Source organism: Gossypium hirsutum, chromosome D09 (genome assembly GCF_007990345.1).
Source record: "Gossypium hirsutum isolate 1008001.06 chromosome D09, Gossypium_hirsutum_v2.1, whole genome shotgun sequence".
Lineage (NCBI taxonomy): Eukaryota > Viridiplantae > Streptophyta > Magnoliopsida > Malvales > Malvaceae > Gossypium > Gossypium hirsutum.
In genome coordinates this window covers 46,530,674-46,672,880 of record NC_053445.1, presented here as the reverse complement: position 1 = coordinate 46,672,880, position 142,207 = coordinate 46,530,674, and the positions used below count along the sequence as shown (strand labels likewise).

At 32.6% G+C, this 142,207-nt stretch overlaps 14 protein-coding genes and 3 long non-coding RNA genes across 28 annotated transcripts; 9 read left to right on the top strand and 8 right to left on the bottom strand.

The window, feature by feature from the left end:
- The first annotated feature begins 35,153 nt into the window (after positions 1-35,153).
- On the top strand, positions 35,154-36,741 carry LOC107890958 (probable 2-oxoglutarate-dependent dioxygenase ANS). Its single transcript, XM_016815564.2, has 3 exons — positions 35,154-35,809; positions 35,932-36,262; positions 36,353-36,741. The coding sequence occupies exons 1-3, from the start codon at positions 35,313-35,315 to the stop codon at positions 36,599-36,601; spliced, it is 1,077 nt and encodes a 358-aa protein (XP_016671053.1). The 5' UTR covers positions 35,154-35,312; the 3' UTR covers positions 36,602-36,741.
- Positions 36,742-39,257: 2,516 nt separating this feature from the next.
- On the bottom strand, positions 39,258-40,957 carry LOC107890959 (myb family transcription factor PHL7). Its single transcript, XM_016815565.2, has 6 exons — positions 40,766-40,957; positions 40,600-40,676; positions 40,467-40,506; positions 40,291-40,348; positions 40,113-40,185; positions 39,258-39,974 (listed from the first exon to the last, which is right to left on the bottom strand). Exons 1-6 carry the CDS (start codon positions 40,872-40,874, stop codon positions 39,528-39,530), a joined length of 804 nt encoding a protein of 267 aa, XP_016671054.1. The 5' UTR covers positions 40,875-40,957; the 3' UTR covers positions 39,258-39,527.
- A 1,280-nt stretch (positions 40,958-42,237) lies between these two features.
- On the top strand, positions 42,238-43,264 carry LOC107890960 (rhodanese-like domain-containing protein 10). Its single transcript, XM_016815566.2, has 2 exons — positions 42,238-42,805; positions 42,879-43,264. Exons 1-2 carry the CDS (start codon positions 42,348-42,350, stop codon positions 43,075-43,077), a joined length of 657 nt encoding a protein of 218 aa, XP_016671055.1. The 5' UTR covers positions 42,238-42,347; the 3' UTR covers positions 43,078-43,264.
- A 649-nt stretch (positions 43,265-43,913) lies between these two features.
- LOC107890961 (probable pyridoxal 5'-phosphate synthase subunit PDX1) lies at positions 43,914-46,282 on the bottom strand. 3 transcript variants are annotated; one of them, XR_001682096.2, is made up of 2 exons: positions 45,000-46,282; positions 43,914-44,199 (listed from the first exon to the last, which is right to left on the bottom strand). XR_001682096.2 is itself a non-coding variant. In XM_016815567.2 (2 exons), exon 1 carries the CDS (start codon positions 46,247-46,249, stop codon positions 45,095-45,097), a length of 1,155 nt encoding a protein of 384 aa, XP_016671056.2. In that variant the 5' UTR covers positions 46,250-46,282; the 3' UTR covers positions 43,914-44,199; positions 45,065-45,094. The 3 variants fall into 3 exon arrangements, 2 of the variants coding, with proteins under 2 accessions (XP_016671056.2, XP_016671057.2); XM_016815567.2 differs by having other exon boundaries at positions 45,065-46,282; XM_016815568.2 differs by having other exon boundaries at positions 43,914-44,147; positions 45,065-46,282.
- Positions 46,283-49,387: 3,105 nt separating this feature from the next.
- On the top strand, positions 49,388-53,867 carry LOC107890962 (LIMR family protein At5g01460). The gene is made up of 14 exons (XM_016815569.2): positions 49,388-50,282; positions 50,367-50,452; positions 50,804-50,922; positions 51,059-51,169; positions 51,297-51,395; positions 51,524-51,646; positions 52,039-52,101; positions 52,207-52,271; positions 52,443-52,552; positions 52,639-52,753; positions 52,838-52,903; positions 53,072-53,182; positions 53,274-53,340; positions 53,456-53,867. Exons 1-14 carry the CDS (start codon positions 49,933-49,935, stop codon positions 53,501-53,503), a joined length of 1,533 nt encoding a protein of 510 aa, XP_016671058.2. The 5' UTR covers positions 49,388-49,932; the 3' UTR covers positions 53,504-53,867.
- Positions 53,868-55,033: 1,166 nt separating this feature from the next.
- On the top strand, positions 55,034-58,367 carry LOC107892492 (protein-lysine methyltransferase METTL21C). The gene is made up of 7 exons (XM_041101007.1): positions 55,034-55,290; positions 55,387-55,448; positions 56,211-56,344; positions 56,806-56,951; positions 57,092-57,163; positions 57,724-57,831; positions 57,937-58,367. The coding sequence occupies exons 1-7, from the start codon at positions 55,230-55,232 to the stop codon at positions 58,125-58,127; spliced, it is 774 nt and encodes a 257-aa protein (XP_040956941.1). The 5' UTR covers positions 55,034-55,229; the 3' UTR covers positions 58,128-58,367.
- A 6,355-nt stretch (positions 58,368-64,722) lies between these two features.
- Positions 64,723-67,009, bottom strand: LOC107890963 (uncharacterized). Its single transcript, XR_001682097.2, has 2 exons — positions 66,582-67,009; positions 64,723-66,338 (listed from the first exon to the last, which is right to left on the bottom strand). It is a non-coding gene; the product is annotated as an uncharacterized lncRNA (long non-coding RNA).
- Positions 67,010-71,537: 4,528 nt separating this feature from the next.
- On the top strand, positions 71,538-72,419 carry LOC121220777 (uncharacterized). Its single transcript, XM_041100238.1, has 2 exons — positions 71,538-71,610; positions 71,758-72,419. The coding sequence occupies exons 1-2, from the start codon at positions 71,538-71,540 to the stop codon at positions 72,417-72,419; spliced, it is 735 nt and encodes a 244-aa protein (XP_040956172.1).
- A 3,445-nt stretch (positions 72,420-75,864) lies between these two features.
- On the top strand, positions 75,865-79,553 carry LOC107890965 (vacuolar cation/proton exchanger 3). Its single transcript, XM_016815570.2, has 12 exons — positions 75,865-76,547; positions 76,827-76,894; positions 77,002-77,030; positions 77,373-77,569; positions 77,717-77,929; positions 78,021-78,152; positions 78,249-78,365; positions 78,467-78,520; positions 78,627-78,743; positions 78,845-78,935; positions 79,019-79,077; positions 79,163-79,553. The coding sequence occupies exons 1-11, from the start codon at positions 76,284-76,286 to the stop codon at positions 79,072-79,074; spliced, it is 1,338 nt and encodes a 445-aa protein (XP_016671059.2). The 5' UTR covers positions 75,865-76,283; the 3' UTR covers positions 79,075-79,077; positions 79,163-79,553.
- Positions 79,554-81,075: 1,522 nt separating this feature from the next.
- LOC107889772 (uncharacterized) lies at positions 81,076-85,616 on the bottom strand. 2 transcript variants are annotated; one of them, XR_005918227.1, is made up of 8 exons: positions 85,369-85,616; positions 85,125-85,219; positions 84,936-85,035; positions 84,371-84,425; positions 83,989-84,123; positions 83,429-83,647; positions 83,101-83,194; positions 81,076-81,648 (listed from the first exon to the last, which is right to left on the bottom strand). It is a non-coding gene; the product is annotated as an uncharacterized lncRNA (long non-coding RNA). The 2 variants fall into 2 exon arrangements; XR_001681844.2 differs by lacking the exon at positions 84,371-84,425.
- Positions 85,617-90,150: 4,534 nt separating this feature from the next.
- On the top strand, positions 90,151-91,849 carry LOC107890967 (cis-prenyltransferase 4, chloroplastic). The gene is made up of 3 exons (XM_016815571.2): positions 90,151-90,681; positions 90,765-90,832; positions 91,034-91,849. The coding sequence occupies exons 1-3, from the start codon at positions 90,271-90,273 to the stop codon at positions 91,470-91,472; spliced, it is 918 nt and encodes a 305-aa protein (XP_016671060.1). The 5' UTR covers positions 90,151-90,270; the 3' UTR covers positions 91,473-91,849.
- Positions 91,850-93,226: 1,377 nt separating this feature from the next.
- Positions 93,227-95,384, bottom strand: LOC107890968 (high mobility group B protein 1). 7 transcript variants are annotated; one of them, XM_016815573.2, is made up of 8 exons: positions 95,172-95,384; positions 94,661-94,708; positions 94,302-94,424; positions 94,155-94,212; positions 94,025-94,069; positions 93,661-93,741; positions 93,508-93,573; positions 93,227-93,426 (listed from the first exon to the last, which is right to left on the bottom strand). In XM_016815573.2, exons 2-8 carry the CDS (start codon positions 94,705-94,707, stop codon positions 93,397-93,399), a joined length of 450 nt encoding a protein of 149 aa, XP_016671062.1. In that variant the 5' UTR covers position 94,708; positions 95,172-95,384; the 3' UTR covers positions 93,227-93,396. The 7 variants fall into 7 exon arrangements, with proteins under 7 accessions (XP_016671062.1, XP_016671065.1, XP_040956939.1 ...); XM_016815576.2 differs by having other exon boundaries at positions 93,227-93,423; positions 95,172-95,379; XM_041101005.1 differs by having other exon boundaries at positions 93,227-93,423; positions 95,163-95,301.
- A 386-nt stretch (positions 95,385-95,770) lies between these two features.
- Positions 95,771-97,974, top strand: LOC107890971 (protein yippee-like). Its single transcript, XM_016815582.2, has 6 exons — positions 95,771-95,925; positions 96,058-96,215; positions 96,772-96,815; positions 97,353-97,461; positions 97,589-97,644; positions 97,723-97,974. Exons 2-6 carry the CDS (start codon positions 96,120-96,122, stop codon positions 97,805-97,807), a joined length of 390 nt encoding a protein of 129 aa, XP_016671071.1. The 5' UTR covers positions 95,771-95,925; positions 96,058-96,119; the 3' UTR covers positions 97,808-97,974.
- Positions 97,975-98,087: 113 nt separating this feature from the next.
- Positions 98,088-100,664, bottom strand: LOC107890969 (uncharacterized). Of its 3 annotated transcripts, none has more exons than XM_016815581.2 (5): positions 100,237-100,664; positions 99,823-99,862; positions 99,583-99,743; positions 98,781-99,488; positions 98,088-98,553 (listed from the first exon to the last, which is right to left on the bottom strand). In XM_016815581.2, exons 1-5 carry the CDS (start codon positions 100,444-100,446, stop codon positions 98,548-98,550), a joined length of 1,125 nt encoding a protein of 374 aa, XP_016671070.1. In that variant the 5' UTR covers positions 100,447-100,664; the 3' UTR covers positions 98,088-98,547. The 3 variants fall into 3 exon arrangements, with proteins under 3 accessions (XP_016671070.1, XP_016671067.1, XP_016671068.1); XM_016815578.2 differs by having other exon boundaries at positions 98,088-98,444; positions 100,237-100,661; XM_016815579.2 differs by having other exon boundaries at positions 98,088-98,429; positions 100,237-100,657.
- An 8,963-nt stretch (positions 100,665-109,627) lies between these two features.
- LOC107890972 (lactosylceramide 4-alpha-galactosyltransferase) lies at positions 109,628-111,379 on the top strand. Its single transcript, XM_016815583.2, has one exon. The coding sequence runs from the start codon at positions 110,021-110,023 to the stop codon at positions 111,209-111,211; it is 1,191 nt and encodes a 396-aa protein (XP_016671072.1). The 5' UTR covers positions 109,628-110,020; the 3' UTR covers positions 111,212-111,379.
- A 6,448-nt stretch (positions 111,380-117,827) lies between these two features.
- On the bottom strand, positions 117,828-122,089 carry LOC107890973 (auxin transporter-like protein 2). Its single transcript, XM_016815584.2, has 9 exons — positions 121,321-122,089; positions 120,942-121,146; positions 120,666-120,851; positions 120,459-120,571; positions 120,175-120,358; positions 119,980-120,077; positions 119,174-119,381; positions 118,782-119,039; positions 117,828-118,313 (listed from the first exon to the last, which is right to left on the bottom strand). The coding sequence occupies exons 2-9, from the start codon at positions 121,116-121,118 to the stop codon at positions 118,101-118,103; spliced, it is 1,437 nt and encodes a 478-aa protein (XP_016671073.1). The 5' UTR covers positions 121,119-121,146; positions 121,321-122,089; the 3' UTR covers positions 117,828-118,100.
- A 12,434-nt stretch (positions 122,090-134,523) lies between these two features.
- LOC107892856 (uncharacterized) lies at positions 134,524-135,513 on the bottom strand. The gene is made up of 2 exons (XR_001682643.2): positions 135,059-135,513; positions 134,524-134,760 (listed from the first exon to the last, which is right to left on the bottom strand). It is a non-coding gene; the product is annotated as an uncharacterized lncRNA (long non-coding RNA).
- Between the last annotated feature and the right edge of the window lie 6,694 nt (positions 135,514-142,207).

Below are 142,207 nucleotides of genomic sequence, written 5' to 3'. Positions count from 1 at the left end.
TGTCCCACGTGTATACGCCTCCCACAGTCATACACGTGGCATGCATGCAGCTCTTTTATAGGGTGAAAAAAGAAAGGGACCCACTTGGCCTACGGTTCACACCTATAAGCCTAGACGACCCCACTAGTCCCCCTTCCCCAAGTTTATTCCTTTTTTATATAATAGATGGAGATAACATAATTTAAATAAATGAAGATATTTCTCATTGATATATGCCATCAGTGACAAAATATGAATCAAATTTTAAGTTTAATAGCAATGGTAAATACAAAATGATTGGACAACCAAATGCACGTTAATATAATTGGATTTAGCTAAACATAAATTAAGTGATTGGAATTAGTTTTGAAAAGGAAAAATAAAAATAAAAATAATGAAAATTCTAAAATGAAAGTTGATGTTAGTCTAAATAAAGAAGAGAGGTGGAACCGTGCATTCGATTTGTCGACAGAGGAGCATAAGTGGGTAGAAATAGAAGGAAAGGTAAGGGTGAGGCATTGAAGACTTTGACCAACTTTTCATATTTCCTATCGGCTGGCGTAGGTGGTATAAATCGTTTCCGTTGACTGTTTTCTGGATTTGTCTTTTCTTACTATTCTTTTCTCAAAAGAAAAATATTTTTCAGTTTTCTTGTAAATAATTATATAATCATGAAAAACTACATTAATAATACATGAAAATGAAAAAGTTATTTGATAGTGGTTAATGTTGAGAGTTAGTTATAAATAGTTGTTTTAGAGGGTGTTAATTGTTAGTGTTAGTATACACAAATTTCGGGTCAAATATAAGACATGAAAAGAGTTAGACCTCTCAATATTTATTTACAAATAATTCCTTTGATTCTTCTCTTTGATTGAGCTTTGGCATATAAAAAAGTTAAAAACTTTAGATATTTATCTACAAAGAACTCTTTTGACTCTTCTCTTCCGTCGAGCTTCGACAAGGGTCATCTAAACTTGATCTTAGATGGATATTAGTTGCTTCAAATGTTGTGTTGAATTGCTCTTCAAACAAGCTTGGCTCTCCTTCCTTCATTTGAATCGAATCAAAAGGTGGCTTTCTTAAAAACAACTTTTGACTTCTTTTCTTCAATTAAACAGGATCAGAAGGTAGCTTTCTTTGGAATAGGTATGCTGTTAGTCAGAATTTCTTCACGTTCTTCAGAGATTTCTTTAGAGAAATTTTAGACTTTTAAACTTGTGAATGTATAGAATGACTTGGAAGTAACCCCTTTTATATTGCCAGTCACTTGAGTACAAGAAAGTTCTCTGGAATTTAAACTCTTTGTCTACATCAATTACAAGTGCTAGTTGCAACCCAACATGCATCTAACTGACCATTGTAACTTATTGCCATATCTGTTGCAATCTTTTGACCAATTGTTGGAGCTTTTAATTGAACATCTTAAGAGATTTTTAGCTGCAACTATTAAAGACTATATGAGGAGAGTCAAGTCGAGCAAAGACTTTATGAAGACTCTTAATGTGATTGAAGTTTTCATAATTAAAGAGATTTGATTCTCAAGGAAGATCATATCGAGAAAATCTCTACCACTTTATTCCTTATTAAAGACTTATTTGAAGAGATTGATATCCACATTGATTGTAATTCAATAGGTCACATTATGCTTGTTTTAGTCTATGTACGAATAAAATAGAACACTTATCTTGTTCATTGAGTAACTTATTTTTGTGCATATTTGTAAGTAAACTATTCTTGCTGTTTAGTTTACAACTAAGCTTTAGGGAGAAAATCTTAATGGGAGAGTGATCTAAATTGACTATAGGAGTGAGGTTCTAACTTGTGAGTGAATTGGACTTAAATCATGTCTTGTACAAATTGATTTATAGTGGATTACTCTATGGGCAAGGCCCTATAGAAGTGGGAAGTTACCAAACAATGTAACCACACTTTAGTTTCCATCTTTAATTTATAATTGATTGTAATTTTGCCCATTTGCAATTTAACTGAAATATAAAGGAAAATTTCACGATTTCACAATTAGCATTATAACTAGACTCTTGATGTAATAAGTGGAGATTTTGCCATTGATTTGCTATTTAGATGGAAGGAATATCAAACTCGAGGCCTCCTTTATTGGATGGTATTAACTATGCCTGCTAGAAGGTAAGTGTAACAGCCCATTTTTGGTAAAATCGAAACAGTGGTTTCGGGACTACAAATTCGATTTCAGAAGAAAAATTTATTTTAATATTATTTTATGATCTACAGTATGATAATAATGTCATATAAAAATTTTGCAAAGAAATTTTACCGATTATGATTAAATGCTGAAGTTACCTATTTTATGTAATTAAATTGGTTAATTTATGAGAGTGCACCACTGATTTTTCCATGTTTATATTGAATTTTATACAGGGGTGCAATTTGGGGTCAAAAGAAAAAAAGAGAGAAACAATTGGGCTAGATTGAAGGAAGGAGCAAAAGAAAGCAGGCTGGAATGGAATTTTGAAAAGATGTAATTGGCTGAAATTTTCTGATTGACTTAGTAAGAGATTTTGTAGGGATTTATTTTGATCATGGGGATATTTTTCCTTGATTTTATGCACTTTCTATGTATAATGGTTTTAAATTAGGAAAGTTGGCTCAAAGCCACTAGTATAAATATGTTGTATTATGTTCATTTCAGAATCAAACTTTCATATTTGGAATGCAATCTTTCCTTCCTTCTCACGAAATTATTTGTTGTCTTTGGTTCTTTATACTTTCATTTTTATCAATATCCAACTTGTCACCAACCTACATCCCCACTTACATTTTATTTTTCAAACCCTTTTCATTTCCAGTAGGTTAAACCACGCCACCCATTCTTTTACCCATTTCAACCTTATTTCATTTATCCAACCCACTCCAGATATGTCAAACTCCAACATAGTCAACTAAACTCATTTCAGCTTTAGGTCAGTGTTAACTTTGTCAAAACCCGTGAGTTATGAACTCGAGCAATTTAACTCCTAAATTTTAGTATTTATTATTTCTCCAGATTAAGAGTATGATTTCGTCAACTCAAAGTCAAATAAACACTAAGTCAAAAAGATGTCGTTTGAGTTACTGTGGTTAGACGTACAATTGGAATTCCGAAAGGATCGATTATATAATCGATTTTTCGTGAACACATTGGCGTGGCAAATAGGGATTGTTGTTTGGTTACGTCCAGGAAAGTAGTAACCGAATTTAAATGTCCCATGCGGTTGAGGGCATTGGTTTGAGCTAGGCTTTTCTAGAATGCAAAGCTGCCGGAGTTCTAAATCACCAACGTTTCATAGGTTGTTCGATCGACAAGGGTTAGTTATAGGACGTTCCATAACTAATTTACACAAAGAAGAGTTGTGTCCGAGGCGTCCTTGGCAACTATAACTAGTTTATTGGAAAAGAAGAGTTCATCCAATTTCGAGGATCGGTTCAAAGACAGAAAAACCCGTGCCTGAAGCTAAGCTAAATTTAATTGATTTTTCTTCAAATTTACTTAACTGTTTCTTATTTAATTGTCTTCAACATTTGCTTTTTACACATTTTTTCCCTCTGTTTATTTTAGGTTTCATATTTTACCCCCAAACTTCTTGGACATGACAACTGCTCAGACATAAATCTAGTCAAGAGAGAAACAATTTTCAATAAACCCAGTCTCTGAGGGATCGACCCTACTCCCTATACTGCTCAAATTTACAAATTTGGTGTAGGATTATATTGGTGGAATCGACAACCATCAGAGTACATGTTTAATTGCTAAAGGATCAAATTGCACCAAGTGCAAAAGTTGAGTTCTAATAGCTAAATGGATTAAATAGCTATAGAAATTTAAAGTGGAGGTCCTTATATGGTAAATAGAACATTTAAAAATGCTTAGTGGTTAAGGATGATGATTCATCCATGGAAAATAAAATAAAGAAAAGGATGAAATTGGAAGGTGAAAAAAATAAAAGATGATAATTAATTAAATAATGAAAATATAATCTTTTTCATCATCTTTCCCAAATTATTTCCATAGAAACCCTAGCTAAGAGAAATTAGCTCAAGCAAGCTTACTTTGATCAATTAGGTATGTTTGCTTGTCTTATTTTTAATGATTTTTATATTTTTGAGATCGTAATAGCTTAATCTAACTATCTCGGGGACTAATTTGTAAAGTTATGAAAGAACTAGGGTTTTTCCATAGATGAAAATAGTTGAATTATGAATTTTTATGGTAGAAAATGAAAGGCTGTTAATAGATAAACAACTTTTGTAAAGGGAAATTTGATGAAAAATTGATTTAGGGACTAAATTGTAAAGATGTGAAATTCATGGAAAAATTCTAAATTTTATGAAATACATGGGCTGTAATTTTTACATTTAAAAATCAGTTAGGCTTGGAATAAGGATTAAATTGCATGAATTTCATTTTCCGTGCCTAGGGACGAAATCGTCATTAATGAAAAGTTTAGGGGCAAAACGGTAATTTTTCAAAAGATGTGATTTGAATTGAAATGAACATGAATTGATGTTAAATTCATTCATGTAGATCCGAATAGACCAAATTCGGAGTTAGAACGAGGAAAAGAGAAAATATCGGATTAGTAAATATTACGTAAACGAACATTTGTCGAGGTAAGTTCGTGTAACTAAATTGTGTATTTATATGTTTTAAATTGAATGATGTGTATGTGAATTGTACCATTGTTATCAATATGAAATTAATCTTATATCCGACAAAGCTCGATGCATGATAAGTCCTGTTTGAATAATAGAATTCGATGGATATGGGATTTCCCGAATTGGTTGTAGTCTTGCATATGTTGCAGACACACCACAACTCCTACGAACATCCCGTTATAAGCCCTCTCGATCTTCCCGTTATATGGTTCCTACAAGCATCCTGATCGGTAGTGGTCTTGCATGTGTTGCGGGGTACCGCAGCTCTTTATGAGCGTCCTGTTATATGATCAATTGTGATCTTGCATATATAGCGGACACAAACGCAGCTCTTTGTGAGCGTCCTATTTTATGATCGACAGTGATCCTGCATATGTTGCAGACACAAACGCAGCTCTTTGTGCAAGTCCTGATATGGCTAACTTGAACTTCCGATATATGGCTATCCGGAGCTCCTGACTAATGGCTCTTCGTGAGCTTCTCGTTTAAAGGCTCTTCGTGAGCTTCCTGATTAAAATTTCTATGTGAACTTCCTGATTATGGCTCTATGTGAGCTTCTCGTTATATAGCCCAGATAAGCTTCCAGTGAGGCTCTTTGTGAGCTTCACGATTAATGGCTCTTTGGGAGCTTCCTGTTATATGGCTCGAGAGAGGATTTCTAAATTATGTGCTTTAATGAGCACTCTCGACTATGAATTGACGGATTGCTAATTTGTACACTTGGAGTGCACTACCTGGGTATCCATCGATATTTCAAATAAAATTCAACGAGCAAAATTCTGACATGAGAATATATGAACACGAAACGAATTATTACACGTATCTGCCTGAAATACATGAAAATGATAATACATGATATATGGAAATATGAGATAATGTTATATGAACATGGAATTTTTTTGATGAATATGTTCATCTATGATTATATATTTGTACACCTCGATCGTACTACCCGTGTAACCATTGACATTTCAATTGATTTAATGGGCAAAGTTTCAACATGAAATAGTCTAAACTCAAGACGAATTATTATGAAAATGTACTTGAAATACATGGATATGATTTGTATATGTTATATGAATACATGATGTGGAAAACATATTTATATGGAAATCTGATTACTATTGAGCCCATACATATTTCTTGATATTTGAATGAAATATATGACTAACAAGGATGATGAAGATATGATCTAGGGATTATGATCAAATGTGTCTTGCATGTTTATCTTGATCATGAATTAATGGTAAGTTAATTACCATGTTATATGAACTTACTAAGCATTACATGCTTACTCTATTTTATTTTCCCCTGTTTTATAGTAATTCGGAAGCTCGTTCGATTGGAAGCTTGGCGAAGATCACTCACACTATCCATTGGCCTATTTAGGTATATATGGTAAATTAATTATGGTTATAAGGGCATGTATAGGTTATTTAGCCAATAATGGCATGTAAATGTTTTGAATGAAACTAGCCATTGGAATGGCTTGTGTTTGACATATTTTTTATAAGTTTATAAGTGGATCTAATCATGTTTGAAGAATGAATGTGATCATGCATAAATGCATTTAGTAAATAGGTAAGTATGAGTTATAGATTAACATGATAATAAATTGTCATCTGAGGTACCTAAAGATACATTGGTTGTATGTGATATTATGTCATGTTTAAGATAGGATTTGGACTTATTTTAAATGCTTTGATATGGTTTGTGAATGTGTTTAAGTGTTGGTGTAGGTGGAAGACAAGTAGGGTGAGCTTCCGAGATACTATCAAACAGAGAAAATAAAACAGAGTAAGCTTTAAAGCTTAGTAAGTTCGTATAACATTGAAATTAACTTACCAATTAATTCACATTTAAAGTAAGCAAATAAACATGCTCAAACCAATTTGGCCAATTGCCTAACACATATTCTCATCAAACATGTTAGTCATGTATTCCACATAAATACCAAGAAACATGAATGGACTTATCAATATTCAATTTGCACATACATGTATTATCACTTCAAGTGTCCATGAACATGTACATATCATATCTTTGTATTTCAAGTATATACTAGTAACAATTCGTCTCAATTTCATAATTTCTCATGTCAGAACTTTTCCCGTTGAATCATTTATAGTATCGATAGATGCACGAGTAGTACACATGAAGTGTACGAAACTGTAATCCGTCAATTCATATTCGAGAGTGCTCATTAGAGCACATAATCGGGAAGCTCTCTCTTGAGCCACATAAGAGGAAGCTCGTATGAGCCATGTAACAGAAAGCTTATCCGGGCTGTATAACGGGAAGCTCATAAGAGTCATAATCAAGAAGCTCATGCGAGCAAATAACGGGTAGCTCCGAAAAGCCATTAACAAGAAGCTCCGGATAGCCATATATCTGGAAGTTCAAGCGAGCCATATCGGGAAGCTTCGGAGAGCCATTAATCAGGAAGCTCACAAAGTGCCTTTAATCGGGAAGCTCACGAAGAGCCATATATCGGGACGCTCATAAGAGTTGTGGTGTGTCTACAACACATGCAGAATCACAACCAATCAGGATTTTCTGAAGAGCTATTAACGAGAAGCTCGCAAGAACCATATAATGAAAAGCTCGAGAGGACTAATAATGGGACGCTCTTTTGAGCTGTGGTGTGTCTACAACATATGCTAGACCACAACCAATACAGGAACCTTGTATCTATCGAATTTCATTTATTCAATCGGGACTTAATGTTTGTTGGGCATTATGAGATATGCGATTAATTTCATATACATAGCAACAATACAATCACATACATACAATTCAATTAACACATATGAATTCTCAATTTAGTTACATGAACTTACCTTGACAAGTGTTCGTGTATGCAAAATCTACTACTCCGACACTTTTTCTTTCTCACTATCTAACTTCGTATTTGAGTTATCTGGATCTATACGAATGAATTTAACATCAATTTATTACAATTCATATTCAATTCAATCCAATTAGTATTTTTGGAAAAATTATCATTTTGCCCCTATACTTTTAATTAATTACAATTTCGTCCCTAGGCTCGGAAAATGAAATTTATACAATTTAATCCTTATTCCAAATCTAACCAATTTTTACATGTAACATTAACAGCCAATGTATTTCATAAAATTTAGAATTTTTTCGTGAATTTTACATCTTTACAATTTAGTCCCTAAATCATAATTTCATCAAAATTCCTTTTACAAAAGTTGTTTATCAATCAACAACCTTTCATTTTCTACCATAAAACTTCATAATTCAACTATATTCATCCATGGAAAAACCTTAGTAGTTTGATGACTTTGCAAATTAATCCCCGAGATAGCTAAATTAAGCTATTACGATTTTAAAAACATAAAAATTACTAAAAACGAGACTTGAATACTCACCTAATTGAGCCAAAGTAAGCTTGTCTATCTTTAAGCTTCAAACTAGGGTTTCCACATCTTTTGATTTTAGGAAAGATGATAAATGATGATATTTTGTTTTATTTTATTATATTATTTATCATCTTTATTTTTTCATCTTTCCAATTTTATCCTTTTCTTTTCTTAATTTTTCATGGATGAATCATCATACTTATCAACTAATCCCTCTTAATGGTCTATTTTCCATATAAGGACCTCCAATTTTGAATTTCATAGCTATTTGATACTTATAGCTACTAGAACTCAACTTTTACATTTTATGCAATTTGGTCATTTTCTCAATTAAACATGTAATCGGTAAAACTTTCTTAATGAAATTTTTATACGATATTCCTATCATACGGTAGACCATAAAATTATTTTAAAATAATTTTTCTTACGGGCTCAGATTTGTGGTCCCGAAACCACTATTTCGATTTCACTGAAAACGGACTGTTACAATTAATCTAAATTTGCAATTTATTTACTTAGTATCATGATCCGTAGAAATCCCTAAATTATGCTAAATCTCTTTCGAGAGTAAGAGTAATTGACTCTAGGTTGATTAATTAAAATTTCTTCCTAATTAAAACCATTGTTATCGCATTAATTCGATTTATGGATTCCCCTATTAGATTTGAATCTAATTGGATAGATTTATGTCATCTTATTTCTAAGATTGCATGCAACTCCACTCAATTACGCAAGATCTACTATTAAGCAAGCTCTATTCATCCTCTGATTTAAGCACATCAAACATGGGTCAATAATCTAGAAATATTAAACCAAGAATTAAGCATACGTAATTGAGAACAAGATCTAAGTATTTATTGCGTAAAATAAAAAATTAAAAGACAGAATTTATCATAGGGTTCATCTCCCCTAGGTATTTAGAAAATTAGTTCATGCTTTAAAATAAAAGCATCCAAAAGACAATATATTCGAAAGAAATAAAGAAACTCATTATAATCTTTTGAGAAATCAATTGGGAGTCTTCAATCTTGATGGAAATTTGCTTAAGAATCAACTTCAATGGTGTTTTTCGAGTTATTTTATTGAGTATTATATGATGACTTTCTCCTATCTTTGTATTTTTGTCATATATATGTCTTAGAATGCCCGAAAAACCTATAAAATGCAATTGCCCACAGTTTAGGGTGTAATTTCGCGCAACCGACACTGCTTATCACATGGTCGTGTGGCAGCCCGTGTAGGTCACACGGTCGTATGGAAGGGGTCAACCCGTGTAGCTCTTATAACTTGCTCCGAATTTTCGGTTTTCGCTCATATTGCCCTGAAATGCTTTCGTAAATATAAAAACATGAATTTAAAACATTAGAAGTATAAAATTCACAATTAACATCGAATAATCATCCAAAAACACATTAAGAGCAATGTTAAAATGTTACTTTTAACACTTATCAGTCCTACTCCCACATTTACATACCCACATACCTCATTTAACAAATTAGAACATATAAAACTTAAGTAAGCTTAAATTCATAAGTTCAATTAATATTTAACATAATCAAACTAAGCATCAGCTTAGCCCAATATCAAACTAAAAAGTGCAAATACGGCTTAATCGCAATCACATTTTTGGCACATTATGTTAACTATTTACATGACAAATGAATCCTAAATACATGCCACAATTTTAGGAACTAAAGTAGCATATTTTAGCATTACACTAATATTTAAACCATCACTGTAACACTTGTCCTTTTAACTTGTATATAAGGGGGGAAAAAAGTTAAACCTTTTCATGGAAACATATTTCTGACTGGAATACTAATTACTTAACGTAATTCAGTGGTCTTATATGTTTAAATTAGCTAGAAAAGTTGAGCAGCATCAAATTTCATGTGGGATTTATGTTTTCAGAAAATCGTTGGTATACCGAACATGAACAAGTGGGAAATTCATATTAAGTTGCGAGGAAAAGAAGTTTCGTCATCACAAAATCAAAACTATTGGAATAAATAAAAGATTTATATCAAACGCAGACGGCAGACATAGTCAATAAGAGTATTGCCCAATCTTTCTCCGTTGTATATATTGAGTCGAAACAGGGGGCCCTGGGAATGCAAAATCACGTGCGCATAGACTTGTATTTTGGGTCCTAAAGGGGCGAGAGCCTTCTAGAACTTGGAGAGTGGTAAATCCAATTTCAAGTGGAACACCCACATGTTAATCAACCCTTAGAAGTTGCGTGGAAATTGGAGAGAGATCCTTTGGGTCTGGACCTGCTAACCCTTCAAAATTTGCCTTCTCCATTTCAAAGCATTGGAATAGTCCCTTCTTCAAATTCCATTAAAAAAGAAGAATAAGGTTGTTGAACGAGCATTATTGCTCCAATGCATATCTTACACGTTTGGTTTTTCAGGAGTAGATAATGCTAAGAAAATAAAGTCAAATGTCCTTCCTATTTATAAATTTCTTGGCACTTTAATGTGGTCACTAAAATAATCAGACAAAGATGATGAATTTTGAATCCCTCCACTAATGAAGAAAAATAGGTAACGTGAAATCTGAAGACAACACTAAACCTAGTATATGGTTTTTGACAGGAGTGAAAATTCCCTTAATTACTTTTGTCTTTAGCTTTACAGGTACAATGTAGATCGCCACGCGCCCATGCCTACCGACATCTACTATTCAATCAATGGTGATTTATCCCCTTCCTAAACTATGATTAAATTTGACTGGTACAATTAAAAAATATTTAAGAAAATCTCAATCCAACTGATTCCGATTTTCAATTTATCCAATTCTAAGTCACTCTCCAAATTGATACTCTAATCGAGAATCGATCCAACAAGTCGATCCTACTTTTATTTTTCGAAAATAATAGTGTAATATAATATGTTTTAATAAATCAACTGTTATGTTAATAAATAAATTTGATTTTAAAACTTTTAAACAATTTGTAATCATCTATTCAATAAATATATATTATCAATTTATTAAATATATACGCATAATAAGAGTAGAAATCTATGCCTCGCAATTACGTATAATCAAATTAGACCTTACTAGCAAGCCAATATTGTATTGGCTATTTTTGGTTTTTCAATGACTTTCACATAAATGTCTCAAAATTGGGTCACCACTCACAAGTGAAGAATACTATTTGGAGGAAAATGGGAAATGAATAATATTATTAGTTAGGTAGGGAAACTGAGGGAGAAAGGAGATTTTAAATTTGTATGGAGATGAATAACTGAAGTTGGTCTGTTATACCTAATTTTAAGGTTCATGAAGAGAGTTAATGTGTACGGAACCTTATTTTAAAGTATTGTTAAACAAGATATTTTTGAGCTTTTTAAAAGCGCTATAGAAATTTTTTTTTACCAAAAGCGTAAGTGGAAAATTTTAAGTTTTGCTTAAAAATATTTTTTTGACCCAAAAATACTTCTGAAAAATAACGCTAAACCAAAGTGATCCTTTTTTATAACTGATAATTGGTAACAACAGTCTGGAAATGAAAACTGCCGTTTTGATACTTTACTAATGAATCGTACATAAATTGTTCATTTTCCTCACCCGACCCATGTAGGAGTAGGGATTGAATATCTCAATTTTTTATTTTTATCAAAAGTTGTTAGGATAGTATAAAATTGTTGGGTGTAATAAAGGGTGAAATAAATTGTCATTTTTTTTAGACTCAGTTTCTTTCTTTTATCAACTTGGTGTGTGCAACAATGGTGTCAAACCTTAGTTAAAATACGTATATGTGAAATACTAGGACTTCTGAGGGCATAAGGTCGGCGACTCCAAGGCAAATAATCTCCCTATGCTGTGGCAAACCCCGGCCCTAATAGGCTAGTTGGGTTGGTCTAAGTCCAATTTAACTATATGATTTAAATAAATAAATAAAAACCAAATTAGTATATTTAACTAACTTAATAATTAAATATTCTTCCAAAAATTAATTATTTTTAATAATTAATAAATCCAATTAAATATTTATACAACCCAATTATTATTTTGTTAAATACCGGGTTAATGTGAAATAATTTTGATGGCCATGAAAATGAAACAGCCAATTCTCTCCTTACCAAAAACTGAAAATTGAATTTGTAGCTGCTACTTCATGTGCTTATCAAGCTATTGCCAATATGAAGATCAATTTGCGGACATATTTTATCAAGTATCTCAACTTGGTATTGAAGCTAAATGCCGTAAATATCGTACCCTAGAAAATGCTAAATGAGACGACCAAGTGTAGCCCATTTTACGTGGCTTCAGTATACCAGAGGTTGGTTCCCGAGTTAGGACTCCGCACTTACAATTTTGTTTAATCATCAGCTTTATTCTCTTTTTAGGCCCATGATTGATTCCTGTATTGGTCGTTATTCTGAGTTGTAAGTTAACCCATTTGTTACATTACATTAGCTTCAGCAAAGTCCAATGGGCCACAGTTTTCAAATACTCTTTCACATCTGTCTCATTATATGTCTTGATCATATCTGCTCTTTTTAACACAATGCTTAAAACTACCCATAGTCTCTTCCCAACCCATAAATATGAGGATAATGCGCTTCAACGCACTCGAATCCACGTCCTCCTATATTGGCAACTAGGGGTGAACGTTCGATCAAATCAAATGAAAAAATTTCGAGTTAATCAAGTTGACGAATCATATTTTATCATCCTAACTCGATTTGAAATTTTCTCGAATCAAGTAGAGTGAGATGGAATTTGAATCGAATCGAATATATTTGTTCAAGTTAAATTAAAAAAATGATTTTGGGTCCTTGTAATCACTGTCACCTACCGTAATCAAATTTGTCCACCGTAATCAAATTTGTTATTAACTTTCATCCTCTCATAATTTATTTATTAATATTTTATATACGGGTAGCTGATTTGCTTGCTTAGTTGCTTCAATTATCTTCTAATTTTTGTCACTATGTATTTTGAAATTAAAAAATATATATTAAATTAAAAAAATGATTTTTTAATAAAATTTATTTTAAAGATAAAATGTGAAATTGATACAAACATAAAATTTTAACACTAATATTTTATAGCATCATCAATAATTCAATTTTAACAAAAATTTATAAATATTCAATATGATTAAATAATTAAATAATATAAATAGCACAAAATGTGAAATTTAATTTAATAATATAAATAGTATGTATAAGTAAAATTATTACTATTTAAGTTTAGGGATTTTTTATGATTTTAATTTTTGATTTGAGGTAAAAGGTGAGAATTAAAAATTTAGGAGAAAATTAAAAAGTTTTGAGAGTTGAGGGAGTACAATTTTGGGGGAAAATATTAAAAAAATGGGATGGGGGGATGAGTTTGGGGTAGGAGGGTGGAAGATGAGTAAAAGTTTCGGGAGAAAAGTGGAAGGAAGTAAAAGTTTTAGGGGAAAGTAAAGAGGTTTGAGAGTTTGAGGTAAAAGTACAAAATATTATAGTTTAATATTCGGTTTATTCGAATTATTCAAGTTATTCGAATTCAAAAATCAAACTCGATTTGAACTCGAAATTCAAAAAAAAATCGAGTTGACTCGAATAATTTGATTAATTTGAATAACTTGATTCATTTAACTCGAAATTCGATTTTTTTTTATTTTTTCGAGTTGAATCGAATTTTGCTCACCCCTATTAACAACAATGCCCATTCCAATCAGATTAAAACTCAATTGACATTTAATTAGAATATTTTAATTACTACTATATTCAAATATTAATTTTTGAGTATTTATTATTCAAATTCATTTTATTTTCATAAATAATGAATCCTTTTTATTTTTACAAATAGTAAATTCGAGTTTAGGTTTAAGTTTCTCTCAATAGTTGTTTTGTTCCTTTTATTAATAATATCATTTTCTAGGGGTGAAGCTAAATTTTTTTCCTTAAGGTTGAGATTGAATTATATATTTTATAAAAGTTAAAATGTAATTTTATTATTATATTATATTGGTAAGGATAACAGTGGGTCAAATATCTACAATTATCTCAATCTGCAAACTATCTGAATTAAATATCAATATTTGCTGAATATCCAAATCCCCATTGGTTACAAAATATATTGAACTTTACTTCCTATAAGATTTGGACACATGACGGTTGATGGTTAAAGCATACAAAGTTAATTCTCAATTTTGTTTAAAATTTACACAACCTAATAAATAACGTATAAATATCAATAAAATAATTTTAAAAATTAAATATAATAATTAATAATAAATTTAAATATATTCTTAAAAAATTATCAAAAAAATATATTCCATTTATTATTTTATTCTCTTAAATCTTATTATTTTGTATTCGTAAACTTAATTGAACAATAAGATGGAGTCATCAAAATTCTTAAATTTGCAATTATCCCTTTTATTATTTGATGAATTCAATTCGTTAAATTTTTTAAACAAAAAAAATATTTATATAATTATAATAAATATTATGATATGATTTTTTTTAAAACATGACATAATTATATTTAGTACATATTATATTATATAAAATAGTATACATACACATTTAAGAACATGTAGTATATTAATTGCTATATAATTAAATTATGAATGTAAAATAATTATTATAATATTATGATATTACAATGCGCATTCTTCTATTAATGATCTGCATCCTAAATCTTAAATATGTAATTAATTGTATATAGGTTAGACTTCTTTGTTAATCAACTAGACTCACTCCCATGGAAAAGATTTTTTTTTTTACTGGTCAATACTAATTTCAAATAAATCATTTTTCCTCATTTGTTTCTATTTTTTTTACCTTCTTTGTTAATGAATGAGATCCTCGAGAAAGCCCTTCGGTCAATCCGGTAGAATTTGGCATATAACGATGTTATTTCGAGCTAACATGCCAAATGGAATTTGATATTTAACTCTATATACAATTATGTTATAATATATGCATAACTAATATACCTTAATTATATAATACTAATTGTATCTATTATAATATACCATAAAATTAGTTACATGTTTAACATTTAGGTTGCACATCATTATAGAAGAATGTACATTGTAATATCACAATGTTTTAATTATTATACATTCACAATATAATTATATATAACAATTGATATGTTATATGTCATTAAAAGTGCATGTATACTATTTTTATAATATAATATGTATTAAAGATAATTATGTCACATTACAAAATAAATTCGGGTTCGATATTTGCTTTGGGTATGAAGCAATTTTAAAACTCGTGACCAACGTTTATCCTCTTAATGGGCCTATAAAATGCAAAGGATTAGTCATTAGGTTCGCTCTAATGGATACCTTAGGAAAAAAATTCACATTATAATATTTATTTTAATTATATGAACATTAGTTAACTTTTTGTTTAAAATAATTTAACTAATTGAGTTGATTAAATAATAAAAGGGATAATTACAAATCTAGAAATTCTGATAATTTCATCTCATTGTTCGATTAGGTTTAGGAATACAAAATAAATAAGATTTAATAGAAGTTACAAAAGATTTTAGAGAATAAGATGTTAAATAAGATTTTTTTTTGATAATTTTTAAACATTTTTAGATTTATTAATAATTAAAATATTTAATTTCAGATTTTTTTATTGATATTTATATTTACTAGTTTGTGTAAGTTTTAATCAAAGATGAAGATTAGATTTGATAATTAAAGTATAGTTTTATTTATTGTCATGTATTCGAACCTGTTAGAAACAAAATTTTAAATATTTTGTAATACAATCCAAATTGTCATCCGACATACATATTTATAGTTTTACCATTTTTGAGTTTAAATTATAATTTTTATCATTTATTTACTTAAAAATATATGAAACTTTAAATGCTAAAAGCATAATTTTCCATTTTATGGGGCAGGCACCATCCTGCCAGCCCCTCTTCAACCTTCTAATTTTATAATTCTATTCCGAGTTCCCCTTTAATGCGAGCTTAAGCATTAAGAAGCCCAATGTTAATGGCTTCGGCATGCGAAAATTATCGGTGAATTAGTAGATATAAAGATGATGCTTCTGAAATCACAAGAAGGCAACAACATGAAACCAGATTAATCTCCTTTCCATCTTTATGTATGGATAACTGAATCCGGATAAGCCATCAAGGCCGACTGCTTTCACCATTGCCATGTTGGCCGAGCTCTAACGAGCGATGGGTGGTTAATAAATTAATGGCCAATTATGTGCTATCTATTTAGTAAGGGAAGGGTTTGACAATTGTGAGAGGAGATAGCAGGAGGATATGTGCAGCTTAGTAAGTTCTCATTCTATGCTGCGATGTGATTGTTTAGCTGCTTGTCGTTGTTAGGCGCAGAAAAGAGGTTGGGTGTCACAAGTCTTTATCATTCAATTGAAACCCACATCGAAAGAGCCAAAATTCTTTCCTTGATTAAAATGTTTAGGCACGCGGGTGATTTGCATCAGTTTCTGCATGAAACCAATCTACATCCTTATTTTGTCTTTATATATCCGTAAGTCAAATATTGAGGTTTTTGTTTTCAAAAATTATATATATATAACGTATTCGCTACAGTTGTTAATAAGTCGGGTGAGATTGAGTTTAAAACGGACTCAAGTATAATATTAATATATTTTATATTTGTTTAAGTTCGGCCTTATTCGAAATATGAGTCCAAAATTTTTCTAAACCTATCTATATTTACAAAAAATTAACCCAAACCCGTTTTAGGTCTACTCATATTATTTTAATTTAATATTTTTTATTTATTGAAAATTTTTATATAACCATATTAACCTTATTTTAATATTTATATCAGAGCAATATTATATATTTAATATAGATTTATTTTTTATATGTTATAAATTATATAATATAATATAATATATTATAAACTTATAAATGAGTTTAACTAAGCTCGGATTTGAATGTTTAAGCCTGAATTTGGCCTATATCTTAAACGGGCCTAAAATTTTTATCTAAATCATTTTTCAAATTTTCTCAAATGAGAGCACATTAATAACTGTAATTGAAAGAGTTATTCTTATTCTTATTTCCAATAAATTTGACAGGGCTACTAACTTTATAGGTATGACATGTGCCAATGTTTAATAGGTCAATCATTGAAATTAGGAAAAGGTCTCGTGGAATTTAGTGGGCTTGTGTTAAAATCCATAAATATTATTCCTTTTTGAAAGTAATATTATCATTTACTGACAAATCCTTACTGACAGACTAAAACCGTCGCAAGCTATTGACGCATTGAAATCCGTCAGTAATGGAATTTACTGACAGACAAAAGTACCCGTCTGGCCTTTTTTCGAAAATAATTTGAAAAATTTTATTATTTGCAAAAGATTATTTTTTAAAATATTTACCGGTGCTACTTAACATATCGGTGACATTTAAAAGAAATTTTTAAAAATTTCTCTGATGCTGCCAGTTTGTTTGGTGTATCTATAAATTTTTTTCCCTCTTTGAATACTGGTATTTTTAACAAGTATTATGAAAAATAAAGACTGATGATTGGGTTATTATTAGGGGCGGTACTGTCGATGTGTCAAGCGGCACCAACAGACACTATAGAGAACAGGTTAATTTCGTACATAAGTTTTAACTTAAGTCATTTTCGTTATTTTGAATTAGTTGAATAAAAAAGTCGTATAGGGTTTATGGTGTTATACCGATGATTTTTGAGTTTTATCGACAGATTGTTGACCGTTAGCAAATAGCATTTTTTTAGTGAATCACACAATTCTATTTATTTATTTTTGAATAAAAATGATCCATTCTATAATACTTTTTACAAATTACAGATCTTCAACAAATGATTTTTCATGAGGTAAACTCACATCATAATAGATATCTAATGCACTACCCCAATACATATATAAATTCACACCATAATTGTAATACCCTAAAAGTTGCTATAGTAAGAAAGTGAGATATTGTTCTTGATATAGTAAAATAAAGGAATAAAGTGACAAAAAGGGAAATTTTGAGTTATGTCAACAAAATCTATTTGGATAGTATATTATGATATATTAATTCAAGGAAGGACTAAATTGCAAAAGTGAGAAAAGTTTTGTGGCTCAATAATAAATACTTAAAATTTGAGGGGTTAAAGTGTAAATATGAAAAAAATTAAAGGACCAATGGTACAAATATTTTAAGGGTGGAAGGATCTAGAAACTAAGAAAAATGGATGAATTGAACCAAATTGAATAAGTAGAAAAAGTATGAGGGGTTAAATCACAATTTTACTAAAATGAGTGATGAATCAATAGAGGAATTTTAAATAATCATAAGGGGCAAAATGATCATTTAGCAAGGAAGATAATTTTGAAGAGTAATAATGATATTGATGATATTTTAGAATAATTAAATAAATATTAGTTTATTAATATACTGATTTGACATTTATTTATATATATTTTTTGTTTAGTATATAAGGAAAGAGAGATGAAGAATTATCTTTATCTTTCCATGCTACTAATGTGAGAAGAAGAAAATAAAGAAAGAAATTTTCTTTTCTTTACAACTTGGTCATTTCACCAAAAAATTTATCATTTTCACTTAAAAATCAAAAGAATTTCCACAGCTACCAAGAGAGAAAGATAATAAAGAGAGAAAGATAATATCAAGTTAGATTCAAGAAATAGAAGCTGGAGGAGAGAGAAAGTTAAGTTAAAGTTTGGTTTCAAGAGAATAAGGTATCGATGTTAAGGTTTTATGTTATTTTTAAGTTTAGTAGTGATAGAAAAGCATAAAAATGGGTTGTACTGAATGCCATGAATATTTAGCTAGCATGGGTTTGCATTAAAAATGGTTAATTTGCATGTTTTAGACTCAGTGACTAAATTGAATAAAAGTAAAATTTTAAGGGAAATTTTGTAAAAATATCAAAAATGACCAAATTACATGAAATTAATTGTTTTATTGTCTAAATTAATATATTGTATGAAATTATTAATTTATATCAAGGTTGAGTGGAAAATCAAGAAAAATGGAAAATTACCAAAATGCCCCTGAATCTTAATATTTCTGCAATTTAGCCAAGTAAGTTCGTGTAACTAAATTGTATAATTATATGTTTGAATTGAATGTTATGTATGTGAATTGTGTAATTGACATGTTGAAAATTAGTCACATATCCGACATGTTGAAAATTAGTCACATATCCGACAATGTCCGATAAATATTAAATCTCATTTGAATAAATGAAATTCAATGGATACATGGTTCCCGAATTGGTTGTGGTCCTGCATGTGTTGCGGACACACCATAGCTCAGAAGAGCATCCCGTTAACAGCTCTCATGAGCATCCTGATATTTGGCTCTCACGAGCTTCCAGTTAAATGGTTCTTGCGAGCTTCCTGTTAATAGTTCTTTGGAGCATCCCGTTTGGTTGTGATCCTACATTTGTTACAGACACACCGTAGCTCTTATGAGCTTCCTGATATATGGCTCTTCGAAGCTTCCCGATTAAAGGCTCTTTCATGAACTTCCCGATAAATGACTTTCGGAGCTTCCCGATATTGGCTCGCTTGTACTTCCTGATTATGGCTCTAATGAGCTTCCCGTTAATGGCTTGAAAGAGCTTCCCGTTTATGTGCTCGTATGAGCATTCCCGAAAATAAATTGACGAATTATAGATTTGTACACTCTGTGAGTACTACTTGTGTATCCATCGATATTTTAAATGATTCAACGGGCAAAATCCTGACATGAGAAAATATGAGTACGAAATGATTTATTACCCGTATATGCCTAAAATACATGAAATTGATATTACATGACATGTTGAAATTACGAACCATTACCTAAATATATATACGAAATACATGGAAATGATGGTACAATGTATCTTGATATAAAAAAATGAATGATATATGTTTATGAAGAAACAATAAGAGAATGATAAGTATCATGATATGTACATATGTGAATATCTTTTAGATGTTGATACAAGGAAATTATGTAAATTGAGACGAGTAATAAACTCAAGTGTGACATGTTGAGAAAATAAGTTTACCAATATTGAATTTATATGAAATATGTGTAAATACGCTAACAAGTATTGTTGTTGATGCTTAGGCAAGTGCCAATCTATTGGTTGAATGGTAATATGTTTATTTACATGATGCATTGAAATGGTAAGTACTCAAGAGAAAATATGCTAGTGCTCATGAAAGAGTGGTAAGGTTTAAATTGTGCAATTTATTATGAAACAACTTATCATGGGATTAATTCGAGAAAGGCTATGTTAAATGCACTAGTTTGTGACTATGGTTGAATATTATGCTTATAACTTGTGTGTTATGCACATGGAATGAGTGTGAAAAGTAAAGAAATGCAAACGAAGATAAAGAAATTTAGAAGAGTTTAAAGTTGTTTAAAATCCTACTATGCTAGGATAACATGTGAAAGTGATACTGTGGATTTATTCATCTTGTAAGTCGATGAATATAGCTTCATGAGTATCGCGATGTCATTATTAGATTATTCACAATATGAATAAATTTCATATTGGAAATGAATTGTTATGATTAAAGTTTATACGAGCTTACTAAGCATTTATTGCTTACAAATTTGTTTTTCTTTACTTTTCAGATTATCGGAAGCTCGGTCAAGTGGGAAGCTTGTCGGAGCTATATCACACTATCCATCAGTTCTATCGATACTTTCGAATGATTTGATTATGGTTATAATGGCATGTATAGGTTATTTTGGCTAATCTTGGCTTATTTATGTTTTGTTGAGATTGGTCACTCATTAGACTTGTGTTTTGGCACATTTTGGTTTGTACACATTTGCTTTATGTGGTTGATGTGTGGTTTGGTTTATGGATGTTTAGTTAAAGGTAAAATGTTAGCTAAATGTGCATTTATATACACGTGTTTTGATATGCAATGAACTGGTCTTGAATCAGTACCTTGATATGTAAGGTATATATATAACTAAATATGTTAGTATTTGAAATACATTTTGGTATCAAATGGTAAGTTTTGTTAGTTAAGTAACTTGGTTTGAAATAATGCAAACTAGCTTGGTAAACCTTGGATGCAATTATGCATATAAGTTAGTTAGATATATGAATATATTGAAGACATGAATATACATGTTATAATATGTCATTTGAGGTGCTTAAAAGAATGTTAGTTGTATGTGAAGATATTATATATTTAAGGCATGATTCTAGCTTGTTTTAAATGTTTTGTTATAGCTTGTTGTTGTGTAAAAATGTTGGATTAGATTGAAGACAAGATGGGTGAGAAATATGGCTTGGAAATGGCTTATTTTCGTCCACATGGGCAGAGACACGGGTGTGTGTCTCAGCCGTGTGTCCCCTGTAATTTTAAAACAGAGCAAAACAGAATGTTCACACAACCTAGCACACGGGCGTATGGCTTGGCCGTGTGACCCCTACACCTTAATAATACAAGTCAGTACTCACACGGGCTAGCGCACGGGCGTGTGTCTTAGCCGTATGACATAAGCCAGAGAGCTCACATGTTTGGACACGGGTTGGGACACGACCATGTCTCTTGACCTTGTGAGACACACGGCCTGGCCACACGGGCGTGTGTTCCTTGCACTTAAAAAAAAGTTTTTTTGAATGTTTTTCAAAAAAATTTCTGAGTACTCGATTAAGTCCCGACTTGTTTCTAGTGTATATTTTAGGCCTCGAGAGCTCGTATAAGAGACTTTAAGCTTGGTTTTGATTGATTTATGATATGAATGCTCAATGAAATGAAATGTCTGTTAATTGATCTGTAAATTCCGGTAATACTCCGTAATCCTATTCTGACGCCATATACAGGTTAGGGGTGTTACAATAATTAAATAAAAAAAAGTAAAAAAATATAAATGTACAGCATAATGTATGTGCAAGCAGCAACTTTAACTGACTAGTCAACTTAAAACTCTAAAAGCACTACTAAGGGAAAAAGAAAGAACCCTTTTTGCTTAACTCATCCTTCTAGACTTTAAAAAAACACAGAAAAGATTAGTGGTTACTTGTAGAAGTTGTTCACATGCACTCCACAAACTACTTGGCTGCATATAATAATTGAAAAGTTTTAGTTTCAGATATACTCATTTCATCATAAAAGGGCACCATTGGCACCACATTTCACACATGGCTGTATAACACATTTGTCTTTGCAGCAAGGAATAGTAACATGCTCCATATGGTTTTAAATAAATCCAGCTTTACGTTGAAATTGAACTACCCACAATGACGATTCTGTTGTAGTCCCATTAGTTTCACATTTATCGCCACAATCATGCAAAGCCGCTATGGTGAAGAATTGACAATCTAGCTACTATTGTTCACACTTAACTTTTTCTTTTCTTTTTTTTGTTGTGAGCTCAAAATGCTTTTACAGAAACCCCAAAATATGATCAGATATTTTTCCCCTCCCTCTATCCATATACTTACCTAAATATAGTTTTCCATACCTTCAATATTCATGCCTATATTCAGTTTTTGTAATTATATTTCACACATGGTGATGACATCATCTGAAAATTATACAAGTTTTGTTTTTACATAATTTTGATTTATTTCATAACTTTTTGATTTTATAAAACATTATGAAAATTATTTTTATAATTTTTTACTTTTTTATAAAATATTATAAAAAAATTTATTGATAAATGTCTTTATAATTTTTTTTTTATAATTTTTCTCATAATCGTCGGATGATGGCATCATGTGTCAAATATTGATTGAGATGAAAAAAAAATTAGCACCATTTGCTCGATTTTGTGTAATGAAAATTAAACATAAGTATGAAATGAAAAATGTATATACTAAAATAAAGATCAAAGTAAAACACTTGATAGTAAGAAATCATTATATTAGCTACCCACAATAGATCTTTTATGGGTAATTTTAACGTCTTCTAATCAAGTAAACTAAGCACAATAACCGTAAACAAAGAAAGAAACTAACATAATGTTTATTCTAGTATAGTACCATTAATTTTGTTATAGCCCGTCTATTTCTACACGTAATTCAAATTTATAATTAATTCTTGTTATATATAATTATATTCAAAATAATACGATCCATATATTCATGATCTAAATATTAAAAAAAAGACGCTTCCTCTCTCATGCAATTTATATATTATTATTATATAATAATAATTTTTTTAATATTCTAAAACTAAAAAACATATAAAAATAATATTAATATATAAATTGCATAAAATAAAAATAAAATAAATGCAATAATAGATAAAACAAGATGTGACTTTCCCTTAGATATTTTACACTTTGTCCCACAAAAAAAACTTGTAATGCCCTCGCCTATAAAAAAAAATTGAGTTAGTTCTGCTAACCCCCTTATACCTTTTTGTTAATGAATAAAATTTATTCATTTTTCTCTAGCAAATCGAGACAGATTCTGATCAAATCAGCTCTTTTTATAAAATGTTTAGGATTATTTATAGCTCATTCCCAACTCATAAATGGGAGAATACTGTGTTTCAATGCACTCGAACCCACGTTCTCCTACATTGGCAACAATGTTTATGCCAATCAAACTAAGTCAATTGAAAGATATTCACATTTTTTGAACTTTATGAATATGAATCTACAAATTTATCTAAAAATTTAAATTTATTTATTATTCATAAATTATTCAAGTATTGCTCTATAAATTCAAATTAAATACTATTATCCAGAGAATATCTGAATCCTAAAAAGAAATTATAACTAATGGATTCAAGTAGTTAAATTTGCATCCTTTGTTAAAATAAACATTATAAATTCAGATAATAAATATACAAATATCTATTCAAATTCATAATTTTAAAATAAAATTTAAAAATATTTTTCCGTCCACGTTATTCAAATTCGTAAAAGTAAAATTAAATATCCTAATAAATCACCGTCACTAAAGACCATGGAGGCAGGTGCCTCATCAACATATATGGCTAATTGTCACGTGTTTTTGAATTGTGAGACTCTTTTTTATATTATTGTTTTTCTGAATTTTGATCAATGTTTGACACGTGATTTCCTTACACAGCGAGGTCTGGTAGTTCGGTCATGTTCCAATGATGTCGGCCGATACTTTTATGCGGTTCAGGTAAGTTCAGTCTGATGGTGCTGCCATGTCACTCTCTATTTGTCATTCACATAGAGATTAACTAGTTTTAAATCTATATATAATTATAACACAACTGATAAATTTTATAAAATAATATAATATTATACGTGGTTTTTTTTATAAAAAGAATAAAAAAATTACGGAAATAATACAATTTATTAGATTAATTATGAAAATAGGTCATTTTTACCGTAAAATTAGATGTCGCTTGACTTGTTGGCGGTAATACTCTTCTTTTCCTCAATCATCAAGTTTTAAAAAATAATTTCTTATTGGTACCACTTGACACGTTAATGATATCGAACTGACATGTGATAAACTAAAACATTCAAAAACTTGATATGAAACTTTTAGTTGTTATTTAAAAAAAAACAACAACATCAAATATGTTTTAGGGGATGATTGTTTCATAAACCCTTCCTTACTTATCATTTTGTAATTTTGTAAGAACTTCAGATATAGAATATATAACATTTAAACCATATATGTGAGCTTTTGATGTATATATGCTCACCCTTTGCACAAGATTAATTATTATTTTTTAAATTTAGGTTAAAATTTTAAAGATTAAAATACGCTCAATGTTATTATATTTTTCATATATTTAAAATTTAGTTTTTATATTTTTTATTTTCAAGAGTTTAGTTATTTTATTTTTTGAATTAAAAGTTTTAGGTCTATTTATTTATATCATTATAATTCTTTTTGTTAAATTTGTTGATGTAGTATTTTGAATTTAAAAAAATTCTCTTATTATCCATATAACAAAAAATAACATCGTAATGAACTTGAATTTAATAGAGGATTTTAATGGTGCTAATATTTCTTAAAAATTCACTTCAGTATTTTTAAAAGAAAAATATATTTGATTTAACTAATGACATTATAAGAGTTGAGATATCAAATTATGTCAAAATTAAAATTTTATTTCAGAAATAAAATATAAGGGTTGAATTTCAAATTTCAGCCAAATATAAGGATCAAAACTAAAAGAGAAAAAATCCTTAAGGGTGCCATCTTGCTTCATAAACCCTTCCTTATTATTTTCCTTTTAAGGTACTTCCATTTTTAAAAATAACTACTTTAGTCCCTCTCATTACATCAAACTTGTTCTTCTTCATTTTTTTTACATCAAATTTTAACTTTTTTAGTTTCTCTCTCTTTTAAAATTAAAGATCTCTATATCAAATTGCATATTAAATTAAAATTTATACATAATTTTGATATTTATTCCTAAAACTTTTCTTTTTTTAATTGATAGAAAGTTTTCATTTGGAAGAGAGAAATGGGGATAAAAGTAAGAATATTTGAATATTTTTATTAATGTGTGAAATAGAAATATAATAAATATATGAAAAAATAATTAAAGAATCCGAGACTCTAAAGAAATGTAATTGCGAGAGAGTGTGCTCTCTGTCTCTATTTTTTTTTTTTAATCTTTAAAGATGTATGTAAGAGGGCATTGGTGAGGCTCATACAATAGGATAAAAATGATGTGATGGCCGATGGGGATAATCAAACAAGAAGACGTGAGTGTCAGTTTGTACAAAAATTAATAAAATCATATATGTAAGAAGTTTATAGTTTTGGAAGGATGTTTTCCCATATGATGTAAACAGGTTGATATTTGGCAATGTGATCAGAGCTGCATCCACGTCGGTTTCCATTGAAAGAGTTAGAAATTCAACACATTTCCATTGATTTCACTTATCATTTTGCAATCTTAATTATTTTTTAATCTTTGATTCATAATTTTTTTAAAAGGATAAATAAATTGAATCCTTTAGAAAAAAATCAATCCATTTTTTTTTGTTAATAAAAATCGTCAATTGATTGGTTTGACTGTTAACTTTATTGATATGTGATAGTATGTCACGTTAATAAAATATATTTTATAAAAACGAATTAAAATGACCATTTGTCCATATTAAGTTTGAATTAGTGCAAGATTAAAAATTTTCAAAAAATATAAAAATTATTATTTATTAAAAAAAGTTCTAAAAAGTATATAAGAGTAGATCCTATATGCACATTTTAATTATTAAAAAAATTGTTTTGCAAATGTGGTATATCTACACCATTATACTGTTACATGATAATTTTTTTCAATCACGTCAATGAAATTAAGAGTTAAATTGGTGAACTAATGATTCTTGTGAATAAAAGAAACCAAATAATTAATTGATTTTACGATTGAAAACTCAGTTGATTTTTTGTTTTTTATTTCTAAAGACATCTTTTACCCAGATAACTTCTAACCACAAAAAAACAAATAAAATCATCATCATGAGTTTTGACATATTTGGCCATATATTTACTGTTTGACTAAATATTAGCCTGATCCTTTCGCTGGACCTACATCAATATCACGTGGCATCGATTTTTCACTCCTTACGCTTATGCGTTCCATTCCATGTATTGTCCTAATAGTTTTTTCCCTCTTTCACCCCATGTTATCTTTTTGCCATAATCTTTGATGATGTTTATTTGTTTTTGAGTTAAATTTGATTATTAATCTTTTAAAAAGTTAAATTATTCTTTTAAAAATATTAACTAAAGCATTAATTTTTTAAACGATATTAGCATGCCAACTTGCATGATAGTCCACATATATTTTATATTGCTATGACAATATTCATCTTATATGTCACATTAATGAATAATTTAAAAATAAAATTCAAAATTATTATAAAAATTTCTTAAAATTTAGAAAAAGTACATTTTGCTTTTTCATGTGAGTTACAATATTTAAAAATTTAATGTCTTAGTCAATATTTATGTTAAAAGAATAACAATTCAACCCTTTTTAAAAAGGTTGATAGTTAAATTTAAATAAATAAATAAAGAATAAATGCTAAATTAACAAAAAGATATAAACGTTGAGGGCTAAATTTGACATTATACAACTAGAGATTTAAATCAACACAAATATTGTTCACTATATTTGTGTTTTTGCTTGGTAGAGAGAAAAGAAAATTGAAAATATGGTAAATTGAAGAGGTAAAAAAATAGAAAGATGAAAAATGTAAAATTTCTTTTCATAGGTGTATTTGGTTGGAAATATGGAAATTTTGAAAGAAAAAATAATTTTCTTTCCATCAATTGTTTGGTAAAGTTGAAGAATGAAAGGAAAAGAAATAAAACATTTGAAAACTGCATAGTTTTGAAATAGGGTCTTTTCCCTCATCATTTCAATTTGGAATGCTAAAACCTGGGCCTGACCCGGTTTGCCCGTATTAAATTTTTTAATTTTATTTTTTATATAAAAATATTTAAAAAATACAACACACTAAATACATAAAAATATTAAAATAAATGTTTCTCAATAAATTGAAAATAAATTTAAAAAAGTCTTTACACTAAAATAGCACTAAGATAAAATGCAATTTAACATGTAAATACCTCTAAAATAGTAGCAAAATTAATAATAAAAAACAAGTGTTATATACAATATCAAACATTAACAACAAAATAGTAACCACATAATAGTGAAATGGTAGCAAAACAACAAGTTTTTTTGTTTAAACTCATTTTTTAAATCTATATTTTTACTCAAACCTTTTAATTTTTCGAGCAGGCACTAGGCGGGCCTATGACTGCATGTGAGTTTTTATTGAGATATAATTTTGGGATTTAGAGTATGTTGGGAAAGCAAATGAAATAGTATTTTATTTATAAATTAAATATGAGTTGTTTTGTTTTCCATCTTGAGTATATTCTTACCTTAAGCATTACATATTTACCCAAAATTATTTCCAAGTTTCTCCGTGTAAGGAAACGTAAAACTTCTTATTCTTGCGGGTTTTTTACCTAATTAGGATAGAAAAAAAAATTACTGAAATAGTATGTCAGAAATTTTTTTTACCAAAATAGGTTACTTTTTCATTGGAGCCTATTAGATAGGCGCAAATGAATAAAATAATAATAATTTTTATTATTAAAATATATTTTTATATATTTTTTAATATTTTTTAAAAAAATACGAGTCAAAATACGATCGGGTTGGGTCGGGTCGGGTGGCGCCTGTCAAGTAGGCGCCAATAAAGGAGCCTGATGGACAGGCGCCAATGGCTCTGCCCCCCTACATGGTGCTGCTGCTGCCATTGAAATGTCCCTTCAAAAACTTTTTATTTTTGCTATAAGTAATAGCAAATGGAATGGTCCCAAGCTCCACACACGGTAGAGAAAAAAAAAAGAGAGAAAGGAGAAGAAGAGAAGGAGAAGAAGAAGAAGAAAGAAAAAAAAAAGGTAATGTATTTTTTTAATAAATAATTTTGTTTATAATTTAAAAAGTTTATAGTTTGTGAATTTTTTAGGATATATTTTAGAAAATATTGTGAATTTTATGTTATTAATTATTAATTATAAATTATCTATATTTAGTGTTTATAGTTTAGATTAGAATTTTGTATGAATATTTTAAATTTTTTGTATGAATATTATAATTTTTTTATGAATATTGTAATGTTGTATGAATATTGTAATTATTTTATAATTAAATTTGTATTTATAGTTTTGGATTAGTAATTTTTTGTATGAATATTGTAATTTTGTATGAATATTATAAATTTTTTGTATGAATATTGTAATATTATAGTTTTGTATGAATATTGCAATTTTTTTGTATGAATATTGTAATTTTGTAATTTTGTATGAATATTATATTTTTTGTATGAATGTTGTAATATTATAATTTTGTATGAATATTGCAATTTTTTGTATGAATATTGTAATATTGTAATTTTGTATGAATATTGTAATGTGAGGATATATTGTAATATTGTAATTTTTTGTATGAATATTGTGATTATTTTATAATTAATTTGTTAGTAATTTGGGAAAAATTCACTATATTTTGTGTTGTAATTATTTAAAATTTAATTTATTAGTAATTTAGGATTAAGCTATAAGTTGTTGTGTTTAGTTTAGTATTTGGTGAGTTTAACATATAAAGTTTATAAAAAAATTAAAAATCATTTCATTAAAAGTTTAATTATAAAAAAATTAAAAATCATTTTATTAAAAGTTTGGGTTTTTGACACCAATAATATAGAAAAAAAATACTGAAATAGGATGTCAGAAAAAAATTTACCAAAAAATAACTGACTTTTTTAATCATATAGTTGTTGTTAACTTATTTAATTTTTATATAATGTAACTTTTATATAATTAAATTTTATTTGATTTTGTATTTATTTAACAGTAATTATTGATTTTTTGAAACAAATTAACTGAATTCATTTTTTTTATTGCAGATTTGCAGGAAATGGGTTCTCTAATTAATAATAATCACATATCAAGTACTATTAATGAGATGGCAATAAAATTTATTTTTGATAATCATGTTATTTGTTGAATTAAATTATATTGTATTAACTATTTTGCTAATTTAATAATGTCAGGGTCCGTACTGCGCATTGAGGGGCCGTGTTAATAGTGTAGGGTTTAAGCCAGATGAACACCTAATACCATACTTAGAGTTAGCCGGGTTCGGATCAGCGGCATTGATTCGGACTTTTGATCTGCGATACGACTTGATTTCCGCTTTAGTTGAGCGATGGCATCCGGAGACCCACACATTTCATCTGCCGTGCGGAGAGTGTACCGTCACTCTAGAGGACGTTGCAGTACAGCTCGAGCTTCCCATAGACGGGAATGCGGTCACGAGCGTAAGTTCAATCTCTAGGCCGACTACCCTTTGCAATGAATTACTTGGACGCTCGCCAAGTCAAGGGAAATTTACCAGTTTGAGATTTTCATGGCTACATGTCAATTTTGAGCATTTGCCAAGTATTGCTAATGAACGGGAGGTGATGCAGGCTGTTCGAGCTTATATTATGCACCTTATAGGGGGTGTACTCATGCCGGATGCAAACGGCAGTAAGGTCCACTTGATGTACTTACCCTTATTATCTAATTTGCATAACACTCGTTCATACAGTTGGGGGTCCGCAGTTTTAGCCATGCTGTATCGCGAACTTTGTCGGACAACAAATCCTTCTGCGGTTGACATTGGCGGATGCCTCATACTACTGCAGTCGTGGGCACTTTACCGGATGCCACTCTTGGCATCCATTAGTCATCAATCATATGTATTTCCACTCGTTAATAGGTGATGAATTTTTACTCATTATAATAATTAGGTGACTTTTTTATAATATATTATTCTAACAATTTGTTTTCGTAGGTGGAGAAGTAATCTGGGGATCGGGAGGTCACCGTCGGTTCGGATATATCGTCTAATGATTGAGAATCATGCTGGAGAGGGGGTAAGTTTTTCGAATATAAACTTAATTTTATTATTTTATCTCACTCGACCCGCGTTAATATAACAACGTTATTAATTGTGCAGTTCATTTGGATGCCGTATTCTGCTCCGAAAATTATGGCAGTTATGCCATCATCGGCCCGCGTCCACTCAAACCTATGGTGCATTAGCGCACCCATTATCAATTTTAATGTAGTGGAGTGGTATCATGGCAATCGAGTACTCCGACAGTTCGGTTGCATACAGTATATCCCGACACTGCCAGTACAATTGGGGGAGATCCATGGGATGAGCAAGAAGGGGAGGTATGGAGATAATTGGGAAGAAGTGCACGAAGAATATATCACGATATGGAACAACCGGTTCGGGATGGTACCTCAGATGGATCGTGCTCCGGATTTGCAGCCCTCGTTAGAGTATATACAGTGGTATGTGAGACAGGGAAACCATTTCTGTTTGGTGGGCGGTCGATTGTAGTCCCTCCGTATACGACACGAATTACGCAACCCCTTCGAGATCTGCATCATGCACCAGAGCCAGAGCCAGAGCCACAGCCAGGGCGAGAGGCAGAACTACATTATAGGGATAGTTCTTATCATCCAGAATTAGGGGGCGATGACTATTTCGTGGCATTGTATCCACCTCAGTACTCTGCTCCTTCCGGCAAATATCCACCGTCGTACTCCTCTCCTCCCGGATCAAGTTCATTGATGGCATTTGAGACATATGATTATTCGTCTATGTTTCACACACCCCAACATACTGTTGAGGAGAATGTTGATAACCGTAATCGCCCACAACGTCAGCGCCAAGCTCCACAAAAATATACTCCTAGAACCACACCATCAAACCATCAATTTTAGGGGTTTTTGTAATAAACAACCGCATATTTATGTAATGATAGTTCTTATCTAAATAAAATTACAATGGTTTAAAAATGTCTCCATAACTGCAACAATTTTGTGATTCAAACCATATTTATGTAATGAAGTACATATTAGTTTCTACTCGATTGAGACGATTGTCCAACATCGTAGTTTCGAAGAGGGCATTTACTCCGATTATGACCGGGTAATCTGCATACGCCACATAAATTCCCGTCAGATTTCTCCCTAATGTCCATTTCGTTATGGATTCTGGATGATTGCGGACGACCTTTTAGGTTTCTACGCAACCTTATGTCTGGGACTAGCTCGAAGGTCGCCGGAGGTACCTCCCAAGTAGATAGGTCAGGAAGCACGGGGAACTCGTTTTCCCATACACATAACGTGCGTTCGATGGTGTACACTTCATCGATAAATTGTTCTACATTGAGCCCAACTTTAGCACAAGCTGCCACGACGTGTGCACATGGAAAATGAAGTGTTTGAAACCTTCTACAATCGCACCGTCTATTTTGGAGATCAACTCCGTAGGACCTAGGTGGTATACTGGGTCGACGACCGATGGTCTCTGTAACTCGAAATGTTTCATTATGTCGTGAATATACTTCTACTGTCATCGACCTCGCCATTCGACGGTTTACAACCATTGCATCCCTAATGCCTTCGACAAAGACATGGCCCGCTTCCATCTGGTTCACTTGTTGCTGACCCATTCTTGGCATCAAGGTAGCCAACCTGAAGAACGTTGCCGAGAAGACAGATGAAGTTGGAAGATGTCGTGTTTTTAATAACACAGCGTTGATCCCCTCCACTAAGTTTGTAGTCATTTGACCATAACGAAATCCCTCGTCAAAACTTTGAGCCCATTGCCACGGCTCCATGGTACCCAGCCACTGCCGAAAAAATGTGTTGGTTTGACCCTCCATGTCACTCTCAAGCCGGGCCATTCTTTGGCGAAAAATGTGTGGCTCTAGCTCGTACGCTGCATATGTATTAAAAAAATTTAAGTTACAGTATTGCTCTAAAACATTAAAACTTATATTTAAAAGATAAGGTAATTCTTTACCCATTCTCACAATTTGTCTCTTCCAGTCTGCATTCTTATAATCTCGCTGGAAGTTAGCCGCGATGTGCCGGATGCAGTAAACAGATCGCCATGGTACACCAGAACGCCTAATGGCTGCAATTAATCCTTTTCCTCTATCGGAAATGATGCAAATATTATCATTGCTAATCACATACCTCCGCAGGATGGTAAGAAAGAACTCCCACGATTCCATGTTCTCCTTATCGACGATGGCAAATGCTATCGGGAGTACGTTCCTGTTGCCGTCTTGAGCAACCGCAAAAAGTAAGATCTATGTGTATTTTCCATATAGCCAGGTTCCATCTACTTGCACAAATGATTTGCAGTGGGGAAATGCGCGCACACATTGATCAAAAGTCCAGAACATCCGATGGAAAATTCTTTTTCTCGATTGTAGTTGGTCATTTGGACCGTCATAAGATCGTGTCTGCAACTCAATTATAGTCCCCGGCACGTGTTCCCTCATGGCGGCTATTCATCCCTGTAATTCATTGTACGATGCATCGAAATCTCTGTACAATTGCTCCATTGCCATCTGTTTAGCTATCCATGCCTTCCGGTATGATACTCGATTCTGGAATCGTGCTTGTATTTCAGCAATCAGTACCGAAACTTTAATGGTCGGCATGTCTTTCACCATTGGCATGATGCATGTACAGATAGTTTTGGAGTCAAGTTTTCGATGATCTTCTGTCATACGTGTTGAAGTGCATGTGTGGGGCTCCACAAATTTTCGTATTACCCACATGTGCGACTTCTGCATAAATGCAGCTCGTACTCGCCAATTGCAGCCTTCTGTCGACCTCCAACACTCTCCAATATATAATGTTGGTTTATACTCGATGACTTTGTAATCTACTGATATATTCATGCTATACCGCTTAATCGCAAACATACATTCTTCCTTACTTTCAAATCTCTGGCCCACACGTAACTCATCTGGATTAGAATATACGCCCATTCGGTAACCATGTGGTATTTCAGGGTACTCCAGAAACTCAGCTGCCCGTGCCGCATCGGGGTTTATCCGAAACATGTGTGCCCCAGGATTATTGTGTATCACAATACGACGAATCTGGTTTCCGACTGAAGACGCATTAACATTTCCATCCTCATTCACCCCTTCGTCGTCAATATCATCCGGGACCTCATCTGCGTCGGGATCACTCTCACTATCCACTTCGTAATCAACAGGATCACTACTATAGTATACATCATCACCAACCACATCAGTCTCGGCTGCAGCATTAAGATCAATATTTATCCCATGTATAGGTGATTGACTATCAACATACGATACCGGAGCCACCATACACGGCGCTTCAACTCCATCTTCTTCACCTAATGGAGTGGGATCTTCAGTTGCCTCCACACTGGCTAACTCAGCAAATAACTGAATCGGTGCATTTTTGTTACTCGAAGTCCTACAATAAAGAGCGACCATTGTTTCCACGTCTTCATCGTCTACAAGTTCCATTTCGGTAAATTTTATTAGATCTGTAGATACTGGAAACTTGTAGAAAACTTTTGATATCCTTCTCCCACAACGTTTATAAATTTTTTCACTAATTTTTTCTTTCATATCATCAAACAATATATTTCTATCAAATCTCATTGCTACTTGTTTGCGACATTCAAATATACATCCCACAGTTGTTGTTAAAATTTCTTCATCGAAATAAACGCATACAAAAAACTGATTCTCCATTTTCAATACTAGATCTGTAAAAAAAGAATTTCAAATTTCTTAAAACAGTTTCAAAATGTAAACAAAATACATAAAAATTTTAATGCAAAATTTTTCATTCAAAAACTAACAAAATTAATAACATGGCAAAATAACTTTCAAATAATAAAATTACTAACAAAACTCTACATTCTATTTAAAAAAAAACCAAAATACCTAATTTTTTTCTTCTTTTCCTTCCTTATTTTCTTCTGCTTCCTTCCTTCTTCTTTCTTCCGTTTTTGTAGTCAAATTTATGTCTGTGTTGGGGGTATTTATAGAGAAAAATCACAACATTGGCGCCTCCCAAATAGGCACCACCATTGGCGCCTTCCAGATAGGCGCCAATACTATGTATTATACGGGTTATATACTAACCCGGAAAAGTATAAATTATATTTTACTCAAAAAAATATTATTATTTTATTCATTGGCGCCTATCTAATAGGCTCCAATGAAAAGTAACCTATTTTGGTAAATTTTTTTCTGACATACTATTTCAGTAATTTTTTTTTCTATCCTAATTAGGTAAAAAACCCTGTTCTTGCATATAATATTTCACCTGTCCAAAAACGAAAATAGAAATCTAAATTCCAAATTAAAAGAAAAAAAAAAGGTTTTTATTTTGGTTAAATTAATGGAAACTTGGCTTGCGCCCACTAAGACTGCCACCTACACTACACTAGGCATTTGAAAATTCAAGTTGCCCCAGAAATTAGAATGTTGTTGTTGTCAGTCAGTAATTCTCTTAAAACACACGTGCATAAAAAGAATAAAAATAAAAAACCCTACTCTATTACGTTTCTGTGCTAAGAAAAAAAATGCCTGATTTTGTTGGCTTTCCACTAAGCAGAGCCAAAAGCAAACTCGTCTTTAATTTTGCTGTACAACTCGACGACAGTGTACTAAACCTAATCTGGAACCCAGCTTTCGCTGTACAAAAATACAAATACAATCTTCAATCTATATATTGGAAAACTCACATCTCACCATCGCTGACTCAATTTTTTAATTCTCTAATGTCGGCATTCACCAATATCCATTTCCTTAATTCCTACTTTTTGATTAAAGTCATCACGGGCGCCGAAATTGCCTTCTTATTCCTTATATATACCCCCTTTCGCTCCCTTCTCTCTTATCACCCTCATTCCACCTCTTTCTTTTCCTCTTGTTCTCTTTTCTTTCTCTTTCTGGGTATATAAAATAATGAATCGTCTCATGAGTTGGCCTGAGCCTGTGGTTCGAGTTCAGTCTCTGTCTGAGAATGGCATTGGTACCATTCCGGATCGATATATTAAGCCTATAAGTGACAGGCCTGCCCTGAAATCTGAAATCCATGACCACCTTGAAGTTCCCGTTATTGATCTCCAGAACCTGTTCGGCAAAGACCCAGCCCTCCACCAGGAGACCTCGAGACGCATCTCCAGCGCCTGCAGGGACTGGGGTTTCTTCCAGGTTGTAAACCATGGGGTTAGCCATGAGCTCATGAAGCGCACGCGTGCGGTGTGGCGTGACTTCTTTGAGTTGCCGCTTGAAGTGAAGCAACAGTACGCCAACTCGCCAAGTACCTATGAAGGGTACGGTAGTCGCTTAGGGATCGAGAAAGGAGCGATCCTTGATTGGAGCGATTACTTTTTTCTTAATTACTTGCCGGTTACATTAAGGAATCAAAGCAAGTGGCCTGCACAGCCGGTATCATGCAGGTGCGCCTGCCTCAAATATTATGATTATAATATAATCACCGATATAGGCTGTACGTGAGTATTTTGGCAATTTGAGTCTCACTAGCTTTCTATTAATTATTAGTTGTTGAATCTGGACTCAGGGAACTGGTTGCTAAATATGGCTCCCAAATTACAAAACTATGTGGAAGGCTGTTGAAGGCAATGTCTATCAACCTTGAACTAAAAGAAGACTACCTACAAAATGCCTTTGGTGGAGATGAAATGGGAGCCTGCTTAAGGGCCAATTTCTATCCAAAATGTCCTCAACCTGAACTTACACTAGGCCTTTCCTCACACTCAGACCCTGGCGCCATCACCATTCTCCTGCCTGATCCCGACGTAGCTGGACTCCAAGTTCGTAAGGGTGGCAAGTGGATAACGGTGAAGCCATTTCCCAATGCTTTCATTGTCAACGTCGGAGATCAAATCCAGGTCTCTATAGCTTTTGTTTAATATAGTATTCATGTTTTTTAATTGCCATATATTTTCATGGAGGGCAAAATTGACTCATGCATGTTTTAGGTGCTGAGCAATGCAAATTACAAGAGTGTTGAACACCGTGTTATCGTGAACTCAGACAAAGATCGAGTCTCCCTAGCTTTCTTCTACAACCCCAAGAGCGATTTACTGATAGAAGCGGCCAAGGAGCTGGTGAATGAGGACCGGCCAGCACTGTACAAGCCAATGACATATGATGAGTACAGGCTCTACATTAGGATGAATGGCCCTTGTGGCAAAACACAAATTGAGTCCATGAAATCCAACAGATAAAAATATCCAATCTCAAAATATTTATGTGATAAAACCAGTGTGTGCCAGTGATCTCACCTCACTTGCAAATCATAACTTGATTTCGCCTTTGAAGTTCTACATTAATGCGAAAAATATATGCAAGTATTTTCAGGAACTTATATATTTCTTTTATCATCTCTACTTGTACCTACTGACCCTTTTTACTGGAAGTTGTTGATTGAATCAAAGGAGATACCAAAATGCAAAACGATAAAGTATACTGCTTTTGTCAAAACACGTATGGAATAAGCTCGGTGAAAGTCAGCAAATAACAATTATATTTAATATATGATAGGATGAATAAGACGTAGACAAAGTTATTGGATAATTATATATTTAATAGTAAGGTGTAGAATGAGTGATTGGATTTTGAAGGATGTCATGCAATAAAATTTATTTGGATAATTGTAAGAGTGACTTGTGTACACCTCAAATTCTGCCGTCTTATTTTAACTATAGATAACCAAAAGAAAATTGTTATATAGTTTGGGAAGAACGACATTTTTTCTTAAAGAGCCAAAACCACTTAAGTTGGTCTAAAGTGTCCTTGTTGCTTTCACCTTTAGAATGTCTCATACATTTTGGTGGGAAATAGTTCCAAGAAAAAAGATACAAAGGCTATGATTGGGGAAGAATATTGTGAAGAACTGGAGAAGGTCATGGCCAGTGTCAAAACAAAAGTATGACATTAAAGAAGCTATAGTGGAAGATAGATGTGATAGAACAAGCTAATGTTAAATAAATGAAGGTGTTCGACTCTCAGAATGAAATTGAAAATGTCTTAAATCTTTTATCATGCTCCTTACAGTAGAAAAAGAGCCTACTTCAATGCCATATATTCTGATCAAAACATGCTTCAAATTTATAATGAAACAACTTGAAATTAAGGTGAATTTAATTAGAAAAAAACCTAGGTCCAAAATTTGGATCATTTCAGGAAACATGGACCTTTTAGTCAATGTTAATGTAAATGAAAAGTCACTCCTACTATGATTTTTAAGATCAACACCATTCATCCCTCTAAACACCTTAGTACAGCTTTATTTCGGGTTTGGTTCATATTTTTTGGGCTCAAGCCATTTTGAATTCAGATTTGGACTCGAATCGAATATTTAAAATTATTTGAATTTTATAAGTTATAAAAATTTTAATTTTGAATGTTATAATTCATTTATTTTTATACGATGACAATACAATTTAAATTTTTCTTATAAAAAACATAAATTATATGTTTTTATTAAAGTTATTTTATATAGAATAATTAAAATGCTAAAATTTAGACTTAAGAGTGTAAAAAGTCCTCAAACTTTTTCAAAATGCAAGTAAGTCATTGATTTTTGTTTTCACTTGATTAGGTACCCAAACTGCCAAAATACATCAACGAAATTCTTTGACCATTAACTTTAATGGTTGACTGTTAAAGTTAACGATCCCATTTCTTTTTTCAATTAACAATGCCATGTCACATCGTGATTGTGACACATGACAAAATGATAAAAATGAATAAATATAATAAAAATATTAAAAATTAAAAAAAAGCATATAAAATATTAAAATATATTAAAACTAAAATAAAATATAAAAATTTAGAAAAATTATAAATTTTATTGTTTTTTTCTTTGCAACGTGTCACGTTGTTGTTGTGACACGTGGCAAAAATGATAAAAATTAAAATACTAAAAACTATAAAAAAATATTAAAAATATACTTTAAAAAATGATCTATTAAACCCGAAATCGGTGTTAGTTTCACTTTGCTTTGCTTCGCTTTTTATTTTATTTTTGTTTTCACTTTTGTTGGCTTTGAATCTTGATTGTTTCCTTTCGTTTCAAAAGCAGGAAGGTTAGACCAAGGTATGCTTCTTTGTGTTGTTTGTGAGTATGAGTTTTGGGTGAGGTGAGGGTTGCAGTCAGCAGTGGTATATGAATGATGGAGCTGTGTTGGTATTGGTTCAAAATGATGAGTGGAAGTTGTGGGTTTGTACCTAAAACTCGAGTGGTGATAATAGTAGTGGAACATGATTAAAGAAAGGTCACAATACAGATGACCTTTGAACTTGAAAATCATAGCAAGATTGTAACTCTTTTTTTTTTTTAATTTTTAACAATTTTCTATATGTTTTATATTTTATAATATTTTTTATAACTTTTCTATACTTTTAATAATTTTTTATATTTTTTATAATTTTATCATCTTATATTGATTTAATAATTTTTTATAATCTTAACAAAGCTCACCTACTGAAAAATTTGACTAAAATTTCACCCACTCCTCGTGTCAAACCATGCCTAGCTACTAACTACAGTGTTGAAGTTAATTAATTAAATTGGCTTGATTTGGTGTGCTTTAATTTAGTTTAATTTTGCATAGAAGCTTGTTAGGCTGCCATGTTTTCCATGTTGCTTGCTTAGCTTCAAACATTTGACCAAACCAGCACTGTTCACCCATGTTGGGCGTTTAATTACCCAGGTCAACTCTCAGTTAAAACTCAATGGATAGTGCCATAGTGGCCATTGACATATAGCTACTCATCTTGTTGTCTGTTGTGTCTGCGCCTGCTTGACCTAGACCCATGAAGCAAAATTAAAATTCAGAGAGATGGCTAAAAAGATGATAATCCTTTTTCTAAATACAATACGAGCAATCCATGCTCTACAAGTCCACACTAAAAGACATATATCTGTATCAGATCACCCTCTTTTATTACCTAATGAAGCAGCATTTCTATAACGCTACAAAGTTTTATTTAGATATATGGATTGCTTTCATGGTTTAGAAAAATTATAAAAGTTCAGTTCCAATGCTCCGCTTCTTTAATTTAGCAAACCTTGAAAGCAATCATGCAAGTACGTCTACATAATATGATCATATATTGCTTTATTTTACAAAGTCCCTGTGGCAAGATTCACATAAAGCTAGGCACCAAGGGTGATGAGCAAACTGGGATATTCCAGGGAAAGCTGATATCATTTGCAGTGTAGGAAAGTCTTTCTCCCCCGTTAAGAAGCATGTTTTGATCATCATATTCATAGCCATCTGCGCTGAATGACGACGGGAATGCATACATTGATGATGATGATGATGATGAAGGTGACGCTGAGTTATCTTCCACTATTCCAGCCCTTTTTAGAGCTTGAATTCTTTCTCCAGACTCTATTTCGTTTTTGTCGGCCTCGGAATCGGTTTCAAAATCTTTTGAATTGGACTCAGACTCCTCACATAACGAAGGCAATGATATGGGAGACAATGATTTAGTAGCTTTTGTTGGGGTGACTCGGTTTCTATGCTCCCCTGCAATTCTCTCAAAGTATCTCACCTGTGCTTCAAACTTAATCTTCAAATTCCTTCTAACCTTGAGATATAATTAAGGAAAGTGTTAAACCCCATCGCTGGGCTTATTATACCTTTATTCTTAAGTAAAAGTAAACCAAAGACAAAATCTAAAATCTTATCATGCTTTGGTCTGATATGCATGGATTTATGCAAATACCTGGAGTTTATCATCCCCTTGTTTTCTTTGTGCTTCCATATATAATTGCAGAGCTTCATTAAGCTGCGCGCCTCTTTATATGTTTTTCCAGTCATAGCAAAGACACAACAAGCAAGTGAATATATACATACATACATATGTACTGAAAGAATTCCCCAACAAAGAAACGATAACTCACGATGTTGTACCAAAATTAGGCAGTATTTCTGAAATATTTCTCCTCTCAAACTTGCCTTCTGCGGTTAAACAACGTGATAACATTAATCCCAAGTTAGAGAGATATAGAATCGAAGCTATCAAAGGATCTAACGACTACTTCAATGTTAGTGACAGACTAAGGCTGTTTCAACTTACTAGTATTTGTTTCGGGAACAAACTTTAAAATCCTGAATTTCTGGGGAAAAAAAGAAATCAATAACTCAGATGTTTATATCATAAACCGATGACAATACATGTACGTATAACTCTTGGAGAAATATGAGTTAACCTGCAAGTGACTTTTGACATGGTAAATGGTGAGGCCATCAACGCCCATAGCCTTCAGAATTCCCTTTGGCGTTGCCCCTGGCAACCACAATTCCCACAATCATCACCCACCGTAAAACCAAACAGAGCTGAAAAATAAATAAATAAATTCCCAGCTCTATACTTACTATCTGGACCTCCTAGCTGATTAACAGCTTGTTCGAATCGATCGTGAAGCTCTTGAGTCCATCTGAGGCGTTCTTTGGCTAAGCCATCGGCGCGACTTGGACGACGCATTGTGGAGAGATTGGCTCGATTGTAGCACGAGCAATCTGCCTTGTGTGTCCCAGGTTGATTATAGAGAGGACGGAGTGAGACAAAAACAGTTGGGAACCAAAATATATATATTAAGGTAGCGATAAGCACTAAGAATGGATTGATAGGATTAATGGGTGCCTTAAAATGTCATTTAGCTGTCGCAATTCGTAGAGATTTCCCATAATCCAAATTGCTTAATTAATTCAAATTCAAATTAAAAGATTAGGTTCCTTGTTCTAACTCTTTTGCCGATAATCTCCATGTTTCAGTAAGAAAGCTGATTACTCGCTTTACTAGTTTACAATAACATGAAGATTGAAGACCCCCCTCCCCCCCTTTCCACTTGGTTCAACACTGGATGGGCCACTCTATGACCTACCACTAAAGTGCTCTTAAAATTAAAACTGGACTTTGTTTTGGGCTTAACTACATCATCAAGAAAAGATATTTCTGTTTTTGCTTTATGTGCAGAAGCATCCAGTTAAATTTCATCATTACAGTACAAAACATTTGAGTATTGCTACACTATTGTTTGTCAGCCATGGAAATGCTTTCAGACCCCATCCCCAAATTCATCTGCATTGTAATTTCCACCGCTGTGTCTGCTTCGTAACTCTCATTCCCAAGCTGCACAGTGTAAAGCAAGGAAAAAGAAAATTATTCTTTATCTGCAGGGAATATTAGCTTGTGTTCATCCCAAACCGTGCATTAATCACACTAAAAGTCAGGCAAAAGTGTGTGATTGAAACTCCCAAGCTCGAACAATAGCAAATTTTAATTTATCGACCTTTATGTATGCAGGCTTCAGATTTGGTCCCACTATCCATGCTTGGGTTGTCTCTAATCTAATAGGTCCTTTCAGTACTCGCATTGATAATCTTGCATAGTCTGCCATCTGGGACTGGCTTTCAACTACATTCCCATTCGTTAAACATGATCCTTGGACACATAAAGCAAAAAAACAGAGTCAACCACCATGCACTGCAATGTCAACCTTGTTTGGCTCATGTTCCTGATATTTGTACCTTTTACTATTATTAGAGCTTATTAAAAATTTTAAAATAATGATGTTTGATTTTTTTTATTATAAAAAAAAGTTTTTAAGCATTCATTTGACATGTAAATTTATTATTGATTAAATATAATTGATTGAATTTTTACATACTACTAATTGTATGATCAAATTACTATATAAGAAAATTTTACCTCTTCACTTTAATGACAATAATTATTGGTATTATTAATTTGGACCAACTAATAACATTATAAAAATGATTTTTTTAAAAAATCAAATAAAATCTCAAATTTATTGTGATAGTGGGACAAAATCGGAATTCAACCGTCCAAACAACAAAGGCTTGAAAGATAACGCGGTGGGCTCCTCCAACAGGCAAACAAAGATAACAAGTGAACACAACCAAAGACGATTGCTTTCTGGATAAGGGAAAAAAAATGGCAATTCAACTGAACCACTTCCAATCATCGTTGCTGAAGCAAGAGAAGCAACCTAAGCCGCTATTCTTCACTTCCTCTAAAACCAAAAACTTTGGTGTCAATACTGCAGCGTCAAGCAGTGGGCAGCAGCTAATACAGTCGGGTGAGGTGAAGCCTATACTGCCTAAGGACGCAGCCACGGCCCTGAATTCCGAGGGTTTCAAGTTACTCGACATTAGACCGCAGTGGGAACGAGAAAAGGCATATGTTAAAGGGTCACTTCATGTGCCACTCTTCGTCAAGGACATGGACAATAGCCCCATTACTCTTTTGAAGAAATGGGTGCATTTTGGCTACATTGGCTTGTGGACTGGCCAAAACTTTACTATGATCAATCCTAATTTCGTCCAAGAGGTAGAAGCTACTCTTCCTGACAAGGACGCTAAGCTGCTTGTAGCTTGTGGCGAAGGCCTAAGGTAAGACCTTCTTAGCCAACTTTTTTCCCCTTTTTTCTGTTTCATTTTTTAGTGATGATATTGTTATCCTTAGGTCCATGATGGCAACTTCCAAGCTATATGAGGGAGGATATAAGAACTTGGGGTGGTTGGCTGGAGGATTTAATCGAGCTGCAGATAGTGATTTCCCAGAGATTGAAGGGCCTGAAAAGTTGCAGTACGCTACAATTGGGGGTGTGTCTTATTACTTCCTCCAATTGCTCCTCCTCTTGCAAGCTGTGGGCAAAGAGTAATTGATTAGCTAGTCTAGAGTCATTTCTGGGCGAGATTTTGCTAACGCTGACGCGGTCCCAGTCTTGCTAACCAGCAATCTAGCTGGGAGGTTTTTATTGGCATAATGGTTTAATTTACTTTGTTTCATTTTTTAATTTTGCTGATATAGTGTACACGTGAATAATATCTCAACATTTAATTATTTTATTTTAATTTTAAAAATTAAAAATAATTTAAATTATTAAAAACATAAAAAATAAAAATTATCATATTTTTAAAAATTTTAAATTTTAATTAAATATTAAGATATCATCCACATGACAATTCAGGTGTATGCCATGTTAGTAAAATTAACAAATATTAACTTCTCCATCCATTTTAACAAAAATATAAGTTCAAAAGCTAAAAATGACGAAAAATTATATGAAAGACTAAAATGAATTTTTCTATAAGGGCCAAATAAGTGATTATGACCTTTTTATTTGATACGTCAGCTTCAGAGTTTTGAGCTCTTTTCATTGAATCCATATATGCCATTTATTGGCAACGATCTTAAAATAGAGCAGGAAACCCACTCCTCTGTTCGCCCAAAAAACAAAGGCAATGGATGCAAAAATCTGCAGTGCATCATTACCTAATTTGGGTTTTGTAATAATCTCGTTTCTGTCGGGACACAATTGCCCCGTCATGGAGGTAGAATATGTAAATTTACTTTCAATTTATGAAGACGAAAGTGACTTCACTAGGCACAGTCGGAAACAAGTGTATGACCAGTGTTGTGCGCTGCTAGTCTTATATCATACAAGTTATGAATTGTCGGATGTTTGTTCGGGCTAGATGACCAAATAAAGCAACGTTTAGTCAGCAAATAGAATATCATACATAAAAATTGCATAATTCAGCTCAAGATTACAATTAGTATAGATGCAGAATGCAGAGACGAGCTGTTTAATTTCTTGCAAGCTTAAAGATCAAATTTTAGAGAACGAAACAGCATAGTTAACAAAAACATCCTTCACTTGGTGAACATTTAGACAAAGAAGTAGACCCCCTCCCCAACTTATGGAAGACGACACTTGACTTGGATAACCTGGAAAACAAGCACATAATGAAGACGATGTTGGATGCACGACAAAGATTTCCTGCAAATACAATCTCCCCACGGTGAATTTAATGTTTCGAAACATTACTTGTACATTGAAAGAAATGATAAGAAATCATCACTAGTGATGTTTACAAGAAATGTAAAAAGCATTGGAAAGAAAGTAAAAGGCTAACAACAAATAATCCAATACTTGTTGAGTGTTTTTGTGAGTCTATTACTCAATGGGGCTAATTTATCTATTTATATGATATAGATCTTGGATATGACCCTAGATAGTCTCCCATGCATACCAACACGTACCCTATTCTAAGGTTAACACGTGTTCCCTAAATGTGTTCGCTTACATGATGATGCGAACCCACCACGTGCAAACTCATATAAGAGAGCTATGCAGGCTATCACTATTGAAGTAAAGAGGATCGAGTCGTTCCAATCGGGTAAGCGAGTAGCAGGTTAATAATAGCAAATACCATAACAATACTCTTGTGGGAGGAACAAGATAACGTGAAGGAATGAACAAATGGCTTCGCAACAAGAAGTTTAAATTATAAAAGTATCACATACAGAGCATGTTACAGTAGTATCTATCATTTATGTCAGAATCCAGTAACATCAAATGGTTTTCCATTATCAACCAATAGCATGAACTACAACTTGTGTGAAACAACTCATATCTTACTATAAGTCACAATGATGCACTCCAAATCTATCATCACATCACATTAGTAAAATCCAATGCCATGAATGCTTAAACAATTCCCTAAAACATCAAATGCGACGTATATCATTAAAACATCAATATTCATTGCTACACTACTCAACTAAAACATCAAATACCTTGGAATATCATTAAAGCTTCGGCTTAAATGTTGAAAAAATAGAATACAAGTGGAATTTATCACCTTCGCGTAGCCACAGAAATTTGAAATACACTACTCAGATCGAGCAGCGAACCTCTCAACCTTCTTATCATTCAAATTAAGACCAACCATAGCCTCGCCAAGCCCACAGCTAACTTCAGCAAGCACGGCCGGGTCACTATAATGGGTGACAGCCTGAACAATAGCCCGGGCACGTCTAGCCGGGTCACCACTCTTAAAAACGCCAGACCCCACAAACACGCCATCACAACCCAACTGCATCATGAGAGCAGCATCCGCCGGCGTCGCCACTCCTCCAGCGGCAAAGTGCACCACAGGCAGCCTCCCCAGCTGCTTCGTCTGCACAACCAAGTCGTAAGGTGACTGAATTTTCTTAGCGAAGCTAAAAACCTCATCATCATCCATATTCCTAAGGATCCTGATATCACCCATCACGGACCTGACGTGCCTAACAGCTTCGATAATGTTCCCGGTTCCAGCTTCACCTTTGGTTCGAATCATAGCAGCTCCTTCTCGGATTCTCCGAAGCGCTTCCCCCAAATTCCGACACCCACAAACGAAAGGAATCCGAAAATTATGTTTGTTAATGTGATTTTCTTCGTCGGCCAGGGTAAGAACTTCGCTCTCATCAACATAATCGATGCCAATGGCTTCAAGGATCTGGGCCTCAACGAAATGTCCAATACGGGCCTTCGCCATGACAGGTATAGTAACGGATTGCTTAATCTCTTTGATGAGTTGTGGGTCACTCATTCGAGCCACGCCGCCTTGGGCTCGGATATCGGCGGGGACTCGTTCGAGAGCCATGACGGCGCAGGCGCCGGCTTCTTCAGCGATGCGAGCTTGATCGGGAGTGACCACGTCCATTATAACTCCGCCTCGGAGCATTTGGGCTAGCCCCACTTTCACCGAGAAAGGGGATTTGTGAGTCTCGGTTATAGCCCCGTTTCCATAAACTGCAACCACCCCGGTTCCTGCCATATCAAAAGAACGCAAGACGAAAAGCAAGAGAGAAGAGATTTGTTTCCCTTTTGGAAAAATGATAGAGGAGAGTGGAAAGATGGTGAAGATATATTGAACGGGATTGGCGTGAAGCAGAGGTGCAGCACAGAAGTTGGCGCGAGTTGCAATGTAGCGTATTTCACGTGCACTCGCCAAGATTGAATCAATCTCTCTTCTATCCGATGGTGGAGATGAAGGTTGCATGTCAGTATCCTGAAATCATTTGTATTAATACCATTAGCAGTATTTTAGTTTTCCCACCTCTGATTATTTTAAGCTCTCCTATTACCCTTCTATTTAAATATCTCGTTATAATATAAATTTTAAAAATTAATATTTGAAATAAAAAAATCAATCCAATAATTGTTCATGTCCATCTACATTGAAAAATATAAATTTACATTTCAATCGACTTCAATAATAAAAATATGATTATTATATATTTTGATTATATTTGTTTTTTTTTATATAATGTCTAGAACTTAATTTATAAATAAGAAGATCGAACTCACGCTCTCCTATGTTGATAACAATGTCATGTTAATCGAATTAAGACTAAATGATAATTATTATTAGGTAATAAATTATTTTAATTGTTGACAAACTATAATTGTGGTATAAATCATGATAATGTATCCTAATACTATTTTTTTTAGAAAAATAACATAAAAACACATGCGAAGTTATTAATTTCGTTTATTAATATTTTTTTAACTCAATTGCGAATGTCTCCTTCAATTCGTTAATGGTCGTTTATTAGAGAATAGCAATAGGTTTAGGGTCTAGAAATAAAGAAAAGAGTTATAAATTGATGACTTTATTTCCTTGTCATGGCGATGAGCAGAAGCAGTGGCCCAAAATATGCATAGAGATCACATAAAAGAGAGCATATCAAGAGGCTGGGAGGGAGGCTGTAAAGTCTGCCGCTCGTTTCCAATCTATGGCACGGTTGGAAAAGGAAAGCAAAGCGTCTACTTCGATCGTCACATTAACACTTGATATTTGTCTTTATTCTCAATGAAATGCCACACACAGAACCCCAAATTGAGATTTCATCAACTTTCTCCCCCGAAGCAGGAAATAAACTAACGCTTTTTTTTTATGGGTTGTGGGATAGGTTTTTGGTGAGATTAAAAATAACAATGACGGTAAAATTAGTTATTATAATAAAGTAAAAAATAATCATTATAGACATTAGTTTACAATGTATTTATAATCTTATACATAATTAAATTTATATTATATTAAATAATATAACATAAGTTAAATTTATATTTTTATAAAATTATAATTAAAATATTAAAATCATATACAATAAAATTTAAATATTTTTAAATTATGTTCATAATAAATAATAAAATATATTTAAATTATTTTATATTAAATAATAGTTAAACTTATATATTTATGATAATAAATTTATAAATTTATTAGATTGTTACATAAAAATTATATAAGAATATCTAATAATACTTTTACTTTCTATAAAACTGAAAAAAAAAAGGAACAAGAGTAATAAAGAAACTGACCTCAACTTTTTCTCCATTGGCAGCTTTGGCTCCAGTAAAAATTGAGAGCAATATAATGGTGAGAGTGCTCAATTACACCGCACCTCAAATCTCCCAAAGTCTAGTGAAAATGAATATTCACCCAATATTCCATCTTACCATGGATAAAATCTAATTCAAAGAGAGCCTAAGGTTTAGTCTGGATGGGCAGTGTGCTTACCTCCGGTAAAGTTAAAAATAACGGTAACAATAAGGTTAATTATTGTAGTGGTAAAATTAGATACTGTAGCGATGAGATTAAAACTAACGGTGGAGTGTGTGTTTGGACTTAAACGTAGTTATAACAATGATGTGAGAATAGAAAATGACTATTAAGGACATTATATTAGAAATAATATATAGAAGTTTTTAAAATGATTTTATTTTTATGAAATTATTAAAAATATTTGAATTTATAAATTTATTTAATAAAATATTAAAATGCATCTTTTGATATTTTATTATATAAAATGGGAATTTTTAATATTTTTAAATCAAAATAAGTAATATTAAAATATTAAAATAAATAATCTAAAAGTTGTTAATTAAAGGAGTGGTAAATTAAAATTTCTTTTCATAATAACGTATATTAGTTTGTTATAAAATAATGGGGAAGATGTTTATCGTTTTAAATTAATAAAATTATCTTACAATTGAAAATGCAAATTAATTGAAGTAGAAGGCAAGATGAAGAAAGAGACACAGGACAAAAATAGAGAAGAAAATAAGAGTAAGGGTGTAAAAGGAAAATTTTCACCAATGGGATGTTGGAACATTTGAGTGGAGCTGGGCAAATTTTATATCAATACTTTTATATTTTATAATAAAATAAATATTAAAATAATAAATAGGAAATAAAATTAAGAAAATGAATTCTCATCTAATTCCAATACGATAGATTTTGTTTTTTGCTAAGTAAATTTTTAGAGACTGAAAACTGTTTAAAATAGTACTAGATTTATGGGGAAAAAAAACATAATTAATATTTTGATTATAATGGTAAAATTAATGGTTGATTATATATAATGGTTTTTGATCAAAATTGTATTGATTATATGAAAAAGGTAAAAACAATCCCATATAAATATATAAGAAAATGTTTTAATAATTTCATAAGAAGACCTTTGAAAAAGTATAAACAAGAGATTACAAACACCAAATACAATTTCTTGCGGGAGAAATATGGATTGATACAAAGAACAAAGGTTCCCTATAGATACTCGCTTTTAAGTATTGAATCAGCTGTCGGTTGAGTCTTAGATCAATTGGTATGGGTATTATTGTCAATGTACGAGAACGTGAGTTCGAGTGAGCTGAAGCGCATTATCACAAGTGAATAAGCAGATTCATGATCTATTTTTCTCGGGTCTAGTCATATTTTGGAAGTCACATGCTTTGATGTTAAAGACAAAACATTTCCCCAATTGGACTAGATAGACAACATATTAGTCTTTCAATTGGTTTTCTTATTTTCGATTAGACTAATGACATGTTTAGGTTCATCTACTGATATAAATTATCTTTTTGTATTCCGATTTAACCACGTAATACAGTTTAGTATTACTAATCAAAGATATGTTTAGTTTCACCTACTAACCAACATTATGTTAAACAGAAGCAAAATAGAACCAACTACATTTAATAATAAGAGTGAATCTTAATTAGATCAGAAATTAAATTAATTAAACCTCAAAATGAAATACAAAACTCTCCCCTTGTTTTAGTAAAATTAAAATTACTTAACAGACAAAAAAGAAAGTAATCTAAATTCAGTTATTATCTTATGTTAATGGCAACAATTGTTGTTGTTTTTTTGAAGGGAAAAGAACACACAACAGAAGGATTTCCCCTATATTTGGACATTGGAGTTGAAGAAGTTGGATGAAAAAGCAACAATGCGAGCTTAATAAATTTAAATTTGTCTCTCTATCATTTAGTTCTATAAACCAAAAACAATGCTTATTGTTTCATTGGACAGCCTGGTTCGATACCAGTAACCGGGCTACAAAACGAGTTTACATTAAACCCCATTCCAAGTCTTCTCCACGAGTACTCTATCCCGCCATTAACAACTTTATTTCAGGGTAGAAACGTCATTCAGCTTCCAACACGTCAAAAATACCCCAATATTCAACAAACCTACTTCACCGCCACCGGACTCAACCCCCACCTTTCCCTTTCCAAAAAAACCACTTAGAGGAAAGCTTAGATCCGATCTACAAAAAATCTCAAATTTCAAATTTGAACTTCGAAGGGTTAAAACAAAACGTTGGTTCCTCTAATCTCGTTTTAACTTCGTGATAGCGATTCGATTTGATTCGAATCGGTAGCTTAGCAAGGATGGGCGATTTCAACCTGGCTCTGGTAATCGTCGCCATAGTTGTGTGTGTCCTAGTGTTTTTGTTCAATGTCTACCTCCTTGTCAATTACCAGCATCCGGACGACGCTAACCAAGCGTATTTCCCCAAATTCGTCGTCGTTTTCGGGCTCTCCATCGCTGCCATTTCCATACTCATGTTACCGGCTGATGTTGCCAACCGGCAGGCGTGTAGGCACGCGATATACAACGGCGCCTGTAATCTCACCTTGCCTATGAAAGAGCTTTGGCTCGCCGTTTATATCATCGATGCTGTGCTCGTTTTTTTTGTAATCCCCTTCGCTATGTTCTACTACGAAGGAGACCAGGACAAGTATGTATTTGTAGGACTATGATTTTTTGGAGCTATTGATGCATTTCTCCAATTTCCCTTTTATCCGTTTGGTTTTGGTTGCAGGAGTGTTGGGAAACGGATAAAGAGCGCGTTGCTATGGGTGGTGACAACGGCAATTGTTTGTGCTCTCTTGCTTGGAATTCTCTATGGTTGGTTTTCGTTTTGCCCTTTTTATATCAAATTTAATTTCATTAGCGTTTTCTTTTTTGTCATTGAGTTTTTTACATGCCGTGTAAATATTGAGCATTTGAGTTGAATGTTAGGTTAGGAATAGGAGCAAGATTGATCACTGGAATATTCAGTTAATGTCTCTTAGTACAAATTGTAATTGAAGTTGCTTTTACAATCAGAATATCTTTAGCCAAAAAAAGTTTTACATAGACAGGCTTGGTAGAACAAAGCAAATTGTTTTTTTGCATTTGCTGATTGGAGTGTGTTACTTATAGGTTTATTTGTAGCAGGCGTACCGTTGATTTTAACCTGTTTTTATGGTATATCAGGGTTAGCTGGAAAGGTGGATTTTACTGTTAGGCACTTGTCTTCTGTCACTACTAATTTCCCAAGTAATTGGGACTTCTCTAGTGGTCAGCCTTGTATTGGTGGCAGTGGTGCACACGCGGTTAGTAGTTGTTTTTCCCATTTAAGATGTGGTGTTATCCTTTCTTTATTATTGTAGAATATTGTGGTTTTTCCCTTAATCAGTTTCTTTAAGCTCATCATTCCATCTTTTGTTTCCTTATTCTCTTTGGATACAGTGTTCTGCATATACTGCAAGTGCTTCATCAGAGAAAACATGGACTATGCGTACTACCTTTCCAGAATATGTTGTTGCCCTTGCCACAATTGTTGGATCAGTTCTTTTCTCGGTATTGAATTTCTTGATAATTTCAATGTTCATATATTTTTTAATTTGAACTTGGTTAGAAGTTCTAGTTAATGTTGACCTTTTCTCTTGGTAGAATATATTGCTTACATCTCGAAATTCCTTGTCAGATATTTGGTGGTGTAGGTATTGCTTGTTTGCCTCTTGGGCTTATTGCTTCATTTATACGCCGTCCAAAGGCTGTTATCACTCGCTCACAATATATTAAGGTTTTCTTTTCCTTTCAGTTGCGTATGATGCTGCGATATTAAGCAATGCACTAGAGTTGGAAAATAGTATTGATATTTGCATATTTTGTTGTAATTGCCAATGGTCATAGTTTTAATTGATGTTGTAGGAAGCAACTGAACTTGGTAAAAGGGCAAAAGAAGTGAAGAAAGCTGCTGATGCCCTTCATCAGGAAGAAAGAAGTGGCTCTAAGGGTAGAAAATGGCGTAAAAATGTTAAGGCTGTGGAAAAGGTATGTTGTGAAATCCTAAACTTACTTTTGTCTCTGTATTCTAGTTTGTTCCATTCTCTATGACAATAATTGCTTTGTCCAAACTAGCTCTGGTCATGAGTTGTAGGCCCCTCTAGTTCAAATGTTATTTGCTTATTCACTTCTCCTTTTGGGTTGAAATATCAGATTATTCAATAATTTGGCTTCTGTTGTAATCATTATTCTAAAGCTTAGTTATATTTCAATTGCTGTATTAGTTTGTGGCAGTTTTTTTAGCAGTTGCTTGGTAAGAGTTGAAGTTAATATAGTGAGTTTTAGGGGTATGAGTGATGAAGTAGTTATCATTTGATGTTTTCGCATATTTCCTATTGTTCATTAGCTGTGGTTATTTACATTCTTGATTAACACTGCAGGAGTTGCTTCAGCTAGAAGAAGATGTAAAACTTTTGGAAGAGATGTATCCTCAAGGAGAAAAGGTATCTGAAATAACGTGGAATTTTGTGTAGTGTGTTGACATGACACTTGGTTACAGTCTCATTCCTTCTTATTTCTGTATCAACTCCTTTGCCATGACATTTCAGGCTGAAACTTCCTGGGCCTTGACTGTTCTTGGATACTTGGCAAAACTTGTGTTGGGAATCTTAGGGTGAGTGCTCACATCATACATTTTGTGTCGATATATGCACTGAAGAGAAATATATTGCTGCTATCTTTAGAAAAAAGGATATAACTCTTAGTCTTTCTCTAAACAATGAGAGGTTGCAACCAGTGTACTAAAAGGAACTATCTAACATGCCTTCATTCGGCAATTTGTTAGGTTGATTGTTTCAGTGGCTTGGATCATTCATATTGTCATATACCTTCTGATTGATCCACCGCTTTCTCCCTTCCTGAATGAGGTTTTCATCAAGCTGGATGATATATGGGGTACTTCCTAAACCATTTTTAACCTTTCTTTTCTCTGTTTGCTGCTTTCAGAATTTATGGGAGATCTATGTTTTCGCTTTTTTCAGGTCTTCTGGGTACTGTTGCATTTGCATTCTTTTGCTTCTACCTTCTGCTTGCTGTGATTGCTGGAGCAATGATGCTTGGCCTGCGATTGGTTTTCATTACAATTCATCCTATGAAGTAATGTATCTTATGTTGATGGCATTTTGGTTAATTGTCTAGAAAACGACCTGCTGGCTGACATGTTTAATGGACATTTTGTAGGTGGGGAGCTACGCTAATGAACTCTTTTCTGTTCAATGTGGGGCTTATTCTTTTGTGCTCAATAAGGTTGGTGACTTGGCTAATGCACTCAATCTTTGTTTCTATGTTATCTTGAGTTATCTCTTATTAGAACATGTTGAATTTCTAGGTTTGTGCTTGGTTGTTGAAAATTGAATTAGGGAATTATGTGTCGAACAGTAATTGATGAAATAATATTTTTGTTTGCAATTTCAGTGTCATACAGTTCTGTGCCACCGCATTTGGGTACTATGCTCAAGCAACTGCTGCCCAGGAAATATTCGGCCACACATTGCAGTCTCTTCGTGGAATTAAATATTTGTACAAGTGAGTTTATACCATATGAATTCCAAGTTTGATTCAGATCAGGCATATATGTATATGTCTACTGACATTGTTGGGCATATTGGCATTACAGGTATAATGTATTTCAAATCGCATTCATTGTTTTAGCGGCATTGACCTTCGTGTATTATGTTGCCTTTGTAAGTCATCAGCCATCTTTGCTTTTATCTTTCTGTTTCATTCTTTGAGTGAATTGCCTGTGTCTGGTTCCTGTATCTGAAGGTCTGATTTTGTTCTTGTTTCTGAACATTTCAGGGATGGAGAAGAAAAAAACCTAGCGGCAGGTTCCAGCTTTCCTCGTAAGAATGTTCCCCTAGAAGACAATGCAGCCTCTCAAATAATCATATTTCTCTTTTATATCATCCCTTTCAGAGGTGTTTGATATGCTCGGATGCTTACGGCTGTGGAAGGTTAGAGAGAGGCTTTTTTCTCGCTAGTTAAATTGGTTGCCTGAAGGAGGAGCATGTTGAGTGCCGCAACTGCTTCTCTTTATGCTTGCTTGCTTTTCATCTCCTTTTGTATGTAGTTTCTGTTATTATTTTTTTCTTTCCTATTTGTTAAATGTTACACTTAACGCATTTGGGTTGGGCATGTAATTGAGTTTCCTTGTCTTTGACAGTTGACTCACGTGAACTGGATTTATGCGCAATTTATGCTTGTCTTGGAACTGAGTTGTACTAAATTTATACTTTGGTCTTTCTATAAATAGGTGAAACACTCAACACTTGGTGACTCAAATGTTTATGCCCTCTATATAAAAGACTATACTTAAATGCTTATGATATCAAATTTAATTAAGGGTAAACCGGTTAAGTTTTTGTTTTGGTGACTAAATTTTTAAGAAGTTTTCATTTAAGTCATTGAATTATTTAAAAGTTTTTATTTAAGTCACTCGGATGTAGAGGTGTCATGGGTTGGGTCGAGGTTTGGTTCCAAAATATTGTTTAAGTCTAGGTTTGTTTTCAGGCATGCTTAGTTTGCCCAAAAAGCCTGTTGTACTATTAAAATTAATAAAATGTTAAAAATATATTGTTTAGTTGCTATTTTATATATTTTTATAATTAAATTTTAATTTAGGAATACCTTTTTATTATTTAAATTGAATTTAGGTCGGGTCAGGTTAGAGGTGTTCATGGGTCGGGTTGGGCCAGGTCTAGAAAAAATTTCGGCCTGCGTCCTAGCTCGGCCCTGCCCGAAATATAGACTCTAAATTGTCCAGGCCCGACTCGGGAAAAAAATTTCTAAGCTTGAGCTTGGCCCGACCCAACCCATTTTTTTAATAAACACAATTTATTTTAAAAATAAAAAAATAAAAAGTATTTTAAAAATATTTTAAAATAAAAAATATATTTATTATATTCGGGTCGGGTCGGGTCGGGTCGGGCCGGGTTTGGGTCAAAAAAGTGATGCCTGAGGCCCGACCTGTTTTCTAAACGGGTCTCGTTTTTTGTCCAGACTCATATTTTGAGCCTATATTTTTACCCGAACTCTTTCATATTTTGGGAGGGCCGTCGGGCCGGGCCACCCGGCCCATGAACACCTCTAGGTCAGGTTGACTCGAAGTACAAAAATTTTTGTCTGAGCTTAGCCCTAGTTGGGTTAGGCCTATTGGGCTTGATGGGCTATTTTGCTCTTAAATAGGTTTATTGGGTTGTTAAGGTTTTTTTTTTTAAAGTTTCGTCAATGAGCTTCAATTTTAACAACCTAGTAACTTAAATGAAAACTTTTGAATATTTCAGTGATTAAATTGTAAATTTTTTAGTTAAGTAACCAAAACGAAAATTTACCTATAGTTTTGTGACTAATAGTGTAGTTTGCCCTTTAAATTTGACCCTAAAAGGCCCAAATAAGCCCGTATTAGATAAATGGGCCTCCAACTCCATCAAAGAAAAAGAACTAAAAAAAGTTGTAAAACCCAGCGAGCATCGCCCTTTTTCGCTTTGTTGGTGTTCGTACTTTTGGCAGAGAGCTTTGTTTCCCTTTGCAGTGTATTGTTGAACTAAAAGGAAAAAAAAAAATAAAAATAAAAATGGACATAGCACTCTTTTCTCCGTCTTCACTTTTTGCCGATGCCGAAGAAGTCTCTGTTGGTATATTCTTTCTCTTCTTATATTTACTTCCAATTTCATTTTACTTTGATGGTTTTACGTTAAAGAAACTCTTCACCCTTTTTCCCCCCTTTGCAGACGAGGAAGTTACAGATGTCCATCAGAGCTTTGTGGAGAGGAGACACCAGTTTCCTGGCATGGTAGGTCTCTTTTCTTTTAGAATATATTTCTTACCCGTTTCATAATTTTGCTTTGGCTAATGGACTTTTAGCTGTAACTCAATGTTCTTCCGATAATACCTTGCATCTATTTCGAGATGCCCAATCTTAGAAAACAAAACACTCCTTTTACTTAACAAAGTAGATAGCACTGTTTGTTCATGGAAAAAGTTCTAACCTTTTTGCAGTATTAAATTGCTTTCTGTTAGCCGGGGAAAGATATAATGGAACTGATTCTTGATTAGTACCTCCCTGCAGTAATTGTATCAAAATTGGTGTGAAAATGGTTTTTGGAAAAAAAAGAGAGGGTACTTTCTCGTTGGTCTCATTAAATATGAAATTATATGACTGCAGATAGATCTATAGTTTATTAGAAAACCCTAATGATATGGTTTAAGATGTAGAGTTGGCACTTAGTATGCAGTATGATGCGTGGTGAAGGAAAAAAAATTGTAACTCTGAACTTACTGGAAAGTAAATTCGATGATAATTTGACTGAGCTTAACTGTCATTGTTTCTTGAATTTTCTTACCGTATTGGGATTTAGTCAACTTTACTACTGCCACAGACGACTCCTGATACCTCAGCATAAGTTGTAGATCTTAGCATTAGCGCGCAAACCATTTTGACCATAGCAATATAGTTGAAACTTATTCTAGTATTTCAGCACTTTGCTTTTAGAATCCACCTGAGTTAACCTATTTTTACCTTTATATCATTATATGCATTTTGGCTTTTGTGCAGGAGTTGGTTATTCGAGAATTTTCCTTCCACCAGTTGAATGCTAACTTACTCTGGCCAGGTACGTTTGCATTTGCAGAATGGTTAGTTCAACATCATTCATGGATAGAAGGTCGTCGTTGCCTTGAATTGGGAAGGTAATACCTTCAGCTGCAGAGAAAAGAAAAAGCATGGGACTTTACGAGAGTGCACACTCATTTTAGTTGTTTATTCTTTATTTTAGTCCATCTATCTAGTCTGTACACATTTATTTAATTATAAGTATCATGTACTCAAGAGGGCTGTTTATCATTAGTGGTAGGCCCTATTATCAGTTGTTGAGGGGTACATTGCCCTTCTGATGCATGTTTTCTGAATAGTTTATGTTTTTAAGGTACAGCTTTATCTGCAAATTCATTCAACTTTAGAATTATGTGCACAAACTTGTTGAGTTATGTCCATTGTATAATTTCTTTGTACTGCTATGTTAGCACCCCAGATCTGATTTCTGATTTTTAATCTGGTTTGTTTCTTGAAATAAGAATCGATAGTTATAATTCTGAAATTGAATTTTTATTGATATTTTTCTTAATGATCTTGATTCTTTACTCATTGGCAGTGGGACTGGAGCTTTGGCTATTTTCCTTAAGAAATCATTTAATCTTGACATAACAACATCAGACTATGATGATCAGGAAATTGAAGAGAACATAGCTCATAACTGCCAGGCAAATGGAATTAAGCCTGTCCTTCCTCATGTAAAGCGTGAGTTCCCTTTAGTCTCTGTGGTTTTCAGTTATCAGAAATCTAACATTCATACAGTCTGTCCAGTACTACGGAGAAGAAACATGAAGCATTGATTTCATGGACTATAATGTTCAAATTAAAATGTCAATGTTTTTCAGATTCATGGGGGGAAACCTTTCCAAGTGCTGAACCAGACTGGGACCTTATCATAGCAAGTGATATCCTATTGTGTAAGCTTCTTGTTATTTAGCTTCTGCAATTTCTACATTTTATGCTTGAAGAAAAGCTGATGCATAAATAAATTAATGGTTAGATTTTTATCACTTATTTTGTTGTACATTAATACTTACATGCAATAAAAACACGGAAAGTTTTGGTAGAATTTGAGAACCATCATTTTTGAATTATGTGGACCCTGAGGAGTGATAAACCAGAAGAAGATCAAGAACTTGGGAATAAGTTTCTTGCTTGCTGATGTTTTACTTTATCGATCATCTTTGGAATCCCGGTGGTTACTTACATGTAAATGGTTATGAAAGCTGAAGCGTGAAGTTGCTATCATTATTTCTGGCTAAAGGGCTTTTGACAATATCTTAGCAATAAGATCAAACTTTGGAGTTGATTAGAGTAATTTGTTGTTTTAGATATAATTCGGCTCTGTGAACTGATTTGTTCTCTGCAATTATAAACTTTAGATTTAAAGTTTATGTTATCTTTTGTAATTAAATCTCCAAATCTTTTAACAAGGGTTTGTTTAAACATGTTATATCCATTTCTTGGGAATTTGCAGATGTCAAGCAGTACCCTAACTTGATAAAGTCTCTCTCTTTTCTCCTAAAATCTTACAAGTCAAAAGATGACAAAGCTATTCCTTCTGTAGGAAATGACCAGAGTAGCGGTAAACGATCTATATATATATGTAGGGAAAAAGTTGACCTTATAGGACTGATAGAATCTATTATTGGTCATTATTTGATTATTGATGTCTACTTCTTGCTGCCAGGAATGTGTATGGGGTTGGCTGTACCGGCATTTCTAATGAGCTGGAGACGCAGAATTGGCAAGGAGGATGAATCACTCTTCTTCACCGGCTGTGAGAATGCTGGTCTTGAAGTAAAGCATATTGGATCCCGCGTGTATTGCATCAAACCAAGAGAAAATATGGTGTCCACCACTGGTAGTATTGATGATTGAAGCTGGTATGAAATTTAAGAATGGCAGTTTCTTCTTTGTGGTCTAAATCGGGAGCATGGTCTTATTTAGTGAAGTGGCAAACGAGAATTTGTTAATTTTGAAGGTTTTTTTAATGCGTGATGTTGATGTTTCTCTTGAGACGATAAAATTTTGTCATAGTGTCAGCTCTGGGAGTTTGCAACATTTGTAACAAAAACCATTTTCAATGGATTAAATACACTTTGAAAGCCCTTTAAGATATTTTCTTATCAGCCACCGTTAACAATTTGTCTGCGGATGGTAGCTTCGAAGTGTACAGCCAACATTTCCTTGTCATGTCATAAATGGACTTAGCTTGATTGAAAAACTTTGCTGTACTAAGCAATGGGTCTGCCTTGATGTGTAAGAAAAGCCCCTACCCTAACTCCTGAAGCATCATTCTTTATTGTAAAACTGGAAGAAAAAGAAAAATTAGGCATGGCTAATATTAGAACACTGGTCATGGCCAACTAAGGTTGTTGAAACCTGGAGTGGCTGCAGTTGACAATCTCTGTGCTTTTGTTTTTTTTCAGTAAATTTGTCAAGGGATTGACAATGGCACCATATTCCTTTATGGACCATCTAATGGTAACCAGTAAGCCCCCAAAAGACCTCCGAGTTGTTCCATTGTCTAAGACGTGCAAGTCGTGCAAGTAGATTCATGTTCAAATCAACAAAAAGGTGTCTCCCTTTCTTCAAAGCGTTGAAAGGAAACAGAAGTCATTGACTGCACATCAGAATGCAAAGAAGTTTTTCAACAGCTCAAAACCTTCCTAATCACACTGCTCTACTCATCAAATCTGCTTCACATGACATCCTTTCTCTGTACATATTCGCTCCCACTAATGCCTCAATTGATTACTAATGCAATAATATAAGGAAAAAAAATTATTACTCAAGAATTAAAGTAGTTAGATATAAAATAAAAAATAATTAATATAAATTTAAGCTTGAAATTAGAAAGATGAATAAAAGTTTTTTGTAAAAAATAAGATTTCTTTCTCCTTTTCTTTACTAAAAATAAGTTATAAGAGTGACTAAATATTACCAATTGAATTCGTTTATAGCTAACCCATATGCTAAAACAACGTACGATAAGACAATAGTATGGCATTGGTTAAATACATAGAAGCGAACTAGAGACTCGAGTATTCATTAGAAAAGTGTAACAAGGAGCAGAGGTCAAGCACTACAAGTTAGAGAAGCTAGCACTAGCTTCGGTCATCTCTGCTATGAAGCTAAGGCATTATTTTCAAACAAAGACTATCATGGCATTAACTGAATGGTAGCATCTGCTCTCAATTTCCTTTTTCTTCTCACTCTTTTCATTTCTTTTTCCTCCCTAATGGCAACAATTCTGCCTGAAAAATTTACCCCCAAGTATCATACGACTAGAACTTTAGTTTGACAAATCGCGCAGTCTTAGGTAATTTCTTTGCTTCAAATCCTCCTAAGTGTTTGAGTAAATGCATTATTAAATAGAATACAAGGGATGATTACAAATGAAAGAGAATGCCTCTATTTATAGTTGAGGTCTCCTAGATCCAATAGTACAGATTGAATTATATTAACGACTAAAATTAGTGCCTAGCTACAAGATGAGAGTATTAAGGGATTTAAACTCTATACATCTTTGTCCCTTAGGATTTACAATAATTATCCTGATAACTCTAGTTTACTGAAGTGTTTCATTGGGCCACCAAGGTCTCAAGTTAATGGACTTTTTCATAGGTTTCACGAATTGAGCTAGTTCAAATAGGACAAATTAGTCTTATTTAATCAATTGACCTCCATGAGACTTTTTGTGCGCATTCATTATGGGCTTTGATTCGAGGCTCATGACTTTCTTCCCCATTCATTCTCGTGATGCCCTTATCACGTCCTTTGAATGACACTGGTTTGACTTGTCTATGCATTGTCTCAATGCCTCGGTTAATTCCCTACTATTCTCTTTGTCGAGTAGTTCCGCCCCTCGAAACATTTGCCTCAACTTCTGTCTCCGTCGATGCCTAACTCGAACTGTATTTCTCTCTTGTACATCCCGATCATAAGAGCCCACCATTCTTGGCCCATGGTGACTTGCTTCGATTGGGATCCCCTTGATCCTTACAAATAGGCTTCAACACACCCACATTGAACACCGGGTTAACCTTGAGTATTGTGATGCGATCCCGGCCGCATCATGTTTCGATACAACTCGACGACCTCAGAATTGGCCTAAGCTCGAGGGGCCCAAGTGCAAAATGAAGTTTTTAATTTCAGTTTGTTAATTTGGCTGCTGGAAAAATAAGGACTTTGATTTATTAATTTTTAGTTATTTTAGTTTGTGTTTTTAATTATGTCATAGTTAGCGCATCATTAATATGTGTTCTGCATCTAATAAAGTCATGCATTATGTAACTTTCATGTTAGTTAAGTTTGCATCATTAAATTAAGTCATGTTAGTTTAATTATGTAACTTTCATGTTAGTTAAGTTTGCATAATTAAAATTAAGTCATGCATTATTTCATCTTAGTTAATTAAGTTGTTGGAATAAATTACTCATATTAGTTAATTAAGTTTAGTTAATTTAGTTGCTGGAATAATTTATTGTTGCATGAGTTATAAGTTTATTAAATTAAGTGTTTAATGTGTTTGTTAATAAATGCTTGCAGGTGACTATTTAGTTGCTTATTAAGCTTAATGTGTTTAATGTGTTTTTAATGTGTTTTGTGTTTAATGAGTTTAAATGTGATTAATGTGTTTGTTTTAATGTGTTTGATTGCAGGTGTCTTTTCAGTTGGAAACCGTTACATTCAAGGGCTGTTACAAATTGATTAAAGTGACTTTTCAAGTAGAAATCAGTTACATGCAAATGGAGCATTATATATCATTAAAAGGAGCTGTTATATCATTAAAAGGAGAGCATTACACCTCCTTAAATTGGTAGCAGCCTTTTCTTATTCCATAACTGCTTGTTTCTTAAATGGTCACTTCATGAGCCAAAATATCATGAATTGTTGTTGGTGTCTATTAGGCTAACCAAAGAAGAATTTAACAGCTTATTTTAAACTCTTGGGCTGCTCAAGAATGAAACTTAAGCATTCAAGTTTATTAAGTTAGCTGAATTAAGAACATTAAAGCTTATTGATAGTTGTTGTTATTTAGGACTAGAATTTCAAGAGTTTGAGCTTGGTAATTGAGTTTTATTTCAGCTCATTATTAGCTAATTTAAGCTGAATATTTGTGACTTTTCAGCTAGGCCTTATCTAGCATTATATATACTTGTAATCAGCTCATTGTAAAAAAACCTTTGGCTGAATTTATGCTAAATTTGAGTATTGTGAGTTATCCAAATCTCTTTGATTCTTTTGGAACTGATCTGACTTATCAAGCATAGCTTGTGGCGTCTATCCTTTCCTTTGTTTATCAAACTTATCACCTTTTGGTGTGGCGTTCATTATACCTTTGGTTCCTATCACATTTGATAGTGGGTCAAGGTTCTTTGCTGTTTTCCTATACCGTCATTCACCTAAGAGCTACTTTGAGACTCGGGTCAACAATCTCTATTGTTGGTTCATTCTCTGTCCTTAGCCGAATTTTCCATTCGTTGTTAAACCTATTTCCCTTTTAAACTTTTGTTTGTAGCCTTTCTTCTATTTTGTAGAAACGAACTTAGCCTTACTCAAATTCATGATCTGGCAAACACATACGACTCGAATCCATCCGAAACGAGTTCGTATCATATTGCTACTAACTCTGATTTGTAAGTCATTCGGCTTACTTGCTTCAAAACTCTGAAAAAGCCCTTATGTCTTTGTCAAGCCAATGATAAGTCATAATGTAAAACACTAGATAAGTGCTTAAGATGTACCTCGCTTATAGCATTTACTCTGTCCAATTACCCAATTTGAATCACCAATTTTCCCACAAAGTTTGATGCACAACCCACCTCTCTCACAGGTGGTAGCCTCAATGATAATTCAATAGGCTCCATATCGGTTTTCCACACCTCTAGCATTTCCAAAATCACTTTTTGCACAACACTTTTTCTAGCACACTTTTGAAAATCACTTTTGAAAAGTATTTTCAACCGTAACAACAATGGAGAACTAGCCTTAGTAGATGACTAATCACACTTAGACCAAAATGATTAGTGGCGAGTCCTAGTTGAAAATATTTATGTCTAGCCTATCAATTTTTTGTTTGACACATTATGACACTCAAGATAAGTTGCTTACTTATCTTATATCAAACCATGTTATTCATAGGCAAGTATTAGAATAATTAAACAATTATAGATTTAATAATTTTAATTGACAAAATAAATATTCTAGGCCATCGAATATGGATCCAAGAAACCTAAATATTTATAATTTAAGTAGAATACATGTAAATACCAAATAATAGAAAAAAATCAATTATATGATATCTCACAAACATGTAGAATCAAAACTTCGCGATTTCTTTGACTAAAAAAGGTCTTTAGAAACACATATTGAGAGAAAAAAACGCAATAAAATTAAAATAAAGTTATATATCCTTAATTTTGATAAAATTAACTGCTTATAGGTGTTTTATAATGATTCTTAGAGTTAGAGGCTAGTCTAGATGAGAAAAAGACCTAATTGAATTTCATAAGAACCAAGTAAAAACAATATGCCAAAAATCAACAAGGCATCGCAGTGCCCTAAGCAGTCTTTGCTAAAGTATGATTTTGACCATTTTTTTTTCTTGATTGAACTATTTTTTTTTCATTCATGAGCCTTTAATTAAACATCTTCTAACATTTATAAGACGACATAAACAGTTTATTAAAATAAAAACTAATTAAAATTAATAAAAATAACAATAAAGCATAAAACATAAAAAATATGGAACTTTGTGAAAATGTCAAACTAACTAAAATGTCATGAATTAATGCAAATTCTCTCAAGAATCATGCTAAATACAAACTGAAAGAGATCTAAAATATGATTATGATGAAACCTCATCACGTCTCCTTTCATGCTTAAAGCTCAAAGAAATTTTACAATTCCAACCTTAATCCTTTAAACTTTGTCATTGAATTTCTCATCTAATTGTTCATCATTTGATTGTATCTTGAATAACTTTTGTTGTAGTTGGTTAAGTTCTTACTGCATTTTGATGACAATTTCTTCTGCCATCTTATAAAAATGCAGCTCTGATACTAATTATGTTGCTCAAATTGTAAATCATTACCTTTGCAAAATAAAATAAAATAAAAAAGAGAGGAAAAGAAGAGTAAAATATAACAATAGAAGAGAAAGAAGTGGAAGAAGAAGAATAAAATGTTCAAATCAGTAAGTAGAAACTCAATATTCTGATGAAATGATTAATACGATTCATCTATACTCTTCAATCAAGAATCTCAAATCACCAAAAAAAAAAAAAGAAAGTAGCTCATAATAATAAATAAATAAATAAATAATAGGAACGCAACTAATAAAAAAATCAACAACTAATTTAATATACAAAGGAGTAGTAAACATAAATAAAAATCATATTCTGTCTAATTAATTTGTCCTGTAAAAATGGAGTAGAGAATTCAAGGTTCATCTTTAAAAGGTTCAGATATCAAAATTAAGCCATTACTCAATATCTAGATCTCCGCCACCTATTAACACATCAAATTACAAATCTGTAAAATGGAAAAAACCCTACGACAGTCCATAAAATTTGCATTGTTTTGTGTGACAGAAACCATCCGTTTATCACTTATCCAAAATTTGGAAAAAGTTCAGTATAGTTTCTTGTGAAAAAAAATAGAAAATGTCAATTGCAGATAATCCAAGACTTATTTTAAGGTTAAAATTTTCTATTAGTCCCTACATTTTGCAAAAGTTATGAATTTAATTTTTGTACTTTAATTTGATCAATTTTAATCCTTATAATTTTCGAATTTTGAAAATTTAGCCCTCACCCAAACGGTAACAGTTAAGCCTGTTTGGTTAGATTCAATTATTAGTCTTGCACTATATGTATAGTTGTAGGTTTGGTCTATATTCTCTAATTAAATCATTCTAAGTCCCTAAACTTTTTAAAATTTAAAATTTTAGTCTCGATGCAAATGACTGTAGCTAATCCATGAACTGAATTTAGAGTGAGGAATATGTGAAAATAATAATCAGGCATAACATTACACATATAATAATATGCTTGTCACATCAAATTTTGAAAACAACAAAACTTAATGAATGTAACGGTTATTATTTAATAATGACTGAAATTTTAAAATTGAAAAAATATATAAACTAAAATAGCTAAATTAATATATAAAGATAAACTAACAGAAATTAATTCCTGTTATCGAATTTTGAAAAGAGCATCCATGTAAAGGTCCCCGGCAAATTACTAGTGAGCCTAGCCCTAGACAGCGCTTGCTTTCTTTACTTGATTCTATGGACTAAGAAACTAGGAATTGTAGAAGTCTCTAATGGAGTTCTTGTATGCAACATATAATTTTTGCTTCCCATTCAAATCTGTCTATTTACTCTCACTTCAACCCAAAATTTTAAGTCCAGAAATTCGATAGTTTAAATCCATCCAACTTAAAATTAAAATAATTAGAATAAATAACTCAAATTGACTTGTTTATGAGTGTTAAACTCGAATAAATAATAAAAAATTAAAAGAAAAGACAACATCAAATCACAAATAACAAAAGTCTTAAAAAAAAATAAAAGAATTGGCATAACTCTGAAACCAACCTAATGTGGCCAATTAATAATAAGTAGAATTAACAAGACTAATTGATTCCACATTCATATCTAAATCTAAACCAACTTGAGCATCAACTACACCATTTAAGTTGGATGAAATGTATAGATGAAATAAATCTTCAAGCTATATATGAATGAGATATCTGCTAAAATTTTCGATTTGCCCTTATCAAAAGATGCAGAGGAAACTTCCTGGAAACTGCCCTTGGCATCACCCTTCCCTATCATTGATGTCACCGCAGCCAAATCAATAATTAGGGTACACAAATAATTCCCTTACTGAAAAGAAGAATGAAAGGGGAAAAAAATAAATGAAATAAATTCACGACATTGATATCTTGGAGAGTATGAAAATCTTGGAAGAACCTTGTTTTTTAGCAACACTATTAATTAAGGACTAGCTGTTGCCCCCATAATTCGCATGAAACAAACTCCATTTTGAATTTGATAGAGGAAACTTCCTGGAAGCTGTCCCTGGCTCCTCGCACATGCTTGTGGGGCGGATCTTCCGTTACTGATTGGGCATATATAAGCATATTGACAGATATTAATGGAGACAAGAACATGTCACTCTTTTCCTTCCTTGCTTTCTGCCCTCAATTGGCTCCACCTCTTGCTTAACTATTTGTCCTCGTACTAACTAATGTTTGCACCAATATCGGCAAAAATCAACTTGATAATGAATTTTTCATTATTGCTCTCTCCAATTAGTTGTCAACGTAAAAGATTTTTTACCTAATCAATCATTTTCAAAATAAAAATTTACTCATTATTGCTCTCTTTAATGTGGGTTCGAGCGTATTTAAACATAATTTTTCTCTCCGTTTTAAAGGCGGGGAGAAATTATATGTAAAAGTAGATTTTATATAAATAAAGATTATTTATGTAAATTTCGTTGAGTAGTTTTAATAAAAATAATATAAAATATAAAGTGATATCAATTTGATTAGGACAGAAGTTCAATTAAACAACTATGAATTACATGTTGATTTAACTACGGTGGAATAACAAAATACTTGATTTCAAAATTTCAATTGACACTGCTTCTAAATTTGATCCCTAAAATGTATGGATTTAAAATTAATCAAAAATAAAATTATGTTGAACTGGCCGATTGAGTATTAACTTGATTGATATAAATATTATTATTAATACAAGAGGATGTAAATTTGGGTGCGCTAAATCATATTATCCTCCTATTTATGAGTTAAGGAGAGATTAAGAAGTTTAAATCTAAAAAAAAAATTATGTTGAACTGAAATTTGAGATACCTTTTTTAACTGTATTTGGAAAAAAACTGCCATAAAATAAAATATTTCTAAAGTTACAAGAATGGAAGAAAGGGTAGCTATATATGCCTAGCTGTTGTATAAGGTCAGCAGTGTTCCACCTGGAGAGCAAGTTGATAGGTGCTTCAGTGGCCACAACATTTTCAAAAACTGAAGGTCTATATATGAACATAAACCTTCTCTGCAAGTGGAGGGTTTGAGTCAATTAATCTAGCAAATAGTTGACTTAATTTAGCTCCATTTATTATATAATATTGTAGAGAAAGATAACTAAAATTCTAAACATAAAATAAAAATTACTAAAAATATGATAAATAATAAATTTCTACCGACCACCACCCACCAAACTTAATATAATGATTAATTAAACCATTAAAAACAACAAATAATTGCATGCATTATACACGATAAGATGTTTCTTTACCTTTGCTTTAATAAAAATGTGGAAGCAACGAAATTATCTCAGCTGATCTGCCGATGGAAAGCATTCTGCAGAGAGCATTCTTGAGGACTAAACCATTGCAATTCGATACTTTTGAGATTGAAAAAACTTGATGAATATTGCAAATTTTAATTTTTTATAGGTCTGGGAAACCTTTACTTACTTTTTTAACGTGGAAACTTCTTTCCTCCTTCCCTTATTTAACATTTTGCTTCCGACAAATATGATTTATCGTCTTCTGCATGTTTGGAGATGACTTGTAAAGTGTAAATTTGCACTTACCTTCTCATTCCATTGAAACCCCATTTTTCTTTCTTCTGCTGGGGACTTCTTTCAACTGTCTATTTTATCTTAATTATACACCATTAATATTGAATTTTATTACCAATTGAGTCTTAACTTGATTTGTATCGGCATTGTTACTAGTGTAGGAGGTTATGGAGGTTATGGGTTTGAGTGCATTAAAGGGTTAGGGAGGGGTATGGATAGTTCTAGGTATTGTATCAAAAAGAGCAAATATAACGAGATTAATGTTCAAAAAATATTTAATTATATTTGAATAAAATTATTAATATTTATTTATAACTTTTCAATATTCTTTTGTTTAATTTAATAATGATGTCATATTATTATTTACTGATAGTGCATATGCATCAAATACTATTCTTCTTATTATTAAATGTTATGTAAAATGAAACCATTAATAGTTTAGAAACATTTCTGATAGAGAAAAAAAACTTTTAAAAATTTTACAAAAAAATCCTCTAAACCATAAAACCCCAACCCTAAATATTAAATTGTAAAGTCTAATGGGACTTCAACTAATCACCTGACACCAACTTCAACAATGTTCCTAGCATGACAATCCGCCATTCTATTGCTTGCACATATAGGATAGAGCATTCGATGGCCCGGATCCACATTGAGCCAACCTCCTATAAATATTATATTGTACTCATTTTGCTTAATTATTACCTCCAAATATTTATCTTTAATGAATCTCCATACTGCACATGGTGTTAACCACCACTATAATCTACCCTAACTTCTTGAATAACTTAATAACAAAGGTTTGATGGTGAATATATAAATAAAAGAATAAATAGGACCGTGTATCTCTGTAGAATTTGGTTTGCCCAATTCCTCAATTTTTGTTTTGGTAGAATAAGAGAACAATATCGAAAATCATTCAAGAATAATTACAGCAGCGTCTTCCTTTCTTCATTCAGTAACTCCATAGCCTCTACTGGTGGTGATAGGTATAGCCGTAGGTCCATTCCATAGCCTCGTGCTAATGCTGTCATACGATCTCCTACTGCATTAACTTATCGGTAAACATGCTGGACTCTTACCTCCCACGTCCGACGAAGCATATTCTTTACTCCTCGCACCACAGCATTATGGTGCATTTCCCGATCCTCCCCATTAACCATCTGGACAGCAGCAGCATTATCTACTTCTAATATCACCCTTGGCAAACCAGTCTCGCCCCCCACAGCTCAGCTTCTAATACAAACACACTCCAGTAACTTTTGAAAATCTTCCCTGACCATCATCCCAAGCAAATTTTGCATTTTCTAGAATAATATATCATCTTTTAAAAATAATTTTGCCGTGTCGTTACTAACAATTGGGATTTTTGATAGATATACCAATAATTAGGATTAGTGACATTGCAGCAAGGCGCAAATTCAACCATATTCATAACGTAACCGTACGTCGTTTTTGTACTTTTTCTCCCACGAAGTTTCGTCGAAAGTTCGTCGCCCAAATTTCAGTACGGAATTTTGCACGTCTGTTTTTTTTTATTGGCATACGTGATCGTTTCCAACTTTAATTTCTCTTCTTCAAAATTTATGCCTCAATTTTAATTGTACTGTCATAACTCATAAAAGAACAAAGAAAACCGACATTTTTAAAATCATATGAAAAATGTAAAAAACTTCATGTAGCGTGAACACAAGGTTGACATTAACATATAACATCTACTGGGATAGCAACACTTCAACACTACTAGACTACAACTTGTTTATAGTGTGGACACTATTATAGCCAGAGAAAATCTTGGGATTGTACGATCAAAAACAAATTTGGTTGTACAAAATCTTCTAAGTGGCTCCGATTTGGCCCTCCCTTTTTCTTAATTAAATAAAATTAAATGTTTGGGGGTTGGACTAGTCCGTAAACGATGACTACTCATTCTCCCTCCAATCGTATCGTTTTTTTTTCTGTTTTATAATATGAGCTTAATAAAAATTTTGGAGTTGCTTTCACCAATGTACCAAGGGAATTGCAATTCTGTTTGTATGCGATAAGAAGCAATTAAGAAAACTCGTGTAGTTTTTGAATCCCAACAATGACCTAATTCTTCTCCTACCCTCCCATTCCAGTTTTAAAGATAGAGAAAATAACATTGAAAGATTTTTGTTCTCATCTTATTCAACTTAATTTCGGTTTTATGACTTAAATAGTTTTGGGTTTTATGATTTATGTTTTTTTTTTTCTCTTGTTTTGTCTAGCGGTGGTGCTAGCTTTTGAATTGGCTACCACTGTCGTTTTTTCTCCCTTTCACCAATCATCTATTTCTTTGTTTTCCTCATTCACTCCACATATCTTTCTTTTTGTTCAATTTACAGATCTATTTTTGGGCTGGTGCTTGTCATTGCTGAATCTCCACCAGCCACCAATATCTATTTTGAGAGCATTTAAGAATATGAATGATTTTAAGAGCTGGCTTGAACCCGTATTATCTTTTAAGTATTTTATATTTTTTTATTGTTTAATAAGTATTCATTTTTGGAAGTTTTTTGTCATGTGTTTTTTAAATACTATAAGATTATATAACTAATTAATTAAATACTAACACGCTGGCCATCAGGCCAACATACAAGATTCAACATATTTTAATTTTAAATACTATAAGATTATATAACTAATTAATTAAAGGTTAATATATATTTTTATATAAAGCTTAGAACTACCCATAACTCCTCTCCTATCAAATAGAATGATAAGTGCGCTTCAGCATATTCAAACTCATGTCATTCTACACCGACAACAACATCAATGTTAATCTAACTAAGACTCAATTGACAACTCATGATTAACATAAAATTTATTAATAAATGCATTAACTATAATATAAATATATAATCAATAATCGAATTTAAAAATAAGTTATCCAAATATTCAAATAAAAAATTTAGAAACTTATAATCATAATGTAATAATAATATTTTACTCTAATTATAATTTAGTAAAATATTTTGAACAATTAAAGATATTTTAACCTATTTAAAAAATTATCTTGCTTATATATACACTAGAATGTATTCATAGAGAATTCTCCTGCCTTCAAATTTTTTTATATATAATTTTAATTATATTTAAATTATTTATTAGATACCTATTAAAATTTTAATATGTATTTATTAGAATAATTATGATTAAAATTACTTCTTTATTAATTAAAATTTTAATTATAAATATTTTAAAAAAATTCAAACATCACATCTACTTTTTTTAATATAATTTCTAGAATTACCCACAATCCCTCCCAACCCAACTCATAAATAGGAGGATAATGTGCTTCAGTGCACTCAAACCCAGGTCCTCTTACATTGGAAACAGCACCTATGCCAATCGAGCTAAGACTCGATAAAAAAATATCAAATATTTTTTTAAACCAAATGACAAGTGATTAAGTTAGGTATAGATTGTTTTAGGTTAAATTATAGTTATGGGCCCTCTATTATGATTAAATTTAGGATTTAACATCTATACTTTAATTTGATATAATTTAATTTTTTTACTTTTACAATATATTAGTTATTCTAGATAGTTGACACCCGAAATAATTAAAATAATTAAAATGATTAAGCTGAATTTTTATAAAATACTCATTCTGAATTACTATTTTTTTGTGTTGGACATATATTCTTTTTAAAATTAATGTTAACGTTTTAATCAAAATAATTAAAGATATTGTTGAAGTTAGCTTCCATGCAACACATGCAGCAACAATCGTGGTCATGCAAGCCACATACAGTAAAGAAGCAGCACTTGAAGGCAGCAACTGAAGTTCGTGAATGCTGTCCAATTTCAACTTATTTTGTTGGTTTAAGTTTATATTTTGTAACTTAGTTCTTGTAGAACTTAGTTGGTAAACTTTTGATGTAATTTTTTGATGTTGATTGATTGAAAATTCATCAATGTAACTTATGCAAGCTGATTAACAATTTCTAATGTTTTAAGTGGTGTTAGGTAAGTGATTAGGTAGTATTTTTTATTTGTAAGATTAACTCAAGTGTGATATATGTAATGGCAACTTGCCAATGCTTTGTCAGTGAAAAATTCCAGCTTGTTTTCATTCAAATGCTCTACAATTTTTGCTTTGCTTCTATTCTGTTTATTAAGAAAATTTTCTTGCTTTTGTTTCTTCCCCAAGCCACTAGGCTTGCTGATCAAGTAAGTTAAAACCAGCTTGCTACTACCTTTAACACCAACAATTGGTATCTAGAGCCTTTGTCTTAGAGAACCTGTTCCACTTAAACCATAACTTGAATGGCTTATTCAGGATTTTCTCCAGCAGCTCCACCAGTCTTCAATGGAGAAGGTTTTCATATATGGCTGGTCAAGATGAAGACTTACCTGCAGGCCCTTGATCTGTGGGAAGTTGTCAACACTGATGCTGAGCCAGCACCACTGAGGGTCAATCCCACAGTAGCTCAGATTAGACAACATGCTGATGAGAGGGCCAAGAGGCACAAAGCTATGTGATGTATTCAGAATTGTGTGTCTGATGTCATCTTCACCAGAATTATGGCTTGTGAAACTCCAAAGCAGGCCAAGGATAAGCTCAATGAGGAGTTTCAAGGCACATAAAGGACAAGGCAACAACAACTGTTGAATTTGAGAAGAGATTTTGAAAATTTGAAGATGAGGGAAGAAAAAACTGTAAAGCAGTATGCAGATATAATCATGGTTGTGGTCAACAGCACAAGGCTCATTGGTAAGTAGTTTGATGAAGCAAGGATAGTGGAGAAAGTCCTCTTTACCTTACCTGAAAGGTATGAGGCAAAGATATCCTCTTTAGAGGATTCAAGAGACCTAGCTAGCATATCTTTGACTGAGTTAATAAACACTTTCTATACTCAAGAGAAAAGAAGAGCTAGCAGAGTTGAAGACTTTCAAGAAGGTGATTTTCAAGCCAAAGCTAGAGAGGCCTCGAACACCAATGTTAATAAAGGCAAAAAGTTCTGGAAAAACAGACCTAAGCCTGATGCTGCAAGAAGCAGTGACCAACCCTGCAGGTATTGCAAGAGGTCTGGTCATCCAGAAGAAAGATGCTGGTTTAGACTAGATGCTCTATGTCAATATTGCAAGAAGAAGGGGCATGTTGAAAAGGTCTGCAAAAACAAAGGCAGGCCTAAGCAGACTCACTCACAACAGAAAAGTGAAGTGGTTCGGGTAGCTGAAGACATCAGTGACCATGAAGAACAGGTCTTTGTTGTGTCTTGCTCAGCTGCTGAGAAGAAGTGTTCAAAAGGCTGGTTATTGGACAGTGGCTGTACTAACCACATGTCACCAGATGCATCCTTGTTCAAGGCCTTAGACAGAAGCTGCAAAACTAAAGTCAAAGTTGGCAATGGTCAGTTTCTAAAGGCAGAAGGAAAGGGGGATGTGTTGATATACACTCCCACATGCAACAAAGTCATCTCGAATGTGCTATTAGTGCTTGAGATTGACAAAAACCTTCTCAGCATAGCTCAACTACTTGAGAAAGGCTACTTAATTGTGTTCAAGGGCGAGCAGTGTTAGATTGCTGATCCAAGTGGATCAAGTTTCATGACAGTCACCATGACTGACAAATGCTTTAAGGTTCATTGGCCAAATGACTCAAAGTCAGTTTACACAGCCTCTGCTGATGATTCCAAGCTTTGGCATCAAAGGCTCGGACATGCCAACTTCATATCAATGGCTCAGATGATAAGTGAAGGTTTGGCTGAAAATTTTACCAACTCAGTGAAGAATGATGAAGTTTGTGAGGTATGCCAGCTAGGAAAACAAGCAAGACTGCGATTTCCTGCAAACACAGCATGGAGAGCCATAGAAAGGCTGCAGCTGGTGCACATTGATGTGTGTGGCCTAATGAAGACTGAATCACTTAACAAAAATAGGTATTTCATTCTTTTCATTGATAATTGTACTAGATATTGCTGGATTTTCTTCATGAAACACAAGTTTGAGGTAGCTCAAGTGTTTATGAAGTTTAAAGTTGCAGTTGAAACAGAAACATGATGCAAATTAAAGTCTGTAAGATCAGACAATGGAACTAAGTACACCTTAGTTCAGTTTAAAGCCATTTACAATGATGCTGGTATCAAACACTAGCTAACTAAAGTTTATACTCCCCCAAAAAATTGAGTCAGTGAAAAAAAATAGAAGCTTGATAGATATGGCCAGGTGTCTGTTGTTTGAGAAGAAATTGCCCAAAACCATGTGGGCTGAGGCAGTAAACACTGCTGTTTACCTTCAGAATAGACTTCCAACCAAGGCACTTGCTCACAAGACACCTTTTGAAGCATGGTTTAGATTCAAGCCATCGTTGGCTCATCTGAAAGTCTTTGGTTGCCTGTGTTATGCACAAATACCATCAGTGAAGAGAGATAAGCTGTCAAAAAGGGCCCAGCCAGGTATCCTAGTAGGGTATAGTTTAGTTAAGAAAGGTTTCAGGATCTTAGATCCCTCAACAAACAAGATTCAAGTGAGCAGAGATGTGATCTTTGATGAAAAGACATGCTGGAATTGGGAGAAAAATAAGCCAGAAGCTGTTTCAGAAGAGTTAATGCCTGATCAGACTGAACCCGAGCATTTTGGTCCTCAAATAGACATTGATGATGTGCCTGTCAGGGGTACAAGACTCTTGGATGAAATTTATGAGAGAGCACATGTTGCCATAGTAGAACCAAGTAGTTTTGAAGAAACTAAAGCTGATGAAGGTTGGAAGCAAGCTATGGTTGATGAGATCAACATGATTCAAAAGAACCAGACATGGGAGCTAGTTGAAAAGCCTGCTGAAATGAAGACCATTGGAGTAAAATGGGTCTATCGAGCAAAACAGAATGCTAATGGCAGTATAAACAAGTTGAAAGCTAGGCTTGTTGTTAAAGGTTTCAGCCAAAGGTATGGCTTAGACTACATGGAGACTTTTGCACCAGTAGCCAAGCTTGACACAGTCAGAATGATAGTTGCTCTGGCTGCTCAAAAGCAGTGGACCATTCATCAACTAGATGTGAAGTCTGCATTCCTTAATGGCTTTCTGAAGGAAGAATTTATGTTGACCAGCCTTAAAGATTTGTTGTATCTGGCAAAGAACACATGATGTACAAGCTGAAAAAGGCTTTATATGGCTTGAAGCAAGCCCCTAGAGCCTGGTATGCTCGAATTGACAACTATTTAATCAGTTTGGGATTTGAGAGAAGTGTCAGTGAACCAACATTGTATGTCAAGAAGAATCAAGCTGAAACACAGCTCATCTTCTCCCTTTATGTTGATGATCTCTTGGTGACAGGAGAAGACAATGTTATGCTGGATAACTTCAAAGATAAAATGATGAAGATGTTTGAAATGTCTGATTTGGGAAATATGAATTACTTCCTTGGAATGGAGGTGATGCAAATTGGAGAATGAATCTTTCTCAGTCAGAAATCCTTTACTATGAAGATTTTGAACAAGTTTTCAATGAAGAACTGCAAGCCAACTAGCACACCAATGGCAGTTGACATGAAACTATCGAGCCAAGAAACTGGTGAGACAGTCTGTGAGACAATGTACAAGAGCCTTATTGGTAGCCTGCTGTATTTGACAGCAACCAGACCTGACATCATGTTTGCTGTTAGTGTGCTGTCAAGATTTATGAATTGTTGCAATGATCAGCACTTTCAGGCAGCTAAAAGAGTGCTGAGGTACATCAAAGGCACCATTGGCCATGGTGTGTTGTTAAAAAGGGCTAAAAGCATGAAGCTAATAGGCTATGCTGATAGTGACTGGGCTGGTTCATGTGATGATATGAAGAGCACATCTGGATATGCTTTTAGCCTTGGCTCAAGCATGTTTTGCTGGAGCTCTAAGAAGCAAAACCTTGTGGCACAATCAACAGCAGAAGCTGAATATGTTGCTGCTGCAGCTGCTGTAAATCAAGCCATATGGCTTAGAAAAATCCTAGTTGATTTGAACCTAGACCAAGAAAGAGCAACAGAGATTTATTGTGATAACAAGTCTGCTGTTGCAATTGCAAAGAATCCTGTTTTCCATGGTAGAACAAAGCATTTTAATATCAAGCTACATGTGATAAGGGAAATGGAGTAAGCTCATGAAATCGAGCTGGTTCATTGCAATTCGGAGGAGCAAATTGCAAATATTTTTACAAAGGCACTTAATGTGTCAAGGTTTGTAAAATTAAGGAAGCAGCTAGGTGTTACAAGCATGGAAACTAATGAGGAGTGTTGAAGTTAGCTTCCATGCAACACATGCAAGCCACATACAGTAAAGAAGCAGCACTTGAAGGCAGCAACTAAAGCTCGTGAATGTTGTCCAATTTCAACTTATTTTGTTGGTTTAAGTTTATATTTTGTGACTTAGTTCTTGTAGAACTTAGTTGGTAAACTTTTGATGTAATTTTTTGATGTTGATTGGCTGAAAATTCAGCAATGTAACTTATGCAAGCTGATTAACAATTTCCAATGTTTTAAGTGGTGTTAGGTAAGTGATTAGGTAGTATTTTTGATTTGTAAGATTAACTCAAGTGTGATATATGTAATGGCAACTTGCCAATGCTTTGTCAATGAAAAATTTCAGCTAGTTTTCATTCAAATGCTCTACAATTTTTGCTTTGCTTCTATTATGTTTATTAAGCAAATTTTCTTGCTTTTGTTTCTTCCCCAAGCCACTAGGCTTGCTGATCAAGCAAGTTAAAACCAGCTTGCTACTGCCTTTAACACCAACAAATACTAAATATTATTATAAAAATAAATATGAAATTAAAATCTAAAAGGAGAAGAAGAAAGGAGCATGCCATGGTCCTGAGAGAATCCCTTGGAGCTTTTATATATTCAGTATATAGATTACAGATTTATGGTACGTCTAAACAGAATTAACTATGTTTATTTACGACTTTGACACAATAATTGAATACCGCATCCATACAAAATCATTTGCAATACAATAATATATGGATATATTCCAATCATGCAACTGAAACATTCCCTTTTCTATGTTTAATATTCTACCCATGTCTTGCCTATATACAAATATAATACAATACAATAATATAATATAATATAATTATATACATGCCTTAACAATTAAAAATAAAGTTATACGATAAATTTATAATTAACAATTATATTTTAATTTTCATAAAAATATATAATCGTTGAAAAAATAATATAAAGGTAACTTTTACAAAAATATATAATAACGTATACATAGATGTGGTAAAACTTGAATTGGTATGCAATCATTTAATTCTTTTTTATATTATTTCTATGAAACTTCCTGGAAGCTGCATGGAGTGCTATTTATAACGGACTATGTCTTACACCCGAACTCATCGAGATAGATAGCACGATACTCAACGGTGTTTTGTGATTAAAAAAACTACCAAGATTGTGGCAAAACAAGATGGCTTCCCTGCATGAACCATGGCTAGTGGAGAACGGGTTGAAGGGGTCTAGCAAGGAGATTCGCCATGGCAGGACTGCACACAACATGTCGTCTTCGTCGTTGCGGAAAAAATCGGACCTGACGCTTGTTTCCAAGGTTCGGTATGCAATGCTTAGGCAGTTCCTCGCCAATCTTCAAGAGGTCATATTAGGGACCAAGCTCTCCGTTCTCTTCCCAGCTATTCCATTGGCCATTGTTGCTGAGTGTTATGGATTTGGAAGAGTGAGTTTCTTTGTTTCTTTAATCATTTATTTTATAACTTGGATTGACTTGAGTTGGACTCAATTCGCTTTGACTTATTTGCTACGAGATTTTCTGTGCTGGAAGACTTTGATGATGATCAAATCTTCAAATTATATAAAAGTAAAACATGAAGCCATCAAAATGTATTCACTAATTTCTTTCAACTATTAATTAATAAAATATGATTTGATTATTTCCACTTGAAAACAGTATTTATTGCTGTTTCTCAATTTGTGTGCTGACATTTATGATTAACAGCCCTGGGTGTTTGCATTAAGTTTACTTGGACTTACACCATTGGCTGAACGAGTCAGCTTTCTCACCGAGTAAGGCATATTCATCTTCATTTGTGCTTTTATCCATCCTTATCTAGAATTTAACTAATTTGGCTAATCATGAACCCCTTTTGTTTCTTCTTTCTGTGTACTTGCAGGCAAATTGCTTATTACACTGGTCCAACAGGTAATTATCAACACACATTTATATATATTACTCTAGTTTTCAAAAGGTTGGGTCAATTTATCTTTCTCCATGATTGCCAACTTTGCTACCTACCAGACGTTTCTAGCAGATTCGACACTTGTGGGTCTAAACCAACAAGAGAATCCCAAGCGTACTTAAAAACCTAAAAGCAGTTGTCAAATCTTATTTCTTATCTCTCTTCCAAGCGTGAGTGTTTGGTGCAACATATGGTCACAAAATGAACATTTCAGCTTCCTGAGAAATAAAATTTCTTTTTGTATGAAGAATATGAAAGGGCTGTTGAACAATGGAATTAAATTAATATAATTTTCATTTTTACAGTGGGAGGGCTGTTGAATGCAACATGCGGGAATGCAACCGAGCTGATCATAGCAATTTTCGCACTAAGCCAACATAAAATAGATGTGGTCAAGTATTCCCTTCTGGGTTCAGTCCTATCGAACCTGCTTTTGGTTCTTGGGACCTCTCTCTTCTGTGGCGGTATTGCCAACATCGCAAGGGAACAAAAATATGATAGGGTAAGTTATTACGTGTCAAACTTTACGAGCAATATTTGTTTAAAAAATTACTACCACCACCTAAAAGTTATTTCATCACATTGTGGGAGTGGCATATAGATGTTTAACACGGCTAATTTGGGTGTCAAACACCGTTGAATTTGACAGAGACAAGCGGATGTGAACTCTCTCCTTCTTTTGCTTGGATTATTGTGCCATTCGCTGCCATTGCTGTTCCGTATGAGTGGAGCATCCGCTGCTCTCACAGCCGACCCAACGCTGCAGTTGTCAAGAGCAAGCAGCATTGTCATGTTGATTGCATACGTGTCATACATAGTCTTCCAACTATTCACTCACAGGCAGTTGTTTGAAGCTCCAGAGGTAGTCTAGTTCATTAATCTTACATATTTTTCTCCTAAAACCCAGTTTCTGCTAATTTTGGTGAATAACCCATTGTGGTGCCATTGATTAGGAAGCAGAAGGCGACGACGATGGAATATCAGAAGAAGAGCCAGTAATTGGATTTTGGAGTGGGTTTATATGGCTAGTTGGAATGACTGTTGTCATTTCTCTCCTCTCTGAATATGTTGTAGAAACTATTGAGGTAATTTTAGTTTACTACCCTTGATAACCTGGTCTATTAATTTCTTTGTTATCAACTTTATTATTTACAACTAAACTATGAGTAACTAAATTTCAGGATGCCTCAGATACTTGGGGAATTTCTGTAAGTTTCATCAGCATTATTCTGCTACCCATTGTTGGAAATGCAGCAGAACATGCAGGAGCAATCATTTTTGCTTTTAAAAATAAGCTGGTGAGTAAATCAAAGATCCCTGCCCTCTACCTTTCCCTCTAGACTGTTTTATAAATAGAACAATATGTTGACAGAAATTTGGGACTGAACAAATATTGCAGGATATTTCTTTAGGTGTTGCATTAGGGTCTGCAACTCAGATTTCCATGTTTGTGGTACGAACTTAAAATAATTAAACCCTTCTTTGGCACATGCTGTACTTTACATTATATTTTGGAGCTTCTGATTTTAAAAGAAACCAACATTTCAATGTTGACTCAGGTCCCACTCTGCGTCCTTGTCTCTTGGATTATGGGCATTAACATGGATCTTAATTTCAATCTCCTTGAAACTGGCTCTCTCGCTCTATCCATTATTGCTGTTGCCTTCACTTTACAGGTAAGTTAACCGTTCTATTCAATTTTGCAAATAAAACATCTCGAGTATCATTCATTATTAACCAAATTGAGCCTAAAAATCTTGAATTATCAACCTTGTAGGATGGCACTTCTCACTACATGAAAGGCCTGGTTCTTCTACTGCTCTACATTGTTATTGGAGCTTGCTTTTTCGTATCTAAAACACCTCTAAGTAAGGATATTCGTACATCTTTAGCTCTCAACTATATCACCTACTTACACTATTATTTCCTCTAACTCAATTGTTCACCTCAGACCAAGTAAACATCACAAACTCGGGAGCTGAACTTGCCACAATCCTCAGAGCTTGATAAGTAAGTACATTTCTTAGACAGCTTTTACAAGAATTGATTTTTAATATTTACGGAAACTAACGATTAACCATGGGTTCAAATGCAGGCTTTGCCGTCCCGGGGGATGTCGTTACTCCACCCCCCCCCCTTTTGATGATGAAATGTTTGAAACTTGAACAGAGATTTCATGCATTGGTTATTCTTTCATATCTGGGGCCTGGCGGAAAGCTGACAATTTGCAGTTACTAGGCCGCATACAAGTTGTCATGCCTTCAAAGTTGAGATGGATACTATCTATAAGTATACCGTTGAAGCTTGATGAAGACAGGCTATACAATACACAGCACATTGTTCTGTCTGTGTATACATCTCTCTTAGGTGTGTTTCTCAGTTATGCCCGTAATTAAGTAGTGGCAGCAAATGAGCTACACATGTGGTGGTTTGTTTCCCTCTTGTACTGCAGCTATCAAAATAAATGAAATCGTTGTTGTTCTTTATTTGCCAATTTACCTAATTATTATTCCATTTAAATTTTCCTGAAGAATTCGTGTCGAATCAAGTTCATTGTTAGCTGCAAAGAAACAAAAACACGAGGCAATAGTTACAGGATCTAAATATTATTTTCAGTAATTTATGAGTGTCTAAGGTTGATGATGATGATGAAAAGTCAAGCACGTAGGTAGGTGTGGAGAGAAGTATATGTACCTACTTCGTTGCAGCTAAATATTACGGGTGATTATGAATTTATGCTAATGAAACAGGGATGCAGCAATTTCATCGGGACGCCACATGGTTTTTCTCCCCTTCTTACAAGATGATCATATTCATAGGAGATAGTATGTAGGACCATGAGCCTGCCGATAAAAAAATATCTTTGTTTTTGTTTTTCTTTTACCTTGTTATTATCCAACTTTTGTCAGTTGTCGTGTTTCTTTCAACAATAAAAGCTAATTTATAGAAGAAAAAAAATGGTTTCAAGAAAAAGTATATTTAAAAGTGTTTGAGTAATATTTTCTTATGTTGTATTAAGAGAAACTTGTTAGGGTATTTATATATAATTCTTACTATTACTATCACGGTTCACAATAGGGTTCATTATTTTGTCTTGACATTTGGACCGAGGGTACTGACATTCCCTATCCTTGGTGCTGACATTCTCTGGGTCTACTTTGATTTATTAGACGCTTGTTGTGGAGCACGTGTTTCTTTATTACCTTGGGGACTGACTCTCCCAGCCACTACACCAAAACAGGCTTTTAGCGGTGCTTTTTTAGGCCTTTAGCGACGCTTTTCCTACAAACACTGCTAAAAACCAAGACCTTTAGCGGCGCTTTTCTCACAAACGCCGCTATAGACCGCGACCTTTAGCGGCGCTATTCCCACCGCTAAAGATCACGACCTTTAGCGGTGCTTCTCACAAAAACGCCTCTTTATTACCTTGGGGACTGACTCTCCCAGCCACTACACCAAAACAGGCTTTTAGCGGTGCTTTTTTAGGCCTTTAGCGACGCTTTTCCTACAAACACTGCTAAAAACCAAGACCTTTAGCGGCGCTTTTCTCACAAACGCCGCTATAGACCGCGACCTTTAGGCGCTATTCCCACCGCTAAAGATCACGACCTTTAGCGGTGCTTCTCACAAAAACGCCGCTAAAAACATACATTTAAAAAAATTATTTTAATCAAATACTATCTTTAGCGGCGCTTTTCCTACAAACGCCGCTAAAGAACAAACCTTTAGCGACGCTTCTCACAAAAACACACTAAAAACAGAACCTTTAAAAAAATTTATTTTAATCAAATAATATTTATTTTTATGATAAATATTATATTATGTTTTATTTTTTAAATTTGAACTTTAAATATACTTTTTTAAGGATAAATAAATAAATATTATTTAAATTAAATTTTCTATGAAAATTTTAACTTTAAAACTAAATAGAAAAATTAATGAATTTAGTTTTAAATTTTAAAATAATAAATTAATAACACAATTAAAATCCAAAAGTTAAAACTCAAGTTGTCGTAAATATTAAAGTAAATATAAAAATTTAAATTCAAAACTAAAATAAATAATACATATGAAAAACAGACTAATTAGTTGAACCTAACTATGAATATACACATTGCAAGGTAATAAAAAATACAATGCATTAAATTGTTGAACCTGCCCAGGTAAATTGTTGGATTAAACATGTAGATTACATACTAATGTAGACCAAAATATTTTCCTTTTTCTTCTACCCTTAAATCTAGAGATAGCAAAAACCAGGGACCTAACACCAGCAAGTTCAAATATATCGCTAAAAGAAACACAGCTTTAGCTCCATCCAAATGTACTTTCAATCCTCATTTCAAATTCTGCTTCAATATATTGGATGAATTTCCCCACTGCATGATGTTAGGTGATCAAACAGAGTACTTTAAAACTGCAAAAGTAAGAAGCAAGCATCCTCACTTGATAATCTGAAGGGTTGTCTTCCTCAACACTTGGTCCTCTAAAAGGAAGCAGTTGAGCTTTAGGTTTCTCTAAAGAGAAAACAACACGAATTCCACCCTCAATCCCATGATCTTTCCTTAAACGGTGTCTCACCTAGAAGCAAAAATTTGAGAAAGAGTAAAGTGAATGATAGCAGGAAATAAACCCCTAAACAATGTCTTCTTAATGCAATAGATAAACAAGAGTAAAATTGGATATCCAAAATAACAAATACAAGCATAAGATATTAAAGTTTTTCCAAACCAAATAAAATCTAATTGGACAAGGCCCCAAAGTAAACACCAATCATAAGATCAGCAACCACCAGAAAACTGCAGTAGCAAGTGTAGATTCAAAAGCCACAGACGCAAAGAGCCCCCATTTTAGAATGATTGACAACTCCAAAACAACTTCACCGTATTCAGAATCAATAATATAAAATGCCAGAAGCTCAAATCACAATAAATAATAAAATACAAAAACATAAATATGGCATAACCCAAAGCTACTGATACTAAAATAAAATACGTATCTAGAAGCAAAACCTAACCTTCGTACATACTAAGTAGCAAAGCTGATCCTAATCCTCTATTACTGAATAAAGTAACCAATCTTAAATATATATAAAAAGTATTGCCAAACCCCTAAAATATTGGAAAGAAGCAAAAACTGTAGATAATTAAATTCCTTGAGCAATTTTTTTACACCCTACATAAAACACAATGCTAGACTCAACAATAAGCACCAAATCTTCCTAGTATTTTCCATCATTCTGCCATTAAAAAAAATCCTATTATTAACCCCTCAATTTTCTTTCCATATAGCTTTGCAACCAATGTCCTATCAATATGCAGTAACCCTCTCCATCCACCCTATACTACATTGTAATTTTTAACTTGTTATTGCCTATCCAAAAGCATCAATTCCAGAAACAGTGTTTTATGCTAACAGATTATTAGCAATCAGCTGAATAACTTATGTTGCTTGCTTACTCGTGATTTTGATGGGTGCAATATCAAACAAGCATATAGAAGGATTAGCCATGCACTATCATAATAATGAAAAATAAAACATAAATTAGAGCATAACATGAACCACATAAAGAAATTAGGAGTTCTATATATGGTGAAAAGCCAATATTTGACTGCAACGTTATATAAAATTCTTATAGCCAATAGGTAAAACTGAAAGTTCATAAGTCATGATGATACCTTTGTGTCAATGTTATCAATGCAATCCAAAACAAAATCAGGGTTTATCTATTTGATTAAAAAAATAAAAATTATTTTATAAATTATTTTTTAACCAGGGTTTAAATTTGACAAATTTAAAGACTAAATGTTATTTTATCTATAGATGAATTGAAATGCCAACTAAGCTTCTTATATAGCAGCTCTGTCAAGGTTCTGAACTCCAGCAGAATCAATCAAACATAATCATTGACAATATATATATAATTTTATATATAAAACCTTGTTTGCTCTAAATAAATTTGGATGGAAAAGGGTTAATTTCATATTCTTTAAATTATTTAAAATAAATGCCTGCATGGATGGAGTCAAGTACCTTCTGGGAGTTCAGGCTATTCTAATGGGGTACAAAGAGACTTAGCTACTCCCATCTCACCCCTTGTTCGAGCTTTCACATCTTTCTCCACCTCCTATATATACAAAACATAAAACATCATTTAAGAAAAATGAGCTACATATGCCTCGAGAGATTAGAATATGATCTAGCTCATGTTGTTGCCTAACAAAATACTTGAGATTAATGATGATTAATGATGCAGTTCTAAGAAAAAAGGGTAACAAATAACCATTAAAACAATACCAATTAAATGTTAAATTGTCATGAACCCTATAAATAATAAGGATTCTACAAATTAAAGTCATACCTCCTCATCATACCAAGGAGCTAAGATTAGTTTCTTTTGCCCAAGAGCTTTTATAAATTCATCCCACGTTTTTACAACTTCAATGCAGGCATCTCTTTTTTGTTTTGCCACATCGAATAAGTTCTGTTAAATCTTATCCAACATTCCTTTTACTTGTTCAACCAAAAAGACTCTAGAGATATCAGTCTTTTCTCCATTGTCACGGCGAACTGCACGCACCTGTCCAATAAAACACATTCTGGTTTCAATAATAAGAAAATAATACATAAAAGAATAGAAGGAAAGCAGGAATAAGAAAAAAAAAGGGTTAATTGCATGACCTTAAAGAGCTAAGAAAATACGTAATTTTGTTTTGGACTTAAAGAGCATAATTTAGAGTACTATTAGAAGTTATGAATTCCGAGGACATGTAAGAGAAGTGCACAAGGCTACTAATAGGAAAATGGACAGCAAATAATCATCTTTTACGTAATAATTAAACAAATAAGCTATCCGGTTTTTCTTTTGGTTTGAGTTGGTAAAACGTTAGGCATGTTCGTATTCAAAATAAGTTTTCTGACCTTTAAATTTTTCATTATTGTTGCAAATAGAAGCACCGTCACTGAAATGAGAATCTCGACATGCTCCTTGTCTTTCTAGTTGCAGGCTTCTGTTAGCAGTATTGCTATCAAAATTTACAATTGCATTTGAAGAACCTGCAAGAATCAAAAAATTTAAAGTACATATGCATCATAAATTTAATTAAACCGTTGACAAGGGAAGGCGGAAAATAAAAATTAAAAGAAAAAGAAAACTTCCAAAAGTTCTATAAAAGTAAAACATGTACAGGTTCCCCAAGTCATACAAAAGAATTAAAAAGCTGAAGGTGCATATAACAACAATTTTATGATCAAATTCTTATCAGCACATTCTAGAGTGAAAAATCAATGAAAGAGCACTGACCTTATAAAATCAAAACCATTACTTTCTAGGTGCATCAAAAGCCCACAGTATTTGCCTAAAAGATAAAATCAAAATAGTTTGATTTTTTTGTTCAACACTTTAACAAAAGCTTGGTTTTTCAAGCTCAACTGAAAACATAGGTTAACTAAGCTTAAAAATTTGTTCCTCAAAAACTTTCCAGAATAACCATATGCTGAAGACAAAGATCGCATTGACATTTAGCATTTCAAAGAAACCAGCATCTAAGAGCAAAATATAAACTAGCCACACATTGAAGAATTGATACAAAGATAAAACTGGCATCTTGTAAAGAACACCATGTCAAGCTTCACAAATTATTTTGGCATTTCCTCTAATTGGGGGAGGATGCTGAATGGGTATGTGCTAGCATCCAAAAAAACATATCAGTCACTAGAGTCTTCATAATCTAATTCCATAAACTTATCAAAGGAACAGTCATCTCCAGTCCCATGTACAAGTTGATCACATAACCTTGGAATTTAATCATGAATGTATGCATTACATGCATGCATAGGAGTGAAAACAGAGATAAGGTAGAACTTACAAACGAACTTGATGGCATTGGGTTGAACAGAGACCAATGGATTACTCCCGTCAGCAGTCATGACTGGGTCCACCGCCAACACCTGGATGATCTTCACTCTCTTACAGAAAGGAAAACAAAGAAGAAAAATAAACAATCAAAACCACCCACAACAATCTTTCAAAACCAAAAAGGAAAAGATAAACCAACCCCAAAAACTTTGAAAAGCCAATGATCCAAAAAAAAGTGCTTCTACTTTTGTTTTATTTTGTTAGGAGCTTTGGTGCCACCCTGAGAATGCCAAACTGCAGTTTCCACGAGATGGATAGAAAAACAAGGAAAGAAGAAGAGATGGTGACAGGTGTTAACATAAACACTGGTATGAACAGTCGTTAACAGAAACTGAAGAAAATGAAACATGGGTTTTGCTTATTCTTAAATTAAAAGATGGTACCAAGATCAGGAAGAGGGGGCGCAGTGAAATGGAGCTGTACATTTGAAAAGTTCTTCGGATCTGTGATGGAATCGCATAGAGCAGCTAAAGCTTGTGCATTAAGAAAAGTTCTGCAGAGAAAAATCTAGGGTTCCAAATTTGGGCGTTTAAGAATTGAGGTTGAGGAAGAAAAAATAGCAATGGGTATGGCGTTAAAAGTTTTAAAGGACGGTGTGTTTGTAAAGTTGGGGGTTTCAAGGGGGGAAATTAGGGAGGGATTTTAGGGGGGGAAATTTATAAAATGACGCTTTTTTTTTAAGTAAAATTATTTTTTTGTGGCGTTTTTTTAACTATTGTTTTTTATTATACTGTTTTGTGGTTAAAATTTTTTAATTTAAACATTTAATTTTGCAGTTAAAATCATCAAGGTAGCAATTAAAAAATGATAAAATAATTTTGTAGTCTTTAATGTTTGTAATTTTTATTAATTTGGTCTTTTCTTTAAAAGTATATAAATATTATAAAAATAAAAGTTTAAAATCTTTTTAAAAATTTTAAAAAAATTAAAATCTTTTAAATTTCATTTTAAAATTTTAAATCACGAAAAATATAAAACCTTTCAAAATTTAGAAAAGTATATGTTATTTACTTTTAAATGATAATTAGAAATGTTCACTACCCATACAACACACCTAGTCCAAAATATGGTTAGGCTTAGATTTATATTTTTTATTGTTTTTAAACAAGGAAATGGGTGATTCGTGTAAAACGAGCTTGAAGTTGAAAAAGTTTTTAAAATTGGACATTGGTAACACCTAATCCATAAACCTTAAAATGGTAACACCTAAACCTTAAACTCTAAACTATGCATTGTAACAGTCAAATCATTAACGCTAAACCGTAAACCATAAACATGAAGCCCTAAAACAATAAATTTGATCATTATCTTATAAGCCGTAAACACTAACCTCATATTAACACTAAAATATAAACTCTAAACCTTAAACCCCAATCCCCAAGCCCCAAGCCCTAAACCTAAACCCTGAACTCAAAATTGTAATCCTAAAATAATAAACATTATGATGATATTTATTCATCATTATCCACTAACCCGACCCAAATCTAAATGCAAACCCTGCTCTGCTCTGCTCATTTTGTTTTCCCAACCCTGGACTTCAGCACTCGCCACTCACCCACCCTAACGAAGTACTCAACGTAATTCGATTAATGATTGCAAATATAAGATATTTGCTTTCTTTTGCCATTGGGCTATTCAGATAAATTAGACCTACTTGTCCACTACTACCACTATACCGCCTGAAGTAGCATTCGGCTCTAGACTCGAGACTCAACTAACAAATTTTTGTTATCAAGAAAAAACAAACAGCCTTTTCTTTTCGGGAGCAAATCGTCCAACTAACCCCACCAACTCTACTAGTTAAATTGAATCCCAACTTCACTTAATTATTTTCTAAAATTCATTATTTAATAAATTTTATTCGAATTTCAATATTTATAATATTTTCATATAACCCTTTCTCAGCCTAAAAAACCTAGTATTAATTTCTTATGGGTATTAGACCAAATAACAACCTCATTTGTCCCTTTTTATTCATTTTTAGTTCTTACTCTTGAGTAGGTACTATATATTAGGTCATTGTTGTGTTCATGTATTACCTTACTCTTTCATTAATTCATTATTTATCACGATATTTGGTGTTTTATATTACTTTCTTTGATTTATATAGTCGAACTATCAAAATTTATTATTCTTATAAAAATTTATTCTATTTTTTATTCTTTACAACACAACAATTTAAGTTTTATGATATTTTATTTTACTCATAATTTAATATATTTTTCTAGTAAAGTAGTTTAAATAAACTGTGATTGAAAAATAATAATAAATAGTTAGGAGTTAGGACTTCTCTTTAACAAAAACATTCTGGATTAAACAATATTATTTGTTATCATTTTAATGTAAATTTGACCAATATATAATAAATACAACGAAATATTAATTTTTTTCAACTTATAATAAAAAAATATAATTGAAACATTACTTGAGATTATATTAAAGAATGAGATAATTGAAATGGTTTTAGCTTTTATTATTAGCGGCGTTTTTGAAAAACGCCGCTAAAGGCCAGCATTAGCGGCGCTTTATCAAAAACGCCGCTAAAGGCACGAGCATTAGTGGCGCTTTCTCAAAAACGCCGCTAAAGGCACGAGCATTAGCGGCACTTTCTCAAAAACGCCGCTAATAAGCACTGCTAAATGCCTCAAAACTTTGAAAACGGCATCGTTCGACTTTCTTTTTTTGCGGCGCTTCTTGAAAAACGCCACTAATACTTATTTTTAGCGGCGTTTTTCAAAATGCGCCGCTAATGCTCGATTTCTAGTGGCTTTTTTTGTCCAAACGCCGCTAAAACCCTGTTTTGGTGTAATGAGCGAACCTCACATCTATCAATCACTAGGAGGGGTCTTCTTCGCAAGCATGATTCATGATTTTGTTCTTGCGAGGTTTACACGAGCTCTCTCTTGCGACCTTACAAGCCAATAAGAAAGTATATTTAAAAGGTATGGTGAAAAAAGTGGTTCTGAAAATATACAATAAGTTGGTATTGAAATTGTACGGTAAAGAAAAAAGTGGTTAATATGGTTGTAGACATGATCCTTATAGTTGGCATGGATAAATGCTTATTTACTTGAAGGCGAAAGGTTGCAGGATGATCAAGTTTAAGAATTGGTATAGCTGGGCTTGGAAGAAGAAATTGAAACTTTCCCATTATTACAGAATTTTTCAAAGCACTTTCAAAACTTTTTAAGACTTAAGCATCCTAAAGTTGCTTGGCATAGAGTAGTTTATTTCTTAGTTAGCTGCCCAGGATGGATTGTCAACCAAAAGTAAAATGGTTTGGGGATATGGTAGTCGGTATTGTATTGGTATTGGTTAGTACATATTGTTTTGGTAATTCTAAATCAATATCAACTAGTTATGTTTTATTCAATCAAAATTTCAATGTCACTAGTCACTAATCAAAGGTCGTGATGAATATATACATAACATTTGTGGAGGTTAATTGATTAAATGAAGCTCATTTAACTCACTTACATTAACCCGATTCGTGGAACATATAAAAAAACTCATTTACTTGAAGTTTTAATGGCTAATGAAACACTCAAGTAAAACTAGAGTTACCATAGTGAATATTGTAAATTTTAAGAGATAAGATTGTATAAAACTTTGAAACTTCTAGAACGCACTCCTTGTGGATAGGTTTTGGTCTCAATCATTGATGTAATTTAAACTGCACCATTATATTTGGAGAAGTTCAACTATAAATAGAGGTTTCCGTGATAGCATATATTCAAATATTTAGTGTGCTTAGTTTTTTTTGTATCTTTTTTATTCGTTTTTTTCTTCTTCATTTGAGAGTTTACTTTCGTTTTATTTCGGTGGCTTAGAGAATTTTTGTTCGAGAGTTAATTTAATATAAGCATATTTGAATTTAAGGCTCCGTTTGTTTCACTGAAAATGGCTTCCGGAAAATGATTTCTGGAAAATGACTTACTTTTCTGGAAAAGCTAATATTTTCTGATGTTTGGATGAATCTGTGTAAAATATTTTCTTTTGTTTGACAGGTTCTTTAAAAATATTTCATAAAAGTCGTTTTCAATTAAATAAACATACATTTGAGATTTTTTTTTATTTTTCATTGTTTAATTGAGTTTATTTTATATCTATAATTTTATATTTTACATTGTTTTTACATATATTAAAAATATTTTGTTAAATTTAGGTTCATTGCAATGATTATTTTTTAGTTACATGACTACCAACTGAGTATTTTTTTTATTTAAAAATGTAACTTTAACAAAATTGACAAAAAAAAAATCAACAATGTCAGCAGTTGGGCTTGATTTTCAAATCTGAAAAGTAGAGGGACTAAATTCTTGAAAATAAAAGTACAGAAACTAAATTGCAAATTTGTGAAGAGTATATAGACTTATGACATATTTTAACATTTATACTACAAAACATTTATTATTAATATATTTATAATTTTAATAAATATTTAGTATTAAAATTTTAATATTGATATTTTCAATAATATGTGAATAATATTATTTAAAATTATTATTTTTTAAATTTACTATTAAAATAAAATTAAATATTAAATAATTTATTAAAAATAATAAATTATATTAATTATATTAATAATTTATTATATGACTAAATATAAAGCATTAAATACGTATGTTTAATCATATTAAAAAATATAATATTTTATATTAATATTTTTAATATTTTTAAAAATAAAAAAATTATTATCAATATAATAATATTAAACTTGATTTAAGTTAAGTTTTATATAAAAGTAAAATTATCTATTGAGGAGCTCTTTTCCTGAAAATGGCTTACGCTTTTCAAAAGGATAAGTCATTTTACAAGGAAAAATGCTTATTCTCCGTTGACCTGCAAGTCATTTTCGTTGACCAAGCTATTTTCTGTGAAACAAACACAGGAAAATGTAGAAAATATTTTCCGTAAAACCTTTTACATGTAAACAAACGGACCCTAAGTTCTAGCCTCATGACATTAATATGTATCGGTCCGTACTGGTTGATACAACTCTAAACCATTTTAATTTATATAATTATATATAATTTATATAAATACACGTGTAAAAACAAATGGTAAACGAAAAGGATGGATGGTGATCATCATGACAAGTTCCGTTTCTATCAAAGCTCATACAAAAACAACTAACTGCTAACTTTACTTCCTTTACTTATTTACTGTTGTCTATTATATTTTGTAATAGGTTAACCCACTTCACCCGTTGTCTTATAGATTAAAAGCAATGCCGACAATTTTGAGCAAAACAGCACCCTTTACCGTTCCGCCGAAACCTAGCAATGCCCTTCTCTCTGCATTTCTCTCCCACTCCGCTCATCACCGCTCCTTCTCCTCTATCCAAACCTTTCTTCCTCGTGCCGTACTACCACACACTCCACGCGCCCAAATCCCCATTCTGCTCCTCCACGGAACACGCGCTCACTCATCAAGGCAAAAAAGAAGCCTTTGATCGGGGACCTGAAGACAGCCAAACGCTTCCATTAGGACTACGGAGAGACGCAATGCCCAGCCACGTGGCGGTGATCATGGATGGGAACCGTAGGTGGGCCCGGTTGAGAGACTTGCCCGTCAGGTCAGGTTACGAAGCCGGCGTAGAGTCCTTGAGGAAGATTGTGGAGATCTGTTGCAAATGGGGGATAAAAGTACTCAGTGTTTTTGCTTTCTCTAGTGATAATTGGTTTCGTCCCAAAGTTAGTTCTGTTTTCATGCCTTGCTTTCTTTTAATTGGGGTGTTAATTTATAGCTGCTCACACTTTCATTCATCGCATTGCAGGTGGAAGTGGAATTTTTGATGAGTTTGTTTGAAAGGGGAATGCAAGAGGATACAGGGATCTTTTTTAGGTAATATTAATACATTTTGAACTCGCTCTGTTGATCTTCAAATTTCTCTCATCTTAGTGCATATGCATTTGGAACCCAATGATACTATATTACATGAACTTAGGTGTTGCTTTGGTGTCTTCAAATTTCTCTCCTAATTTCCACTGATTCTCCATTCTGACTTGTTGATAGTATCTAAGGAAGTAAGTGCTTTGATAACAGGGAAAACATTAGAATATCTGTTATTGGAGATCTAACTAAGCTCCCTAAGGCCCTTCAGGAACTGATGGTCAACTTAGAGGAAGCCACCAAGAATAATACACGTTTTCAACTAATCGTAGCGGTCAGTTACAGCGGACACTATGATGTTGTTCAAGCTTGCCAAAGGCTTGCTCTGAAGGCAAAGTGTGGTCTTATCGAACCCAGTGACATCAATGTCTCTCTAATGGAACAGGAACTAGAAACAAATTGCACTGAATTCCCCCATCCCGACCTGCTTATAAGGACAAGTGGAGAGTTTAGAATTAGCAATTTCATGTTATGGCAGCTGGCATATACTGAATTGTTCTTTGCACAGTCACTATGGCCGGATTTCGGAGAAGCCGAGTTTTTGAAGGCATTGCTTGCCTTTCAGCAAAGGCAGAGACGTTACGGTGTATGAAGTTATTTGTGTACGACTGTTGACACTTAGTTATTGATGGTGACATACGAAGGGGGTTAACAAGAAGCTGTATTTGGCATTGGAGTATTAGAATCAACTTGCACAGAGCATATATTTTGCAGTGCAATCAGGTAAGAAACTAAATGTAATGTCCTTGAAACTGGAAGTTGATCGTAAACAAGGTTCAACACTCGAAAGACCCCCCATTGTAATTTGTAACTGTCATTAAGTTCTCCTTACCATGACTTCCCTCTATATTCTCTAGGGTGATAGATTAATAACCACGTAAATTACGTGTAGTGAAGTAAGATTTGCTCCACTCTGTACTCCTAATGCTTCTCTGGAGGCCTTCAGTAATAAAGAGATACGGTTATTTACTTTTTGTCCCTTTTTTTTTTGCCTTTTAGTGAATCTTTTATTTTGATCGCTCTAAATTTTATTTGGACAATTTAGTCACTGTCATTAAATTTGACTTAGCATTTTTTTTACTTTTGACTAAAGTTAAAGACTTCTCTATAATTAATCCAAAACACATTCTTGTCCATCATAAGACCCACCAATCCTCGTTACCATTGCACTTATCTCTATTGCCCTCCCACACCATAAGGTAAGAACTACCTTACATGATTGCTTGCAACTGCATCTATTTTAGGCCTTGGAAGAGTGCATTTTCTTTAGTTTTTTAGGCCGTGAAGCAGAGCCCCGAAGTTCAATAGGGAGTAGGGAGGCCAATCGTTTCGTTGCAACGCGGGAAGATATGGATGCGCCGAAGCTTTTGTGAGAATGACTTAATTCCAGCTAGGGTTGTAACAATTGATTCTTTTGCCAGATTCTTGTCCATCACATCTTATTTTCCAGCACCAACAAAGTTCTGCACAACATGTGGAGCTGGAAGTTTAAAGAGACTATAATATACCTAAAATTTTACATGTAGAATGATCCATTTGATGGGAAATGGTGGAAATTGAAAGCAAGGCAACTTAAATGTTGCCATAACCAGCCAGCCTCCCTAAAACTATCTCTAAATACATATGATTGATTTGAATCTCATTATTACATTATCCAATATAGTCACCAATAACAAATCTCACCCATTATTTTTCATTTAATAGGAACTAATTTTATCCTCATCAAAATAAACCAACTCCTAAAGTATTGCATCTTTGTCATAAAACTATGAGCACCTAAATTAAATCCTAACTGTGAAATTTATGTGTAAACAAATTGAATTTGATATAATTTATTTAAATTAATTATTTAGCTCAATATCAAGATAGGCGTGAATATAATTATAAAATATAATTTCAATAGAAAACTTAAATGTCAAAGTTGTTAAAACCCCATTCGTTGATTGGGTGTCGAGTTTTGACTTAATCCAGTAACGAAATTCAGGTAAATTAAAAGTTGCAAAATTCATATATATTTTTTTAGTATTCTTTATGTCTGTTTTACTGTTACGGTCCATTTTCGGGATCCATGACTACCTCTACCAATAATGTCGTCTCCAAAGTTCGAACCTAGATCCTCCTCTTGAGAGTGTAATGTATCTTCCCTTGTCAGTAAATTCATATCTACTTTAATCCCTTGTCCTCGTAAATATGTGATTCCTCAAAATGCTATGGAGTTTGATTTACTCTGTTTGGTCATTGGTGGCTTTCCTTAATTAGAGCCCTTTTCAGAACAAAATAATGAAATCGAAGGTCAACAATTGGGCTGTTTTCTAGCGCATAATTGTCCAACAGAGGAAAGCATGATAAACTAGAATATGTTTCATCTTGTCAGCAACTATATACTGGCTAAAAGCGAGAAATACAAAAACATCATTATGCTACGGTACAAAGAGACCTACAAGTATTAACATACAAAAAGTAGAACCTTTCCGCTATGTTTAATCATATTTTATGTCCAAATCAACCACTGCCCTTCAATCTTCGTCTTCATCCTCCTCCTCCTCCTTCCAAAAGGTGCACAGCGTCAATACTATACAAGGAAAGGGAAATACAAACCAGTATTGCAGAACTTAAAACTAGATTACCTCTCCACTACCCTCATTCTCTTCATCATTCACCTCTTCAGCATCCCGACCATTAGCAGAAATTTCCTACCAATTATGACAGTGAAACAAATAAAATAAAAAGTCGAACAAATCATTGCTTGAAATGAAGAAATTATAATACAATTTATTCACCTGTTTCTTGTTGTAGTCCTTCATTTGATTTTCATATTCAACCTTCCTTTTTTGTGCTTTGACCTCATAAGGGCCTTTTTCCTTCATAAACATGCAATAATGTCATTAACAGAGATTATTACAATTATTAATAACCCTTCTTGTAAAAATGAAAATTTTATGTACCATGACTACTAATATACCTTTCATGATAAACTGACGTGGAAACTGTTTGCCAGAAATGATAACGCATATGCATACATTCAGACAATAATAAGCCACAAAGAATTCCAAAGTTGCGGCAGAAAAAGGGGGAGATCCACAAAAATTGCAGTATCAAGCACCAACAAATAGACATCTATGTAATAAAGATTTCAGAACTTACTTCCTCGGACATGGATTTCCACATCTCTCCCGCAGCTTTTCCAACCTGGAAGCAAAAAAATTTAAATAGAAAACCATAAAGTCATTGGAAAAACATACATTTAATAGCATGCTCAAAGATTGCAACTTACAGCTGATACAGCCTTCACATTAGGATTTTCCTTCTTGAATGTAGTTCTAAACTCCTCGCTGTTACGCAAACATGATTAAACCAATGAAAACAGTAGAGCACCACATTCAAATATTTTATAACCTACAGCTACAGGTGAAATACATACAGGAAAACGAAGAAAGCACTAGGAGGCCTCTTTGGTTTGTTGGGGTCTTTCTTAGCCTTTTTCTCCCTCTTAGCTTTCCGAATGCTGCTTCTATCAACAGGAGCCTTCCGCTTCCCAACCTTTCTACAAAGAATAGAGACAATATATTCATCATTACAATATTCCTATATAAACCGTATGGATCATATCCATATATAAACCTTCATTAAGGCTTAAGCATTCATAAAACCGATTCGTTTAGTAATCACCGCTAACACATTAGCAGGAACAACGAGAACAATTAGTAAAATATCAGAAAGAATATCTCAAAATTCATTTTAGATGTAAAAAGTGAAAAAAGCAGTACTAAGTCACCTCACCTATCCTCAGCAGGCTTCACAGCACCCTTACCTCTAGCTCCTGTCATTCTACAGAAAACCAAAAACACGGAAAAAGACTATAATAAACCACTTATATAAACATGTAAATCAAAATTCAGAATATAATAAATACGTTGACTTTGAATTACCTTCTTTTTAAAAAAAAAAAGAGAGTAAAAACATTAGAATAACAAACAAACAAGCATAAAATAAAATGACATTTTGATCATTACAAACTACTAGTAGTCAAGCAAAGCAGAACTTAAGTTAATAACATAACTCAAATTTACAAAAGAAATCATGAAAAGTCGAATTCCAATAACATAATATAAGTGTTTAAATAAGCCTATTCGCATTACATGATTATTTACTGAATAAAAAAACATTATATATACACAAACAGAGTTACGATTTTCTTAAATTTTGCTTACTTCACCGTTCTAATCTATAAAAACAATAAAATAAAAAAAAAGAACCAGAAGGAACCAGATCTAGAGAATACCAACGCTACCTCACAGGAAATTAATAACAGATGCTTTTGAGAGCAAACAAAAATAAGGATCGAAGAGTTTTTAGAGAATATCAAAGGGCGGTGAAAGAGAAAGGAAAACAGGGGGGCAGAGAGCGGTGAAAAAATTTGATAGAAATGACCGGGTCAGCCGGTTTATTCTTTTAAGGGCTTTGGCGTGAAGGCGATTGCCGCCATCGCCTGAGAAGCCAATGCGGTTCATTTTACTGGATATAGCCGGTTTGATATATTCGAGAATATGGTTGATAATTATATAATTGTGTATTTAATGAAATTTTATTAGGGCCACGTGCTTAATTTAGGGGAATTTTGTGACCGATGAGCTTGAGCGTTGCTGATTATTTTGCCGCCAAGTTATTCCCTACGGTGCGACGACGATGGGTGAAATCTGCGTCGCGTTTGAATCTTTGTTTAAAAGATAAATAAATTAATCTTTATAGGTCAGAAGAAAGTGTATTTAATTATAAATTAAATCAAAATTCTCATATAATTAATAAATATATATTTTAAAAATTATAAAAATATATTTAATAAACTAGTTATAAGCTAAAAGTTCCAGAAATTAATATTAATAATGAAGATTATAAATTACGCTCAACTCAACTATCCATATTTTCTTTAACCTGGAATCATATAAATAAAAATTGGGTTAACCGATCCAGTATTGGCTCCAAATTTCATCGCGATTTTCATTTATATTTTGCTCTCTGTGACTGCTGCCTCGGAATTGGTAAAGGTAATGTCATTCATATGTAACACATGTGTACATTACACGTCCGCCATTACTTTTCCTACATTGGTTTCTTTTTCGATCCGGTTTCTTCCATTCTTACTTTTTTTTTCTCGTTTATTTGATTTCTTTTTGAAGGTTTAGTGGAAAGATTGATAGGTTTTTTTGATTAAGGAAAGGGAGGGAAAAAAAAAAGCAGAATGGGGAGGTTGTTCGTAATTACCCTTGAAGGAAGCGTTTATAGCTGCAACCACTGCCATACCCATCTGGCTCTCCTCGACGACATCATTTCTAAGGTTCATTTTTTTCTTATTGCTGACAACATCTTTTGATCTTTCACGTGTTAGTTTTCTACATTGTTAGTGTTTTTTTTTTATGGGGGTTACATGTGATTCTGGGTTCCTTTCTGAAGTGTTCTTGGGTTACGGGAAATTGATAAATATTGTGATAGATAAACCGAATATGATTGAACCATCATCTAAATAATAGTGGGGATTCAACTGATGCCTTATTCTGTTTCTGATTGCTGAAATGTTGCACATTACATTCAATGTGATTCCTTTTTTGTTTTGCAATTGTGGATGTTGGTATATTGATTCTTGTATAAATATTTGCTTTGATTGAAGAAGTAGAATAAGTAGGATGTACGTTAGTCTAACTTGTTAAATTTTGGATACTCTTAGAATCATCATACTAACAGGGGAGATTGTCAATACTTACTCGAACCTGAATGGATTTTCTGTCTTTTATCTCTTCATCTAAACCCTGTTTTCTCATTGTCCCCTGGCATAATATCAGTTATATTTCAGCAATACAGACACATACTAACCTCATCCTTTACCCGTGTTTCAGTCTTTCCACTGCAGGCATGGAAAGGCTTATCTCTTTGATAAGGTGTAAGTGTTCCTTTGTTGCGTACTCTATAAAGCCAACTTTTGTCTGTAGAGTCTTGTCTAGCACTATTCTTTTCTACTATATTACTATGTATTTATTCTCTCCTTTCTGCAATCAGTGAGAGCTATGTATTTGTGAGGTTTTGATTGTGGTATGTATGCTCTTTTCTTTCAATTTGCACAAAGAAAGATGACCCAGATCATCTTATTGCCACTAAATAAACACTAAGAAGTCAACAATCTGAACCAGTCAGCTACCCGCTATTCTAGACAACACACTGACAAGCAGACAGCTCAAAATAAATTAGTCATTCATGACTTTTCTATGATTTCCCTTCATTAATGACTGCTTAGTTTGTCAAATCTCTAGACTATAAGTGAAGTATATGCATTGTTGCAAGAAGAACCATGGAATAGGCAAATGCAAAATACTCATGATGGATTTCAAAGCCTTGGGGCATGCTTCATTACTTATATCATAGCATAATCTGCAGATATGAGTGGTTCAAATTACTTATTTTCTTTCTTAATGCATAGCAGTGTGAATATCACAGTGGGAGAGAAAGAAGAACGCATGATGATGACTGGATTGCACACTGTTGTTGATATATTCTGTGTTGGGTGTGGCTCAATTGTGGGATGGAAATATGTAAGAACTAGTTTTTCAGTTTTTGGCGCATTTGCCGGTTTGATTCCTTTTCAAGGCTTAGGTGCATGAGTTATTTTCAGAGAACCTTTTCTCTTCTGCTAACGTTGTGAATTCTGAGTGATTCTAGGAGTCTGCACATGAAAAGACTCAGAAGTACAAAGAGGGAAAGTTCATTCTTGAGAGGTGCCATATTCACCTTTTTCTTTTGGTTTGCATGTAAAATTGCAATGCTCTCAAATGTATTTTCTAACTGTGGAGCAGGTTTAAGGTGTTGGGTCCTGATGGAAGCAACTATTTGGTGAATCATGATGCTATGGTTAGTGGAAGTGATGCTGATAATGCTTGATTACTTTGCAATTCAGTTTTGGCAGTTTGCCATTTGACCAAACGTCTTAATTGTACATCCTTTTAATCTCATGTGATTGTTGGCCTTCCATGGCCTCTTAATATGGAAATATTTTCTGTTACTGAACTTCCTTTGCAATTGATACTAGAATGATACCATTCGTCAAAGTCCATGTTGTTTGTCATTGTTTCCTAATGAAATCTTTATGCAAGTCTTTACATATTACCAAATGGATTGCTTGTTAACTCCTGATATTAATACAGAACACACCATGAACGCATAGTACAAAATTCTGGTTACTTCACATGATAGAATACACAACAGAATAAAAGGAAGCAGTGTTTGTATGTACATGCATCCTTCATTGACCATATGTAATATCTAGTTTAGTCTAGATGAGCTATAGAAATCTTAAACCGTTGAGAAGCTTCTGCAATGTTTTACGACCCCACTGAACATCACTTTGCAACACATTTCTGTGAAAAGGCGCCACATCAGGAAGTTCTTCTTTGGCTACTGGGGGCTCCTGAATATGCTGGTTGAGCTGCTCCTCATCGTCCTTTGCTACTGCAGTTGTTTCTTCTTCCGATTGTTCTCCTTCAGGTTCTGGCTTCTCATCTAACTGAACATTATTATGCTGGCATTAAAATAACATCGCAAAGGAAAAGGCATAACTATATCAGCCGCAATACCAACAACCATGGCAGATTTTGCAAGGGGAAAACTACATATTGCCTCCCTTAACCCTATCATTGTAAAGTTCATATCAAAGCATCACAGATCGTCAAATGGGCAAGTAATTGATAATTCTGTACTGATCAAAGCATTGAAGTCTTTCCTTTACATTTGAGGCTTTATATATTAGAATAACTGATCAAGCATTGATAATTCTTGTCCCATTTGCAATAATTTTATATGCCATTTTTCTTAAATCATCAGAAAGGGCAGAGCAATACACTCATCAGGCAATTACCTCAGACAAATTGTGATCTAAGGCTTCATCGACTCCAATCAATGCATTAATTGTACTATTCTCATCATCACTCAACATCTCTTCTTCAGTTGACACTGTTGTTAATGGACTCAAGCCAGGCACTAGAACAGGATTACCTTCATATGCTATCATATTTCCCTCAACTTCTTCAGTTGCTCTGCTGATATCGCCAATGTCTTCTGCTACCAAAACATTCTTATTTGAAATATCCAAAGCTTCATCATCTGGGTAGTTAGTTCTCTTCAAATCAAGCACTCCATCATCTGCAGCATTTGCTATGAAGTCTTCTGTTGGGTAACTAATGTTCTCTGCAACAATAGCCAAGGGCTTCTCTGGTGAAGGATCACCATTGCCAGTGGCCAATTCCTCAGGTAATGCTTGTAATTGCTCCTCTCCAGGAGAGGTATGATTTATGTCAGGGACTAGTTCTTCCTCTGGAGGTGTCAAGTTTTCTGCAACGATTGCCATCTCAGAATCAAGAAGAGGTCCGTCTTGATTAGTTAATGCCTCTTCCTCTATAATATTCTGATATTCAGCTTTATCCCAGTCTTCGCAAACAACAATGGTATTATTGGTCTCAGTTTCACGGGATTCAAATATCCGATCAGGGTCCGGCTGCCATAAAAGGTTCCCAGTTCTAGTTTTAAGAATGAATTTGAACTGGATTGATACTCGAACAGGTACATCCTGAGCAAGTTCAAAACAATAAATGTCATCAATATGGCCATTGCGAGTTTCAACATTAAAAATATTTCACATTCTTCATAAGATTCCTCCTTACCAGCTCTACTGTCCAAACATGTCCTTCAGACCAAGTCAGTGGTACAGCATTTTCAGGGTCCCATAACCCTAACATTGGATGATCACCTACTATAAAAAAATGTTCTCCAAAGGAGCACTCCTTCTCTAACTGGAATCTGACATTAACAGTCTTTGATGGAACTGTGCATTACAGGATTTAAAATGAGAATTTCAGCAAAATCAATAACAGACAAATATTTAAAAGGCTGCAAGATCTTACTTTCTTGTTCAGGTTGAGTTTCCACCGTTTCCAACTCCACCTACATAATGGAAATTTACCGATTGAAACGGTAAATGAAACAATATATTACGTTTCTACATTTAAACGAAACCATCGATTGATTATTAAATTCTTTAGAAATAGACAGTCTAAAAGATTCCTTAAATATTAAAAGGCAGTCACTGCCAGACTAGATTAAAGATTCACTGGGAAGATCATATATATTAAAAAAAGAGCAGAAACTTGGGAATCATGCTAACGAGTTTCTTCAACAACAGAAGGCAAGAATTACAGTTTCCAGAAACCAAAACCATTCAAGAACCAGTACAAGAAGAAAATAAATCAAAACCATAAATATTTGAAGAAATATCTCTAAGGGGAAAAAAACCGAAAATAGAGATAAAGGGTACATACCTGCGAGTCCTGTGATGAAAGAAGAGGATGCAGACGCTTGTGTTGCGGAGAAAGCAAATGCAAGGACCGGATTCTAACAACATCTTTTGAAGGAAATAAGCATAGTTGAGGTCTATTAAGAGAAAGATCCTTGAAACAAGAAAACCCGACATCATTATGCTTCTCAATGATAGGCTTGGAGCAACAAGAGCTTGTTAAGGTTTTCATCATTTTCCAGTTCACAACAGTAACTCTCGCTCTCTCTCACTTGCGGCTTTCAGTTGTGGTTCACAAAAATCATTGCTTTTGTCGATTGTGGGTAATAATTTTGGTTGTGGTGGTGGTGATCTCTATAAAATGGGTGGGACCTGATCGGGATAAAGAAGGCAAGGAGATTGGTATCATCATCCACGTGGCGTTTAGACACGTAATGACCGTATGAGTTGAGTTTGAATCTGGCTTTACTTGCGTAAGAATCTCTCAACCTAACTGGCAACTGTTATGTTTTTAACATTTCGAGAGAGCCTTTGTTTTGATCCCACGCCGTTCGATGGCGGTCACATCTGTCTCTTTACTAGTTTCATAATCGGCTTGCAGTTCTGGTGCTATACTCCATTTATGGCCACCAGTTTTTTAAAAGTTGTTAAGAGGTCAGGGTCCAGTCGATACAGCATTGGGGTTACCATATTCCCTGAAATGTTGGTGTATGATCAAATCCTAAAATAACGTATCAAATTTGGGCCTTTTGGTAAGCCTTCTCTGGAGCCACTATCCTGTTTAAGGGCTGCTGAAAGAGACCGGTTAGACCTCGTCCGATTTGGGATTTGAGATCTAGTTTCTAGGATCATTGTAAGAGCAACAATTGGCATGGACTGACTCAAGCTTATATTAAATCAAACTCTAAAATCAATATAAATTAAAAATATTCAAACTCAAATCGATGAAAATCCTAATAAAAGAACCAAATTTAAATAGTAACCCTTATCATCTTACTTAATTCTTATGGTTAAAAAATAATCTATTTTAAGACGTATTCATTTTGGTCATTCAAAAAATATCTTTTTGAAGTGTTGATTGTAGTAAGAAAAAAATTAAAGATTAAAGTGAAAAAATGGTAAAAACTAAAATAATACACAAAAATTATCAAATTGTACTTATTTGAAATATAAATTTTAAATAGAAATATTCAAAATTATAATAACAAATCGGTTGACATTATCAATGGATAAAAATTTCAACAATTTATTTAATTTATTTTGATGTTTTGAAATTATTTTCAAAAATTATTAATGAAAATTATTGTCTTTAATAGTGGTCCACGAAACCCAAATTTCTTTTGGTTATATGATCTTGAATCTTCCATACTAAGCTAAAAGCAAAGAAACATATTTACAATTAATTAATCTTATCTTCCATTCCAAACAAAACTCGTATTTTTTTCATCGCTTCTTTACCTAAACCTAAAACAAGCAATTAATTTAATTAAGGCATAATGACTTATTTGATCCTCAAACTTTACAAAAAAAAGTCATTTTAGCCCTTTATTTAATTTTTTGCCTTTTTTATCCCTTAAACTTACATTTTTTGTCAAATCACCCCAAAATGAATAAAAAAAATTAACATTTTTAACTTTACTGATGTTGCGTACACGTGGATGACATGTAAGTATTTAATTAAAATTCAAAAATTCAAAAATTCAAAAAAATATAAAACTATTCTTAAAATTTAAAAATCATTAAAATTATTAAAAACTTATAAAAATATTTTTTAATATTATTTAAATTTTAAAAATTTAATTAAATGTTGATGTGTCATCTATGTGGCAAACCCACATGTATGCTACATCAGCAAAGTTAACACGTATTAACTTTTTCATCTAATTTGGGATGATTTGACAAAAAATGCAAGTTTTAGGGCTAAAAGAAGCGAAAAATTAAATGAATGGCTAAAATAACTTCTTTTTTTTTGTAAAGTTGGAGAGCGAAAAAAGTCATTATGCCTTTAATTAATTGCAAGTATCTTTTCATTTACTTTTAGCTTAACATGGAATATTAGAGAGTATATAATCAAAAGGAATTTAAGTTTTATAGACAAAATTTGAGTTCATTTTGTTAATGATAATTTATAAAAATAAAATAAAATTTTAAAAATTAAAAGGAGATTAAATTAATTAAATTTGATATTATAGTAATAAATCAATTGAAATTATCAATGAAAAAAAATTTTCAACAATTTATTTGGATGTTTTGAATTTTTCAAATTTCAATATTAAAAAAAAATTAAATTTTCAGCAACGGGATAAACAAGTACAATTTAACAATTTGTGAATTATTTTAGTTTCTATCGCTTTTTCACTTTAATCATTGATTTTTTTTACCCCAATCAATACTTAAAAAAATACATTTTGGGTGACCAAAATGAAATCGACCTAAAAATTGAGTGGCTAAAATGAAAGTGTAAACATGATGTGTGTAACAGCCCGATTTTGGGTCTAGTCGGAACAGTAGTTTTGGGACCACAAATCCGACGAGGAAAAATGTAATGGCCTGAATTTTCAGAGGTGTCAGAACGGTGATTCGAGATCACTAAATTCGACAAATGGGTAGAAAATATTATTAATTTAGTGAGTATAAGTTAAATGTGAAGTTAGGAAAATTGTTGAAATAGTGAATAATACACTAGAAATAAATATTAAAATAATTAGAATAAAAAATGAGGTATCGAGATCTCAGGGATTTTAAATCGAGCCATAAATATTTTTATAAATATTTATGTACTGTTAAAAAGTTAGTATTAAAGTTTCGTTAAGAAATTTTAAAGTTCCGATAATTAATTGAATAAAAAGGACTAAATTGTAACAAATGCAAAATTATGGGAAATGATTAAATAGCTTAAATAATAAAAAGAAGAGGGCTTAAAAGGAAAATAGACCCAATGTCTATTTGGATTGGACGGCAAAGGCATGAAATCAGCAACAAAGTAAGGAGAATTAAGGGCAAAATTGGAATATTGCAAAATTTACTTAATAAAGTTAGGACCAAAGTGGAATTATCTAGATTTCTCTTTATTTTTCTGCATTCTCATCAGAAAAAAAACACCATAGAAGGGTTTTCTTAAGCTGGTTCTTCCTATTTTTACTGCAGGTAAGTTAAATTCTTGATTATTTCTTGAAAATTTTGTATTTTTGTGACTTTTACAACTAGGCCCACTTATTGTATTCATTAGTTTTTGATTCTATAAAAGAAGTTGAAAGTTGCTATGAATACATGCTGGAAGTTTATGATGATTTAGCATGGAATTAGAGCTTTAAATTGTTCATATGCTGATTTTATTGAAAGAATTTAATAGAAAGTGAATGTTTGGGACCTAATAGTAAAAGAGTTTGAAGATAGAGTTATATGTGGAAATTCTGAATTTCAATAGTTGTGATACAACTTATGATGTCTAGGTAAAGTATTAATTGAGAAAATTAGATTAATTGAGGGGTTAATTGAGAAAGGACCGAATTGTATAAACTGTGAAATTTGGGGCAAAATGGAAATCAACATTTTGCACTAAAGCAGTTTTGGACAGCAGCAGCAGTATAACTTTGAAAAATCACCAAAAATTGTGGGAATTGAATTAGAGGATGAATAAAATATGAAATTAAAGCTTGTTGAGTCTAGTTTCTCAGAAACGGTCTAAGAAATAGAATTGTAAATCATGAGATATAATAAATTTGTGAGACAATGTCAAAATGATTTCGGGTTCCCCTGTTCTAACTTTGGAAAATCATCAAAAATTGAAGAAAAATAATTATAAGTTATAATTTATATGCTTAGAATCTTTTCAAAGGAAACAAACTAAAACATCATCGGAATTTTGTACAATTAGCTAATTCATTTTTAGTGAAGAGTGGTCGGAGCTGTTAGACAACGAAACAAGGGAAACTTTAAAGAATAAACTGTATTAATTGGCTGAACCAAAAATTTTTAAAATTTTATGGTAAGAAGATATGTGAGTCTAGTTTCAAGAAAAATTTACGGATCTTAATTTGGAGCTCTGTATCTCCGGATAAAAATAATTTAGTGACTCTAACTCAGACGGACAACTTGAATTTTACATACAAGAAAATAGTGAAAGTATGAATAATGTTGTTTAAATGTGTTATACACATTAAGGATGAGGAATGGAGAGGAGGTGGAGGAAAATTGGGAAATATATGAATGATTTGTGTATAATTGGTCATATGCTTGATTATAATTGATAAACGATGAAATAGAAATGATGCTTATATTTGTGTATTATTGGTCATGGTTTAAGCTCATGTGTGAAAATAAAGTTTCATAGTATGTGTGTATGGTATATTCGGTATATGATTTGGCATGAAATAATGTCATGAATGGTTTATGAATTAACACATGTTGGTAAGTCTGATACATGAATAAATGTTGTGCTCATCCATGCTTATAATGCTTATGCTATATGTGTATTTGGCTAACATATTTGGTATACATGCTTAGGCTTTGGTCAAGTAGTGGCTAGACTATGCCACGTTAAATTTATAAGTTATGCATTGAAATGATTTATTATGTGGCTAGCCCCAAAAAGAATTATGTTTAAATACACTAACTTGTGACTATGGTTGAATGATATGTTTATATTTTGTGTGATGTGCATAGAAAACGAGTGTGGAAAGATAATGAAAAGTAAGTTCATATAGCTGAAAGTTAATGATTAAATGTTAATTTCATGAATTATATAATGTATGATGAAATATATATTTATTGATGAAATGAGAATAAAATAAAATTGTGAAAACTGAATAAATGATCAAATTGAGCGGAACGCCGGATTTGAGTACTTCTAATCAGTGACAAGTGACAAAGTGATAAGTGATAGGTGACAAAGTGATAAGTGGTAGCTTTAGCTACACTTATCTGATCAAGTGACAAAGTGATAGGTAGTAGCCTAGCTACACTTATCTGATCAGGGACAAGTGATAAGTGATCATACGTAAGACCATAGTTATACTATGGCAAAGTGGAAGTGAAGTACTCAATTTTCCGTAACTGTTCCCTAATTTGATTAAGGATGGTAAGTGACAAATGGGCCCAAAAGAATTAAAGTAAATGGATAAGTGGTAGTGTATTTATACCAGGATGATGTTGTTATTTAAGCTAAAGTGATATTTTCATTTCAAAATTGAGAATTTCATAAATGTGTTATTGAATGGTATAATCGATAAGCGTTGAGTTAAATGGTAAATACGTATTAGTGTTGAACTTAATGTCATTGAATTGTACGTGAATTAAATGGAAACTGCTAGTGATATGATTTAAATTGTGAGCATGAGAAATTGCGAATTGAATGAAATGGAAATGAAGTATTAAATTGCATGAGTATGTATCGGGTCTCATAGGCCCTAATTATTATGATTATAATATTTTGAGGATATATTGTGCAAAGTTATAGAAACATGTTAATTATTTTTGAAAGTTTTAATTTAGATGAAATTTTATAACTCGGTTAAATACGTTTACAAGTGTATGTTTTTTGGTAATGTCTCGTACCCTATTCCGGTGTTGGATACGGGTAAGGGGTGTTATAATGTGGCGTATACAGTTAATCGCCGTTAGAGATTTAAGGTTGGGTGACTAGAATGAAAATATTCTAAAAATTAAGTGATCAAATTGCAAAAAATTCATTTTGGGTGATCAAAATAAAAATATTTTAAAAATTGGGTGACCAACTAAGTAGTTTACCCATATATATTGCATGCTGAAAAGCAAGTAATTGATTATGGGATGATTGGGGAGCCAAAGGATCAAAGTAATAAAGCAATGAGATTAAGGAAGCTTCTGATATGATGAAAACGATGTTTCTTCATGGTTTCACCAATTATCTTTTAATCTTTGTTTCTTTCTTTAAAGCCCAAAGTTTGCTGCAAACAATAAAACTTACTGTGGGGCCCCATTTACATGATACTTTCTGTATTCAAATTTGATGCACAATAAATCTAATCTTCCGAACCTAAATGGTAATATAATTTTATTATTTTAATAGATTTTATATTTATCATTTTTAAATGATTAAATTATTTTTTTATATTTTTAAGAGGGTCAAAGTATAATTTTACCTTTACTAATTTAAATTTTTAAAATTTTTAAAGGAATAATATAAAAAAATTTTCAGCCCCTGATTTCGCTACTAATAATAAACAAACAAATAAATTTACTAATTCATTTTTAGGTAGGTTAAACTATGTTATTTAGTCTTTACACTTTGATGATGCTTTTAGTTTCTCTCTCTATATATATATATATTTAAAAATTTTGGAATTTTAATCCTAACAAAACAGTGGCTATTAATTTTATTAAATTTGTTGTTTTTGAAATTTTATTTCTTTTTTTTTTAAATTAAAGTGTAAGAATACATTAGAATTTTCTAACACTATAAATGGAGTTTAACTCTACTTCGACAGGGTAAGGTACATAAAATAATCAACAACATGTATGCTATATAGGGTGTTTAAATTTCGGTTAAAATGTAATTAACTGATTGAATCGATCGGTTAATTCATCTAATTCGGTTGGACGTCAGTTAATGAATTTTTTGAAGTTCAGTTATCAGTTAGTTTTAATTCGGTTAATTCGGTCAAATTGACATTATCAATTTATTTTTTGATATGTTTTATACTTATTTTGGCCAAAAAGTTAAAAATATATAAATTTTGGTTCGATTAACGGTTAAAAAATTAAAAATCAATTAATATTAATTATATTCAATTAATGGTTTGGTTAATTATTTAAACACCCTTGAATTATTGTTTTTTCACTCAAATCCTAAAACGGAAATCATTACAAATATCTAAAGTACTATTGCCAGACAACTTGTCTTTACAAAAACAATATCTAAATGGTACTGTTTAGATAAATTCATAATATGAATATTTAAAATAAATACATAAACATAATAAAATTATAGTTTAATGACCAATTTAGTCACTAACGTTGACATGTTTTATTAAAATGGTCCTAATTGTAAATATAATATGTCAAAATTAATAATACAAAAATTATATTCTCTATGTCCCAATAAAAATAACTCAAATTTGAGGTTTTAGGATCAAACCATTTAAATTTAAACTTAAATTATTTTCAAACGCTTTAATCAATTAAATTTCATTAATAATGTATTATAAAAAGGTTTTATTCTTAATAAAATTTTACCATTAAAAGTCAAAATGAAGTATGTTTGGGGGTCAGAATATTAAAATATAGGTTAATAAAAACCTATAACAGTGTGTGGTGGGGTGGACGTGCTTAAGCAAGTTGTATAGTTTAGACCCAATGCTGGGTGCTTAAAGTCAAATGTTTGGGGGCAAGCCGTCCTGCCCTCCTCATTCCATCCTTTTAAAGTCTTCATTAATCATGTAGCCACGATTTGATTTCTCAGATTACAAATACAGCAATTAATGGATAAAATACTTATCGAAAATAAAATTAATGCAGAAATTTCCACATGTTGTCATCTTTGTGTTTGTTAGATGCCTGGATTTTTTTATAAAATAATTAGTTGAGCTAATTTAGAGATTAAGACCATTATTAATAAATATAATGATTTAATGCATACATGCGTTTAATGCTAAATCCAAGTTGCGGAGAAGTAAAGACCTGCAAGAAAGAAAAGAAGATAAATTATCTTTTTTTTTTTTATCTCTTATTAAATATTTTATGACGATTTTTTTGTACCTGACATGACATAACAAAAGTAAAATTTTATCATGATTCATGACTACTTTTTTTAATAATTGAAGTTTTTTTAAAATTATTATAAATAATTCTTATCAATTAAAAAATTGTAAGTACTTAAGCCTTATAGGGACTTCTCATCTTCCAAAATATAATTAGGGACCAAATTTTGGTCTTCATCAAGACCTCCAATGTTGGTCCATATAATTTATATATTCAGATGGGTCAATTTCAATGGTTACATCATAAAAATTAAATAACTTGATTTAACCAATTCCCTAAAACATCATCAACCGAAACCGATTGGTCCTCTCTTAATATCAACTTGTTTTGCTCCCTTCCACTAGTTTTTATTTATTTTTATCATCAATTTTTAAAACAATAAAATTCAATAATTTATTTCCTAAAATCATTTTTTTAGATCCAGTAAAAAGACAAATAAATATAAGTTATGATTATATTTACTCTTTTAACACAATATTTAAAACTACTTATAGCCTCTCACCAATCGAGTTAAGACTCACCGATACTCAATTCAATCAATTTTAACTAATTTCAAAAGGAAAAGAAAAATAGAAACGTAAACTATAAAGCATTGAAATTTGGGTGTTGCTGAGGTAGCGTAAGATTAGGTAATATACGCATAGACTGGTTTTGGTCAACACAGTGAGTACCATACAGATACAGATACATATACATTTGATTAGTATTATTATATATTGATACTTGTATCTGTTTGATTTTAAAAAAAATTATACTGGTTGAGGCACCGCATTTCAAATATGTATGGATGGAATTTATCGAGATGTATTTGGTATGAAAGATATTTGTTATTGGAGGGAAATATTAGGTTTATATTTTTATAATTTTTAAAAGAATTATTATTTTTGGGACAACCTTATAATATTATCAAAATAAATATTTAAAAAAAATCACTGAACAAACTAGTGATGATGCTATAAAAGTATATGAATAAAATTACATCAAATAAAAAAAATAATTTAACTTAGGATGCATGACTTACACATAATTTTAAAGAAAATTAAATAATATATTCAGAATCCATAATCTATTCCAAGTATATTAATTGAATTACTTTCGCGCGATTATTGCAAGAAATAAATCTTAATGGATCTGCTTAATTATGATTATAGAAATTAATTTAAAAAAAACCAATTATTACATAAATGTAATATTTTGAATGGTAGGAATAAAACTTAAAACCCACAAATTCAAGATACTGAATATTAGGTATAGTATTTAAGAGTGTAAGTGGGTCATATTAATAAAAATAATAGTTTTTTTGTAAAGCATAGACAAAGGAAGAAGTCAATAATAAATCGAGTGATTTTAGATAGGGTTGGTATTGGTACTTAACAAGTAATGTTCAAATTTATGACCTTTCTTCTTTATCGGCTTTAGATTTTAAAGCAGGCTTAAGTAAATTTGGACAAGTTTTTTTTTTTTTTTAATATTTTTGTCAGTTAATATTATATCGGAGAGTTGTTTTTATTAATGGGAATAAAAAAATTGGTCAAAATTTCCTTAAAAAACTAAACGTTTAGATAACATGATTATTGGCTTTTTTGTAGGATTATGGATAGCCTCAGCTATTCCTTTCAAGCCTTACCCATGAAGAGCATGAATTTAACATCCATTTAGTCATATAAGCAGGACGGGATAAATAGAACTCGTAAGAAGGGTCAAGGAAACTGCTAATTTCCATCCTTTATTTTCTATACACCCCGGCGGCTGGCGGCTTTTCAAACTTGCCAAACACGACTGACAACATGCCTTTAGAATTCTTCAATCACTACGCCTGGCTTTAGACCTATAATAAATATTATTACGTGTTTAAAGAAAAACCAAGTATGGGAAAAACAAATCCATTTTCATAGTTTCCCATTTTTATATGTTTAATTCTATACATGTTTCCTTTGGGACGTGTCTCTGACTCTCTTTTTATTTACTTCAAACCATCTCTTTCTTCTCTGACCTCCATCCAAGCTTTATTTTGGGAGCTCTAAATTCTAATTGCTTCTGAAACTCCACCCCATATCTTGCCAAGTACCATGACGTTTAAAAGAGTCGTTTCTCATGAAATTTTTGGGCACCGGCTAGTTAGCCGGTCCAAATCGCCTGTTATTTCTATTGTCTTGTTTTCGCTTCTTATATTTTTTATGTTTGCATACAGTATCATTTCTAACATGTCTCTGCAATCGGCTACCTTTACTGTTCTTCCTATTTCATTCACTATTTCTACACAAAGGAATATGATCGTTGAAGGTGATGGTGAAAATGATCAGTTTCACACGGGAATCCGTAGAAAACTACCGGAAAATGAGATTTTCAGGTCGGACGAGTTGACAGAGAAGTTCCATGGTCGGGTCCAGGAATTCTTTAATCACAAGTGCGAGGTCCAATTCTTCATGACATGGATTTCGACGGCTGAGTCTTTTGGAACAAGAGAAATCTTAGCTGTGGAAAGTGTTTTTAAGGCACATCCTCATGGTTGTCTGATGATTCTATCAAGAACCCTGGACTCTGCCCAGGGTCACATGATCCTTAAACCCCTGCTCGATCGTGGGTTCAAAGTTCAAGCAGTGACCCCAGACTTGCCATTCTTGCTCAAGAATACGCCAGCCGAAGCTTGGTTCAATGACATCAAGAGTGGGGAAAAGGACCCTGGTGGGATCCCTCTGGCTCAGAATCTATCCAATTTAATGAGACTGGCAGCTTTATACAAGTACGGAGGTATCTACTTGGACACGGATTTCATAGTGCTGAAAAGTTTTAAAGGTCTGAAGAATACAATCGGAGCACAAAGCATCAATTCGGCCAAGAACTGGACGAGATTGAACAATGCAGTTCTGGTGTTTGATATGAACCATCCCCTCCTATACAAGTTCATTGAGGAATTTGCTTTAACCTTTGATGGTAACAAATGGGGACATAATGGTCCCTATATGGTTTCCAGGGTGGTTCATAGAGTGGAAGGAAGACCAGGTTACAATTTCACCATCTTGCCACCTGTGGCCTTTTATCCTGTTGATTGGATTAAAATAGTTCGCCTTTTTAAGGTGCCATCACAACAGGCTGACCCCAAATGGTTTGAAGCTAAGCTGCAAGAGCTAAACGAGAAGAGCTATGGACTCCATCTCTGGAATAAGCAAAGTAGCAAACTAATGGTTGAAGAGGGAAGTGCAATGGGAAAATTATTATCAGAGCACTGTGTCTTGTGTAATCAGATATATAGTTCTTGATTGCACATTGTAAAGCCGATTCAAACAGGTTCACAATTTTGTACAGTTCGTTGCTTGAAAGGAACTCGAATTCGAGGTCTGTGATTTTTCATTTCTTTATGATTTCCATTTGTAAATTTAATGTGAATTAGATACAGATAAATCAGATCAATCTACCACAAATCATAATCCTAAGTCTTCTCAACCTCAACCTGAATCTAAAACCTGGCAGCTTCCTATATGACTTTTTCCTGCTCAGTCTACGGTTACTATTTCTTGTTTTCCTATTGTTGAATCTAGAGTCTTTTCCCATGGAACTACCATCTGAAACAGAGCCACTTAGGCTACCGGTTTCGAACCTATCTAACGATCCAATCGGCTTAATCGATGCCCAGGGATCCTCTACTTCACCATCTGTATCACTTCCCCATAAGGGTACAGATTTTACGATTGGTGAGCCACTGTAATCCTGGAAATGAGTTAACAAACTAGTATGTTCCATTTCGAATAATCTCTTCAATGACGTGCTTCCGCTTTTCATCAACTCTAATAAACTGCTACTTCTTCGAGAAGACGAAATGGAGGAACTCGAAGCCGCTGCGTTGGAAGTTATCGAAGACGATGATGATGAAGACCAATACAGAGATTTCTGGTGCTGGATTATCCGCCTAATGCTTTCTTTTTGAGCTTCTGAATTGATGAAATAAGGGTTCTGTTCATCTTGTTCTTCGGTTATCTCCGATGATATCATAATCTAAAATCTTTTTTCTTTTGTCCAAAATCAACCCTCAATTCAAGAATTAAAACACAATTCATTGTTATTGAGAAACTCAATATGGACAAAGAAGAAAGAAAAAAGGAACACATATGCCAACAACTGCCAGAAAACAAAAGTAAAAGCCGGCCATGGTAAAAGAAAACAAAAACAGAAGAGGGTCTAGTTTTGTGCTAGATGACACACATCCTGGGTTCATATCTATAAGTAAACCTGGAACTTGACTTAAACAGGGATGTTTTTACATTAGATAATGGTTGAAGCTTGCTTTATAAACAAGCTAAATAAAGAACACATTTTATTATATGCTATACAGAAACCAAGAAAAGAATTTCATCAAGTAAATATGTTCATTCTAGATAAGGGAGATACCTTTGGAATTCCCCAGGACAGTAATAATGAAAAGAACAGGGCACATCCATCTATATATATTGTTCCCCTGAACATCCTAGCTCACGCATTTATAAGTAGGACCCAATTACGGAGCCGAGTCCATGAGATCCCTGCATATCTCTTAACGGTATTATTAACTACCTGAATCCAGGCATGTCTCAGTCACTTTCTTATTTATCCATCCAAATTTGGTTCAGACTAGGATACATCCATTTCTCCTCAGATGCATGCAAGAAAATTCTCTTTGATATCATGCATTTACTCTATTAATATAATTATGATCACATGTATATATATATGCATGTACAACCACAATTTGTTTAAATTTGACCTACCAACAATAATACATGGAAAATTATTTAATATATTATTAGCAGTGCTTTTAGCCAAGTTTTAAGGAGGGGTACATGTAACATTTAAAGTATAGTCATTAACTTTGTTTTAAAATATATATATATTCTTCTTTGAATCCTCTTGTAGAATTAAAATATTTCACTAAGCCTTCCTCCCCTCCATTCGGAAGCAAGATTAATAGTATCATTTGGGTTAGGTCATCAATTAGATCCTTTTCCATTAAAAGTGTCTATTGAAAAATTCATGAGCCATGAAATCCGAAGGAAATGATTTGGGAGCTTTCATGGAAATTTCAAGGGCCTCAAAGGGCTAGGTACTTTATATGGCTTCTACTCAAACAACACCTACGTACTAATTTGGAACGTATGAAGCAAGGGATTAGACAAGATGGTTCTTGTGGTCTATGTGGGCATGTCTCTGAGGCTATATTACATGTTATTCGAGATTGTCTTGCAACAAAGGAGATATGGTCTCGAACAATTCCAGTAGTCAAGCTGAATGCTTTCTTTTTTGGAGGTTTACATGAGTGGTTAGCGTCTAATTTACAGAATAAGCTGAGGATGCAAATGGAAGGGATTGATTGGCAATGTTTTTTTGGAACGGTTGTCTGGCGTATTTGAAAGAATTACAATCTATTTGTTTTTTAGGGAATATCTTTGGGTACTAAAAAAGTCTCTTATAGTTGGGCTAAACAATAAATGTGTCTAAGTTGCAAATTCCTACTCCGACTCCAACCTTGTTCGAAAATTGAATTCAATTGAACACTGATGGTGCAGTTCAGAGGTTTTTGTAATATTGTTTCAAAAAAAAAAAATCCACTAAGCCTTAAATTATATATCATTGATTTATGTATGATTATATGAATGTGCCAGTTTACCTCTCCACCATCTCCTCTGCTGCTATTCTTTTTGTTACCCATACGGATAACTTAGTGCCCTACCATTTCCAATTTCGATTAAACTGAACTTGTTGAAGGAGAATAAAAAGTTCGTACATAGTTTTAAAGGAAAAAAACTGAACTTGTTGATTCCAAGTTAGTTTTTTTTCCCTTTCTATTTTTGATGTTTTTGTATTTTCCTCTATTTAGAGGCATTTAGAAATTTGATTTTGTTTAATATGATAAATATTACTTGGAATGCTTATAAGATTCGTTTCATGAGAATGCAACATTTGGATTTTGGGGATTGACAGAAACAGAGAATGAAGATCATTCATCTCCACCTCCCGATGCTTGTGTTGATGAAAGAACGGAATAGTGCAGTGGAATTGAGTGAGAAATTACATTCAAATTGTTCGGCTCAGTTCTTCATAATGTGGCAGTCTTTGGGACCTAGATAGTTGTTAGCCATTGGATGGACTGTTCGGCACCAAACCAGATGGATTGTGCATACTTTTACTAATTTAATTTGTATAGCTTCATGAACACCCCAGAAGGTTACAGGATCCTGAATTCACTCATGGATGGTGGATTTAATGTTTTTGCGGTCACATTGAGGTGACTTTAAGTGAAGAATACTCCAGCTTGAACCAGGGTTGGTGACTTAAAGAATGGGAATATGGACCCTGCTCCTGCTTCATTTCCTTTATTCAATCATCTTTCTCATATCAGCCTAAGCAGCTTTGTACAACTATGAGGGAGTTTACTTGTATACAGATTGAGTTAAGATTCAAATGTTGGGTTAGTTTAAGCCTTCAATGTTCAAACTCTTTAATTGAGAATGGAAGTTAAAATGGATGGCCCAAAGGAGTAAGTACAGTAAGGTCCATGGCCCTTATTACCCTTTTGCAAATTGCAATGTTAATCATCCCTCTTTTGAATCTTTTGAAATTGCTGCTTTCACGTGTAAATCAAAAGAAGAGCAACCAAATCAAACTTGAGTTGTCTCTCAAACTTATATAGTCTTTTATGATATTCGAGCATAGACGAGAAAAATTAAAAATCCATCTCTATTATAAAGTATTTTATGCATAAAGACGTGTAATTAGTAAACTGTTTAGGAAGATAGAATCCTAAGCCATCTTTTTGGAATGAATATCAACTTGATGAGGTTGCAATAATTGCAACAAAGAAGTAAGCATGTGGTAGATTTGGCGATCACTACCATATTTATCATCTTATTGGAATTTGGAACCCAGCTTTCCCACATGAATCTTTACCTAATCATGATTAAAAGTTAAAATGAGGAGCTGAAATCCGATAAATGCCTAATCAATGCTTCTTCCCTTTCGCTTACTTCTAGTACTTTGATCTTAATTAGTCAGTCAGCATTGTCAATCCTTTATAAATAAAAAAAGAACAGCAACAAGACACCTATGTATCTGTTCCATGTGCTTAAACAAAAACAACAAATACTATTTGAAGATTGAAATTTAGTGATCTATTTCACCTTTAGAAAGTTTAATACTTTAGCTTAAAATTTCATAATCTTTAAGGGTGTATTTCCAATTAGATAAAAGTGTAATGTTAAGGTAGTAATTACATCACCCGGTAATTATAAGAAATTGTAATTCCCAAGACATATTTAATTGATAGAGGGTAATTACTTTGTAATCATCTATGTTATTTTTAGTAGTATAAATTATAATTATTAATAATACTTGAGAAAGAAATTTCTAAACAAGTAACCAAAATTAAAATCAAAATCATCGTTTGTAATAGGTTAGTATAAGAAAGTAGTCGACAATATAATTACCAATAAAATAACAAGAAAATAAACATTATAAACAATTATATCTATTTGCAATCATTGAATAAGAGTCGGAGCCAAAAAATTTTGAATTGTGGGATCAACTTTTTTCAAAATTAAAAAATTTATAAAAGTCGTATAAACTAATGCATAATATTTGGAAATTAAACCAATGCGTAATATTTTTTAAACCAATTTGTTTAAAAATTACAAGTATACATAGAAAAAATATTACAATTAGGGCACCAAATCCAACAAAAACATCCTTACATTCACCCAGTAAAGAGCTCAACAACTCTTTTTCCGTTGCTGGGAATGTGGCAACCATCTTTGTGATTAAAGGTGAGCAAAACTCGATTCGATTAAAAAAATCGAATTTCAAGTTAATCAAATTGAGTTATTCGAGTTGGATTTCACAATTCAAATAACTCGAATAATTTGAATAACAGATTGATGTAAATACTTTTTTTTCCTTATCAACTTTGAAAATAAATAAATTAGTCTAAACAAAAATTCAAAAAAATTCAAAAAATTTAAAATAATTTTTAAAATTCAAAATATTTATAAATTTTAAATTTTTTAATAATTTATAAAAATTCCAAAAAAAATATAATATATATATAAAAGTTACCGTTTTAAAATTTTGCTAAAATAATAATTTTGGGGGCCTAATTAATAATTCAAATGGATCATACTCAAGTATCTTATTATTATTATTTTGCTTTGAAAAAATTTCAAATATATATGGTCTTAAACTTATGTGCTCTAACATGAAATTATTTATACTATAACAATAATTTTATTTGACATGTTTAATTTTTTAAAATTTCACTCGATTCGATTTGAAAAAAAATCAAATTAATTTTATTTTATTTTTTATTTTTTTAAAAATAGGACTCGCGAATTTAATTAACTCAAAATTTTTTCAGTCAATTCCATCGAATGCTTACCCCTATTTGTGACGCTCTCTGGATCATCTGCACTTAAAAGGTACAAAGATTTTGTGACCTCTACAACTTTAGCTTTTGGAAGTTGGAAGGTTGGCCTTAGACCTCATTGCCGAACCTTTGTTGAATGGATTATTCATTCTCGAGCCTTCAGCCGATTACATTTCAAGTACCTTTTTCTTAAAGGTGTTGGAATGCCTAAATGAACGATGTGTCTAATATTGACACGTGGCTTAACGGTAGAAAAATATGACGTGGAATAACTTTCACACAGACATATTAACAAATGATATTAGAAGACCATTGATATCATATGCTAACTTTATTTTCATATCCAAATTGCATTTCATATCTTTTAGGGGTAGAACATCATAAATGCATATACCCAATTTTGATCTTACTTTCGTTTTCTATGCCATCTTTCATTAATTCCAAATTGCATCATTACGTTAATAAAATATCTTCATATTTTACCTAAACTATATTCAAAGTTATTAAATTATCTGAAAATATATATTTTGGTCACTTAATTTCAAAAGATTACAAAATGATTATTGAACTATTCTAAGGTTTTCATTTAAGTCATTGAGTTATATGGCCTTTGTTCATACCGTCTACACCAATTGAAAACTCTAATTCTCTTTTTTCTCTCTTCAATTTGAGAACCAAAAATCAAACGGTTTTTTTCTTCAAGCTCTAACATTGACTATCAGATCGACTTGGACTTAAGATATGTTCTTCTACTTGTCGATGTTTATTGATTCACCTATCCGATCGTCACTTTGAGCTCACTAATTTTGATGTTTTTTTTTATAATGAAAAGAACTTAACAGCTTAATAATCTAAATAAAAAAATTAAATTATTTTATGATTTAAATAATCTAATCATCATTTTATAATTTTCTAAAATTAAAAAATTATAATATAAATTTATTAATAATTGAGTGATGATAGGTATATTATATTGGTTTTTGATTATACATGAAACCACGTGAGGTGAGGTACATGAATATAGTAGTGTAGGTATGTTCACATGCCAATTTTTGGGAGGGAATATTTTGGAGTAAAGAGTGGCATGTGACAATCAGATGAGTCAACGTGAAACCCATGTGAATGTGGCGCGGGTCCATGGCCCACTTTCCTCCACTGAATTTAATGTTAAAAGGCCCGTCTAAACATGTCCAAAAACCATACGCTTTCATTGTTTTTTAGCGTTGGATTTTCATCATTCCAATCAAGTTTATTTGTCAATCAATCAATTAGCTTTAGAAAATATTTATTAATCTATATGTATTCAGAAAGAAAATCATGTTCAATCTAAAGTGGCATTTGGCTTGATTGAAATAATGTATTGATTTAAAGATTCAATTAAAATATTTTGAAGTTTAGAGATTAATATTCTGTGAATGTATAATGTAATCAACTCACAGCACAAAACGAAAAAAATTAGCAATATATATAAACAAAAGAAGAGAATGAAGTGAAGCTAAACATACAAGGCTATTTTATGATTAATTTTAGGCCTTTGCCATGACACAAAAAGGAATCATTACTATTAAGCACACTATTTTAATTGAACAACTAATTTAGAGAGGGGGGAGGGGATAAATATATATATAAAAAGGAGAAAAGGCAAAATCTAACACACATCACATGTAGGGGAGGTTTTGCTATCTCCCTATGTATGATACAAAACATGGAGTAAAAAGAGAGAATTCAATTTTTTTTGTTGGGGTTTGGATTCATGAGTAAGACTAGTGGTGCTGTGCAGCTGCTGGTGTTGGAGGCTTGCACTGATAGCACTTTGCAAACAACCCGAAAGTGTCAATTTGCCTGACAAAATTGGTCATGCTAGCCCATCCACCGAACCCAAATCCAACCACTAGCACCCACATCACAACCACGGCGTTTATTGCATACATTGCAGTCCAGCTTGGCAAGAAGAATGGAGGCTTTTCTGCAGCATTCTGCTCACAACAGGGAAAAGAGAACGAACCACACAGAATAAGTTCAAACTCCTTACACCCAAACGGGTTAGTATCAAAGTTGGGCAACCAAATCAGTCAATTGGGGTTAGGCATTGGTTGATATAAAGTGTGACCAACTTATACACAACCAAACTGGAAGGAAAACAGTCAAGTCAGCCAGCTAATCCAAGACACAATAATGTTTCCAAATCCAAGCCTTAAATGCTTTTGTACACTTGCTGTAGACTCCCCCCATCCCCACCCCTTTTTTTCTCCACACAATTAAATGCCAACAACATAGCCTTCATAAACAAAGAAACTACAACTAGCACCATACATGAAGTGATGAAGAAAGGGGGCAATACTGGCAAGTGGGACAACAAGATGATGGCCTTACTGGAGCTTTTGTGAAGTGATAGATTAGATAACAGTCCAAAAAAACTGGGTAATAAAATAAAAAAATTTTACCTGTCGGGCAGATGCTGTTCTGTAGGTGAGCATATGGGCTAAAGCTGGGATGATGTAGACGGTGAAACTAACCAAAAGAGCACCAACTGCTGAGTTTATGGGTCCGAAGAATGGGAAGATGATGGCTAAGAACCAGATCGGAATCACCACTGGCAGCCTAGCCAGCGCCCTCGAACAAATGCTTCTCGTGTCATGCATCCCTATCACTTTCTCCCACACGAAGTACAATGGAGTACAAGCAAAACCAAATGTTATAAACTGCCAAAACATTTCATCAATATCCCACTGTTAGTTTTGCTATTAAATAAAACCACTATTACACGTTCGAATTCAGAAAACTCGCTGGTTTAATTATGAAGCAAAAAAAAAAAAAACTACTAGTATAAACGAACCTGGTGAATAAGCATTAGGATGACGGCGGCGTCACGGAAACCGGTCTTAGGGAGGAGAGAAAAGGCATTGGAATGGTTGAGAAGCTGGTCCCCAAATGCCCAGTACACGGCTGAAGCAGATGGAATTGTTAGGGTAAAAACATACAATGTGGCCAACAAATATATGCACTTGAATTTTTGAGGCTTCCACATTGCATGCATTATTTCCCTGAAAAGAAAAAAAAAACTTCAGTCAAAATTGTTTTTACCTCAAAAAAAAAGTGATAAAATGGTCAATAACGTTCATTCATTAGCTTAATCTTAGTGTATAACAAGTTGATTAGGAAGTATACCTAAATGGCAAAAGTAAAGCCAAGTGATGTTGTAACTTTTTTAGTAATATTCTTTGGTGAATGAACTATGCACATTTTAGTCTATTATAGAGAAATTATGGTACAGGTAAAGACAAAGGAGACTAAACTGGGCTAATTGTTTGAATCAAGATGTATGTAGCAGCGAAAACAATTCGCAAATTGTTGAATATATGATTGAACCCCCAAAATATAGTTTTTTTTTTTGAAGAAACAAAGAAAAGAAGTTGAACATATGACTATTTAACTGTTCAATTTCCTAGAGAAATGGACAAAGGGCGTGGGTGGGATTATAATGTTCATTTCCGAGCAAACAAAAAGTTTTTTTCATGATTTTGTGTTGGTCTCGAACCCCGAGATGGCCGGCAAAAGCTGCAAAGAAAAGCCGCGTAGAAACAAGAGAAATGAATATCTATTATCACTTCCAACTTTTCAAGGAGAAACCCAAGAGCTTACACAGTCACCGCATGTCCGCCGAAGGTGTAGAGAATGTTGGTAGCTCCGGTGAAGTAGAGTACTAGCTTTGTTGGACCACTGTGAGTTACGCCCTCAGCCTAAGCACGAAAATTATGTTATGCAAAGAGAAGAGGAAAAAAAGAAAAAAAGCATTGAAGCCGGTGGTTGCATGGCATTTTTTTTTATATATTTTACCTGGCCGTGAAGAACAGCAGCTATGGCCATGTACCAGGCCGTATAGGTAGTCATCCCAAGGCCAATGAAAGACCAAATCCGATAGTTGTGAAAGGATGGTATGAAAACTGTGGTTGCGCAGCAAGCACCAAAGATGTAGGTCCATGTTCGTTTATCCAGCTTATCATTGATGTAGTAAATATTACTGTTATCATGCAAAGCAAAAGAACAAAATAATAAAAACCCAGTTTCAGATTCTGCTTAAGTTTGATGTTAAATCAAGAAGTAAGATGGATCCTCCTAACCTCGCACAAGCTATGAGTTGTATGACAGATCCGAATAAGAGGAAAGTACAGTTGAAAGCAAGTCCAGCTGCCTTCCAGTATGGACCCAGCAACCCATCAAGCACTTCAAACCACTGCAAATGGTTTTTTAGATATTTTTTTCTGGGTTTTGTAAGGAAAGATTAAGCATCAGTAATGGTGGTAGTAGTGGGTTTCAGGTTTCTTAACCTGGATGACATGGTTTTTGAAGCTGACATTCTCTTTCTCCTTCCTGCTTCTATATTCTATATAGAGCACACTGATGAGATATGCAGTCCAACTTCCCATCAGTCCATAAAATACCTGAAGTAGAATCCCTGACAGCATCCCCAACTGAGAGAAGGAATAGGGAAGTGTCAATAGCACTTGCGCCACCTATAAGGAAAAACAAAAGGAGAAACTTTTTGTTACATTAACAGGTTAAGAAAGAATGGTGGGTATTGGTGGGTGAAGATAAATGGATACTTGATTGGAGGCGCAGCTGAACCAGGCATCCCAGGCGGAGCCACCATGCCAGAGTAAGTTCGTAACGCTGAACATCGATTGTTGTTGCTCATCTTCATTTTCTTCTTCTCTGGTTTCATGACCCGTCTCGCTAAAGTTGGAGACGATAGCTTCTTCTGCTTGCTTTTGGGGCAACATTGTTTTAACGTCTAAATCCTGGTAAAATCTGAATCATATAAAAGGACAATCAACGAGACAAATTATAATCAAAACGAGAGCAGCCCCCCGGGAAAACGATAGTCAATAACACTCCAGATCCAAAATGTAGAAAAAGATAAACTCCATAGAAACACCAAAAAGAAAAATGGAAAGAAAAAAGTCAAGTGAGTTGAGCACAAACCTTGTTCTGAGTTGTCTCTTTCGTGTAAAAAGATTGAAGAAAATCAAGCAGAGATGTGTGAATGACCCCCAAATATTCTGTCTTGGATGAAAAAGGAAAAGCCAAAGAAACTAACAGGCAGACCAGGTGTAGCACAGACTTGTATAAATGGGGATAAAGAGTTTGAAGAATTGGCAGAAATAATTGCCTCAAAAATCCAGCTCTGGGTCTGCTTGCCTCCTCTTCGTCAGTCAAGACTTTAGGCGTAGTAAAAGCTTCTTACTTTAATGCAGCCACCATGGTTCTCTCTGCTGAAATCATAAATAAAAAAAAAGAACAACTCTGTGGCAGTGGCACCCAATGACGGCGAGACCTTAAAAGTAGGAAATAAAAATCTCTCTCTCTCTCTCCCCCCTCCTTCCCAACCAGATTCAATGGTCTTTGCAGTGGTTGAATTAAAGGCTCATTTCACTCCTATATAGATTTATATTTATATACTCTGAAGTAATACTACAGTTGCTTTTGTATTTGGCTTTTGAAAAGTTCACTACATCAAGCAGTAAGCAGCTAAAGATACTTAATTTTTTTCTTAATAATAATTATTTTTGTGTGAGTGGAGTTTGAAAGGAAAAGTGTGAGAGTGACTAAACCCAAAATTCCCTGTGTATTATTTCACTTTTGATTCGATTCTTAAAAGACAATTAAAGATCAAAGCGACTGAGACGTTGTTCTGATCTCAAATGGAGAGTCTCAACCTAACCAAATACCATAAATTTTTTTGCGAAAGTTTGTTTTACCGAATTCTGTCAAGTTATTGCTTGGTATTTATGTAATGGTGGCTGTGTGTCAGTGAGAGGATAATTTATTTATTACAGCAAGCAACAGATCCAGAGCTGATTTACGAGGTTCTTAAGTTGTGTAATTCCGGGGATTTATTTCCCCAATTAATGGTGGCTCAGCTGCTGCCTGTTGCTTAACCTCAGATCCAAATCCAAATCTCAGTCAAAATAATTGAGGGGATTCATTTTCTGTATTGAATTTTAATTGGTCATTGATGCAGGCTTCTTCAATCAATGAAATGGATTCCATTTCCCACTCATCCCATCAGCACATGGATCAGGATTACACTACACTCTCAACCAATTCAATCAATCCCTTAATCCTAATTTAATAACAATTCAAACATAAATTATAATTTCTTCATTATATTTCATTCACTATCTTTTCTCTTTATATTCAATTTTATGGTTTTACTTTAATATTCAACCATAATAAATTAATTATTATAATATTAAAAATAATAATAATGGTTCTTTTTTAAAAATTAAACTAATTTTTTATACATGTAGCAAGTATTTGTTTCTTAAATAAAAATTTGAATTTAATTTATATTTTTTATATTTTATAAATTAAATTATTGCTGACAATTAAAATACCAAATATTTTCTCTTAAAATAAAACACTTGAAAGAAATCTTTACTGAATATCATCAAAATTGAAATTGAATGGTAAAATTTAATAAAAAAAAATTAAAATTGGTGGTAAATTTTAATGATAAAATTCAAACATATAAAATTAATCGTAATTTTAAAATATAATGATGAATATCAATAAAAATAATGTATAGCAAAAAAATTCAATAATTATAAAAAATATGATGGTAAATTTTCAGTATTAACCCATTAAAATTGCTTAGTTAGCCATGAGTTTAAAGTTGCGTGTTTGTGACGGTTGTGGGTACACATGAAAGATATGAGGAGGATTTTATTTATTTATTCTCTATTTAGTAATTGAACACCTGATCTAGCCAAGAATAAGGACTAATGGTTTTCATTTTTACTTTTTTTTTGGGGGTTCTTTTGGCACTGATCAAAAGATATGACGAGGATTTTTTTTGTTTTATTTCTCTTTTTAATGATGTTAGCCTGTGTTTTTTCTTTTCTTTTCTTTTCTTTATGTGTGATAAGAATACATGAATCCCATGAAGAAGAATAATTATAATAAAGATGAAATGTCATTGAAAGAGAGACCTAAAAAGAGGATAAAGAGTTAGACTAAGGGCTAAATCTATTGATTTTTCAAGAATTAAAATTAAATTAATAATTTTTGTAATTTTGAGGGTTGAATTTATTTAATTTGTTGAATACTTTTTATTTAGGATTAAATTAAAAAATATGTAAATGTTGGAGAGTTAAATTTATTTTTAAACCAAGTGACCAAAATATTTGTTTTAAAATTTTAATAATTAAATCAAAAATAATAATAATTTAATGACTATTATTATAGTTTACCCTAAAAATAAATTAGTAATTCCTCAGAGTGTAGTAAAGGAAAGTCACTATGGGCACAGCGGGATAATTGGAAGTTGATATAATAAGGAAAAAAAAAGGGTAAAAAGAGGAGCAAAGACGGACCCGCCAGAACGCGGCACGCTTTTAAAGTAAAAACACGCGCGCAATGAAGCCTTATAAATAAAACCGGCTTATAGTTTAATACTTGTTGTGGCCCATTATAGTTATACTCGGATCCCCCCTTCTTTGTCTTTATTAAATCAACTATATTTTCCCCATTTTTTAATTCTATTTTATAAAAGTTACTTTTGTTTCAAAAAATGTTAATAAGAATAAATGTATAAACAGAGTCCCTTTTTTGGGGGTTCAAAGGTACCTGTAGAAAACCCTAAAAGATTGGATGATTGGGCAAATCCTTTATATATAAAACGAAAAATATAAAGAGAGAAATTAAATTTATAAAAATTAATACATGCTGAGTCGAGTGAGATTTAATTAAATGAAGTTTTGAGTAAAATTTGGAATACGGAAAACATTAAAATATAAAGAGTTTGCATCTTGTAATGGGGTTTAATAATTGAGTAGGCCATATTAAAAGCAAAATTGGGATAAGGGTCAAACCAGTGGGTACGGCCTACGATGATCGGCTCATACTTTCCCACTTCTTGGAATAGAAAATAATTATTATATTATGAATTTGATTCAAGAGTTTATAGCTTTGGGATTAAATGTGGAATTGCATCAACATGGAAACATGCAGTTCATGGGAATTCCAGTTGGAGAAAGGTGAGTCCATATCTAGGCGTCACTTTGTGGGGATTGGATCCCAAATTCTCATTAAACATCATGTAAATGCCCCCCATCCAGTAATAATATATAATAACAGGATTTCCACTTGGTTGGTTAGGATTAAAGATAATCATGGTGGTTGAGTAGAATGGAAAAAGATGAAGCTTGCAGGGTTTCCAGTAGTTCCCCCAAGGATTTTGTTGATGCAAATTGTCATATATACATACATATATGATGGTGTGTGTGAGGGTTAAGAAGCACCTTGCCACATTATGATTCCACTCCAAAAACTAAATATATTTGAGATTTTATAGAAAATTAAATTTCCTGTGATTGAAACAAGCTTATTTTACTATAAATAATACATAAAATTATATTTGATTTTAGTTAAAACAATGAGAGAGGTATAAACAATTATATATGTGTGTGTGTGAATATGGCATGAAGAAGTGATGAAGAGAATACGAAACATAAATTATACCATCTTTTTTGTTAATGAATTATAATCGACAAACCAGATGTAAACACACATATAATTATAAGTGGAAATAAAGTAAAATATGCACAATGCAAAATGATATATTTACGCTTCATTACCATTTTTTTTAGTGTAAACTATATCCATAGTCTCTCTAAAATAGATTGTCTTATTTTTATCGGTCTAATTTTTTCTTGTAATTTAGTTACTTTAAATAAGATAATTGTGTGAATTAGTCACTGTTGTTAAAATTTTCATTTTCTTTTAATAGATTGTTAATTCGGCACATTAACACATTGAGTGATTGACACATGATATTTTTTATTGACTTTTGACTAAAGTTTAGGGACCTCCTTATAATTAGTCCACAACTTTTTCTCCCTAAACTTTAATAAAAAGTCAACAAAAAAATGTCACATGTCATTTATTTAATAGGCTAATGTATCACATCAACAATTCATTAATTAACACAATTAACTTATTTAGAGTGATTAATCTCATAAAAAATTAGAATAATTAAAATAAAATAAATCGTATTTTAGAATTTAAACCTTTCTTTTATGTGCATGGCTGAAAGATTCCGTTACCAAAGGTTAAAAATAAAAAATGCTATTAGGGAGTAATGGAAGCTACTGTTCTGTTGTTGGTTTTTTTTTTTTAAATGCGAAAACAACCTATACATTATTAGTTTACTTTTACTGCCCTCCAACAGTTTCTTTCTTACTTTGATGGGTAAACTGCCTACGGAGGTGCCGCCACTGATTGTGACGCCAATATGATTTTACCGCTGCTATACATTACAGCGACAAAAAGCTGTTCGGGATTTCACCAATTCAAAGCAGCATCGTTGAACCCAATTCACATTTAATGAAACGCAAAATCATAATAACTTTTTCACTTTATATAGTGTATATTTATTCAATGCTACCCTCTTTAGACACATTGAATTCTATGATAAAGATATTCTTTAACTATATTTTTGAATTTAAATTTTATATACAGAAATAAAATTTTTGGCAAATTTCATAGCTTAATTCGGTTTAATTTTTAAATTTAACTAAATTCTCGTCTTATATAACTTAACAATTAAAAAAGACGATAAAAGATTTTTTATGAATTTAAAATATGAGATGAATTGCATTAATCTCGAATATTAACTTATGTAGAAGACACTAATTTTAGCACCGAGCAATGAATCCTCGGCTCCACACTGTAGGAAAGGAATGAGTGTGATGGTAGGTACAATTACGAACAAACTATGATAACAAAGACACCATATAGTTTGCATGACAAATTAGGCTTCACAATTGGGAGACCAAAGTCTAGTAAACATGCACTTTGTCTTCAACTTTCTTTAACGGATCTAAGACATGGCTAGATTAACTCCAACGGCATTATCACAGTACCAAAAGTTGCGGATTGATCAAATGGAAATTAAATAATAATAAAAAGAAAGAAAAAAAGTAGCGATTGCGTTGTCACTTGAAGCAAATTGTTTACCGTCAAGCATCTAATGGTATTTTAAGATGAAATTATAAATTAGTGTTGTGAAAACACTTTTTTTAAGGTTGTTATATATAATTTTATCTTAGGTGAATATATTATTGAAAATGATAAAATTATCTTACTTTTTTTTTTCTCTTATCAAATCTATTAACATGCTTGAAATAAATTGAATCATTATAAGTTCAGGTTATAACTGTTTTTCATAAATAGAAAAATAATGTGTTTCAACACACTCAAACCCATGTCCTTCTATATTGGCAATAATGCCCATGTCAATCAAACTAATACTCAATCAACAATTATTTTGAGACTCTTTAAAAGATATTAATTAAAACCATAAAATATTTTTTAAAATTTTATATTTACAAAAAAAAAAACCAAAATATAAAAAAAAGCTCATTTTTTTATTAAACTGATTTTACCGGATTATTTTATTCTCTAATCTAGGGATGGGCAAAGCTCAACTCAATTCGAAAAAAATTTGAATTTCGAGTTAATTGAATCGAGCTACTCCAGTAAACTCAAATAAGTAATTCGAGTTTCGAGTCCAAGTCGAGTTGAATTTTACAATTTGAATAATTTGAATAATAAATTGGTGTAAATATCCTTTTGGTCCCTATCAATTTTGAAAATGAGCAAACTGATTTCGCTCTCAACTAAAAAATACAAAATAAATTTCAAAAATTTAAAATATTTATAAAAAGTTCAAAATTTATATTTTTAAAAAATTATAGAAATTCTAAAATATATATAAAGAAATTTAAAATTTTTAAAATTTTCTAAAATAATAATTTTGAGACCTAAATAACTTAATTAATAATTCAAGTTTATCTTAGGAAAGTATCTTCTTTTTTTTGCTTTCAATTTTTTTTCAAATATATATGATTTCAAATTTATGTGCTCTAATATGAAATTAATTATATTATAACAAGATTTTTATTTGACATGTTTAATTTTTTAATTTAACTCGAACAATTTTACTCGAATTGACTCGAATTTCATTTCACTCGACTCGATTTGAAAAAAAATTAAATCAAGTTAGAATGATAAAATAGGACTCGTCAACTCGACTATCTCAAAATTTTTTCACTCAATTCAATCGAACACTCACCCCTACTCTAATCTCATTATTTTAACAATTTTTTTTTAATTTTTTTTCAGTTCAGACGTATATGATTCATCAACCAATTAAACTTCCGGAACCAATCAGGTATTTACGAGCATGGCAATTGTAGTAGTAGAGTAGAGAGAGATAAGGGTGCATTGCGAATGGCAAGCAGGAATAAGGAGATGAGTTTTGGGTGGTGAAAGTTGTTAGAGAGGAATTGGTGCGGCTATTCAAAGCATGCAAGCATTGTGTTGGAGAAACAAAATCAGTGATTTGAACCATGCCCGGGGTTTTTAGTGACCCACATTCGCAGCTTCCACTCGAGAGCAAGCTGGACATGTAGAGAACAACGTGCCCACGAATTCTGGTTTTGTGATTAAAATGGACTAATAATTACTTTTCATCCATCTTGCACGTATGTAAACGGAAATTTTCGTGCTGAGCTCAATGCAATTGTTTTTGTGCCATTTCAGTTTCTTTCGATGCTCGATCAGTCACTGTTTTGATGGCGATGATAGAGTCATATGTTTGAGCTAATTTTTCAACGTGCATGGGAGAATGAATTTGTTGATTTTGTTTGCAGGTATCAAAGAGATTTGTGGTTAAGGCTTAGGCAAAGGAGTAATAATTATTTACAGATCATGTAATTAAAGATTTCTTTTTGTTTTGCCGGAAGGTGATGATGGAAAAGGCCTTGGATTAGGAGACACACATCAGATGCCTGGCTTTTTGGTTACATAGCCATGTGGGAGTTGTTGGAAAAGCCCGTGGCATAACAGTGACAATTTGGCTTACGAATCATATATAATAATAACCCTAATAATGATAATAATGCTTCTTTTGTTCTCTGTCTGTGTTTTTCTTTAAATATGTATATATGTGGAGGAGCTATTGTGTGATGGTTAGGATCGAATTGATTAAGCAACAAGTAACAAAAATAGCAGAATAATTTGATAAATTAAACACACAAATTTAACGTGGAAAAATCCCTCCAAAGAGATAAAAAATCATGAGCAAAGATAATTTTACTATAATGGAAAAAGAACGAAGAGTATAAAAGATGGAGATAAAAAACTAAACCTCGAAAAACCCGAAAACAAAGAACCCACAAAATATAAACACAAAATTCTCTAAATGTGTTACGAGTTCTAATCTCTAATAGGTATATTTTCTAATGTTGTAAAAGGACTTATTTATAGGCTAAATTAGTAAGTCAAATAAACAATGCTAATAAATGCTAAGTATATTATACTAATAAATACTAAATCTTCTAGAAAAAAAATACATTTTGTTTAACTTGACTTGCAAGTAATTTCTTATAATTTGGGCACACAACTCTAACAATCTCTACCTTGACACGAATTCTTACAACGCCATCTTTGTCAAAGCCTGCCACGGACCTATCTTGAACTATACAGGGAATTAACTGAGTCGAATCTGTGCTTAGAAGCTGGAAGACTTCTAGCCTTCGACTTGTGCACTGCCAAATCAAAACTAACTCGGGTCTGATTTTTATGAACACACTGCCCTAACTTTTCAAAACCTACATCCAAAAGAGGACCTCTCTTCAACGAAACGGTCATACCTTTTTCCCTGCTATGACCAAGTTTCCTCGGCTCCAAACGAGTTGACTTCGACTCCGTAACGGACGCGGGACGTCCGATTTCACCGTAGAACCTTCCAGAATATAAAGACTGTTGGTTTTTTCCCTTTTATCAAAACGAGAGCTCCACAAGATACTTTAATGTCACTCGACTAGATGTTGATTCTGCATCCTTTCAAGTCTAAAATACTCAATGAGATGAGATTCTTTTGTAAATCAGGTACATACATTACATCTGAGAGTGTCCTAATTGTCCAATCGTGTATCCTAATTTTAACAGTACCAATACCAATTACCTTACTAGATGAATCGTTTCTCATGCGCACAACTCCACCTTCAACCAAACTGTATGTGGAGAACCATTCTCTATTGGGAAACATGTGGAAAGAACATCCCGAATCTAGGATCCACTCGGACGTGAGCTTGGAGTTACATCGCTCGTTGACAGTAACAAGAAATCAACACTGCTTTCATCGGCTAAATTAGCACCAGCTACATCTTTCTCGTTACTCTCAGCAGCTCTTTTATTTTAGCAGTTTATAACAATCTTCTTTGACGTGACGTAACTTTTACAATAGCGACACATTTTGTCTCATTTATTTGATGCTACCAAAACGGAAGCTTGCCTATCTGCCTTGCTATCCAAACCAAACTCATTGTCGAGTTTGTCTCTACTCAATAAATGACCCTTCACATCTTCGAACAAGAGTTTGTCTCTGCTATAAATCAGAGTCTCCCTGAAAGACTTGTATGAAGAGGGTAAAGAGCACAATAATAGCATAGCTTGATCTTCATCATCAATATGAACCTCAACGTTCTTTAAATCATTTAAAAGATTAATGAATTGACTGATGTGATCTCTAAGAAGCTCACCTTCATTCATGCGAAACGTAAATAGATGTTGTTTCAACACTAAACGGTTAGCGAGAGACTTAGTCGTATAAAAAGTTTCTAACCTTTTCCACAAGGCAGATGAGGTCTTCTCCATCAATACCACTTGCAATACCGTATTCGCGAGGCACAACTGGATAGCAAATAAGGCATTTTCATCAAGCTCTTCTCATTTTGTTTGATTTAGATTCTAAGGCTTTTTCTCGGTAACAACCTTTTTCAAGCCGGTTTGAACTAGAATTGTTATAATCTGAACTTGTCACAGATTGAAATTTGTCTCACCATCGAACTTCTCAATTTCAAACCTTTTTGCTAACATCTCTAAACGGACTGATTTATGAAAATTGAACTAGTTTTGATACCACTTGTTAGGATCGAACCGATTAAGCAACAAGTAACAAAAATAGCGGAATAATTTGAGAAATTGAGCACACAAATTTAACGTGAAAAAACCTCTCCAAAGAGAATAAAAAACCACGGGCACAGATAATTTTACTATAATGGCAAAAGAACAAAGAGTACAAAAGATGGAAATAAAAAAACTAAACCCCGAAAAACCCGAAAACAAAGAACCTTCAAAACATAAACACAAATTTTTCTAAATGTGTTATGAGTTCTAATCTCTAATGGGTGCCTTTTCTAAGGTTGTAAAAGAACTTATTTGTAGGCTAAATTAGTAAGTCAAATAAACTATGCTAATAAATGCTAAATATATTATACTAATAAATACTAAATATTCTAGAAAAAAATATATTTTGTTTAACTTGACTTGCAAACAATATCTTAGAATTTGGGTCACATAACTCTAACAGTGATGTTTATGTAATGTCTACACTATGTTTTGAAATGAAATGTGAGTGGTAATCAGAGTCGAGTCTCGCCCTCATTGCATGCCATAAAAGGAGCTACACCATCTGGGGCTTGAAGGCTGCTTGAAGGACTTCCCATACTTTATTCCTTTTATTTAATTACCAGCTCTTCTAAGGCACATAATATATATAATCTTGAATATGAGATTCTTTTCCTCCCTCCTTGGGAAAGTATTTCATGTCAGGAGGTTCAATGTTTGTTGTTTTAGATGCCATGTGAGCCTATACCCCACTTGTTTTCTTCCAACATGGGCATATAATTCCAGTTTATGTATGCTCCCTCATTTGTCTCTCAATCTGTACTTGTTTTTCTCTTGCTCAAAATTTACTCCATGCTCAATTATTTAACTTGATGCTGTCGATGTTTCAAACATTTGCATGCTTAAGATAGTGGTACAATTATCATACATGTACTAATAATAAGCTGACAACCTATCTCTCGTTATTCTTATTGAAACTTAAGTATTTAATTTCTATGGCAAAAAAAAATCCAAACGTCATGTTTGAGACATGCTATAGTAAGTCATATACACGATTAGCATCTCTGGATGGACACATATGGGGTGGATCATCATAAATGAGAAACTAATGGGGTCTGTCCCAAACCTGTGCACATCGTATGTATTCCATTTTAGATATGAAACAACAATTGGTGGTGAGCAGAAGAATTATACGGGCTTAATGGAGTGGGGGGGTGGGGGGAATGCCCTGATTTCAATTTCCCATCAATCTTTTCAATGTTCCTTCATGATGGATCATCAACAAACACTTTGAATTTTATTTGGACTTATATGTCCAGCAGAAGCCCCTTCCATTTCCATTCCTTCACAAATAATGAGCACCCTATTACAATTGTATCATCACCTTACAACGAATTTGCAATATAACTTCTGCAAATTCCGATTTAATGAGGTCAATAATTAATTGTCAAATGTCAAACATTAATGGCGCCTCAATGTCATACTGAGGAAGCTAGGTTGGGGTAAGGGTCGTTAACTATTTGGAGCTATCGAAGAGTACAGACATTCGAGATTAGGGATCATCGAGCTAGTCACGTGTATCCTGTCCTTAGACACAAAGGCAGCTCTGCCTATTTATCCCTTCTTTTGCCACACGTTGTTGTATGCCAGTTAGGCTAATGAACAAAAATTGATGCCTACCTCCTCCCTTTGTTTCACTCAAATTAGTTTTCAAAAAATATTTTTAAAAATATTTATTTTTCTAAAAAAATTAATATTTTATAATATTTAGATGAATCTGTGTAAAATATTTTCTATTGTTTAATAAATTTCTTGAAAATATTTTATAAAAGTTATTTTCAATCAAACAAACATATATTTGATATTTTCTTATATTTTCATTGTTTAATTAAGTTTATTTTATATCTATACATTTATATTTTACATTGTTCTTTGTAAAGCAAACACGATATAAATATATTTGTTATAAAATATTATAGTGCAATTTTCTTTTAACAATCGAAATTTATTTTATAATTAAAAAATATTTTGTAATAATCAATGTTATATATGAACTTAATAATAAATAATGCTTAATTAAAACTTAGTTTAAATTATACGTATGAGAGTACATATTAACACATTAGTGTTATAAGGGATAAATGAAGTTAAGCATTATTTAAACAAATACTCATATTAATACAATTAAAATTTTCATATTTTTGTTCTAGGTTAAAACATGTCACAAGTCCTTGTACACTTCGTAAAATTGAAATTTAGTCCATGTAATTTTATTTTGGGGCTAATCCTACTTTTTATATATTAAAATTCAAACTCAGCTATTAGCATTATTAAAAACATTTTGTTAAATTCATGTTCATTATAACGTCATTTTTTTAGTTACATGAATACCGAGTATTTTTTATGTAAAAATGTGATATTAACAAAATTGACAAAAAAAACAATGTTAACAATTGGACTTGATTTTTAAATCTGAAAAGTAGAGGGACAAAGTTCTTGAAAATAAAAGTACAGGGACTAAATTCTAAATTTGTGAAGAGTACATAGACTTATGGCATGTTTTAACCTTTACACTACAAAACATTTATTATTAATATATTTATAATTTTAATAAATATTTAATATTAAAATATTAATATTAAAAATTTTCAATAATATATGAAGAATATTATTTAAAATTATTATTTTTAAATTTTATTATTAAAATAAAATTGAAATATTAAATAATTTATTAAAATTATAAATTATTAATATAATTTATTATATGATTAGATATAGATAATTAAATAGGTATGTTTAATAATATTGAAAATTATAATATTTTATTTATTTCAAATATTTTAAAAATAAAAAAAAATTATTATTAGTATAATAATATTAAGCTTGACTAAGTTAATTTTTATATAAAATAAAATTACTTGTAAAGTCATTTGTCAAAGTTACTAACATAGAAAAATACAAAAAAAATATTTTTCAAAAACCATTTTCAGTGAAACAAAAGTATCCTAATAAACAAACTCGAATCAATAAGTATTCACACACTTTTCCAGAGTTTGTTTTTATGCTCAACTTAGTCCTTTTTCTACTGCTATTTTTATGGGCTTGGATATTGAGATATTTTAAGACCCTTCGATGGAATCCAATCAAATGATTAATTTTAATACCAATTGTCCCATCAAACTATAGCCACCATCGAATTTGTGGGCATCTTTTTGACTTAAGGATACCTCCCTCATATTTCCACACAAAAGCTCTGTGACACACATGAACCAATGCCAGAGGACGAAAAGTACTTCTTGCTTGTTAGATTTCCAGGGGCTAACATAGTATATTTGCAGCCACTATGGTGTACCAAAAATAATGAGCCATTTCCCACCACATGTCTTTTTCCAAGTTTTCCAGGGAAGTTGAGTACTCAAACTTCATAACCATGTAGCAGAGCAGGACAGAGGACTTGAAAGATAATAGAAAAAATTGCCTTCATCCTTCCACTTTACACCTCTTTTCCTTTGCTTTTTTATCCATTAGCCTTGCTTTCTGACACCGCTTTCTAAGTTTGAATTGGGCTTTTTCTGGCTTTCTTTTTCTTGTCTAATGTAAGTTTTATGCGAGGATAAGAATTTGATAGAATGTTAAGCGTTGGTTTCACTAACTTTAGAAATCCAAATACATGGATATTTACACAGACATCAATTGATTGATTGAGCTCTATAGTTCCTAGGTACAAAACTAAAGCTTCACCTTTTACCTTTGCTAGTGGGCATTCGTGTCCTACACCTTACAATTGTTGAAAGTGCATGTGATGAACCGCTTTGCTCAAATGGAAGCCTTATAAGCTGATGCTTCCTGGCACTGAAAAAGGGTAACCGATGGCACATTCATTTCTGGTTTTATCTTCCTTATTTTGCTAATTTTAGGGTTTGTCCAAGATTTAAAATCTTGAATTTGGTGTCAACTCTAAATGCCCACTAAACCAGTAGCTTGTTGGCATGATTTCAAGTAAATGGTTTTCTATTATGAATGAATGAAAAGGAGTCCATGTTGAAAGTGTATTTCTTCCAACTTCATGTTCTTTTGTTTTTTTCTCTTCTTTTCTGCCACTACTATTTGCCACCCTTCTCTCATTACAAGAAGGGATTGGATAGTGTTTGTGTTTGTGGCAGACATGAAGGGAACCCACGCGAAATTGTTTTTCAAGATTTGGATGGCTGAACCGTTAAATTTAATAATGCATTGCCCAAATTGCATGGTTTAATTGTATCGAAGTGTAATACCCAATTGTTGCCTGGGGCTCAAATTAACCAATCAAACCCAATAAAACTTGGGCCAATCTTGACCCAATTACATTTGGCCCAATCAAACCCACGCCGCAGCAACCGTTCTACTGCCCACGTCGTGCTCGCACGTTCAGCAGCCTTGCAATGCCAGTTTCACGTTCTCCTTCACCTGCAACGAACCATGGGTAGTGACCGAATATACAGCAACAAATTGTAAAAGTTTTTTTTATTTATGTAAAAGATTTGGCTATAAAAAGCCAGGGGATTTTTGTAAGAGGGGTTACACGATTGGATATCCAAAAAACATAGAAACAAGGAATAAAAAGAAACAATTTTTGAAGGTGGTGAATCGGTTTTTTTTTCCTTTTCTGTTTACTATTTTGTTCCTTTTGATTTTTTTTTCTTTCTTGTTCTTTTAAAAACAACTAAACGAAAAAAACAAAAAGGGTAAGGGAAAGAGGACTTACCGTCGAAGCGCTGTCATTATTGTTGTGGCCGGTCGGAAATGGGTCCGAAATGGAAGAGGGGAGTGCTGCGACGCGATTTTGAGTGGCAAAGGGAATGAGATTTTAGGGTTCAGAATTTGGGCTTTTATAGGGCATTAAACGACGTCGTTTAGGGCCTGTTTCAGTGGCCCCAAAACGGCACCGTATAGCCTATGCCCGTGTGCAACCCGATCCGACCCGGAGAGGATCCACGCATTTCTTCAAAATGGGCCTTTTGCGCAATTGATCCCCCTGTTTTTACAGTGATTTTAAATTATTTTTTATTTCTTTTAAATTTTGTAACATATTTTATTACTGTTTCAATTTAATCCGGGTTGCTGCGCAGCGTTTCAGAGGGAGGGATTAATTTCACTTTTGGTCCTCCACTGTTAACTGTGTGTTCTATTTGATCCATTGGTGTTTTATTTATTCTAGATTTGCCCCTGAAACTTCAGTTATTTTCAATTTAATCCTTAATCTTTCTTTTTTTTGAGGATTTATTTTATTAATATTGTTATTATTATATTATATATTATTATTATACCTACATATATACACGCATATGTATTTTATAATATATATATGTATATATTTTAAATGTTTTTAAATACATATACATATACATATTTTATTTTTATTATTTTATTATTTTATTTTCATATTTTTATATATATGTATATACATTTATATTTTATAATATTTATACATTTTCCATATTTTATAATCAATATATATGTTTATATTTTTTTATAATATGTATATATATTCATACACTATTCAAAACTATTATAAATATATTTTTCGTATTTTTTTATATAATTTACTAATATATTATACTTATACATTTTTACTTTTTGTAAATGCATGTATATATTTTATGTATATTTTATTATTGTTTTATTTTCATGAATATATATATGCATTAACATTTTATAATACGTATGCATCTTTTATATTTCATAATCCATGCACATATACATGTATAATTTAAATTAAAGTATTTGTTTCATATGGTACATTAACTTTTTGACATACCTTTTAAAATATATATTTTGATTTCGTCAAAACATTAAAATCATGTTCTTTTGATTCAAAGGCTTTTAAAATAATGTAATATTCGATATTCGGGATTTTCGAGGAAATTGAGCCATAACGTATTGGGTTCCAATTTTCTTTATTAATCCTAAATAGCCGAGAATATTCTTTATTCAAAATGCATGAGTATAAGAATCATTTTCGGGAATTTAACTTGTTGTGTCCTAACGTATTCGGTATGACATATTCCTTTCTCGAAATGAAGATTTTCTTATAAAATAAAAGCGATATTCAAAATTTGGGGATTTTGAGAAATTGTACCCTAACGTATTAGGTCTCGATTTCTTCGTCTGACTTAAACATTTGATTATCCTTTTCAGATTTCATCATTTGAGTTTTTTTTAAATCTTTTTAATCCTCGACATTAAGACATTAAAATAATTAATTTGGTACCGATTTTTGGGTGTTACGAGGGTGCTAACCCTTCCTCATGCGTAACTGACTCTCAAACTCGTTTTCACAAATTTCGTAGACTAAAATCATTTTTAAGGTGAGCCGATCACACCTCAATAAAGGATCGGTGGCGACTCCAGTTTTTTATTTTTTAAAGTCGACAACTAAATTTTTGCTTTCAAAAAATGGTTTCGACAGCTTTGCAACTCCTCCGGGGACTTCAAAAGAGTCGAGCCATGAATTGATTATTTGGTGTCTTTTTGCCGAAAATTAATGTTGTTTAAAATAATGATTTTCCCTTTTGCATTCATTGGTTTTCCTTGTTATATGTTTGCTTGATTGGCTTAAGTCTGTTAGCTTTTTTGCATTTTTGCATTTCATAAAGTCGGTCAATTTTTACCCCTTTAAGTGGGAATGAGAAACTAGTCCTTCGTGAGGTTTTCACCTCCGTGCAGGATAGTGGATCGCTTTCGGAATACATCCGTACCTATGTCTTCGTGAGATTTTCATCTCCGTGCAGCCATAGGGAAATGTATTCCCCTGAACTGAACTTGTTCCAAATGAGCCTATAATGGGTGAGGACCGAGGAATCTGCTGGTTTAGGTACCTTTGCCCTAGAAACCAAACCGCATATAGTGAACCTTAAGAACTCACCGTAGGTAGAATTACTCTTAACCTTAATAGATACCTAATTAGGAGTTTTTTATTATTTCTTGGTTGTATTGTATTTAATTGATACTGACTTTTTGTGTTTTACTCTAATTGCATGGCATTACAATTACATGACATTTCATTATAAAAAGCCGTTGGTTCGTATTCGGTTGCTAGATAGAAAGCTTATCTTGGGAAATGGGTTTCTTGATAGAGTGGAGGATAATGCGACTGTTCAAACTTGGGCTGAGATGATACAGCGCGAAAAAGGTGATAGCTTGGCCGAGGGATACGTATCAGAATTATGGGACTTCACCCGTGTTAGCGTAACCCAGAACAACTTGCAGGAGCTGAAGGAAATTTAGGAGCTGTAACACCCCGACCCGTGTCCATCACCGGATTAGAGTTACGAGGCATTACTAAACAAAGCACACATCCTAACAATTTACAAGTACACATAAACAAGTCTCTTAAATCAATCAAATTTTAAATCATAAAGTTAACATAAACTCTTTATGAATTATTCCATATTTTAAAACGAACATATATGTAGTCACATAAATCATATAATCACTTACATTTTCAAATCAAACATAATTTAAATACACCAAATGTATATACAATATTTCTAAATACCTAATTATCACATAACATAATCTTAATTCAACTAACATCCAATATTAATCTTATTGCCGAAACACATAACTAAATATCACATTTTTATTCAACTTATATCACAAAGCATTAATATCTAACTTAAACCAAATTTATCACATACATGTAATTTGAATATCTCATTCACATGCAAGCTCAAATCATGATCAAATGTAGTCAAATTCAAGCATAACAACTAAACACATCAAGCACCCATTCAAAAACGCATAAAACCCAATTTAAACAAAATGATCATGAACAAGCCATTTTTAAACCAAACCGAACACAAACATGGAAATTAAACCATTTTCGCATGGCTATTTATATATTATAATCCAAAACTAACCAAAAACATAATCAAGCTATACATGCCATAAGATCGAGTCCAAACTTTAACAAAATACCAAAAGAAGTCAATAGTGTGATAGACTATGCAGATGATCCCCGAGCTCGTAATGTGACTCCAAAATCTATAAAACAGAGGTAAACAAAAATACATACAGTAAGCTATTAAAGCTTAGTAAGTCATAAGCAAAAATTCATATACATATATATACTAATACTTATTCCATCATTAAGTTAAAATAAACCAAATATCCTAATATTTTGTACCATATGACATTTTAATAAAAATCACATTGTATGTTCATATAAACAAACCATATGGCCAAATACACATAAATATTTAGCAAAGCCAAATTTTCAACAAATCATTATGCCAAAACATGCTTATATTCAAATGGTTAACTCATCTCTATATTTCATTTGAAACTATTATCAATTTAAAATAATCAACTTACCTTAACACTAATTAAGCAAATGGCTAACACATACCTGAATAATATAGCTTTCTTAACACATTTATTTGCTTTTACTATTGCTCACATAAGATTTATAGAACATAGAACCTTGTATAAAACACCGGCATAAAGCCTACTAGGCACAAAGCCTGATACATTTCACCGGCACAAAGCCTACTAGACATAAAGTCTGAAGAAATTCACCGACATCAAGCCTGCTAGACATAAAGTCTGAAGTACTTCACCGACATCTAGTCTGCTAGGCATTAAGCCTGAAAATCTCAGATACAAGGATGATCTTTCGTATAATTCTTTATGTTTACATAAGTCTTACTCAATAACCGTATCTCCGTAAGAATTGAATTATATTCAATTCTTCTTTACAAACAAACATTCGAACCACATATGTATAATTTACAACATTAAATTTCAGCTCAAAGAATTTGTAACCTATATTCGAACCACATATGTATGTAAAATTCATACATTAAATTCCGCTCAAAAACTTTGTAACCTATATTTGAACCACATATGTATATATAATTCATACATTAAATACAGCTCAAGAACTTTAAATATATATATTCGAACCATATGTGCATATATATATAATTCATAATATTATGTTCAGCTCAAAGAACTTATATCATACATTCAAACTTTATATATATAATTCATAACTTTAAATTCAACTTAAGAAATTAAATCTTACATTCTAACTACATATCCATGTAAATTTTACTATTAGTTTCATATCATTGGACATAAAGCATACTTTAGCTAATATACATGTAATTTATACCATTAATATCAACCTCCCAAAATCAATTTCTATGTTCGGCTATCACATAGAAAAAAATCACTAAGTTTTATTCAATTTATATACTTTTAGTTCCAGCTTACTAAATATATGATAGATATATTTATATAAATTCCAATTTTATAATATTTAAATTGCTATTAGACTTACCTCGGACAGTGAAAAATTGAAATCGGATAATTAGTCGACGATTTTGGTTTTTCCCCGATCTAGCTCCGATTTCTTTGGTTCTTGATCTAAACATATTCAAAATGAGCTAGTTTAAATATTATTAACTTCAATTTAATCCAAAAACACATAAATGGAAAATTACAAATTTGCCCCTAACATTTTACATTTTTCACAATTTAGTCCGAATTACACAAAACACAAAACATTCAAATTTTGACTATACTATGGTTAGACCGAAACTTCATTATACTCATACAAGTCCATGCATTTCATTTATTTCGTATTTTAGTCCCTCAAAAATTTATTTTCACAATTTAGCCCTAAATACTCAAATTCATCAAAAATCCCAAGACAAAACATGTTAATCTAACACATATATTTCATATTTCATCAACTAACATCATAAAACTCAAACATCCATCAATGGCACATTTCAAAATCATCATCAATTCACAAAATTGAAGCATGGGTTTTGAAGAACACAAAACAACGATATCAAAAACGTAAAAATTATCAAAAATCGAACAAAGAACTAACCTTAATCAAAATTCAAAATGGCTGAATGTAGCTAGGTTCTTCTTTCTTTTTCTTTTGTTTAGTTTCGGTTATAAAGATGAAGAAAGAAAAAAAATGAAATGATAATGGCTTATAATATTTTTATTATAACATAATAATATAATATACATAATTATAACCTTTATAATTAATATTAATAATATAAAAACTATATACTATCACTTAATGACGTCCACTAGCATTTAAATGGATTAATTGCCACATTAAACTTCTATATTAAAAGAACATCCACTATTCAGCCCTTCTAAAAATAACCACAAAATTTTTATTTTACGCAATTTAATCCTTTTATTTAATCGGATACTCAAACGACGAAATTAAATCATGAGATTTTCACACAAGTAAATTCACACATAAAAATTTTAGAAAATAATATTAAAATATTTTTAGGACTCAGATTTGTGGTCCCAAAACAACTATTTCGATTAGGGTCAAAACCGGGTTGTTATAGGAGTAGTGGAATAATGAGGTTAGACAGTTATTCTTTTCTAATTATGAGGATTTGCCTTATTTACTTGATATGAAGGTAGACAAGCCTCTCTTTCGGGCTCTCGTCCAGTTTTGGAACCCCGCTTATAGTTGCTTCATGTTTGGGAGGGTTGATTTGGTACCTACAATAGAAGAATACACGGCTTTACTTCGGTGTTTGAGGATTCAAGTGGACAGGGTCTGCTCGAAAGTTGTAAATGTACCGACCTTTTTGAAGGGGTTGGTGAGTATAACGGGGATGAGTGACAAGTTGGTTACGGCTCGGATCAAGCAAAAGGGGGATAGCAAGTACATTCATTGGAAAAGTTTGAAGGACCTCATTCTAGCGCACCTAGATGCGAAGAAGAAGGTAGATATATTTGCTTTAAGTATATATGTTTTGGTGGTGTTCCCTAGGGCTTTGGAGCATGTTGACGAGGCGGTTACTGACTTATTTGATCGGCTTGATAAGAGAGTTACACCAGTCTCGGTAATTTTGGCAGAAACCTTCAGGCACTGAATGCGTGTCGGAGAGAGGGAGAGGGTAGATTCATTGGATGTGCGCAGCTCCTACTTGCGTGGTTCCACAATCACTTTTGGAAAGTTGATAAAGTTTCGTATCGGGTCTTCTCTGACAATTATTCACCATTGAAAGAGATAGTGGCTACACCAATGAGGGATGACATCTTGGAAGAGAAATGGATGGCTATTTTTCAGAATTTGCAGGAGGAGGATATCGAGTGGAAAGCTCCGTGGTTGCTTCCAGACGTGATCTTATATCGGTGTGGGGATTTTGACTGGGTTCTTTTCCTTAGAATTTGGGGAGCTATAGATTATGCTCCATTGTTGGTACTAAGGCAATACAGGTCAAGGCAGTTTGTGCCAGCAACTGAGGGACTGGCCGAGTGTGAATTTGGGGAGCTGTAGGTTATGCTCCATTGTTGGTACTAAGGCAATACAGGTCAAGGCAGTTTGTGCCCACAACTAAGGGACTGGCCGAGTGTGAATTCTCATATAGGGGTGATGGATACAAAAAGATAATTCGTGAAATAGTCAATGCATGGGGCCAGACTCGTCGAATGAAGAGATTGGCTATGGGTCCGATGACAACTCCTGAGTATAGTGAATGGTGGGTTAAGAAGATTAATGATAACATTCCTAGGACAAGTTCAGAAAATAGTCAGTCGATAGAGGAGTATTTGCGTGTTATCCCTACTGAGCTGTAAATCATAAAGCAGACTCTCAAAGAAAAAATGCAGAATTAGAGAAGAAAATAGAGCAAATAGAGGAAGAAAAGGTGAATTTGAGACTGGATGTAGATGTTCAAAAGCTTGAGGCTGATAAACTAAGGAAGGGAAAGAATAAGGTCGAAGAGGAATTAGATAGTTTGAAGATGGATTACAACAAGCTGTGTACGTCAATGAGAACTGTCGGGTTTGGAAAAACTTCAGAGAAATGGCGTGAAGAGATTCATGAAGAAAGAAACAAGTCAGACTAGTGGGA

What these genes read in the sequence shown, in the direction of transcription:
- LOC107890958 (XM_016815564.2), top strand. Translation starts at nt 35,313, where the DNA reads ATGAATCGTCTCATGAGTTGGCCTGAGCCTGTGGTTCGAGTTCAGTCT. An exon ending in GCACAGCCGGTATCATGCAG is followed by an intron (nt 35,810 to 35,931) that starts GTGCGCCTGCCT and finishes ATCTGGACTCAG; the next exon opens with GGAACTGGTTGCTAAATATG. An exon ending in ACGTCGGAGATCAAATCCAG is followed by an intron (nt 36,263 to 36,352) that starts GTCTCTATAGCT and finishes TGCATGTTTTAG; the next exon opens with GTGCTGAGCAATGCAAATTA.
- LOC107890959 (XM_016815565.2), bottom strand. Translation starts at nt 40,874, where the DNA reads ATGCGTCGTCCAAGTCGCGCCGATGGCTTAGCCAAAGAACGCCTCAGA. An exon ending in ATGTCAAAAGTCACTTGCAG is followed by an intron (nt 40,507 to 40,599) that starts GTTAACTCATAT and finishes TTTTTTCCCCAG; the next exon opens with AAATTCAGGATTTTAAAGTT. An exon ending in TGTTCCCGAAACAAATACTA is followed by an intron (nt 40,349 to 40,466) that starts GTAAGTTGAAAC and finishes GTTTAACCGCAG; the next exon opens with AAGGCAAGTTTGAGAGGAGA.
- LOC107890960 (XM_016815566.2), top strand. Translation starts at nt 42,348, where the DNA reads ATGGCAATTCAACTGAACCACTTCCAATCATCGTTGCTGAAGCAAGAG. An exon ending in GCTTGTGGCGAAGGCCTAAG is followed by an intron (nt 42,806 to 42,878) that starts GTAAGACCTTCT and finishes TGTTATCCTTAG; the next exon opens with GTCCATGATGGCAACTTCCA.
- LOC107890961 (XM_016815567.2), bottom strand. Translation starts at nt 46,249, where the DNA reads ATGCAACCTTCATCTCCACCATCGGATAGAAGAGAGATTGATTCAATC.
- LOC107890962 (XM_016815569.2), top strand. Translation starts at nt 49,933, where the DNA reads ATGGGCGATTTCAACCTGGCTCTGGTAATCGTCGCCATAGTTGTGTGT. An exon ending in CAAGCTGGATGATATATGGG is followed by an intron (nt 52,553 to 52,638) that starts GTACTTCCTAAA and finishes CGCTTTTTTCAG; the next exon opens with GTCTTCTGGGTACTGTTGCA. An exon ending in ATTACAATTCATCCTATGAA is followed by an intron (nt 52,754 to 52,837) that starts GTAATGTATCTT and finishes GACATTTTGTAG; the next exon opens with GTGGGGAGCTACGCTAATGA.
- LOC107892492 (XM_041101007.1), top strand. Translation starts at nt 55,230, where the DNA reads ATGGACATAGCACTCTTTTCTCCGTCTTCACTTTTTGCCGATGCCGAA. An exon ending in GACACCAGTTTCCTGGCATG is followed by an intron (nt 55,449 to 56,210) that starts GTAGGTCTCTTT and finishes GCTTTTGTGCAG; the next exon opens with GAGTTGGTTATTCGAGAATT. An exon ending in CGTTGCCTTGAATTGGGAAG is followed by an intron (nt 56,345 to 56,805) that starts GTAATACCTTCA and finishes ACTCATTGGCAG; the next exon opens with TGGGACTGGAGCTTTGGCTA.
- LOC121220777 (XM_041100238.1), top strand. Translation starts at nt 71,538, where the DNA reads ATGAGGGAAGAAAAAACTGTAAAGCAGTATGCAGATATAATCATGGTT. An exon ending in CAACAGCACAAGGCTCATTG is followed by an intron (nt 71,611 to 71,757) that starts GTAAGTAGTTTG and finishes TCTATACTCAAG; the next exon opens with AGAAAAGAAGAGCTAGCAGA.
- LOC107890965 (XM_016815570.2), top strand. Translation starts at nt 76,284, where the DNA reads ATGGCTTCCCTGCATGAACCATGGCTAGTGGAGAACGGGTTGAAGGGG. An exon ending in TTATTACACTGGTCCAACAG is followed by an intron (nt 77,031 to 77,372) that starts GTAATTATCAAC and finishes TCATTTTTACAG; the next exon opens with TGGGAGGGCTGTTGAATGCA. An exon ending in TTGCTTTTAAAAATAAGCTG is followed by an intron (nt 78,366 to 78,466) that starts GTGAGTAAATCA and finishes CAAATATTGCAG; the next exon opens with GATATTTCTTTAGGTGTTGC.
- LOC107890967 (XM_016815571.2), top strand. Translation starts at nt 90,271, where the DNA reads ATGCCCTTCTCTCTGCATTTCTCTCCCACTCCGCTCATCACCGCTCCT. An exon ending in ATAATTGGTTTCGTCCCAAA is followed by an intron (nt 90,682 to 90,764) that starts GTTAGTTCTGTT and finishes ATCGCATTGCAG; the next exon opens with GTGGAAGTGGAATTTTTGAT. An exon ending in GATACAGGGATCTTTTTTAG is followed by an intron (nt 90,833 to 91,033) that starts GTAATATTAATA and finishes CTTTGATAACAG; the next exon opens with GGAAAACATTAGAATATCTG.
- LOC107890968 (XM_016815573.2), bottom strand. Translation starts at nt 94,707, where the DNA reads ATGACAGGAGCTAGAGGTAAGGGTGCTGTGAAGCCTGCTGAGGATAG. An exon ending in GTGAAGCCTGCTGAGGATAG is followed by an intron (nt 94,425 to 94,660) that starts GTGAGGTGACTT and finishes TATTCTTTGTAG; the next exon opens with AAAGGTTGGGAAGCGGAAGG. An exon ending in GGAAATCCATGTCCGAGGAA is followed by an intron (nt 93,742 to 94,024) that starts GTAAGTTCTGAA and finishes ATGTTTATGAAG; the next exon opens with GAAAAAGGCCCTTATGAGGT.
- LOC107890971 (XM_016815582.2), top strand. Translation starts at nt 96,120, where the DNA reads ATGGGGAGGTTGTTCGTAATTACCCTTGAAGGAAGCGTTTATAGCTGC. An exon ending in GCTTATCTCTTTGATAAGGT is followed by an intron (nt 96,816 to 97,352) that starts GTAAGTGTTCCT and finishes AATGCATAGCAG; the next exon opens with TGTGAATATCACAGTGGGAG. An exon ending in GGAAAGTTCATTCTTGAGAG is followed by an intron (nt 97,645 to 97,722) that starts GTGCCATATTCA and finishes ACTGTGGAGCAG; the next exon opens with GTTTAAGGTGTTGGGTCCTG.
- LOC107890969 (XM_016815578.2), bottom strand. Translation starts at nt 100,446, where the DNA reads ATGATGAAAACCTTAACAAGCTCTTGTTGCTCCAAGCCTATCATTGAG. An exon ending in TTTCATCACAGGACTCGCAG is followed by an intron (nt 99,863 to 100,236) that starts GTATGTACCCTT and finishes TCCATTATGTAG; the next exon opens with GTGGAGTTGGAAACGGTGGA. An exon ending in AACTCAACCTGAACAAGAAA is followed by an intron (nt 99,744 to 99,822) that starts GTAAGATCTTGC and finishes TGTAATGCACAG; the next exon opens with TTCCATCAAAGACTGTTAAT.
- LOC107890972 (XM_016815583.2), top strand. Translation starts at nt 110,021, where the DNA reads ATGACGTTTAAAAGAGTCGTTTCTCATGAAATTTTTGGGCACCGGCTA.
- LOC107890973 (XM_016815584.2), bottom strand. Translation starts at nt 121,118, where the DNA reads ATGTTGCCCCAAAAGCAAGCAGAAGAAGCTATCGTCTCCAACTTTAGC. An exon ending in TCAAAAACCATGTCATCCAG is followed by an intron (nt 120,572 to 120,665) that starts GTTAAGAAACCT and finishes AACCATTTGCAG; the next exon opens with TGGTTTGAAGTGCTTGATGG. An exon ending in GAACAGCATCTGCCCGACAG is followed by an intron (nt 118,314 to 118,781) that starts GTAAAATTTTTT and finishes TGTTGTGAGCAG; the next exon opens with AATGCTGCAGAAAAGCCTCC.